General features: G+C 36.5%; 1 pseudogene; it reads right to left on the reverse strand.

The window, feature by feature from the left end:
• Window positions 1–25,253: 25,253 nt before the first annotated feature.
• Window positions 25,254–26,727, reverse strand: LOC107512424 (annotated as a pseudogene).
• Between the last annotated feature and the right edge of the window lie 117,452 nt (window positions 26,728–144,179).

Below are 144,179 nucleotides of genomic sequence, written 5' to 3' on the forward strand. Positions count from 1 at the left end.
GTCAGCAACTTTAAGGGAAATGTTCTTCCTTTCTTTTTTTCCCTAGAAGACTAGAATTTGATAGGAAGCCTGTTTTGCTGTTGCTGTTTTGTTTTGTTGTTTGCCCTTATCTCGGGATACCAAGTGATTGTTCTCTTTGTTTATCGAAAGTGAAGTTCCCACTTATCCATAATGGAAGCAGGGCAAGATATCATTGTTTTCACATTCTGACACACTCAAAAGTTTTACATAGTTATTTTGAGGAAGTAAGGAAATGAAGAAAGAAAAACGGCATCCAGAGCAGTGTGAAGGAAAGAAGACAACCAGGAAATGAAGCATTATTAATAAGACAGCATTATCAGAAATATGGAGTAAGAAATAAACACAATAATATAATCCTCCCTGTGAAATTCCAGAGATTTGAGAGGGTGGAGACTTCTCACAAAATGTCAACTAGAAGCTCAAGTTTTATTTGGATATTAAGGAAGAAAAATCCCATTGGAGATTTTAGATGTATTTAGATATTCTACTCTGCTTTTCGAAGTGACAAGTCAATAGAATAAATGAACACATGTGCAGTGTTTTCAAGAAAGGTGTCATTCATATATCTTTTTTCCCTTTTAGTTAAAATATGTGTTTTAGTACCAGACTTCTGAAGATAATCTCTTAAGCTAAAGGGGCCTTTGCACACCTTAACAAACCAGGGGTATTTTTGGAAAGGGCAGGAAATGGCTTTTATTTTACTATATATTATTACTCTGTGTAAGAAAGCAATATTATAAATTCAAAATTGTCTTATAATAAAAACACCAGATCCCTCTTTAAAAGAATTGTCCTAATGCACATTGGTCTGCTCTTCTTTTTTATGATTTTTCAAGTTATCACTCAAGGATAATATCTTCTATCTCTTTAAGTGGAATTGACCATTTCTCTTTTAGTGCATGATGCTGACATGGTATGAGTTCATAAAGGAGAAGGTATATTAGCTATTACGTCTTGCTTCTTTAACAGACAACTCTCAGTGGCTTAACACAATCCACTGGACTTCCACATGGGGTCTGTCACAGTCTAATGGGGTGTTAAATGGAGAATCTTCTACTCAGTGATTCAGGGACCCAGACTCCTTCCATCTTATAATTATCCTATCCCCATGGCCTTTGGAATTCTTTGCCAGATTCTCAGAAGCTGCAGGCAGATGGAGGAAGGAATAATCATGCCCAGAAAGATTTTATGACTCAGTCATGTGACTAGAACTAACTGCTGGCAAGGGAGGATGGGATTTGCAGTTTAGCTGTTTATCCAGAGAGAAAATAAATGGCTTTGGTAAATGTCTCACTAGTCTCTGCCAAAAAGTACATATCATTAGCTGCGACACAGTTTCCTTCTTCTGATACATATATTTAATAACATTAAAGAATCTCAATCTCCTCAATCAAGGATACCTTGGAGTCATACCCAGGGACTAAAATGTTCCACCACTGTCTAGACTGTGTGATTGCTACTGTTTTAAATGTTCTCCACCCTGATTCACCTCCTTTAATACTCACTTCTTTCAGAACATGAAGCATATATTCAATAAAAGGGCATCTGGCTCTTCTCGATGTCTAAATTATTAAAGTTGCATGCATTCATATCAACCCCTTGTGTATTTACTTTGAACGAGGTTCAAGTAAAGTTCAATTTGACAGAAAGCCATGATGACTTCATGCACTAATTAGCCTGGTGATTGTGTTAAATGAAGTCAGCAATTTTAGTCTGCTCGTTATTGTTTTCCAGCCTGGCTTTGCCACCATCTTGCTCTAAGGGTAGAACAGGTCCTATGCTTCTCTAGGCACTGAGATCTGATAAACTCCAATGCTGCCAAAGCTTCTTCAGTGACTCAAGGGTAGAAGAGCAGGGACACAAAACGTTGCCCTTGGACCTGGGGAAACACTTTTATAAACCCTAAACTTATACCTTAATTGAAGTGGTGTTCTAACCCTTAAATAATCCTACTTGGTGTTGGTACTTAGGCATCCTCATTTTAAATGCTCCATAGCCAGTCGCAATTGTCCTACCATTAGAACCATGGATCTACTTTTGCTCTTAAATGAACTGTATGCAAGCACTGATGTACAAGTTTATCCGCTAGACTAGAACGAGAGAAGAAAAATTTGGAACCACAGTATTTGTTATATAAAAAATAAGAACAAAATTAAGCTCAGCTAAAATTAATATAAAGCTTGATGCTGTCAAGCTCACTCAGACTTCTGTAATATGGAGAGAATTATCCTGAGGAAAGCAGTTAAGTGAGTTAGCAAATTATACTATATGGTTTTAATTAAAGCAATTCTTATTTTAAAAATGAGGGGAAAATCTATAAACGATTCTTCCAAGAAACTGGGGATTAAACAGAATTTTACAGATACAAACACAAATGATCAACCCAAAAATGGCAGAGCTGACCTCTCCTTCTGTCTCTGTTACCACAGTGGGAGGAAGGGGGTGAAGAGGTGTGATCTCATAAGCAGATATTAGTGTGTTACCTATGATGTATTTGGGGAAAAATAATAAAGAATCTTCTTTCATCTCTTTATTGTAATATGTATATATATATATTATAAATATATATGTGTATATATTTAATGATTGAAGACATAATTGCTTTTCTTCAGAAATCTCTGCTGTGGAAAGAGTATGTTAAAAATGGATGTTTGGAGAAATTTCCAATATTACATGATTTTGATGTAGAAAGCAATTAATATGTGCAAAATATACAAACTCTGAAAGAAATCACCTGGATATAAAATTTCCTGACTCATTTAAAATTTTCCAAATGAGAAGTTCAGTAGATTTTGAATTTGTTTATTAAAATTGTACAAAATTTAGTTATTTTGTTTAAATTACCAAGTGACCTTGAGGACTATATAAATTTACTAATAAAATCAAAAACAAGCCTGTTATTTAATTTGTGACTGAGATTTGAAAACGATAGTTTCTGGAGTCAGTACAGACAACCAATAAAATACATTTGATTTATTCAGATTTTCATTCATTTGTGTACATTTCCTCAGCTACAATAACCGGTTGTAATAAGTCTCACAAAGAGTAACATAGAAATCAAAAAACAAAACAAAACAAAAAAAACTATGTTTAATCACATTTATTCCTTCCCCAAAATACCAGTCTACCAGTCTGCATGGATTCAGTTTTGTTTTATTATGTTTTGTTTTGTTTTAATTACTTTTGGGGAAGGAGAGAAATGGTGCCTGCAAATAACTAAAATTAAAATGAAAATTTTTAATTATTTCCTCCTTACACTATTTTTACTTTGTATTTCATTTTTATTTAAAGTTTGCATAATGTATTAGAACAGAAATACATATACTAATTATAAATTAATGCAAATGTATGTATTATAGGAACTTACTCAATAGGCACATGCTCAGATTTTTTTACTAATAAAAAAGAATAATGAAAATCCTGGAAAAACAACATGAGGATAGAAAAAAAGGTGTCCCAGCTTTCATAAAAAATGAGCTTATGATATAATTAAATACCATTGGCTTCTATGTCTCACCCTTACTCTCTAAAAATATTGCTTCAAACGCAGGTGCGATGGCCAAGTGGTAAGGTGTCGGTCTCGTAAAAATATTGCTTCATCTGCTCCTATCGTTCAAATTTATCCAATTTGCTTTATAGAGATAAAGTAATATACAAATGGAATTTCTATAATGATTTCATTTAACCCTCTGACCCTCTCAAGGAAACCCTAAACCAGGTCATGAAAAGCTAGTATGGTGCCCAATTGAATCAGTTAAAAGTTACACAAATAATTTTCGATTCTACTTATTATGATCTAACTGTAGACAAACCATTCATCTTCTCTTAGCCTCAGTTTCTTCACATGCAAATTGAGGATATATGCTCTGTTTCCCAATGGGTCGTTGAAGGGATCAGATAATACTCACATACTCTGCATAAACTATAATAATTTGTACTCGATGTAATTTTATATATTTCATATAACCCGTGTACCGAGCTCACACATGAGGTTGTAGGAATACAAAGAATAGGAAGATATATAAAGAATAAAAATATAAAGATTAGTATACAAAATAAAAAAAAGCATAGGTAGGAAAGGAAGATAGTTTAGACGAGATGATTTTTGATGTATTAAGCCTTAATCATGTGAAAACCTATGAAATGCATTCTGAAACTCTATAAAGTAAATTGAATTCTGCAGTAGTAGTTCAATTCATATTTTTTTTCTACTTCAGTCCTAGATGAAGTTGACATTTGCAAGCAATTAGGTTTTTTGTTATACAAACACTAACCTAGAATATGAACCAGAATTCAAAAAATTAACTCACCAGCTGTTCTTTTTGAAATTAGTTGCTGCCCTAGGCTATAATTGTTATATCTGGCTGTGTTTGTGAAAAAAAGAATAAAGGTATTTCTCTCAATCATTTAGCTTTGTATAAGAGACATAATTTCTCTGAATTTTTTATTTTATAAACATTTACAAGCAAAACTCCCTGAGTCCAGAGAGTTTTGTAGAGTTTAATTGAGTTCATGTATTGTATAACTATAGTAAAAAGAAATATAATTCATGATCAGTTTATAAATATTATTCTTTTGCCCAATTGTACATAACACTGAATGGGGCTTCCATTGTATAACTATCTCTAAATAATAGAAGTTAACCTAAGGTTAACCAGAAAAAAGAGAATACAGCATAATTATTTAAAGTACACTTTTTCTATAAAGTATCAGATAGTAAATATTTGCAGCTTTGTGGGTCATATAATTTTTGCTTCAATGACTCAACACTATAGTGTAAAAGCAGCTATAGACAGTATATAAACAAATGAGCAAGGATATGTTCCACTAAAGCTTTATTTTCAAAGAGAGATCATGGGCCAGATTTGCCCTACAGGGCATGGGTTGCCAGCCCTGATCTAAAGATTACTTGAGGCCTATACCAGGCATTAAATTTATAAGTTTTATAGATTGTTTTATTTCCTTGTTAAAATTAGCACCTGCCTACCTAAAATTAATTCATTCATATTTTAACTGGTACCTCCTATATTTACCTTTCTTATTTTCTTAAATATTTTTAAAGGAAGGTTTGCAGCTACTCCCTCACAATACTTAATCTTATTTGAATTAGCTTGCTGCCCAGAGTATTTTGCCCACCTAGAAAGTATTGTGCTGAGTGGAGTAAAAAGTGATTATTTTCTTAGAGTTCAAACTCTACAAACTTCACAAATTAACAATGTGCTAACTTTGGCTTGGCATTTAGTTCAGTATCTACCAGAACTGAGCACAAAATAGATACCATGTTTTTGTTAAAAACTTTTCAGAATTCCTCTTAATGATGCAAATAACCATGAACTCAAGGAAGTGAACACATAAGTGCATTTCCCCAGAATAGAAATGCTTATCGTTTCTTACATGTAGGTGGCAATTACCCATTTGATTTCATTGTAAACATCACAGTTTCAAAGGGTTAGTTTGGGTAACTTTGTTTTCTCTCATTTTGTGTTTTTCTAGTTTGGTAGAGCACCATATGAGTAGGACCTATTTGACCAAGAAACTAACTTTTCCAGTATACCACACAGAGTCTTGGCTTATCTTAATAGTTTCTATTAAATGGTATTGTATTCACATTTGCATTTAGTATTTGTCCAAGGTTGTGATATCTTGTTTTGTAGTGCCCAGAGACAAAACACCTTCTCTTGCCTTCTTATCTTCCAAGCAGATTATAGCTTTCCGATTATTTATATCTGTTACTTCTCATTTATCAATCATAGATCACTTTATCTTTCTCATTTTCAATAGTCATCTTCGATGTTCTGTTCATCTTTATTGTCATAGTTTCTTTTCCATTTAATAGTCAACTTAGTATCTGTTTCAAGTGCACTTCCATGGTTTCTCAGTAGTCTTTCTCATGGTTCTGTTATCTGTATACTTCTTAATCTTTTTGCTAAGTATATAAATATGAAGAGACACATACATTATTTGTTTAAATATATAAGCCCTTCAAAAATCTGTACAATTACTAAAAACATTTTTATATATTAATGTTCATTTCAATTTTAATTTTTGGAAAAGATTAATTAAATAAATGCTGAGAATTACATCTAATTCTTCTCAACTATACCTTCTTTTCACTTTTTAATGTCAATATTTCTAAAATAGTATGTTTTCCATGTGATGATTGAAAGCTTGTTGGCTGGAGCAGTCAAATGAAAACCATATTCAGTTGAACCTAAGGGACTTTTATGGCACACTTAAGATGAAATAGATGACAAAAATTTATACACTATTATTTTCGGAAAGTGTTTCGAAGAAGTGTTGTAATAGAACAGCCTATATGGATGTGTTTAGAGCAGTGAAAATGCTCTGAGCATGAGTAAAACAATAAAAAGGTGTCGCAAGCAGCTCTGAGGCGGGACTGCTTTTGTCTTGTGTCCTTTGTTTCTAGTATGTGGCACAGTGCCTAGTACATGGCTGTTCGGAAAATACTTGTTTATAGAATATTGACTTTGCTTTAAAACAAAAATTTCTAACAACATAACATTTAAAATATTTCTATTACTAAAGTACTATTCCAATCTTAAGAAAAACACTTAGCCATTGAGAGAGTTGTGTATGTGTGCCCATGTGTAAATGTGTTTTTTATTGTGGAGTGCTCAATATAATGTCAATTGTAATTCTTACCAGGCCATTCAGTTTTTTTCTGCATTTAGTTGTTGAACTACTTAGTCATATTTTGAGTAAATATTCTGATCCTTCTTCTTTTGATAAGCATTCTTTCTGTCTCATCCCCTAATGTACATTAACCTTTTATAATTCTAAGTATTTATCTACTTACTAAATCTTCAGTTTCATGTCAGACTCGTGAAAACTGTGACCAGAAGACCCACCACGTTTAAAAATAATGCCCTAAAAATATATTCTTTAATAAAGGTAAAGAATAAAAAGTGAAGAATAAATGTCAGTTCTTAACAAAAGATTTCTCTGCCAACCATCATTAGCCTGGGAATAGCAGGAAAAGCCTGACAGAAAGGAGAGAAATATGTTTGGCTAAGGAGGTGACAAGCATTTGAGGCATTGTTGGGTGGCTAACATACCTGGACAAACCTTGTTTTTGGCTTAGTGCTCTATCCCAGAGTCTTCCTCTGTCTCTCTAGATTGGTTAGCTCTCTTCTCATCCTGTGTTCCCATGGCAACCTGTCCTTAAAATTTCATTATGTGCATCATGTGTGTCTTACTTGTGTATCATCTACCTTGTCAGATATGCATTTCACAAAGGCAAAGGCGTTGCCTATCTTATTCATTGCTTTTGGTCCAACACCTGGGATAGTGCCTGGCCCTTTGTCAGAATTCAGCAAATGGTTGTTGAATGAATAAATGAATTAAACTGCAAACCAACTGAGAAATTTATATTGTTGGAACTGATAAGTTTTCTATGGTGGTTACTTATATAATTTGAGTAGAGGAACCAAGAAAGCCCATATTTTTAAATTGTCTCTTCTACTTCTACCTCATGATGCTTAAAATTATACCATTAAGACATTGCCTCTATAAGGCACCATCTGATCAAATAAAATTTGAAAACAAAGAACGCTATTTTCAGTTACAAGTGATTTATTATGAAAAAGTCTATCCAGGGCAACCTATTCTGGAAGTTAGCCAAGAGAAAGGCCACAAAGAGGACCAGTGTGGGGATTCAAGGAGAAGAGAAGGAGAGGGCTATCGACCATCTCACTTGGAGCACATGACTCTGCCTACGGCTGATTGTCTTGGCCATAGAAGAATTAAATTTTACCATTTGCTACAACATGAATGGACCTAGTGAAATAAGTCAAAGAGAAAAAGACAAATACTCTATGATCTCACTTATATGTGGAATCTGAAGAGCAAAATAAACAAACAAAACAGAAACATACTCATAGATACAGAGAGTAAACTGAACTTTTCAGGTAGGAAAGAAATTGGGGGCTGAGTAAAAAAGAAAGAGATTAAAAAGTACAAATTGGAGAGTACCTTCTCTTTACTAAATGGGATGCTGTCTGATTCATGAATTATTGAATAAAGCCAATTAAATCTTTAGAAAAAGAAGTACAAATTGATACTTACAAAATAGTCACAGGGATATAAAGTACTTTTCTCAAAACTTGTTATTGCATAACAACAAATATATATTTCTGGTTCTCTCTAGCTTTTGAATAAGAGATCTCTTCCTTTGAGGGAATTTTGCCATCATAGGTAGAAATAAGCAGTAGAGCAGTGTAGCTCTTCTATATCTGTGCAACTCCTCAACACATCCATGATAAACATCTTTAATGGGTAGAAAGCAAGCACTCAGTGACTTAATGCATCAAAACCTGTTGACCTTGTGTATTTTGAAGGTGCTAAACATAAGTAGGGGAGAGTAGAAGAGAGTACAAGGAACTGGAAATCAGAAGACTGCCTAACTGGATTCTGAGCTTTAATTTTTCTCATCTTTTTATTCGAAGGGTTCTCTAAAAGGGCCTATAGCTTCCCATCCAGTCTATTGATATCATATTCCAACTCAGTAGCAAGACATTATCAATTACATTTGGGGTAACAGACTATAGAGGAGGGTCAAGGAAACAGCTGGCTTATTGGATCAAGTCCACAGTTTTAGGTTCTCTCAGCAACTTCTCCTCATGACTAGTAGACTTTCCCAGAGAAGGTCCATTAGCACCCTTAACAAACTTCAGTTTTATGTAGGAGTTTTAACTACATAATTCATGTTATAGCTCTGTTTATATCCCAAAGATTCCATAAACTTTATCTAGTTCATATACTTATAATTGTCATTGAAATCATAAAATGTATCTTGGTTTTTAAAATATTGCAGCTGCAATACTTCTAGAATTGGCCATTTTGCAGTAGTTCCAGAGACAGATTGTGATGTGTACATAATATGTTTATTTTCTTGATTTATTAAGCCCTTATTTTCCAAGCAATGACAAAGTTAAATAAGTCAAACATGGAATAAATCTTAAAATTAAATCATGTAAAGAAACTTGGGGAGGCTAAACATAAATTTCATTTGATTGTTATGTCTATATATACTTCCACAATTTTATAGTAACCTACATCTTTCTGGAACTATCATGTGCCATTAATTTTACATTAAAACTATTGCCCAATGAACCGACAAAGGTATATTTAAACACTGATGATATATGTTTAAGTTCATCCCTTGAAAAATTAGAATTCATAATGAGGAAAGAATACAAATCGAAAGAAAAGTCAAAAACAATAAGTGATGATTAAGGGTGAAATCAAATTTATTAAGTTATATTGGAACTGTATTTAGATCTTAAAAAAAATAAAATTTCTAGGGCACTCTTTTTTGTGTTTTGTTTGTTTTTGTTTTTTGATTTAAAAAAAAAACCCTATTGATTTAATTCTTGACTGCTTGAAATAGGCATATGTGTTCTTATTCATGGATAAATTTTCACTAAAGGTAAAAAATAGTAGGAGGCCAAGCCAGTGTTGAATTTAATTCTCTTAGCATGTCCTTTAGCTTCAGAATTTTCTATGGTTATAGTGAATTCACTCCCATGTAATACTAGTGAGACATGATACATGATTCTTTTACATAATTAGACCACTAAATTCAATCAAATGCTTCGAAAAACAGTATCTTCAACTGTGTGGCGAAACCAAGATAGGATATTAGTCACATAAATGATACAAATCATTATCGTTTTAAATTCATCAATAAAACTGTTTTTGTTTCCAAAATTCTTTGTTGTAATGTTTAGGAAACTGAAGTTTCAATGAAGACAGTCATGAGATGTCTTCTCTTTCTGGTCACTGATCTAATGTACAAGGAGCTTGGTGAATAAACCTCAAGAGGACAGATCTGTACCTTGCAGTCTGTAGACTTGGCCAAAACTATAGTTCAGCCACTCCCAATAGACAATTTATTTAACTCATTGAACCTCAGTTTCCTCATTTGTAAAATAAAGATCATAATAATCTATCTTGCATAGTTATTGTGAAAACAAGAAGTAATGCATGTTAAACACTCATCTTAAATTATCTTGCTCATTTTAAGTTTTATAGACATGTGTCTCCCCTCAACCTATGACCACCAAAAGCCAAACCAGCTGCAAAATCTAAAGCAAGGACACTTCTTTTGTTTAAATGGAAGTATTCCACACCCCTACTCTCACTTCTGCCCTGAAGCCCCACAGTGTGCAGAAAAATCACATGGAATGAGAATAAAGAATGACACAAACTGACCATAATTTATGTTCCATCATCTCTTTTTAAGGAATTCGACTGAACAAGGACTCACATTTGTAATATACTAAGGAGAGATAAAGAGGAATGAGAGAGGAATTGAGTGAAGAGAGCAGAACGTATGTAGAAAGGAAGGGGGTGAGGCATGTCAAAGATCCTAAGGAACCCTGTTTGAAAATAAGCAATTTGTGAATGTGCATTCAGATCTTGCATGTAGCAAGCCACTTAGAGAGGACTTCTGCAGTATTAACTTCCAAAGCAGAAACTTCATCTTCTTATGACATTCAGTCATACGTCTTAAGAGTATTCAATATTCAACAACTAATCTGCAATTATAAAACTAGTTGTATATTAATTTGACTCAAAATTCAGTATGTCAAAATTCTTCAAGACTTCAAGGCTCTGTCTGTCTGTCTGTGTAAAAAGAGAAACTTAAATATCATCTCATCAAGCCTTTTAATTTTTAAGAAAAAAAAAATTAACCCCACATTGTTTAACTATCTTTGCTTGCTCACAGAGGTAGTTAGAAACAATGAACAATCAAGTACTCACATGTCCTGACCTTGGAGGAAAGGACCACACATGGACAACTGTGCCCTTCTCTTCACCCCTGCCCCCCACGCATCCCCCATACCCCTACTGCCACCCCACCACCCCAGGTCAATCACAGCAGGAACTTGGGTCCTGCTCTCACCAAAATGGTTGCTACCTGAGGCCATCAGGCAGGTCTCCTTTTTTACCTAGTTCTCTCCTCATTTTTAAAACCTGATCTTTCAAAGTTTCTCCGCATGTCAAGTGTCCTAAATTCTCTTCAATATCCCTTAATAAAATAATTTGCCCGAAGTGTTCCATTTAATGAAAAAATCCCATCCCAACCTCTAACCACTAGACTCCAGCTAAGATGAGTCATCAGGTGAGACTGAGAAGCAAGACAGGAACTTTTTAAAGCCCTGAGGTGATTATTTCCCGAGGAGGGCAATGGATCACACGATTTAGCTGGAAGAAGAGTATTCCACTCTGGGAAAAGAAAATATTGTCTCCTCAGAGGCCTCTAAATGGTATTTAAAGGGAAGTTCTCAAACTGAAAACACTCAAATTTAATTCTCTCTCTTTCATTTTCATTTATTTTACTGACATTAAGTACAGTGAATTGGATTTGGGGTTAGTCATAATCTTAAGTTTGTGATGTAGTCATCACTTTCGCATTTAAGCAGAAATCTGCTTCTCTTCAGTTAGTTCTTGGACCAGTAATGTTTAATAATGTGATAAGCCTGATGGACCCACCACCCCAAAGAAAGCAGGGCTCTTAACAATAACCTCCACACTGCCGTGCATCCCTCCCCATCTCCTAGCCTGCCCTCACCCAGAATGACCAGGTTCATGCAAGTCTGAACCAGATCTGAAGCGTTACTGTAATAATCATTAACATTTAGGGATTTTTTTGTTATACTGAACTAACAATTATCTTTTTTAGTGTCACCACTGATCAATCCCATGATTTTCATTCAATTAGGTTAATCAAATTTCGGATTTAAAATTGGAGAAGCAGTATGGCAGTTTGGTTAATGGCTTGAATTCTGGAGTCAGATTGACTTTGGCTTAAAATCAAGAGCCACCATTTATTACCACCACTTACTTTTACTCTGGGCAAGTTGTATAACTTCTCTAAGTTTCAATTTCCTCCTAATGACAGACAATAGCTAGTCTTGTGAGAATGCGATGATATAATCATGAAAACAATCTAGCATATTTTCTGGCACAGAGAAAATATTCAGTATATATAAGCTATTATTCTTTCTATCTATTATTATTTTGGCAGTATCTTTTTAGGTATTATGTTTAAATATGTATCATTATAACATGCTATAAGACAAATTTTATGTCATCGTGAACCTTTAATTCGAAAGTGATTTCTGCTATTATACATAATAGTAATGATATACTACATTTAGTAAAACAACATGATTTTAAGAACAACTTTACCTCATCTGATATATAAAAGAGTTCTATGAGGTATGTTTAAAAAGGCAACATTATGAAAAATTTATTCAGTTGAGATTCAGTGCAATTAAGTAACTAGTAAAAATGCATGGCACTTATATCCTAAAATACTCTGACATTCAGTGCATTTTGTTTGTCTTCGATCTCTTTGTTCTGCCTTGAGAATGTAGATAGTGTTTTAAGGAGGCTCTTCTTTATGCTACCTACTCATATTTTGATAACTGGAACAAAGTAAACACCTCTTTTCTAAACAAGGAAGTGTATTACTTAGTTTCCTATCATGAACCACTTCTTTCAAAAAATTAAACCTTTTTCTTATTTATTTTTTCTACAATTACCATTTATTGTATCCTATTTATTAGAGTAAATATTTTCATTTCCCTTGAACCTGACATGTGTCTTTTGTTGTTCCTCTTGCATTAATCAACAAGTCTTTCAAATCATTTGAATGACATTTAAATTTGAAAACAGCCTAGTAAACCTATCTTGGCTAGAAGTGACGGGCCTAAACTGGCCTGTGCTTCTTGACACATTTGAATTTCTGGGTTAATAAAACCTCTTGTCAACTCAGCATTAGGAGTTGTATTATTTTATTCATATTATTTTATTTTTTAACTGAATTAACATGAGAAAACACCATTTTGTGAACAACTCAATCTTCCTTTAGCTTAGCTAATATGAGCAGAATTATTTTGTAACAGTACTTCAAAAGTGTCTAATTTTACATTTAAGTATTCAAGTCATTTCTATGGTTTTTCACATGGCCATCAGAATTCTCTTTCATAGTGTAAAGTGTCAGTCATTTACTAAAAATGTTTTAATAGCTTTTGTTTTTCCTAGATTAAAAGTCAAATTCCTTTCCACTGGCTTCAAGGTTCTATATATTCTGGCTGTCCTCTACCTTTCTAATTTCCTTCCTGTCATTATGCCCTCTCACTTGCTCTACAGCCACCCTGATCTATTTTCTATTTCTCCAACCCTCCAAGATCTTTCTTTCCTTAGAGCCTGTGCACTGGAAGTTCAAGATAATAGACTACTTCTTGACATTCAATTCTCTACTCATATATCACCAATTTGTAAAGGCTAGATATCTAGGGCACCCAATCTAGATTTTCACCCTCCCAAATAACTCCCTATTTTATTCTTTGCATACATTATCGAAAATCATCATGCCATTTATGAGTGTATAGTTTCATTCTCTGTTTACCCCTATTATAATATAAGTGAAAGTAGTGAATTTGCATATCTTGTTCAGCATGGGTCCCTTAGCATCTATAAGAGTTCCTGGAGCATGAGAAGTGTTCAATCGATACTTAGTGAAAAACAAAAGTTGGGATGAATTGATAAAATATATGGACGATAGACTTAAATCTACATCTATTCTGATTTGAATAGCCCTGGGTTTTCTGGTGCATTTCTATTGAAGTCATTCATAGATCAGGGGACTTTTCACAAATCAGCTCTTTGACTGAGATTGGAGGCAGGAAGGAGGGAGGAAAGTAGTTCCCTCCAGTGTGTATCTTACTGCATTAACTTACTTTATGATATCCACAGGGTTAGGTTAATTTCTCTTTCACCTAAAAGACAGTGTGAATTTCACAAAATCATCAGGGATCCAGGTTTCCTAATTTTTCGACTTTATTGTTCTTAGCATGTGGCTTTCTCTTTATAGTCCAATACAGCTGCTGGAACTTAAGCCATCATATTTGCATTTTAGCTGGTAGGATGACGAGAATAATAATAATGCACCACCTCCTGTGCAGAACACTTTCCTGGAGTCATACACAATACTTCTTTTTATAGCCATTAGCCAAACTTTAGTACAAAGCTGTAACTAGCTGCAAATGTTGAATCGAAGCAGCCATGATTGCAGCTACAAATGAGAAGTTCTGGTGAAGATGAAGGAATAGAACATAGATATTTGGTCCTAACTAGGAGCTTCTGCCATGGAGAGCAAAAGCCATCTTCTGAGACTTTATGTCCACTGGATTGAGTACTCTACTTGTCTCAGTTAGGAATCTCAAGGGGGTGGGGGCTGAGTTTAGAGACCCCTGGCATGCTCTTTGGGGGTGGGTAAAACAGCTAGGACTCATTCTGCATCCAGCTATTGTGCTCAGTGCTCTTATTATTATGAATCTCGGTTTGACTTTAAGAGAGTAAATAGGACAACATTAGAACATTGATTATTTCAATTTTTTTCTAAAAACTTAAGCGATCAGAGTTCATTTTATTATTACTGTACCTGGAATAAGAAAATGAAGAACAAGCCTGTAGTAGACACAAAATAGTCTCTCCTGTCTATCTTTCCTTCTATTTCTATATTCTTCTCCTTGATGAGTAAGCAAGCTCAGGGTTTCAGGGATCACCAAATACAAGGGGTCAGCATTCTATTGTCCCTAGCCATATTTGGCTCACTGCTTGTTTTTATAAATAAAGTTTAACTAGAACACAAATACATTCATCTCCATATTGTCTATGGCTGCTTTCATGCTATCATGGTAAAACTGAGTAATTGTGACAAATCATTTGTCCCACAAAGTCTAAACTATCTACCCTGTGGCCCTTTGCAAGAAAAGTTCACTGACCCCTGACCTAGAATCCTAGAAATAAAAGCACTTTAGATATGACCCAGTGCATGGGTTCTAATCTTTGACCCTGCAAAAAATACAATACTTCCTTTTTTTCCCAATGCCTTTCTACTTTTAAATATTGTATCTAACAAATTATATTTATTAATTAAATAATTTAATGCACATAATGACTTTTGATCAGAATATCTGCTCAACACAAGACAGTAAATTGCTATTATTAAGCTGCTATTATTGCCTTAAAAAAGAAAGAAACAGTTTAATTTAGACCATGTGCCCTAATTCAGGGGGACATAACTGATTTAAACTTTATCTAAAACGAAATAAAGTTTTTATATTTCCCTCACTTCCTAAAAGCCCAGACAGGTTTCGGGACCCACAGTTTGAGAATCAGAATAGTCGTGAGGAAACCAACCTGCAGAGCTTCTTGCTCAGTGTCACCAAGTAAGATTTAGTAGTGAGTAAGACCCAGGTATTTGGACTCACCTTTCCATTTATTGTTTTGAAACCTACATGAATGAATGAGAAACCAGGAAATAACTAGTGAGCCTCCTACCACCTCATTCAACATACACCACAAAACAACACGAATTCCTCAGGGAGCCGGGGCCCTCGTCAAAAGGGCAGGTTGGATCTGAACCTAGGAAGCCAATACATGTTTTAAAAGGAAATTTTTTTAAAAAGAAAGCTTTTTATTGTAATATTTTCAAATATTAATGAATATTTAGTTAGTTTCAACACCTAACTTTTTAAGGCACAACAAATTTACTGCACCCTTAATCATTACCAGAGAGTGAAACAATAGTGTTTTCTGAATTCTCTGAAGGAATTCAGGCAATTCTCTGAGATTGCTGCCTCTCCTTGTCAACATCTCTTTTTCTTTCTGACGTTACCCATTTGGCAAGAAGGGCATTTCTGTCACTGTGGTCTCCTTTTCCTCATAGCAGGAAAGTTTGCGAAATAGTTTGTTCAAGTTACCAGGAGTGATTCCAGAACGGTAATGCTCCATATGCACTAGCAACTTTGGAAGTGTTATGCCTTGAAACAGAATTAAGCCTTGTGCAAGCTGGATCAGGAAAAGGCCACACAGATATCTTGGCAAAGAAGTCTCAGAATCTAACTCTTCTATTTCTCATTTTAAAAGTATTATAGAGTTGATGTTGATTTGTTTTTCATTGGTTTTATTCAGAAATAACTGAAAGTATCAGCAAGGTAACAACAAACATTTCTGACGTATCTTATCCATCCACGTGTTGAATCTAGCCTTGTTTTAATTTACTAGAGATCCAAATAGGAAATGAAAACCAACAAAGAAAGTGATTTTTTTCCCCTTTTAATCATCGGAATGTCATAAGACTAAGAAACTCTAGCAATCACCTAATTCAAACTCTTAGAGAAGATGACATCCAGCTGGTGTAGTCAGGGACCTGGCCAAGACATGGAAGGAAGAGCTCTGAGGAGGAAGCAAGAAACCTGGGTACTGGTAGCTCTAGGACTATGGATAAGTGAGCACTGCTTTCCTCATCCATAAAGTGACAATGAGAAACATACCCTGGAGAACATTTCCATCTGTGCAATTCCATGACTCGATGACTTCGATGGAGTGCTAGGCTATTCTTAGGCCTTAAGTCTCCTAATTCCCAGTACAGTGATATTTCTGCTAAATCAATCTGCTACCTTCTCAAATTGGATCAAAGTAATAAAAATGTCTCTACGATCCATCTACATATCTTCTCTGATAATACCATGGTGTAATTACTTAATTCTAATAAATTTTAATAATTTATATACCTAGTACTTCAAATTATTTTATGCATGTATTAAGCATTAAACCAATTGTTTTATGGAACTACCATCACCCTGCACTATAAAAGATGCTATGGGAAAATTCTTAAAGATGACACAGTTTCTGCACTCAAGGAATCTGTAATCTGGGTATGAATGGGTAGATATTATTGTCTCCCTCTGAGATATGAGGGAGCGGAAACACACAGAGGTTAAATGATTTGCCACAGCCACACAAGGAGAATGAAGCAAACTTTAAGCTAGAACTCAGAGCTCCTGGCTGCCATTCACGTGTTCTCATCTCCAAATTTAATTAGGCATGCCTGATAACACTTTTTATAGCTTTCCTCTTCCCACTATCATATGCAATGCAAAATAAAAACAACATTTAACTTTAACACAAAACTTTCATATATGCTGAAATTAAAACTGCTTCAAAACAGTACACTGATTCTAAAATAGGCTAGAATGGAACTATAACAAAAAATTGTGAGATGAAAAAAATATCATGTCATAGATAAATTCTGTAACTGATATACACATACACTTTTAGGATTAAAAGAGAACATTTTTCAGTGTATTCCCACCATCTCATACCTATTTGTCCTAAACCATTTCCAGAGTTTAAAAAAAACTTAAACTCTGATTGATCCTAGTGATGAGTTGGGAAACTCTTTTGATTTGAAACTTCTCATTTACCTCTTCTATTTTTGATAGTTTTCTAAGTCATTTTTTTGAGCCCAGTTCTTTAAGAGCTTTAAATTATCTGAATTTCAAGAGTTTATGAAAACACCTTATATCTATTACCTAAAACAAACTCTTGTAAATAAAGATGATTTAGTTTGTGTAGAAGAGAAAATGTAATTGTATACCTAAAGGTTATCTCAACATTTAAAAATGTTGAAATAATAGTGTAATTATTATAGAAATAATAATCATCTGAACACTTTAAATACTGTCAAATTTCTAGATAATGAAAACTGCATAGTTGTCTGTTATTGGTTTATTTATATAAATTTTGCATAAAATTATAGGTCTGTCTAATATTAATATAGCTGAAGTTTTGATGAAGAAATATTGGTTACAATAATAAATTATATTATACCAACAATGTGAGTTCTTTATAGACTCAAACATAAACAATTCAAAAACAAAATATGCAAAGTTAAAAAAAGTTCATCATTAAAGGTCATCAAACAGTTTTTTTCAATTTTTATAACTGCTTATGAAATTAAAAAAAAAAGAGAGAGAAAAATACCATTGAATTATTTTGTGTGCGGTATAGTCTATAATACCCTTAAACTGATTTTTAATAAAACACAGCCATGGAATAATAATTAGATGAAAAAAATAGAACAATATTGTTTTATTTCTTGCATCTTGGCTTGTTTTACATACTCTTAAGAACAGCATGTTTTCATTTTTTTTTTTAATGACAGTATATTTCAAAATTCTATTCAAAATCCAAAGGCTTCTGGTATTAGAGAACTGAGGAAATATTCATCCAAAAACAAAAGTTTTTCGTTTTGTTCAACTTGCCCGTTAGCCGTGATCCTACAATCATTTTATGTGTATTTAAAAAGATACAAGAAAAACTAAAAAACATCAGTATGCCTGTGAGACATTTTTGCCTATAATCCGTCAATGTCCTATTGAAACATTTCTTTCTATAGACTTTATTTCAATGAAAGCTATCTTTTTGGATGCTTTTAGACTTTTGTGCTTTGATGTTTATGCCAGTAGACGTATTTCCGTTTCTTTTAATAGCCTTGGTGAAATGAAAAATAAAATATTATCCCTACAGCTTTAAGCCATCATTCATATTAAAATCTTATTCAGTTACTCAAAATGGCAATAAACTCCTCCCATCCTTTCTCTTTTCCTCAGATTCCTATATTTTGGTCTCCGAAAGGAAGCACATATTATAACTTTAATTCAACTAACCCAAAATGTTGCATTATCAAAATGTCTCAGGATAAATATTTCACAAACCTCTGTATTTCCAGAAGCATTGAGACTTCAAAGTAATCACTGTGACATTTACTTAGGTAGAAGAAGAAGTAGCCATTCAATAGCATTAAACTTGATTCTCAGCAAATGTGTGGGGATGAGAGGCATACATGAAAAGAGGTTCTATAAACTAGAATAAACAAACTCTATGCATGCACATTTCCCTTATTTTAAGATGAACTTCCATTCTCCTCAAAATAAAAGAGATCTGATTATTTGCCAAAGCTTACTAGTATGAATTCTATACAAATTACTTAAGAAATAGACTCAGTGGTTCTCGACTCTCATTCTTCACACCTAGGAGATTTTAAAACCCACAGAAGCCCCAGGTTCACCCAATGATTTATATATATCGGTTTGGAGTGCAGCCTGGGTATCATTACTGTTTTAAAAGTTCTGAGGATGAGTGTAATATGCAGCCAGGATGAAGAACTGATAAGCTAGGGTAAAAAGAATTCTGTTACATAACATTTAATTCACTTCTAGAAACTCACCCAACCTCGATATATGTTGTCCATCACAACATATATTGGCTAAATATTGGCTAAATATTTTCTATTGGTAAATTTATGTCTTATAAAATATCTAGGCATCTTTAAGTACTCAACATTGCTTGTAAAACTATGTCATGAAAACACCTAAGTGGAAGGTTATGAATTCCTTCTGAAACCAGAAATATGGTCCTTAGAAATCAGTAGGAACTAAAGTTAGATATGTACAAACATGCAAATATAATTAAAACTATGATATAGATCTGTGATTATTGATATCCATGAAATAATATTAACTAAAATACAGAGGCACAAGTTAAAGAATATTACACCAAAATGCTAACAATGTTTTTATGTGAATAATATTTTCCGTTATCTATATTCCATAGTCTTTGGTCTTTAAAATTTGTATACGTACTTTTACCAAAATGACAAGAAAACTTACAATTTGAAAGAACATATGAATGAATAAGAACAAAAAAAAAAAACAGAAAAAGAGATGAAGTGGGGAAAAAGTTGCTTACATTACTTTGAAACATCAATATTATAGCTGGTCTAGAATGATGAGTTTGTAAAAGCCTTGTGATAAAATCAATTTCAATTTCCTAAGTGTTTTTATAACAAGCTGTACATTTCTTTGTCAACAGTAATACTGATAAAGCCTTTTAAGAGTATTGGAACTTTTTAAAGAAACACATATTATTTTAAGACATCTGCATTTTCATAGTTTCATTATTTACAATAGGAGTTTCATAAGCGATGAATTAGTTTATAAAGTTTAGTCTTCCAAATTATAAGTGATACAGAAATGTTTCTTGTTTAAAGATATTAGAATTCACCAACTTGGAAAAAAAAATAGACCATTCTTCCTAAAATTTCTATTACAGTCTTTCATTCATATAATAAGTACTTCCTGAGTATCAGCTAACAATCTAGAAGTAAATTATAATGTATGTTTATATCATCCCCCACTTTATTCTGCAGAAATAAAAGATGCAGCTTTTCAATAATTTTTATTTCAAAGTTAAACACGTGATTCTTTAATCAATCACCTTTAAATTATATTTTAATTTCTGTAAGGCTCTGTGCCACGTACGATGGGGGATACAAAGGTATAATGAGCAAGTATTCAGGAGTTTGGAATGCACTGCTGGAAAGTCAACAAACACACACACATCCACACACAAAATCTAATATGAAGAAGATACAACTTTATACATGACACTGACAAGCAGGACTTTCTGTCTCAGGTAGTCAGGATTCTTGGAAGTGATCTAAACTAGACCTTGAAGATCCTGCCAATTTCAATAGGTGGAGATTGCATAGGGGAGGAGAACTTTCTAGTAGCAGGACCATAAAAAGTAACTTGGGGTCTTATGAACAGACTGCTTGGGCTGATGTGAAAAATTCTTGTAAGAGGGCTATGAAAAATAAAGTTGAAAAAGAGCCAGTGGAGAGCCTGGCTATTTTATAGAGTTTAGTTTAAATTTTAATCATTGAAATATGAGCAAACGTGTTTGAACAAGTTGGTGGGGGGTGGGCTGGGCTGGGGAGCTCTAATGACCTGGCATTTTGTATCTTCTCTTATCTTATCTCCCACTGATCATTACCTGATGTTCTCTGCTCCAGCCGCACTGACCTTCTTGCTTTTTGTCAAACACTTTCTTGCCTGAGGGTCTTTGCACTTGCGGCAAGTGCATTATTACTCCCCCCCCCCCACCCCGCCCTCTTTGCTCAGCGAGGTCCCTTAATTCACCGTTGTACCTGTTCGACATGTTCGACATGTTCTTCAGACAGGGACGGATTAGAAAAGGATTACTCGCGCCATCATTCCATAGTTTTACTCTTTCCTTTCATTTTTTTAGAGCATTACCTAACACATTTTTTTCCTCACACAGAGGCATATGCATTTTTTTTTTTTATCATGCCTCCTCCACAAGAAGGTGGAAATAAACTTCATGAAGCATGGACAGCACAACTCTGTCATTGTCTATTTCAGAGACTAGAACATATGTAGAACAAAAAAAAAAGTGCGAGTATTTATTAAATGAATTAGTAACATCTTAACTAATTAAATAATCAAAGAATTTTAGGAAGATTAGCATACAAGATGAGAATTTATGACAATAATCTAGACAAAAGGTATGGATTGACCTACAATGATCACCAGGGGTATAAAAAGAAAAAAAGAAATGGATATAAAAGCTTGGGTCCCCTCACTGGGCTCAGAATCCTTACTTATAAAATGAATTTTTAAGGTAGAGTGCGAGGTCTCATACCTGTCCAAAATGAGACTATAAAATGTGTGAATCCAAGTGTTATCAGGAAATGTTGATAAGAAAAATTATGGATAAGTAAAGTTAAGGAAGACAGGGATAGAGAGAGTCTCTCCTCAGAGAGGGCCCAGTCCCTTTGTCATGAGTTTTCCTCTAATTCAATCAGACCCACCCAGGATAATCTCACTTTGATTAACTTGTTTTAACTAATTTAAGACTTTGATTACATCTGGAAAAGCTCTTCACCTTTGCCATATTCTGTTGGCTGGAAGTAAGCCTCAGGTCTTCCCTACACTCCAGGGGAGGAGATTATGCAAAACATAAACATCGGGGTAGGGCTTATGAGGGACGTGATAGCATTCTACCTAACACAGCCTTTAATACAGGTTATTTTTTCTATGTCTACGTTGTTGCCTCAGTCTGTGAGACTCTTCCCTTCACTCTTTGCCTGTCTAATCTCTAAATGTCTTTCAGAACTCAAATTAGATTTTCCTTCTTGACATTCTCCTTTCCTGACTCTCCTATAAAAGTATGTACTGTTATTTTATCTTATAGCATATTTTGATAGCATTATTGAGATACAATTTACATATCATACAATTCACCTATTTAAGGTATACAATTACATAGATTTTAGTATATTCACAAAATTGTGCAACCGTTACCATACTCTAATTTGAAAACATTTTCATCAGCCCAAAATGAAATCGTGTACCCATTAGCAGTTATTACCCATCTCTCTCCCCTGACCAGCCCTAGTCAAACACTAATTTACTTTCTGTCTCTATACATCTGCCTATTCTGGACACTTTATACAAGTGGAATCATACAATATGTAGTCTTTTGCGATGGTCTCCTTTTTCTTAGGATGTTTTCAAGGTTCTTCTATGTTGTAGCATGTATCAGTACTTAATTCCTATTTATTGCCAAACATTCAGTTGTATAAATAAATCTGCCACATTTTGTTTATCCATCCATCAGTTGTAGACTTATAGGTTGTTTCCAGTTTGAAGTTATTATGAATAACGCTGTTGTGAACATTCATGTACAAGTTTTTGTGTTGACATATTTTCAATTATTTGGGATATATCTCTAGACTTGGAATTACTGAGTCATGTGGTAATTCTATGTTTAACATTTCGAGAAACTGCCAGGCCATTCTCAAAAGTGGCTGAACCAACTCACACTACCTGCAGCTAGCTATGTATGAGGGTTTCAGTTTCTACACATCCGTGTCAACTTGTTGCTGTCTCTTTTTGTTGTTATTGTTTTGGCTTTATAGGTGAATTTTACCAAACATTTAAAAATTTAAGAAAAGATAAATTTGACACAAACTTTCAGAAAATTAAGGAAGGGATATTTCTCAAGACATTTATAAGATCAATATTACCTTGATACCAAAACCAACAATACATTACAAAAAAAAAAGAAAATTATAGAACAATATTCCTCATAAAAATAGATGCAAAATTCTTAATAAAATATCAAATCAAATTTATATAAAAAATGATGCATTATGATTAAATGGAGTTTATTGCAGGAATATAGTTGATTTAATGTTTTTATGAAAACTGGTATAATTTATACCACATTAATAATTAAAATAGAAAAATTATATTATTTCTAGAGATGCAAATAAAAACATGTGACAAAATTGAACCCCATGTTATAGTAAAACTCTCAGCAAACTAGGAAGAGAAAGAAACTCTTTTAGTTGAGAAAGGACAGCATGAAAAATACTTATGGTAATATTACACTTAAGAGCGAAAGACTGAACTCAATCTTACTAAGACTGAGAATAAGGCCAGAATGTCCTCCCTCATCACTTTTATTTAACATGGTACTGGAGGTTCTAGGCAGTGCAATTAGAAAAAAAGAAGAAATAAGAGACTTGAATATTGAAAAGTAAGAAAGAAAATCCTCTTTATTCACAAGTAATGTAATTGTATACGCTGAAAATTCAAAGAATGTTCTCATAAAACTACGAGGGCTAATAAGTAAATTTGGCAAGGTCACAAAATACTGTCAGGAAATGGTCCTTCATAAGCCTCTCGCATTTCTGCCTGTCTTGCAGGCAGGGGCACTGACTATCTTTGTTCTAGGCTATCTTTTCAAAGGGGTGTGTGTGTGTGTGTGTGTGTGTGTGTGTGTGTGTGTGTGTAGCAAATAGCCTTGGATGATAACAATAATGTTTTTCACCAGAGCAAAGGGTAGATTTGTTTACTATTCAGTATAATAAAAATAGTGCCTCCCTCAGGGCCAAAGTTTGGGCAGACTTACTGTTCATTGTAAAAGAATCAGGTTCCAGTTTCCTCAAGTTTGGGTTTCCTCTTCTGCAACACACCCCACTGCATGTACAGGCACGACTTGTTCCTCTTCACTTTGCCCTATAGGAATCGAGGCTTTGGGAACTGAAGTAATGGTCATAATCTAATTACTGCTATTGCTATGAGTAATAATCCATACTTCGTATCTGACCCAGGATTCTCATGCCTTCTGCCAGCACCCATGAAACCTGTTAGTTTGCAAGTAGGGTAAAATCTCAGGGCCTTCAATATTCTTGATAGATTCAAGGTACAATATACAAACATCAATTGTTTCAATATACTATCAATGAACAATTAGAAAATGAATAATATATGTGAGATAACATGAAAAGAAAATATAGTGATAAATTTAACAAAATATTTGCAAGACCTGTACATCTAAAGCTTTAAAAACATTGCTGAGAGAAATTAAAGACCCAAACAAATGGAGGGATATTTTATGCTTTTAGATAAGAAAATGCTCATTTTCCCTACTCTACCATTAGATCTTGAGTGGAACGGAAGACAGAAACAGCCATTCCTTCCATCCCAGGGATAGTACTCTAATTAGACTGTTATTTGGTCCCATTACAGAGATCCCAAGAGCATCTCTGGGCCCATGAGCTCTCTCATTCTTCAGTGAATTCCCTTTCTGCTTCTATTAGCTCTAGTCAATTTCTAAAGAACTTGTCTTGTTTAAAAAAAAAAAAAAAAAAAAAACCTTGAAGAAGCAGGATTTGTTGGTATGCTTTTTGTTAATTTTTTTAGAGGAAAATTGTCATTAAGAGCATGAACCACCAAACCTAGATTCAAGAGACAGAGGATGGTCATAAATTCAATTTACTAACCAAAACCCTTTCATCATCTGAAAAATGATGGTGGTTCCTACTCTGCCCACTTCACAACATCAGTGCTCAGACTAAAGCTCAGATGTGCAGGGCTTTGCAGAGAAATTTACATGTGGTGTGATTTGAACAGCTGAAAACACTAGAGATGAAAATAGAAGACCCCATGTGTGTCACCAGAGATTAACTGTAAATGCCCTTTGAAAAGGCAAGAATGGAAAGAACTCATATCTGCAAGTAAGAACATCTGGAATTATACCCTCATCCTGCCACTCAGCCACTTATGGGTAAGGTGGGTGTGCTCTTATCAGGTCCTATAGGACACTGCACCCATCAATTAGAGGTCATCTTTCTACTTCCTTTCTGGGCTGCCCGAGACAATATTTTTCACAAGGACAAAAAAATCATGATTATGAAGAATGAGAACAAGAAATAAAATAGACCTGGAATTTTAAAGAATATGGAATTTATTAGAGATCAAATATAAAAATAACCCATCTTAATAAGGGCCCAGAGGTTTCCCTTTGTTCCTGGAAGCTTTCCCACCCTCGCTTCCTTTAAAAACATTTCCCATACACACACATGGCTAGCAAAGCCTAAAAAGAAGTCTGCAGTTTCCCAAAATGACAGATGTTCAGCTTAAGGAGGTTGATTACTGTGTCAGATGAGCCCATTCTTAGGGGAGCCCACTGTTCACTTAGTCATAGTAATAGTTTAATATCCCAGACTTCTGGAGCAGAGCATAGGACTGGCCGAAGTCACTGGTTGGGAGGCAGACAGCGTACCCCCTCTGTACAGCCTCCAGTTGCTTCACTATCACATCCTGCTTCTGCTCCACTAGCACCTGATGCATGGTAAGTGTGAGCTGAAGGAGCTTATCCACAAAGATGAGGCGGAACCAGCCAGGCTCCTTACACTTGGAGGTTTTGCCATGAGGCAGCAAAATCTTTTTGTCCAGGAAGTAGCAATGAAGAAGCGGCTTTTCCTCAGATGTACGCGGGTCCAGGTTGACCTCCTAGTTGACCCATAGAGGCCAGAATCATAATTGAGAAAGGGGATCTTTAATGCCTTTAACTCGTTAATGATGTATCTGTGAGCAGCGTGCAGCTAGGAGAAATTGGGGGCAGGTACACTATCAACCCATTCTCTGTCCTGGAGCAGCCAACATAGTTTATGCTGGGCAATGCCAGACGTGCTGGGGAGGTAGGCAAAGGAGCTCATGGCAAAGACTTCACCTTGTTGTGGGTATACAGAGTGCCAAAGTTGAAGCCAGAGATGCTAAAATCCTTACTGATGTCCCAGATCACATGGGTCCTGTTGAGGTCAGGCAACAGAACACTGTGAATGTGATGAATTCATCAAATTCAGCATGTAAATCTCACCTGTAATCACATGCAGGTTGTACCTCTTGGCAAACTCCAGGTGTTCCTCCAGTGAGTCTCAGGAATAGATGACACCCAGAGGATTCTGAGGGCTAATTAATGCAAGACCACTGACCTTTCCCCTCCAAGCCTATCCTCAAGCAGGGCTTGCTCCAATTTGTCCACAGTGAGCTGGAAAACACGACTGTTCACATCAGTGGTCTCACTGCCCAGATAAATGAAAATCAGCTCGATTTCACATACAGGTGGGAGATAAAGCTGAAACCACTGTAGAAGTCAGAAAGGCCTTACCTGGATCACACAGAACCATGGTCAGCACAGATAAGACAGCAGCAGATATTTACGACCAAGTTTTCTGATAAAGGCAGGCAGGTGCCTTGCAGTAGGTAAGGACCACTTCTTCCACAGGAATGACTGCCCTCTCTAACTAGGATATTGTAGCAGGACCTCATCAATGCAGTTTATGTCACCCCTACTCAGCCTTTCAGTCATCAGATCAATACAGAGCTTATACTCACTGGTACCAAGGTTAATGAAGCCCCATGTGTTCTTGTCCCCATGGTATTTGTTTCCCTGGTAGGTCTCATAGTGATGGAAGCTGGAGTGGTATAAGGCGGAGATGTCAGTACCATGGTTGGACATGTTGTGGCTGACAAACGAAGCTTCAAAATCACTCAGTTGGTAAATGAGCTGATCAAGCTACCTGGATGACTGGGCCTGCTGCCCACTTCTGACATCATCCCTGGGTTTCTGGGAAGGGAAAGGTGATTGGCGCCCCAGGCCACCCATGGCCCTAACTGTAGGAGGTTTGGTTGTTCATCTGGCATATTAAGCAGCCCAGAAGGTTCCGGCTTCAGTCTGGCCTAACTGTGCCTCTGCTCTTCCAGCACCACCTGCTGTAGGAGCCGGGTCATCAGCTGCGTGACGTGCTGCTCTGCGTTCTGCTGCAAGCGCAGTCTCATCCTCACCAGCTGGGTGCGCATGCTCTGACAGCTGAGGCCCTGGCCTGTCATCTGACCACAGGACATGTGAGATGTCTGATCTGTGTCTCGTTCTCTGGATATTTGTATTGGCCTCATCAAGCTGGCGGGAACTTCTGTCTCTGTTTCCACTCATCTCTCTTTGATCTAAAATCCTTATGCCTAATGAAATCATCCCTGGCTCTCAGATCCCTCCACCACCCTCTCTTCCTCGCACTAAGCTTGCTTAGCCATTTTTCGATTATAGCCATCCTAGTAAGTGTGAAGTGGTATTTCATTGTGGTGTTGATTGCCCCTTTCCCTACTTAACGTCTGTTCATGTGCTCCTTGACCATTTGTACATCTTCTTAGGATAAATGTATATTCAAGTTCATTGCCTGCTTTTCGATTTGGGCTATTCGTCCTTATATTATTGCGTTTTCAGTATTTCTTTATATAGTCTGGATACAAGTCTCTGGTCAAACATATGATTTGCAAAAAACTCCCATTTTGTGGGTTGTCTTTTCATTTTTTTGATGGTATTTGCAGCACAAAAAAAAATTGATTTTGATAAAGTTCAATTTATCTATTTTTTTCCTTTTATTTCTGGTGTGATATCAAAAAGAAACAATTGCCTAAGTCAAGGTCACTAAGGTTTACTTCTATGTTTTCTTCAAAGAATGGTCTAGATGTAGCTCTTCCATTTAAGTCCGTGTTCTATTTTTTAGTTCATTTTTGTGAATGGTGTTAGGCAGAAGACTAATTTCACTCTTTTGCCTGTGGCTATTTCACTGTTCTACTACCATTTGTTGAAAAAACTATTCTGTCTCCCTTTGAATTATCTTAACACTTTTGTTGGAGATAAATTTTCCAGTCATGTAGGTTTATGTCTAGACTCTCAATTCTATTCCATCGATCTGTATGTCTATCCTTATCTGGTACCACACTGTCTTGATTATAGTAACTTTGTAATAAGTTTTAAAACCAGGAAGTATGTGTCATTCAACTTTGTTCTTCTTTTTCAAGATTGTTTTTGCCATTCTCAGTCCTTATCTATTACTTTAAGCTATTGAGAACACGTCCTCATCCTCTCAGCATGGTTCCAGACTAAAATATTAGTCCTTTCTCTAATGCCAGACCATTCATCCTCTTTGGAAATACGTCGCATGCCTCCTAAAATTATTGCAGACTATAATCGATAGTGAGTACAAAGAGCAGCTGAAAATCAAAAACAGGATGGAAAACAGGAGCTGTAAGAGAAAATGATTTAGGTCGCCAGAAAGTTTTTGAATAGGATGTTGTGGGAACAAAGCGACTGTCACAGTGAAAAACTGGGCCATAAATCTTAGAAAAAATTCCTAAAACGGTTCCCTTGTGTTTTTCTTTTCCTCATGTGGCCTGAGTAAATTGTGTTGACTAAGTTAGTTCATTTTCTCAGACTCTTTCAAAATGAGATAAAGCTAAGTTGTTTTTCATGTTCTTATTGCAGATTCTGCCTTTTGGCCTTTTGTAACTAATGCTCACTTACCCACTAGAGGTTAAGCACTCCATGCTTTCATGATGTTCAAAGGGGGAAAAAAGTATCATGTAAAAATACACCTATATTGCCAAATTATAATAAAGGTGTCCATATGTGAGGGTTTTGAGATCATGTGTCCATGTGTCAACTTTTTTAAATGGTAACATCATTCTTTGTCAGGTGGCGAGAGAAGGTTATTGCTCTGATTTTATAGAAGAGAAACTGAAGTTCTAAGAAGTAAATTGACTTACTTAGATAACAGAGCATGGCAGGGACAAAGCCAGGAACAAAGTGCAATTAGTCAGCCTCCTGGAGATACTGTTATGCGTTGAACTGTGTCCTCCAGAAAGATGTGTTGAAGTCCTAACCCCTGATACCTGTGAATGAGTCCTTATTTAGAAATAGTGTCTTCGTAGATGTATTCGGGTTAAGTCGAGATCATTAAAGTGAGCCCTAGTAAGATATGACTGGTGTCATCATGAGAAGAGGAACACCATATGACAACAGAGGCAAAGGTCGGAGTGGTGCATAGCCCTGCCAACACCTTGACTTTGGACTTTTAGACTCTACGAATGTGAGACAGGAAATTTCTGCTGTTTGATACCACCTAGCTTGTAGTACTTTGTTACGGCATACCTAAGAAATTAGTGTAGACACTATGCATTCCTTAACACAACACTTTATAACAGAAAGTCAGCCTTCTTAGAGCACCAAATGGTGCTTCACAATTGAAGAAACATCCCCTGCTATTTACATTCAGTTCCATTGCACTAGGACAGATTCAATCTTGGACAGTGACCATAATATAAAATATTCTTCCCCTACTTAAATGCTGTCAGTGAGGGAAAGCTTCCTGCATCGTGATTCAGAGAACTCCCCTCCCTGTGCACAACTCTGGCTGTTCAAAGATTCTTCCTCATAAACTAATTTGCTTTCCTGTCACAACCATCCATTAATACTAGCTCTGTTTTTTGAGGGCACTCTAGATGAGTCTACGTCCTCTTTCATATTGGCAGCCCTTTAAACACTTCAAATTAGATAGATGATCTCACGTCCTCTTCTCTTCTGAGAATTTCAACTATTACTCATAGATCATTCTTCCAAATCTATTCATCATCCCTATTGGACAGATGTCAGTAAATCAGTTTCCCTATAAGTGTAGCATCTAGAACTGAACACCAAATTCCCAGAGTCAACTCTTTCGATGAAAGGAAAGCCAGCTTTTATGCTGCCATTGACACTTCTGAAATAGAAAAAAATATATATTGCTATTATAGCCTAAATGCCTTTCAATGAGGTAAACCTTGACAAATGGAAGAACCTTTTATTCTCATTAGCATCTTGATAGATTTGGCTCAGGACGAATTTTGGAGTCCATCAATTTTTTTTTCTTAAGAAGATAGAGAATTTTCAAAAAGTAAGAGTCGTGGTATGACAATGCAAATTTGTAAGTATCCACTCCACAGAATGAGAGTCCAAGCTATGCAGCAAATTAGAAAGATGGACCAAATGAAACAGCAACAAATTGTAAATAAATGAGATCCAGCACTTGATATATTATTATATATATATATATATATATATATATATATATATATATACACACACACACTTACTATGGACTGAGTTATGTACCTCCAAATTCATATGTTGAAGCCCTACTCCCTCCCCCTCAGTATGATTGTTTTATAAGGTAGTGAAATTTAAATGAAATCATAATGATGTCATCCTAATAGGTTAGAATTGGTGACCTAATTAAAAGAGAAAGTGCTCTCTCTCTCTCTCTCTCTTTCTCCCTCTCTCTGTCTGTCTGTCTTTCTCTGTCTCTGTGTCTCTCTGTCTCTCTGTCTCTCTCTCAGCAGGAAGGGTACCATCTGTAAAGCAAAAAGAGAGTTCTCACTAGGAATCAAATCAGTTAGCACCTTCATCTTGGATATTTTGACCTCCAAAACTGTGAGAAATAAATTTATGTTATTTAAGCACCTAGACTACGGTATTTTATTACTGTAGCCTGATCTGACTAAGATGGTATTAACACAGGTTGAAAAGATAAGATACATAGCAAAGTGTGACAAAGACTCAAGAGTTTCTCTTCTAAAACTGTATATGAATTGCAAATATTTTAAAGCTATTATGAAAGATAATGTGTCCAAAACCTGTCCTAATACAGGTATAACCCAAATGTTGGCAGAGACCCCTCCCTTCATTACATTCAGGCAGTTTACGTTGACCTGCTGGTTTCTAAGCTGCTTATGTCTAAATGCTCCCCTGCGTTTTCTGTGTATTCCTACGGCTCGTGAGCTCATGTTCTCATGACCTCCCCTTGGCCTGCCAGCTCCTGCGTTCACACTCCAGTCTCTGATTTGCCTTAAAACAACCATCTCCAGTCTTTAGTGCCACATCTCAAAGAACAAAACGGGGCCAGCTTCACGGGTGTGGAACCAGTAAAGTCACACAGGGTTCTGCACTCAGAAGGACCTGAGTTTAGCGCCCTGTTGTAGCGGTCTCGAAAGACTCAATTATTTGTTCTTTGAATCTGTGCTTCTTAAGTGAAGTCTGATGGGACAATGGAGTGTTCGCCTTCCAAACAGTTCATCAGAAACTCTCAAAGGAAATGAGCTCCTGTAGCTAAAGTGATGACCAGTTAGATAAACTACTCCCATCATTCCTTTCCCTGCTTCCAGGTCACACTCCCTCGGTCCCCATTCCTGTTACCTAGGGTCGCTTCCTAAATAAATTACCTACATACAAGCCCCTGTTTCAAGCTTCGTTTTCTAGGGAAGGTGACACCAAGCTAAGGCAGTTGTGACACTAGACACTAGTGCTTAGTGTCCCTTGAATACAGACCTTCAGGAAGTAATAATAAAGAGGTCACCTGTGTGACTTTCCTGAGTTTCTGTCCACTTATCCTTTCAAATAGTGAATATGAATCATATATTTATTGATATATATTCAACGATATTACAGAACATGGTCTATTTATGCCATTATGAAATACACATGGATAATTGATTATCTTATGAGCTTGTCAAATGGATGCATAAGGCTGAATAACTGGAACCCACATTGATTTTTTTATTACCAAATATCATGGTAAGACTAAGAAAAAGGGAAAGAATGAAAAATTATATCTTTAAGAAAAACTAAATTTTAAGACATTTGTGAATAAGACATCAAAAAATGGATTGAAAGGAAACATGATCTAAGAGAAAGAAGTTTGCTAGGAAGAATTCATAAGTTAAATAAAACATTTATTCAATTATATAATTAATAGAAGATAGATAATTTATAACAATAGTACTATCTGAGATTCAAATAGATTCCTTTTAAAACATTAACTAGTACAAAGGTTACTTCCCCTATTCATACCACTGCAGCAAGTCTAGAGCAAATAAATTAATATGCTAGATCATTTTGGTCAGAACAGACACATAATAGAGCAGGATATATATAAACTACAAAACAGAAATGATTTCAAATTCGTACAAGCTTTCTTTGAGTTAGGGAACTTTGTTCAGATCATTTTTATCATATTAGGTCTGAATTCATCTAATGGATAGGCAACTTTCAGAAATATAATGCAATGAAAAATGATTTTTAAAAGTATGTTTTTCATAAATTCAAAAGAGCATTTAACACTTGTTTTAGTTATTCATTGTTGAATAACAAATCACCACAAAATTGAGTGACTTCAGATAACAGCACTAGTTTATTTAGCTTTTGTAGCTTCCATTTTGACAGGGATCTGTGTGACAGACTCACCTCTGTTCCACATGGTATCAGCTCGACTGGGGACTACAGAATCTCTTCCAAGATGATTTTGTCACGTAGCTGGTGCTGGCTATTGGCTGGGAGTTCAGCCCTACGTGGCTGATGGCTGGAGCTTTTCATTCTTTCCATGTGGACCTCTCTGCAAGCTGCTTGGGTTTCCTAATAGTATGGTGACTGGATCGAATGAGAATCCCGAAAACAAAATTTTTAAAAAATCATCTTTTATGGTTTAGCATTGGAAGTAACAAAGTATCACTGCCACTGACAAGCAGATTCAGTCCCTTCCTTGATAGGAACAGTGTCAAAGATGTCAGACATACATGCGGAATTGAACACATAGTTGCAATTATCACTATCACAGGAATAAATAAGAGAAAGGGACAAAAAGACTTTCTGCAGAGCTGGTTTCATATGAAAATCCTTTTAACAACAACATTTGGCACATTATTCTTCTAAAAAGTATAGACCTAAATATACCAATAAAATAAAACAAATTACAGTGTCTGAATTCATGGGCTCTGCAAAAATCAGAAAAAATTAATTTGAGCGGTAGGTGAAAGTAGTATTACTACTTAGTATGATGACCTTGGCCAAGCTTTTGAACATCTATAAACTCTAGCTTCCTCATCTCTAAATTGGAGTTAATCGCATTGTGACAGTTGGGAGAATAGAAGAAAACATTTTATGTAAAGCACGTAACAAGCAAATGCATTCGACATCACTTACTTTTCCTTCAGCCTTGCATTTTTTGGCTATTCCCACCAACGACTGAGATTCACATGTGAGAAATGAAATAACAAATGTAAAAGATAATCTCTAGAATTATATTTCACTAAGAAAATTTTAGATACTAGGCTATGAAGTGATATATTATAAATTGTTTTACTTATTACATAAACGTTCTATTTTTAAAAAACCTAATTTAACAACTCAAGTGCTATGTGAGTATACATTAGTCATGTTTTAAATATTCAGAGGCAAAATATTGCTTACCCAAGAAAAACATGATTAAGAAAGCCTTGGGGAACAGTAAAATTAAAAACAAAAATAGAAAACACCCTGATCTGCTTTTAGCAAAAGCAGGAATTGGATCGTATAAAGGAAATAACCAAAAATGTCAGCATGGAAGACATTAAGTACATATATCAAATTAGAATCCACTAAATTAACATGAAGAGTATCAAAAATATTTATTAAACATTATGAGCAGTAAAAATATTCAAAATATTTGTGTTTATTTTTACTACTTAATCACAATTAATGAAATAAGTACGAATAATGTTAAATGCAGAAAGGTTTAAAAAGGAGCAAGAGGAATTATTAAAGTTTTGGAAAATGGTAACTAAGAGGGAAAGATTGACATGAGATTTATGTAATCTGGTTAAAAGCAATTAATAATTGCTTACAAATATAATTGCAAAAAAATATCTAAAAGAATTCCTCCCTTTCCTTTCCTTTACCTGAAATGTTAATAAGGGGACTTAATCAAATTTTATGTGCAATGGTTTTTAAGCACCTAAGACAACCTACAGAGTGAGATTTATAATCAATCTTTCTAAGAAGGAGAAACCATTTTGCTTTTTAGCTTTGATGTTTTTCTAGCTACAAACATGAACTCGACTGTTGATGACTACATATACCTATGTTCTAGAAACTAGAATCCTATGAGAAAAAAAATTAATTACTCTTTGAAAAAATTACCTACGGCCAGTCACTTGTGTAACAAAGTAGATAAAATTCTCTTGGCAGCCCTTATAAGGATTATTTTTATGGAAGGATGCACATTTATTTTTTTTTAAGGCACTGGTAATCTTGGCTGTGGAAGAAAAGGGGAGATAGTAAGGGACATTGGAGTACAGGCAGTGACAAAGGAGCATTTGCTGCTTCCAAAAGGAAAAAGATGGGCGGGATGGGGGAGTGTTACCCTTGACATCAACACAAAAACAAACTGTGTGAGCCTGTGCTTAGCACACCACATCTCAGTGCATCTTTCAAAACTTGGCAATGGAATATTATTCAGCCTTAAAAAAAAAAAAAGTCTGTCATTTGTGACAATGTGGATAATGTGACAGCCTGGGAGGCATATGTTAAATGAAATAAGCCAGACAGAGAAAGGCAGATACCCACATGGTATCACTTAAATGTGGAATCTAAAAAAAAGAAAAGTTGAACTTATAGAAACAGAGAGTAGAAAAGTATTTGCCAGAGGTTGATGGAGAGAATAATAAGAGGCCAGTAAAAGAGTACGAACTTTCCACTATAAGATGAATAAGGTCTGAGGATCTAATGTATAATATAGTGAATATAGTTGATAATGCCGTTATTGCATAATTGAAATTTGCTAAGAGAATAGCACTTAAATATTCTCCCCCCACACCAAAAAAAAAGTAGCTATGTGAGGTAATGGATGTGTTTATTAACTCAATGAGGAGATTTTTTTTTCACAATGGATACACATATCAGATCATCACATTGTAAACATGAAATATTTTACAATTTTATTTGTCAATTATATTTCAATGAAGCTGGAGGGTAAAAACCCACTTTACAAAATGCTTGCTTGGATTGGAGTAAGCAGATTTCTTATGAAAACAGTTGAAGGAAGCTGAGATTTTCATCTAAGATGCTATGTTTACTTCAGCATTTGGAGTAGCAAAGTGACTCTGGGCTCTGCCCAATATAAACATAGTATGTTCTCTTCCAAAGCCTATATGTTTTACTCTCACTTAGTATGTTCTCAGCTTTAATGAATTGTGTCCCAGAAGTCCATTTATTGATTCTGTTTGGATTTGTAATGTATTTTCCCAGAGAAATGTGCTGGGTGTGTTCTGAGACCTGCCCACAAATCCTATTTATTCATAGAATGTTAGAGCTGGAGATGAGTGGGCTTAAATCTAATTCAAAGATTTTAAATCCATAATGGTGCTGAAATTGTAATAATAGTTATCCCCAGAGAGACTTTGGAGACTTTATCGAGTCCGTTGAGGCTCCTCTGTGTCCTGCCCAGGCCAATTTGTTTGGAACGGTAGAAGACGAGGTCCAGGGAGCTGTACCAGGAATGGGGCTGACCCTGGGAAAATATGTGGCAGTTAGAGCACTCCCTGGTTTGAAGATCCGCCAGGGAAGGGGCACAAGCAGTGAAGCAACAGGAAATTGTTACCAGAGAAGAAAGCAGAAGCTCTCAGTCCAGAAGTTCTCTTCATAAACCAGACTTTGTTTTATCAATAGTTTTCCTTGATGGACTTGACTTCGCATGGTAGTTCTCTTGAACAGGAAGCATCATCTCAACTGGCACCAAGACACTATGCCCAACCCAGGGAACTTGGAGTGGCAGGGATTCGCAGTGGACAGTGGGGACAATCTCACTTTTATTTCCCAGATGCCAAAGCTCAGGGTTATTTACCCTCTTCAGATTCCATACGACAGAAAGGAGATGTCAGGCTTCACCCCAGTGTAGCAGAATCCCAATGGGACAAAATAACATTTGTAAATAGCTTCTTCCTAGCAAGAAAGATCCAGAATAAGATTGTTCCACTGTTTTTATTTTTTTAAGCCATATCTCCTTTACTTAATCGTCTAAAGAAAATCTTGTCTCCTTCACCCCCATTAAAGTCACTCCCACTAAGATGACATGAACCATCATAAAGAATTACTGTCCTGGGGCCAACTATGATTTCTTTAGAGAAAACAAAACCCCATGGTTTTCTATTTGGTTGTCTATGGAATATTATGATATAACTAAAGAATTTTTACTACTGAAAAGAGTGCCTCAGCTGGAATATTCAGGTGCTTAACACAAACTCTGGAGTCAGACGCAAATCTTTGATCCACTGACTTAATTTAATAGCTTGTAAACTTCAGAAGGTTATCAACTCATGCCGACAAGCCTTAATTTTCAGTACCGGTGAAACAGTGATAATAACAGCACCAAAATCGTAGGGCAGTTTTAAGAATTAAAAGAGTATTGTATGTAAATGGCCTTGCACAGTGACTGGCGCTAGAACAATTTTTCGATGCGTAGTAGCTTTTTACTATTTTTATTAATATTATTTGTCATTAGTTTTATTTTAAATCTTATCTAATTCTTTAGATCATATGGCTTCCTATCTGATTTACCATTTGCCATTTTCACTTTTGGAAATTTAAGACATATTTACATAAAACAAGCTCTTAATTTACTACAATTTATTTTAAGATAAATTTGCTTCTTTTAAAATGTTATTTCAGTGATATTTAGTCTGTCTCCAATTTGTTCAAATAATTCTGAAATTGAATTTCTCTAAAGAGCCAACACCTCCTTCTTTTTTCTCCTTATCATCCACTCAATGCGACATCATCGTGGACACAGGCTGTTTTCAACATCAAACACATAAATGTTTAACATCAGTTCCTGGAACTTTTCACTACCCAGCAAAGTTGTGAAGGGCAAGGACCATACTTTATTAATATTTTTTATTTCCTTTTCAAGCCACCAACCACAAAACATAAATAAACTTTTTACCTCATAGTTGGTCATTTAACGCATTAAACAAAGTAATTTAGAATCCTATACCATTAGCTACCCATCATCAGTATAACTGTCCTCTTATTATTATGACCTACTGCCCTCTCCCTCCCACTAATTTGAGATGTTAAGTATATTGAATTCGAAATAAAGATATATTACTTCTGTCATTTCATATTTGTTGCCGCATTGCATTTATTTTTCCTTCAAGTCAAATATCACGGAACATAAGTTATTTTCCCTTCAAGTCAAATATCATACATGCTAGCCTGGAATTTAATTTTCTGAGACTGTTCGCTGACACTGGGCTGTGAATATCATCCAAAGAGGACATTTTATACTATCTGCTGGAGTATAACAAGCCTAAAATTTTAAAGGCTTAGCAATTTCACCAAATACACTACTGTCTTAAATGATTGGCGTTATCTTTTCTAGCATGGCCTAAGAAAATAAAATGACTGAAAAAGATCTGACAAGGCACATCAAGAAGCAATCACTTGGTGTTTAATTTTATTAAGTAAAATAAAAATAAAAGCTGGTGGAGAAATTTTAACAAAATTTATAAGAGGTAGAGATCTTAGATGCTTTTTAAATTTTTGATTTGTTTGCAATTTTTTATCAATTTTCCTGTATTTCACTATCTAACACACCATTTTAATAATAACAAGGCAACGCAACTAATTGGCTTTCATTTAAAGAACATTAGAACGTAGGCCCATCAGTTAAGAATGAAAATCAGTAACATATTTCTGATATTAAAGTTTATACACTTTTTTAAGTTATGGGTTTAGTTCTCTTGAAGGAATTTCATGTTGGCAAATTAAGATAGTAACATTGCTCTAACTTTTTCTATTTATATTTGCTGTGTTAAAACGCCGTTTTTTAACACTTCTCTTTTGACTATCTGATAGAAAGACCACTTTCTGTAAACCTCTGGGACTCATTTTTATTAAAAATCTTTATGTGTTATCATTAGTTTATCCATTTACTTCTGGCCTTCATCGGCTTTGTGCTTGATCATATGACATACTTTGAGATATGATCAGATATGACATTCGTCACTGTTGAAGACAAAGCCAGGCACTAGTAAAAGCTTTGAGGATAGATTTTATTCAGTGATGAACTCTTCAACAAGAAAAGGATTCAGTGTGAACAGAACTCAGCCTCCCTTTGTGCAGAGGTGACTGGGTGCTTTAAAGGGAGAGTAAGGGAGCAGGGAGCAGGGATGGTAGAGATTTGAACAGAGTTAGGAAAGTGGAAATTTACAAAATGAGAAGGGGGTCAGTTAATAGGACTAGGCCATCTGGGTTTGTTAATTAGTACTTATCTGGAGGAGAATCAAATTTCACTGTCTTTATGGCAAGAGGTACTGATGTGAGAAGTTAGGCTCTTACCCTCACACAGTGACCAGGAGCTAGAGTTACCTCCTTGAGTGTTTGGATTTCAAAGAGATAGCTCTTCATTCCTCGAGGAGATAGTTTTGGTTCGTGGAATGCATATATATCAAAAGGTCAGAGAAAGAATTTATAATTGCAACATTTTTCAAGTAACTGTTCTAAGAGGATGTTCAGGAACATAACTGCCTTTCACCAGGTTTTGGCTGAGACAAACAGTAAATTTTCCTGGCAGCATTTAGCTTTCTCAGGGAGACATTTTAGGTGGGGATGAGGTTTTCCTAGGGGTGAGGACTTGAGCTGTTAGAAGGTATGCTAGTGTTTGCTCAAACCTCTTAATAAGTTTGAAGTGGGGAGGGGTTGATATCATTTATACTGAAAGTCTGATGATTTCATAGACCAAGATTGAGGCCTAGTCAAGAAAAGGGCTCAGAGGAGCCTCACTAGAGTTTGGTCAGTAAAGAGTCTTGATCAACCAAGTTGACCAGAAGAAGCTTTAAATACCTCAGAATGACTTGGCTGCTGCCTTTTTGCTCTGGCCTCCTATCATGATAACAGGATATTCCACAAAGTAGCCACCAAAAGTTATATGGTGCTGAATCTAGCTCAACAGAACCGAAGAGAGCTCAGAGCAGCCTACTGTTAGAACTAAGTAAAATTCAACAAAGCCTAAACAGAGCCCAGCAAAGCCAGTGAAGTTCAACAGCCCAGTGGAGACCAGGAGAGCTGCAGATAATCGCAGCGAGAAATAAATGTTTCCCTTAAGCCACTAATATTAGGGTTGTTTACTGCGGTAGTAAAGCTGACCGATATACCGTGGAACCACTGCCCTGGGAGATGAACTATATCTACCCATTCCCAAATGAACTCAGTCAAACAAAGAAAATACAACTGTAATTAGGTCAGATCTATTTGTCTCCCAAATGCCCCCAAGTAAGGCATAAGGCCCCCATAAAAAAAAAAAGTTGGGGCAAGGGAGTATGAAGATACCTGTTTTATCTGTATTATGGAGCGTATTTCCTTTCACAAAAAGAACAAAAGCTTTTGATTACTCAGGCTTACAAAACCTTCATCGGCAATAGCTGATCACCAGAATATATCTGAATTCCTTGTTATAACACATAAGATCCTCATAAGCTGGCTCGAACCTCATTTCATCTTTCTTTGCTCTAGCCACATAAAACTACTCATCATTCTTGTAATGTTTTCCCTGTCTATGAATTTTGCACATACCGTTCACTCTGCCAAGCCTACCCACCATTACCTCTCTAGATAGAGAGAAGTCACATTCCTCTGTGAGAGCCAGATCAAATGTTCTGTCCTTCGTGAAGCCTTTCTTGATTTAGTTGTTCCCCAGTGTTCTAGTCACTCCCCGACATTCATCAAGTTTTACCTCAGTCTCAAGACCTATCGTAATTCCCAGTGTCTCCAATGTCTATTGGGTTGACTCATCTGACAGCCGAGTTTCATACTTTTTTGACTTCCTGATTTTCAATGGTTTTCACATCTATTCCACTTCATCCACATTGAGGGTACTGATATTGCTGTTATATTAAGAGATATCCAACCTTCTCAAGAAGTTCTTTCAAATGCCTCTAAAAGTCAATATTAAATAATCATTATAGTCAACCTTAAATAAACAATCATTATAATGGAGATAGAAAGATATTTAAATGACAGATATATAACCTAATGAGGAAAACAAAAATATATATGTACACTCAAACAAATGAGAATATAAGTCATAGACTAGAAGAAAATATTGCCAAAAACATATTTGGTAAAGGTCTGCTATTCAAAATATACAAAGAACCCCTAAAACTCAACAATAAGAAAATGAACATCTTTGTTAAAAAACAGGCACAGATCAGAACAGACACCTCACCAAAGATACACAGATGGCAAATAAGTATATGAAAGCATGTTCAACATCATATGTCAGTAGAGAATTGCAAATTAAAACAGCTGTGAGATACCACTACACACCTATCAAAGTGACTAAAATTCACAACACCGACAACGCCAGATGTTGATGAGGAAGTGGAGCAACAAGAACTCTTGTTTATTGTTGGTAGGAATGCAAAATGGTACAGCTACTTTGAAAGACAGTTTGGTAGTTTCTTATGAAACTAAACATACTTGTACCATACGATTAAGCAGTTGTACTCCTGGTATTTACCCAAATGAGTTGAAGACATGTCAACACAAAAACTTGCACATGGATGTTTATAGAAGCTTTATTTATAATTGCCAAAAGCTGAAAGCAACCAAGATATCCTTCAATAGGTGAACTGATAAACTCTGGTTTATTTATTAGTTATTTATTAGACAACACAGTGTTATTTAGAGATAAAAGGAAGTAAGACATCAAGCCATGAAAAGACATGGAAGAACCATAAATGCATATTACTAGTGAAAAACTCCAATCTGAAAAAATACATGTTATATAACTCCAACTATATGGCACTCTAGAAAAGGCAAAACTACCAAGACAGTAGAAAGATCAATGATTGCTGGGTGTCAAAGAGCAGTGGGTAAAGGAAGGATGAATTGACAGAGCACAGAGGATTTTTAGGGTGGTGCAACTATTCTGTATGACACTTCAGTGTGAATACACATAATTATACCTTTGTCAAAATCCAATAAATGTACAACACCAGAAGGAGCTCTAAAGTAAACTATGACCTTCGGGTGATAATGATGTCACAATAAAAGTTCATAGATTGTAACAAATGTACCACTTTCAGTGTTCTGCTCAGTTTTGCTGTGAACCTAAAAAAATCATCTATTAAAGAAAAAGAAGCACACAAAATTTATTCATAATTTATAAGAACATTAAACAATAATTCCATAGTTTCAAGTAGTAATTACAAAGGAATCTTAAAATGACTATTTAGGGTTTGGCCATGGGAACAGATTCATCACCCATTATTTTGTAAAGTGTGCTTCATATAACCAATTAATTGGCAACGTATGCTCTAGAAATGGGCCTGATCAATTCAATGTGGAGCATTTATCCAGTAATACGTTCTCTTGGAAAAGTCATGTTTATTTACCAAAGATTAAAGACAATGTTAAAGTGCCAAGAGTTTTGTTTTAATTAAAATAGTTTAATGGTAGTAATTCCATAACTTGCTCAGAAGACAAACAACTGGAAAAAATGATGTTTATTAAGTACAAGTGTTGCCTTTACTGGAAGAAGAATAACTCTTAAAATTTAATGCCTTACATTTTTTAGATTTCATGTGAAAATTCCGATGTAAATATCTTTTAGTCCTGCTGACTTATTTTCTGATAGTGACCATCATTTATCTTAGCTTCTTATTATTTAATAGAATTGAGTGAGTATTGTTTTGTTCTTTCTTTCTTATATTCCGTATAAGAATTTAAACAGCTTACTCTCAAATAAACTAATTATTTGATATAAACATTCTGGCAGAAAATAAATTAATATATAGAAATTTGATGCAGCAACCAAGCTATTTCTTCAAATTTTTCACCTTTTTCCCCCAACTCTAACGATAAAAGCACATAGAATTAGATTCAATAAATCAAACTATTACCATATTTTGTCACTAGTAACTTTAGAAGAGTTCAATATATGGAGAAAATATGAGGAACTTAATATATCATAAAAGTATCTCAATTAAATTTGAGAATTCTTAATTTTTAAATAATTTATATTTGTATTTTAAAATATTTTGAACAATTATTTTGAAAAAAAAAGGTCAGATTCTTCATACCGATATAAAGAAAAAAAGATGAAATGAATTTTTGCATGTGTGGTAGCCTGAATAATATCTCCAAAGACATTCAGGTTCTAATCTTTAGAACCTGTGAATATTACCTCATACTGCAAAAGAGATTTTGCAGGTGTGATTAAGTTATGGTTTTGAGATGGAAAGATTATCCTGGAATATGTAGGTACACACTAAATGTAATCACAAGTGTCCTTAAAAGGAAGGGGAAGGCAAAGAAAGATTTTATTACAGAAATGACAATGGAAGAAAGAGTTCACAAGCCAGAGAACATAGGCAGTCCAGAAGTTAGAAAAGACATGGAAAGGATTCTTTCCTAGAGCCTCCAGAAAGAACCAGCCCTGATGCCATTGTCAACCCGGTGAAACTGATTTTGCATTTTCTTGGCCTCTAGAACTGTAAGAGAATAAGTGTGTTGTGTTAAGTCATCCAGTTTGTGATCATGTGTTTCAGTAGCTATAAGAAACAAAAACCATATGTAAAAGTAAAAAGGCAAAATACATATCAAATACATATGGTGTGCATACTCACGTATTTGAGAGAAGTAAATGATGTCTACAGATTACTTTGAAATGAGTAAAAATAGATCGATGAGATAGTGTAATGAAAAGATGGAGATATATATACACATATGCATATATTTATACATGTAATATGTGTGTAAGTAGAGTATAATGTAAATGGTTGAATCTAGATGGTAGATATATAGGTTTCACTGTAAATTTTTTTCACGTTTTTTAAGTTTGAAATATTTTGTAGTAAAATATTGAGGAAGGATCATAAATGAAAATATAGGTTATCATGAGATAGGAAACAATCTTTTATTCCATAACACTAAAGGTAAAAGCTGCAAAAAATTATTGGATTTGCATGAGTCCAAATGAAAAGCCTTGAGGTAGAAAATGACGAAAAAATGAACAAAGTCAAAAGAAAAATAATGAACTTGGAAATATTTGCAACATGTGTGTCAAAAAGATATGTACCCACATATGATAGGAGAATATTGTCACTAAAGGTGTTTAATGGTCTCCTAATACTACTAAATGCATAAATCTACTGCATTTAGAATTCAGGTTCATATCTTTACCTGTAGTTAAACTTTGTAGTCAATTCTTTTTCTTTCTCAACTACATCATTATTTATGTTATTATTTAGGGAAAGTTATATGCAAAGGGTATGGAAGAAGAAACCCAATTAAAAGTTATGAGGAAGTTGTCCTTTATTTATAAGATGACATAGTTAGTAATATAGATGATATTCTGGACCTTTCACCAGTACAGCATACATACTGAATGTTAGCTCTGAGGTCGAGAGGCATCTAAAATGACCTAGCCAGTCTCTAGGTAGATGTAAATATATAGATATATACACACACATGTGGGTATTAAATATTATGTTATAATAAATGAGAATGTATTTAAAATTCTTAGCACAGTGACTGGCACATACAGAATATTTAATAACAACTGGTATGCTAAGAACTATACATACATCTTCATTTAATCCTCGCAATAATCTTAAGAAGTAGTTTATAGTATTATCCTCCTTTTACAAATATTATTGCAGAATTAGAGAAATTAAGTAATTTATCCAAGAATATACAGCTAGGAAATGATAAAGCCAGAATTCAATATTTCATCTCAGGATTTCTAACTTGAATCCTGTATACATATGACTATATATATATGTGTATGTGTGTGTGTGTGTGTGTGTGTGTGTGTATAAAATATTTTCCCAGTTTGCAAATGAATTTAGATAACATCTTTGCTGGAGTTTTTTTTGTTCATTGAAGAATTTACATGTACATATATATGTGCACATATAAGTTTTATATAAGTGTATTACATATAAACACATAACACATGTTTTATAGTTGACCACATATGTATATATACATGTGTATACTTATAACACATATCACACACACATTCTTCAATGAACAAAAAAGATCCTAGTAAAGGGATCTAAATAACCTAAAATCATTTGCAAACTGGGAAAATCACTCAAAACATAAGTCCTATTAACGATGAATCGGTAGCTTAAAGTTTATATATTAAGTTAATATATATATATATACACACACACACACACGTATATATACACATATATATATGTTTCTGTCCATTAAAAACTATATATATGTTATATATACTTTTTAATGGACAAAAAGATCCCAGGACAGGTGTGACCTATATTTATTTCCAAACTGGGAAAATCACTCAAAATATATGTTCTTCTAATGGTGGATCAGGAGCTTAAATTTTACAGAAGATAGCACTTCCATGAGTTTTGCACAATCTCTTGGTTGTAAAGTATGAATTTTTTATTTGTTTTTTGGTCCTCAAAAACTAGGAGGAAAGATGAAAGAGCTTTAAGAGATCGCTTGGGGTCACAGCAGATATATGCATGGTTGGTGTTAATCCGTGTTTAGAATTGGGCACAATCCAGAGACATCAGTGTTCTCTCCAAACATTCCTTCAGTGTTATCTTTGGAAAATCAAATTAGTCTATATTAACCACACAAACAAAAATCTTAATGTTTTGGCCAAGTGAATGAATTTGTTAAATTTATTTATTTAACCTATTTCTTTTTTCTATTCATTTCAGAATATTTTCTTCTTTAATTGGCTTTATGTCTCTACTCATTATCTTGATTATTAGCCAGATTATTTTTTTAAAGCTAACAAGAACCTGTTTTCAATTTTTGTTTTAGGCTGGTCAACCACAGCGTTCCTAGCATTTGGCCTGAAGTTTTCAATTAGATTGCAATGACTTTTTAACTTGAAAATATTCTTGTTCTTTGTGGCCGTATACTTAATAAGAAAGGAAAAACAACTTTCTCCTTACTTTGAAAGTCTTTCACCAACTTAAAAAAAAAAAATTCTGACCCAAAATACTAAAGTAGATTAGTTCATTGAAACTAGTGAGAACTAAGACACAGAATGACAAAAAAGGAGCACGGAAAATTTTGACAGTAAGTTAATTTTGCAGGTTTTTTAAAAGAAATTTAACATGATGAAAGCAAACTGAAACTCTTGAGTTCTGGTATTTAAAAATAACATTCATTCTATCTTTAGAGTTAAATTATTATAAAAACTGTTATTGACTTTGACTTTTGCAGTATTTTCATTCTAAAGAACTCCAATTTCAGTCTAATTTTCAACTTCCATTTAAGAATGGTTTAACAAAGCCATGAAGAGAAAGTGGTTTTCTATGGGGTAAAGTTTAATAGAAAACATAGATTCAGGGCCTTCACACGGGAGTATTTCATTTCTAATGCTGAAGTTATGGAAGTTTATTCTATGTGTTTTTTCACATCTTATCATTTGAATCACTGGCTGGTATTGGAATAGCTTTATTGAGTAAGATTTGAGCAAATAGTTCTCAAGCACTATGACCAAGTGCTCTTCAAAGAAAGTCCTGACTTAATATTTAGGGTTTTATTCAGATAATTAAGTCCCCATTAAGGGAAACATATTTGCCAACACACAGAATACCACCAGTATTCAGTAAAAAATGAAAAGTGTAAAGTGAAAATAATAACAGCAGCATAAAAATTACTAATGCATATGTTGTAGGTATTCAACTGCCAGTGACTATAAACAGATACCACATTCCAATCACTTCCCTATTATTGGCATTTTTTCCCTCATGATTTTCAAATGAAGATGCTACCGCTATATCCATTGATTTAGAGACTATAGAAATAAAATATTAATTATTATGTTTCTTCCTATATATTATTACATATAATAAATATATAACATTTCAATACATCTTAATAAATACAATAACAGCAATCAATTATTTTTAACTATATGCCAAGCATTCTGCTTAATGCTTTATGTGCATTTTTTCTCATTATTCCTCATAATATCCTTAAGAGATAAGCATTACATTTACCTCCATTGATAGATGAAGAACCTGAGATCAGGTGAGTTTAGGTGACTTGTGTAAACTCACACTATCCATGAGCATCTATGGATTATCTTGTGTTATTCATGCTATTACTTCTAATTCAATAACCATGAACCACATCTTTTACCTTAGCATGGAAAATAAAGATGACTCCCTTTTAGCTTTTGTTTATGCATATCACAGCCAGCAGTTCCCTGGAAGATAAGCCAAATAATGAGCAATAGAAGTCAAACCAATAGAGTCACAAACTAATTACAAATATAATTTGTACCCAGGTGATTAAAAATATAATTATGAATTTAGACAATACCAAACAGAATCAATTTTATCATTCAAAATATACCAAATTTGATATTAGAATCATTAGCCAACATGAAAGATCTGAAGCAAAGTTTCTAGATATGGAAAAACTGGAAATTAATATGCTTTATTATTAAACAGAAAAAATGCTTCATTAACTATGAGCAAATGAATGTAAACATCATCTTTGCCAGGCAGATATATTATGAACAACTTCTTTGCCCCTTCCCTATAAAAAGATCATTGTAGCCTCCAGCCCCCGAAAGACACACAGGCCACCAGAACTCAGTGAGTTATAGAGAATACGCTCTTTATTCAGCCAGCCAAGTCTGCCAGGGATACACAGACCCCAAATTAAGCAGCCCCAAAATGTAGAGGTACAGGGTTTTTAAGCCCAAAATACCATTCTTCATTCTGTCTAAACACAAAGGTCTATTTTTCTGCTATTCACTACTTGTTGACCCGCAGGTCAGGTGTACAAGTGGGGATACAGAAGTAGAAAGCTTATTGTTAGAATGTTATGTTCCTATGGGTGACAGCCTATGTTCCCATGGGCATAACCAAGCAGTAATTTTCCAGCCAGCACAAGACTTTGTGGTCAACACCTCTTCTAACAGCATTAAGAGTCTTGTTGGAAAATGTTGCCTCCTTCTAGAAGTTCCTTGGCCCCACACCAGCAATGTTTTGCAAAAGGTAGAGCCAGTTTATTGGTCTCAGTGAGCCATGCCCTAAATAAAGTTAATTCTCAGTGTAAAAATTATTTTTCCTCAAATATAGACAAGAGTTTATTGCTGTAGTTTTTCTAGTATATTTTTTTCTTCCTCTCCTTTCCATCTTTCACTAACTACAACCTTTCCACAACCATTTTTGATAAAAACGGCAGAGTAAACATAACAATATGCTACTGTCTTCAAAGCTCATAGGCTTATCTCTAAAAGGATAACAACTCTGAGTATTTGTGAAAAGAATAAACTAGATATATATCAAAATAAAAATAAAAACTGAGAGACCTGTAGCAACATGATTTAGTTGTTTCATAATACTTTGCCCCAAAAAAACCAAGACTATAAACCAGTAAATATTATTTTCTCTAAAACATTCATGCAAATTAATTTATCTGAGACAATAGCTTGATTACATAGGCAAAGAGCTGACTTGTCAAATAATAGTTGATCCATAAAATCTTCTCTTAAGACATTCACCTTACTCTGTCCACATGTCACAAAGTTTGCCCAATCGCCATCATCTCTCCACCTAGAAAAACCTGCTCAGACCTCAACATCCTATAAATGTCCATTCAGACTTCCCTCTTGTAAGATACTACTGAAATCTACCATGGTGGCATTCTGTCTCATTGCAGTGACTTCCAATGTATTTGGCTTTTTTTTTTTTTAAGTGTTTGTTTCGTGATGTCAATATGGTACAGAGATCTGGAATCTTTCAAGTCTTATTCACTAAAAACTCAAGCTATTTTTAGTTTAATCCATTTTATAAGCATCTTTGTTTTTCAAGGCTTCAGGGAACAGAATGAGATGGTTCCATGACAACCAACAAATATGGAAATTTCACAAAGAGGATTTCCAGATTATTTAACTTAGTTGCATAGATCACAAGTGTCAATCAAAAACACTTTTCAGTGTTTAGTTTTAATGTTTCAGAAATTTTTTAAAATGCAAAAGGAGTGCAGAGGACAGAATATCATTTTTTTCATTTCGTATGTGCATTTTTCACAAATTAAAAATATTTTTGTTTCCTACAGCAACATTCGGAAGATATTTTTTTAAATAAGCCAATGACTATTTGCCCACTTTAACAAATAAGTAGGTTAAAGACGGTGATTTCTTTTATTTTGTTATTTTTAAAATCAATTCCAAAACCAGAAAAAAAAAAAGATAAACAATTGACTTAAATTCATTAAAGTAAAAGGCTTAAGAGAATTAAGCTACAGGACTTTAAACATCTATTTAAAGCCTCAATTTCAATTATCTCTGTTTTCATGAAGTGTTGACATCTGTCATTTAAGATAAAGAGATCTTTGATCCAGCTGTAAAATAAAATAGCTGTGTTAATAATTGTTAGAATATGTGATATGAACACCATTTCAGTGCAGATGCATTAATATTTATGGTAACTACACAAACCATCTATGTTACCTGACACTTTATTGGCATGTCATTTGATTAATCACATTTTAATAGCAGTCTCATTTTCACTCTGAGTAGGAAGTTTTAATGTCAAGGATCTAACTCCGCTTCATGGACAAATAGTTTAGCATTTTGGAAGAGGTGGGAAGAATTATCAACATAAAGTTATTTCTACTTTTTCTTGGCAATATTCCTAGGGTAAGGAAGACCTACCTCATTGGACCAGAAGGGAGGGAGGGAAAATAAATAAATAAAAAGCACAAATTAAGGTCTCAGTGACTTAGCCAGTCACAGAGTCATCCTGTGGAACACTGGAAGGTAATAGAGAACTTCTCTTCAGCTATTCACTTTTAGACAGAAGAGGAAACACAGAGGCTAATTAAGATTTTTTTAAAAAATACTTAATAAATGCAAAGAAATGCTTATCCTTAAAATAAATGGATTTTTTGCTAACAGAACACATGCTTTATCATCAGGGGTTATGAACCTAATCACATGAAGAAAATTGAAATGCCAACTAGAAAAAATAACCAAGGAAGTATTTAGCAGAAGTATGAGGTAGTTAGTAACCCTGCAGTAGAGGTTACTGGAAATAGTAATTTCAATTTATCTATTTATTTTCCATTATTTAGACATAGAGAAGAATAACAATGTAGACCTTTCAAAGTTATGATTAATTATATTAATTTATATTGGGTTTAATGAAATTTTTTAGAAGTTATATTTTGATATGGAATTTTTGCTATAATGGCTAGGGTTCTGCTATAGTACCACTTCATAAAGCAATAATGAGAGATGGAAGAGTACGGTCTGTGAGCCTCTGGCGACAAGGCTTGTGTCTCAGATATTTTTGCAGTCTTAGTGCTCAGCTCAGCATCTGACACTTAGTAGATACTCATCTTTTAATCTGTGAAGGAAATGTTCTTAAGAAGGTTAACTGACCTGGTATCTCCAATTACAGATATTAATACTATATCCTTGTTTTACTTAATAACATGTCTTGGAGACATAATTGGAAACGTATACAGAAAGTCTGCTAACACTTCTTCAGCTTCAGAGCTGAAATGGTTGTGGAATCAGGTTCCTCAGTTCAAATTTCATCTCCAGTGTTCACTCACTGTGTGACTTTGGGCAGGTGTCTTACCTTCCTTGGAGCAGCTCTCCTCGCTAAGAAATAAAGATGAGAGGAACAGCTGCCTTCCAGGATTGTTGTGAGGATTAAACGAAGCAATCCACATAGAGTGGTTACTGTGGTTGCCTCGTCCATGGAGGGCAATCAATAAACTTATAAAGTCTATCGATAGCTAATTGTATTAACTTCCTGTGGCTGCTTACAACAAATTACCACAAACTGGGTGATTAAAACAACAGAAATGTGTTCTTTCCCAGTTCTGGAGGTCGGAAGTCCAAAATCAGTATCACTAAGCCGAAATCAAGATGTTGGAATGCCGCATCCCTCAGAGGCTCTTGTGGGGGAATCCCGTCTCTTCCTTGCCACCTCTAGCCTCTGGAGGCTGCCAATATTCCTTGGTTTGTGGCCACATCAGTCTAATCTCTGACTCTTCTGTGGTTATGTTACCTCTCATTCTTCTGTGTGTTTGTCAATCTCTCTCTGCCTCCCTCTTATAAGAATACACATGATCGCATTTAAGGTCCACCCTGGTAACCTCCTTATTTCAAGATTATTAACTTTAACACTTCTACAGAGTCCTTTCTGCCATACAAGATAACCGTCACAGATTCCAGAGATTAAGACCTGGATAATTTGGGGAAAACCATTATGTAGCCTCCCACATTAACATTTAGTGCTTCGAAAATCAAAGGATTTGCTACCCCAGAAAATCAGAGAATTGTCTTCCTTGGATGTGTATTATAAGAGTAGTTTTTTTTCTCTCTCCCCCCTCCTTTCTCTCTTTCCCTCCAGCCCTTTTACCTAACTCTATATGAGTCAGATGGCTTGACCAAATAGAGGTTTTGTTGTTGTTGTTGTTGCTATTGTTGTTTTCCTTATTTACCTGGAAGACTGAGGTAGGCAGCTACCAGCTCTTGTTAAGGGACTCACTCAAGTGAGGATCTCTGCGAGATTCTGTGATTCTTCTGAATTTTCTAGCATGATTATTGCCTCCTGGTCACAAAATGGTTGTCCTCTACACAGGCATTCAAAGTCAAAAGAAGGAGGACTGCTTCTGTCTGATTATCAGTAAACCAAAACTTTCCCTGAAAACTCTCAAGAGACATCCTCGTATATCCTATTGGCCAGAAGTGTGTCCTTCATCACTAGATGCAAAGGAGGCTGGGGAAAAAACTGTAGCTCTTCTAGGATGGATAATGGAAGGCATTAGGGATAACTGTTGTGTAAGCCAACCAACATGGTCTATGAGATGCCTGGTCTGCAGAAATGTTGGGAAGACATACTGGTCAGAGGAAGAAGGAAGAGCAGAGAAGAACTCTCACTGAATGTCTACTACTGGTCAGTCAGAGAGCCTGATAGCTCAATATAGTTTCTCATTTCATCTTCACAATGGGCCTTTGAGGGTGGTATTAATATTCTAATTTGGCAGGGAAAACTGAGGCTCAGAACATTTTAAAAACACACTCTCATTACACAGAGTTCAAAATGATGAAGACAGAAATAAAACTTAACTTCGTCTAAATCCAGACATCATGCTTTATCTAGTGCTCCAAAACAAATTATCAGACCAATTAGATCATCTATAGTGGACTTTTCCCCTAGTAGCCACATTTCTACAAGAACTATTTTATTTTAACAGTGTTGACTAAGACTCAGAGCACTTCACTAAAATCATAAATCACTCCAGGGCTGTGGTTATGAGGACAGCCGAAATGCTCCAGTTCCATCACAAACATCTTTTAAGAGGCCTGGTCAACACATTGTAATATGCAGTTGAAATGGGAATGTGCTACAGCAAGCCTGAAACCTTGTTCCTCACTACAGAGAGCGGGATTGCCGGGCTTCCTGCGGTACATGTGGTGCTTTTCATCAAGAATCATTGGTTAAATTGTATTTGGTGATGAAAAGTACTAACAGGAGCACAGCTCACATATTGCTACTGACATTTGGAGTTAAATCAGCCTTCTGTGTACAAATCTGCCCTTACAGGCACGAGTTTCTAAATATATTTCTGAGAGATTTTTACAGAGAAGAAATTCCATTTGTGGAGGTTTGGCTTATTTTTGAAGGAAGGCAAATCCTTTCTTAAAAGTTTCTACAAACAGAAAAATCTAGACAAAAAGAGAAAATATAACTCAGAAATCTGTCCCAGAACTGAAACAACCATTTTTATGATCTGAATTCCATTTCTTCAACCTCATCTTCTTCCCCTTGAACTAATCTAGTGCTTTCTCTCCCTGTTGGGTTTATGTAAGTTAAACTCATCAATTGATGTGTGATTTATAAAAGCAGTAGAGAAAGTAAAACTCCCAGCCTACCTTAAAAAGCATACTGAATAAGACAAAACAAGTTTTAAATTTATCTTTTGTTCTGATAAATTGTATTGGTTGTGATAACAAAATAGTCAATATTAAGATCTCGGATTCTTAAACCGAATTCCTTCCTTTGCAGTTAAAGACATTTCCAACCAGCAAAGACACAGAATAACATTTCATATTTGCATGCTTGGGGTAGCTAATGATTACTGACTTCATTCATCCATGAAAATAAACACCTACAGCTCTGGAGGGGCAGCTATGCCCCGGTAAAATGGGAGTGAGGATCCCAACTCCTGGGAGAGATCCAACCCCTTCGAAATGAGAAAAACTGAAGAAAAAAGAAACAGATCTGTTTTCCAGCTTGTTAGGAAGACAGATTGATTTAAAGCCAGTTTCTGCCTCACTCAGAGCCAATATGCTTGGCTCATCAGACAGCCATGTTCACACTTGACCATTTGCTTTGATTCCTGGCCAGCCAGAGTGACCCCAAAGACAGCACCAAACACCAGCAAAACTACCACCATGAACCCCATGTGTGACAACAACTATCAAGAAGAGAAAGTTAAACCTAAGTTTTGGTCTTATGGATTTGTGTAAGCTCCAGAGAGGCTGAGTAACAGAACCTGAAAAGTGCAGGGGAGTGAATTTGGATCAGTGCAGAACGCGGGATGAGGGAAAAGCCAGCAGATGAACCCAGCTCACCCTCTTCTCCTTCTGTGGACAGTTCTGATGCATAGTAGGTCTACATAACTTTTTAAAGAATGTTCTGTAAGGTGAGCAACCAGTTGTGTGTATTACAAAGCTGTGGCCAGCTTCGCCCTTCACTCTAGATCTCCTGGCGCTGCATTCCTAATGAAACATTAGCTTGTATGTTTTTGCCTCAGACTTTGTTTTCTAAGGAACCCATTTCCTTCCAGATCTTTATGTCTCGGCACCCCCACAATGGGTCCCCCAGGGTGTTAGGAGGAGGCCAGGTGTCAGCAGACATGAAAGTTCAAGAGAAACTGCCTGAGGAATAAAGAAACTTCCCCCAAGATTGCAGCTTCGCATATTTCAGCGGACCTTCACTGGTCCTCACTGCACAAGTTAAACGACAAAGTGTGTGAAAAAGAGCAATGCGTGGTCATCCAGGTTATGATTTCAGCATTAGGTCTGCTACCTACTAGTTTTGTACTCTTAGGTCAGATAAACATTCTGTGTCTCAATGTCTTCTGTGGACTTTCCATAACACTACCTCACAAGATTGTTAGTAGAGTTCAATGAGATAATGGGAGAGAGCTTATTAAATTGCTGCCTCAATTAGAATGTTTTTGGCCAAAAGGTACAAAATAGCCAACTAAGTAGGCTAATTATAAAGTCATAACCAGAAGCCCAGAAGAATTGCCAGTGTTGGCGAATTTAGCAGTTAAACAATATCAGCATTCTGCATCAGCTTTCATCAATTCTTCTGGATGCTGTTGAGTTTGCCACAGCTACAAACATCATGCCTCACACAACTATATTAAAAGTTAGGAAAGAAGGACAGGTCTCTTCTCTGTCTCCTTCTTTCTATCAAGAAGAGAAACATCTCACGGAAGTCCCAACAGACCTCTCAAATCTCATTGGACAAAAATAGCTTCCATACCACATTCCAATCATAAGTGAAGAGGTAGGATCGCTCAAATTGGTTTAAACCAATCACCATTCATTGTTTGGGCCAGTAAGGAGGACCTTTCCTCTCTCTAGAGTCCGAATCAGAGTTTTGTTGGTAGAGAAGTAGAGAATAGTTGACCAGGAAATCAAAAGTGACTGCTGAAATTTAAAAGTATTAAAAAGAGAATTTAAAAAATATGTATATACTTCACGACAAGCTTTAGGGATTCAAAAAAAGAAAAAAAAAAAAAAAGGAACAAGTTCCTGTCCTTAAGGATCTGAAACTGACCTAAGGAAACAAGGAAACTATGAAGCAAACTTTATTGAAAGAAGGAGGCTTTACTCTGAGAATCTGGTTTCCCTGTGAATTTGGATCTCACTCTTTCCAAAGCAAAGATGAGGATAATAGTTATATAATGTGTTTACCACCTAATCAGGTGGTTCTGCAAAAATATAAAAAACAGTGAAGCAGTTACATGCCTACCCTGTTGAAAATAAATTCTTGCTTATGAAATTTGGAGTTAAAACTGCATTCCTGAATGTTACACATCTTAGGAAAAGTCGATGTCTTTGCTTTCTCTGTGTTTGGGTTATGTGCATGAAAATTTGTCTTGTGCAGCTCTCCGTGGGGCCCCGTCATCTACCAGACCACAGCATTCACAGTCCTTGGAACCTGTCAGCAGGTGGGATGGGATGCCTAGCAGTCAGTCAGGGGTAATTTCATCCTTCACTTGATGGAACTGTTCACAGAAATGGTACAGAGTTTCAAAGATTAAAGACAGATATTTTGGAATTTATTAACAGCCCATTAAACTGTGTTGTAAAGAACAGATGAGAGTTCCTAGGGGATCCACCCTCACACTTTTTTCTTCCTGTCTTTATTCCACTATCCATTGTCTCTGTTTTGAAAATTCTATCCTGCTATTAGTTTTTAATGAAACCAGGATGTTTATCATATTTCATGGCAGACTCATTTGTTTGCAACTTAAGGTTATGTTGTTTTGTCCTCAGACAGATTCAGCTGGCAGCCTCTGCAGATTCTTTTGCATAAAAATGACACCAAAGTTTTAGGGGCAAGAGGCAATTCTACACTTCACACTTCTGCCAACGAGATAAAGCATTGCAACTGATTTTTCTTTTCCTTAAGGACAAAAAAAAAAAAAAGGCAGGAAAAATAGATTGAAAAGCCTTGGCAAGAAAACATGCTCACAGACCATAACAGAACAATGGGCTTCAGAGCTTTCTATGATGCTAAATGCTTGGTTGGCCCTACAGCAGATCTTTCAGAGCTATCCCTTGCCACAATGGTAGAAGACCTTGGACACTGAGAACAGGTTGATAAGCACGACTAATTTTTATGGTTCCAAAGCTTCAGAATGATTAACTTTTATAGTTCCAAAGCTTCAGACATCAGCAGCAGAAAGGAACTGAACAGACACAGAATAAACAATAAATAATGAGAAACATGTTACAGCATTCACTTTCAAATTGTATTTCCAATTTTTTCTTACATCCACAAGTTTCTAGTAAAATGAAGTTATGCAGTTTCATTAAATTATCCAGATGCTATTTACGAAAAAATAGAAAGCAACTTTAGTATCATTGCAAATGTCTCCTTCCGGCAGACACAAACATGCGAATCTCTCTGTTCTATAAAGAGTTCCCTTTGCTCCCACTGTCCAACCAACCATTTCTTCCCTTCCCTTTATGGCCAAAAGAGATTTCACACTGTTTCATATTCTCCCCACTCCTTTCTCACAATAATCTTTCTGCTTCCATCAATTTGTTTAACCATTTCTTAAAGTCCAATGGCCTTCTTTTCGAATGATCTCCTCAAACTTCTTGAAATATCTGTCACTCTTGTTCCATTTATCCTGTTCGAAGGCTGCTAAGACATCACACTCACCTGAAAATACCTCTTAACTTAATCATATGATTGATTTTTACTAAATGCAAGCATTTCAGCTTTTTTTCCCCCATTCAAACTGTCTCATCTACTCGTGTGGCCACAAATATCCCCCACTTCTACGTCTACCTCTTAAATTGTCAACTGCTAAGTTAAATCAGCATATAGATGCACCATGGTACTTCAGAAAACTCCCTGTGTCCAATCCTGTTCCTTCTGATAGACCTCTAATAGCTTCCTCTCAAACCAGGATTAGAATAGGAGAGTTATCTTTGGCTCTTTCTTCTTTTGAACTTCTAACATCCAAACAATTGCTCAGTTCTCGCTCTCTTCTATCTCTGCAATTACTTCCTCATCTAAGCCAGAGTTTCTACTGCCAGGTTTAAGATCAAATTCCTATCACCTCTCTTGTAGACCATTTCCAACAGATATTTATTCTATCTTTCCATATCCTTCCACTCATCCTTTCTTTGTCAGTTATTTTCTTAACATGCAATACTAACTATTTCACTCTTGACTCAAAAGCCATCTGCCTCTTTCTCCATTTTCTATGGAGTAAAGATGAGTGTCTAGTTTCACATCGAAGGTCCTTCATAATTAGGGTGTTGTCAGGCTTTACAACCGTAAACAATCTTGTGCAGAATGCATTGTTTTGGTAATCTTACAGGATTCTCCACACACACACACACACACGCACACACACATGCACACACACGCATGCATGCACACAGAGCAGAAAACAAAATAAAATAAAACGGGAAGAATAAGTTATTTCTTTAAAGTTAGATGGTAAAACAAGTTTTTAACAATGATTGTATTGCCATCTGCTGGAATAATTAGAGCACTGCATTTGAAGTATTTTTTTCTTCAAATGTGTGAAGTTTGGCTTCAATTTTCTAAAACAGTTTTAATGTTTAATCCAATAGATGTTAGAGTTTAATGTAATAATTATTTTTCATTTAAAATCACACAAAATTACAATTAAATTGACATGACTTTTGTTTATAAGACACTAAGTGTTCACTTTTTATTACTGAGAATTTCCAAATGATCCCACGAATGAAACAACTAGTTTTAATAGAGAAGTATAGTGTCTTGTCTAATGTCAGGTGATGTTCGAAAAATTGCATTTTCTTATACTATTCAACAATTCAAAATTTGCTCAACCTTTGAGACTTACCTTCAACCCCTAGGTTGGTCCTAGCAACCACCGACCTATTATATATCACCATCGCTTTCCTTTTCTAGAATTATATATGAATGGAAACATACCATATGTTGATTCTGTTACTTAGTGTATGATTTCAAGATCCATCCATGTTGTTTTGTAGAGCAATAGTTCATCTATTTTTATTTCATATTAATGTTTCACGGATACCTAGATCGTTTCTGGTTTTTGGTTACTATGAGTAAAGCTGCCATATAAACTTGCATACAGGACTTGTGCAGACACATATGTTCTCATTTCCTTTGGCCAAATACCTAGAAACAGAGTTGCTAGGTTGGATGGTAGGTGGATGTTTAAACATAAAATAACCGCCAAGGAGTTGTATCATTTTATTTTCAATCAAAAAGGCTAAGTTCCAGTTATCCCACATTTTTACAAATACTTGACATATTCAATTTTGTTGACTTTAGCTATCATAACACCTAAAGATGTTGAATATTTTTCATTTGTATATATGCTATTCATATATCTTCTTTGCCATCCATATATATTTTGCTTATTTTATAATTTACATTATCATCTTACTATTGAGTTGTAGAATACAAGTTCTTTACGAGACATGTTTTGCAAGTTTCCTTCTGATTTTGGCTTGCCCTTTCATTTTTTCAGTAGTTTCCTTTGAAGAGCAAAGTTTTTAATTTTGACAAAAAACAATTTATCATTTTTTCTTTTCTTTCCTATCCAAGAAATCTTTGGGAAAAAGAAATTAATTTGGGGAGAATTGAAGGCATAACAACATTCAGTCTTCTGATTCATTAAATAGTTTTTTTACACATTTATTTAAGTTTTTTTTCTCAGCAATATTTTGTAGCTTTTGTTTCTATGTCTGGTACATTTTTTGTTAAATTTCTCCCCTAGTATTTCTTACTTTTGGATGCTATGATGAATTGGTGAACAGTACTTTATTTCTATTTTCAATTTTTTATTGCTAATATATAGAACTAAAACTAATTTTTGCATATTGACCTTGTAAACTGCAACATTGCTGAACAAAACCTTAATTCAATTAGCTTTTTGTAAATTCCTTAGGATTTTCTATGTATATAGTTATGTTATCTACAAACACAATTTGTTTCTTTCCCATTCATATGGCTTTAGTTTAATTTTCTTGCCTTGTACTGGTTAGTGACTTCATCACAACACTGAATAGAAATGGTAAGACAGATATTCTTGCCCTTTTCCCTATCTTAAGTAGAAGGTATTGAGCCATTCACTATTGCATATGTTATCTATAGAATTTTTGTAGATAACCTTGTACCAATTTGATGATATTTAATTCTATTCCTAGTGTGTTGAGATTTTGCTTAATGCTTTTTCTGCATCTATTGATCATATCTTTTTCAATATTTACTAAGCCAGTACAGAGAATTACATTGACTCGTTTTCAAATGTTAAATCACATCGCGTTCCCATCATGAGGTTCATTGGGTCATGATGCATTATTCGTACCCCCACCCATCCCACGCCTCACTGGATTCAGTTTGCTAAAATTTCGTTAAGTACTTTTGACTCTATTCATGACAAATATTATTCTGGAGTTTCTTTTCTCAAAATATGTTTACTTATAAAGTGAGTTGGGAAATGTTCTGCTTCTTAAATTTTTAGGAAGAGCTTATGTAAAATTTTATAATTTTCTTCCATGAAAGTTTGATTGAATTTACAAGGAAAGTTATCTGGGTCTGGAGTTCCCTGTGTAGACAAATCTTAAATTACAAATTCAGTTACTTTTAGATACATTTTCTTCTTGAACGTACTTTAGCAGTTGGTGTTTTTAAAGGAATTAGTCCATTTCATCTAGTTGTTGAATTTATCGGTGTAAAGTTTTTCAAAATATTCCCTCATCCTTTTAATGTCAGTATGACCTGAAGTAATGTTTTTTTTTTCATTACTGATATTGATAATTTATATTTTCTCCCTCTCTTCATCTTTTTTAAGTTGATTGGTCTAGCTAAAAGTTTCTAAATTTTATTCTGTTCAAAGTATTATCTTTGGGTTTATTAATTTTCTCTATTGTTTGTTGATTTTCTATCATAGATTTTTCCCTTCATTTCTGAAAGATGTCTTCAATAAACATAGAATTCTGGATTGACAGCTATTTTCTTTGAGCTCTTTTAAAATATTGTGCTACTTACTTCTGGCCTCCATAGTTTCTGATGAGTTTGAAACCCACAATAATTTGAGTCATTATTCTATGGGTACTTGTAAGTTTTCCTTTGTTTTTAATTTTCCTCAGTTTGATTAATATGTGTCTAGGGTTAGAATTCTTTGGATTTATTCTGTTTGAAATTCATTCAACTGTAAGTTTATATCTTTGATCATACTGGGGAGGTTTTCAGTCATTATTTTTTTAAATGTTTTTTTGGTACCATCCTCCTTCTCATTCCCTCTATGACTTCAATAACATCAACAATAGACATTTTGTGTAATGCATTTGGTCTTTGAAGTTCTGGGGGTTTTTTTTCAAGCTTTCTTCTCGAGAGAGAATATTCTCTAGAGAGAATCAGAAAGGATAAATTCTATTTATCTATATTAAAGTTTACTAACTTTTGTCTGTCATCTCTGTTCTACTATCAAGTCTATTCAGTAAGTTTTCCTTATTAATTTTGGATACTATATCTTAGAATTCTAACAGTTCAGTTTGGTTCCTTACACTCTTTCCTGATACCTTCTGTTTTAATATTTGTTTCAAGAGTGTTTATAATTGGTTATTTAAACATTTTTATAACAGGTACTTTAAAATCTTTGACAGATCATTGCAAGCAGGGGAAGGAAAAGAAGTTTTAAATTAGAATGGAATTCAGAAGTTTGACTCTTACATAGAATTGACATTTTAATTACTGAATGAAACTGTTCTGGTAAAAAAAATGATCAGAAAATATTATTATTATCTGAGAATGACCATATTAAACCTGTTCTAGATTTAATTTAGAGGAAGAAGTATTTTCTTATACACCCTATAGATTTCTGGTAATTTTACGAATCAAATATATATACATGATTCATCACTCATCTCTCTCTCTCTGGTGTATTTTATCTTTCCCCAACTAAAATCAATACTCTGATTCAATTATTACTGAAATTTTTATTGTAACATTTCTGAAAAGGATCTATGGACAGTTTAGTTGTTAAGTCCTCATACATCTAAAAATGCCAAATACACCCATCTCGATTTATAAACAGTGTCTTGAGAACAAGATTCTATGATCACAGCACTTTCACTCAAAAGTTTACAATGTTGTCTCACTGTCTTCTGTCTTACTGTGCTGCAAATAAAAAGGCAAGTAGTGTTGTCAGTCTTTTCTTTGTAAATCTGTTTTCCTGCCTGAAAACTTAATAAGGGGTGCTCCTAATCCTATGAGTTCATTAATTGCCCTAATATATGGTAATTTTTTTTTCATTAAATTTTTACAACACTCAAAGGTTCTTTGTTATCTAAAAACTCATATCTTCATCCAGCTCATGGGGATTTTTAAAATTAATTCCTTGACCTTTATTTTTCTTCTTTTTCTTTCTCTCCCTCTTAGTTTTTGGAATAACTGATTTAATGAGTTTATCCTATATGTTCTTTTTCTTTCCTAATTTCCACTTCTTTTTTTTTTCTTCTATATTTTGATACGATTCCTTAAACTAACATTTCGGGTCATTGCTGACTCAATATCCAGCAGTGTCTATGCTGTTTTTCACCCTCTTCATTTCAATGGTCTCTTATCTCTACTCTCTTGATCATAGTTTTCAGTTTAAATTTGAAATTCAGTAAATACCTTCTGCTCCCAGAATTTATATTAGATCAACTTTATGGACAATTCCAAGGCATACCTCTAGATGGGGTACGTGATATAGTTCTCCTGCCTGAGGAAAGCGAGTGAGAATTCCATCTGGTGGCTCAGACACTTCCACATCTGAATTTTGATTGCTTTTTAAGTTTGGGAAGAATCTACCTCAGTTGAAAGAAGTAAGTAAAAAAAAAAAAAATCACTTAAGAAGTTGTTTCTATGGGTGAGGGAGAGAACAAGTAACTTCTTATCCCACACCTCACAGCATTAGCAAAGTGAAATGTTTATTTTAGAAAGTGAAGAGAAAAAAAAAACAGATGTCCAGGAGAAAAAAATGTACTAAAAAAATAGTTCTTCTGCCAAGAGTTTATCATCTTGGGTTTTGATTTAAAATTACACTCTGAGGCCATTTGTTAAATGCCATTAAAAACAAAAGTCATCTTCATCTACCTCCACGATGGGCTGGAAGATATTTGCCATGCTTCACTGACTTTGGCTGTCCATCTTGTTTCACTGAAATGAGTGGGTTATGTTCTCTAAAAGTAAATGCCTAAAACTCTTTTTGTAGATGCTAATAGATTAGAAAAAACTGCTTTCCGTGACTACTATTCAAGGGTAAAGGTCAAAGTTCACATTCACTTTGTTAAAGTATAATCTGATGCTTTGCTCAATCCAGCATGATGTTGGTTTATCTTTAACACTGCCCTTGGAGGAAGGTAGAAGGATGAATCCAAGGGGAATTCTTCTAGATAATAAAATGTCATTTATCCAACGCTGAAGAAAAACCCAGAGAACTTAAATACATCTTCCATTTCAGAGGAAAGATATAATGACTCGGAGTAATGAACGTGTGCTTTGGGTTATCTAACCAAATAAAGGGCATTTGATTTTGTAAAAGAAGCAATTTGTGAGACACACACTGATCCCGAGGCTGAAGTGATTCCCACCTAGGATCCCTGCGATTAACCAGGTTTCACCAGCATGGAGGTTGGTCGTGGATCTTTCCACAGTGGTCTGCACACTGGACTGACCCGGAACATGAACTCACGTTCTCTGGTAACAATGCCAATTAGAAAGCTGCAACAATATGGCTGACTTAAATGAGCATGTTTGGCAGGGAGTGCCAGGAAGAGACACTGCCGCCTCCAGAGCTTTCGCTGTGTGGTTGCCCTTCGTTGTGCTGTTTCTTGAGAAGAGGAGGAGGGACTGGGAGCTAATGTTTGAGACCCTTATTGTAGGGGGAGCACTGGAACCTACCAGAACTGGGTTTCGTTTGTTCATGCCAAAGAAGATGCTTGGAACAGAGTCAAAATCAGCTAGACCGACACAACAGAGACTTAAAAAGGCAAAACGTTCAAGGCTCAGGAGACAAAGTATGCCATGGAATTGAGGCTGTTTATGACCCCAAATCAGTAGTCCCAGACAATCTGACAATCTGACTGGAAACTTTGGAAGATTCTGGAAGCAGTTAAAATGAAGGTGTTTTCTTCAGTGACTGGCACAGATGTTGTCCTTTTTTCTAGTCTCTGTGTGGGGACAGGATCACAAGCAAGAGAGAGAAACTGAGCAGATGCTTTACGGTGCCTTGGAAATGGCCTAATTATGCTCTGGGCATAACTTTGGCCAATTCCTGCAATGAGTATTCTGCGACAGTCACTTAATTTTCACCGTAATCTTATGGAGTGTTAACATTTCTATCCTCACTTTATAGATCAGAAAACTGAGCCCAGGGATGATAAGTATCCACAGTCCTGCAGGTAATAAGAAGTAGAAATAGCATTTAAACTCAATTAGTTTGACCTCACAGCCTATGGCTATAGTCACTATCGCTGACTATTTCCCAAAGCAAAATTGCCCTACATATATAGGTGCCAGTTGGAAGTGTTATCCTAACTATCTCAGACAGCCAAAAAAGAAAAAAAAAAAATTATGCGTTACAGAAGCAAAGGCATTAAGAGCACAGACAACAAGGCAATTTCCTTTAGGTTTAGGCACCACATCAAGGGATACCTGCAGCAGATTAAGAAACTGAATAAGATGTTTGCCAGCCAAACAGTTTTAGGAAAGAAGGAATACACATGCAAAGGCTGGACAGCACTGTTTAGCATGGTGTGTTTGTGTAATTGGATGGTTTTGCTGGAGTATAAGCCACAGGTGAGGACGTGGGGCTGGCCAGGCAGACAAGCATCAGATCTGATCAGATAGAGCCTTCGGTAGAATGTATTCTCCCGGGTTGGGAGGTTTGGAATTTTAGCCTATGTATAACGTTGAGTCACTGAAAGATTCAAGGCAGGTGATGTATGTGTGAGGGTGATAGTGATCTAATTAGGTTATTGTAGTGAAAGTGAGAAACTGAAAATAGATAACTACTATATTACTTCCCACAGTAGAGTCACTCCACTTAATTCTGACTTAAAGTGGTCAGAGTCATCTCAGAGGAACCAATGTAGCATTGAATGGAATAAAGACTTTCTCGTTAAAACCCTCACACATTTCCCCCAAGGCACTCAACATGAAGACAGAAGCTTTGTTCCTGCTCTCTTCCTGCTTCATTCCTTCCTCCACCTGATTTCCAGTAATTTAGAACATCTAGGTTGTCTTTTTTTTTTTTTTTTTGCACTACTTGTCGGTAGTACAATCAAAATATATTTCTCAGTATTTATATGTGCAATTCAAGATTTTATTTGAGAGGTGACTTTCCTTGTGCCAGTGAGTAGACAACCTTGGAGACCCTCGCACTGATTCCAAATAGGGAGCTGAAGTCTCGTCACCACTAACAGGTCAATTTTGTTTGTTTCACACTAACAAACATATATGTACATATGTACAGATATATAGATATATATGTATTTATATATATATACATCTATCTAACTATACATATATACACACAAACATATATACACATAGACCATCATTTTATTTTGAATTTTATTCTTACAAGTTAAAAGAATATACTATCCTAATGTTTTGAATTTTAGATTTACAGGTTAGCACTACCTTATTAATAGGGCTGAGATAAGGCTTAAATGACATAGCATATCATGTACCTAATTCAGCCTGACCCAAAGCAGGCACTTGCTCCTACTTCAACTTCTTCGCTTCTAGCAGACTAGAAATGGACATAGGGAAGTCCATACTATATCTGTCTGGACGGTTTCAGGCAAAGGACAGATATCTGTCTCAATCTTAGTTTTGTAATAAGGGAGATCAGAAATGGCTGGATCCAGGGTCTTAGTTGGATTCCATCTATTAGGGCCCTCCTTCCCCCTCTGGCCTCCTGCTCTCTCCTTTTTCTTCCTTCCTCTTCCTTCTTTGATGTTGGCTGGATGCTCAGGAGACTTCTCCCTAGAAGTGTCAATGACAGCTGCCAGCAGCTTTAGACTTACACTTTACCAACTGAGCAACCTCAGAAAGGGAGAACACATCTTTCCAATAGCTTCATTAAGAATGTCACAAAAGGCTGGCATGATCTAAAAGCCATGGAAATCCTGAGAATCATTAAAAAATTATTTTCACGACCTTTTTGTGTCAAATGAGTATATTGTGTCTAGTATACTGCATGGAATGCTGATAAATTAAAAACAGGAAAAAGAAATAAGCCAACAAACATTCAAACAAAGGCATTTACTCAGACAGACGATGTGAAGAGAATTCCATTTTGGGTCATAAAATAAAGACTAGATTCCAGCTTAGAAAAATGAGGAATTCAAGCTTGCACATAGCAAGCCTGTCTATAACAGCATGCATTAGAAATCCAATGACTTATTGCTCTTATAAGAAGAGAGATACAGAGACACACAGAGTTGGAAGAAACTCATGTGAAGACAGTCAGAAATTGGAGTGATGCAGCTACAAGCCAGGGAACTCCAAGAATTGCTGGCAACCACCAGAAGCTAGGAAAGAAGCATGAAACAGATTCTTGTTCAGGGCCTCCAGAGCCGAGAGAGAAAAAATGTCTTGTTTTAAGCAACCCAGTTTGTGGTAATTTGTTACAGCAACCCTAGGAAACTAATACAGATGGCAATGGAATGAAAGTTAAAATTCAAGCAAAAAAGCCTTAGTTTTAGTTCACTCTACCCTTTTACAATCCATGCAGAAGGCCAGTTATCATGCTGAGAGTTTCATTTGTCTTATCTGTAAAATAGGGTAATAATATTTATCCTACCAACATAGAAGATTATATAAAAATTAAATCAAATCTTTTTAAACTAAACTAAGTATTCCTAACTGTGATCAGTTGAATTTGAGGGGCTATAAAGGTGGATCCTATGATGAAGTAAGTTTGAAAAATCCTACATGTCTGACTTTTGTCCAGAAGACTAACAATACAGGTAAGTTATATAAAAGGCAAGAAGAAGACTTAAAATTTGAAATCTATTTAGTCTTTTTAACCCAGTCATCTCCAAATTTCTTTAACCATGAAATACTTCCTTTGAAGAACTTCAATTAATATCTTGTAGATGCTTGCTTTGCTTTGGAACACAGTTTGGGAAACACTGCTCTCCTGCCTTTGGGAGATACTCTGTCTTTCAAGGATGTACACTTAGGATTTATTCATGTAGGACAAAATGGAGAACACTTGCAAAATCTGCAGAAATCCTTTATACCACGTACTCATAGCAGTGTTCTTGCTTTTGCACTTGACCCACATGGCTTCTGTTGAATGGGAGTGAAAGAGCTGTGTAAATGGAGTACGGGTTTTTTAAAATGCATACTCCAACGCTAAGTCCAGGAACAACGGAAGTGCCTCTCACTTCAGAAGGGCGTCGGGAAGAAAACAAACATCTGCTAAGACCCCTCCATGTCCCAGGCCCCATGACAGACAGTTTCACATATGTTGTTTCATTTCATTGAAGTCTTTGTGGTCTTAATGGTTGTCTCCTAAAAATCACATGTGAAAAAGATATTTAGGTATGAACATATATTTCCTTTAATAACAAGACAACTTGAAAAGACATTATTTATTAGCACTATCATTGGCAATAAAATCTGAAACAAGTGAGTATTTAATAGTCTAATTCATAAATCATGTATATTTTATATTAGAAAGATCTTGTGGATTATCTCTATGGACCATCATCTGTTAACGATCCTAACAACTCTAAGCAATGGACTAGTTCATTCATTATCCTAGCTGCAGGAATAGAACAGTGAATGTAACAGACTTGGTCCCTGACTTCCTAGAGCTTGTATTCTAGAGGAAGGAAATTAAGTACAAAGGAATGAATAAAACTATAAAGGAGTATAAAGTGATGAAACTACCATGAAGAAAATTTAAGCAAGGAAGTAGAATCAACAGTGAGGCAGTTGTGTTATTTTATATGCATAGTCGGGGAAGGCCTCACTGAGCAAGGACCCTTGAGCAGAACCTGATGGAAATGTAGGACTAGTCAAGACACCTGTGGGGAGAGAAGAGCCTACCAGGTGGGGGAGACAGGAAGTGAGTGCGAACAACCTGCCTGTGACGGGAGGATACATAGCACATTCATGGAACGGCAAGGAAGCCCAGTCTGGCTTAAACAGAGTAATTAAGCGGGTAAAGAAATAAAAGAGGAGGTCAGATAGTTGAGAGTGGGAGTGAAGACACAGATCATGAAGGAGTTTCACAGGACATGGTGAGACTGACTTTTACTTGGAGTACATTGAGAAACACTTCAGCGTTTGGGCAGAGAAGTAGTATGACATATCGTCCATGTGGAGAAGACGACATGGGCGTGGGAGAGGGGAAAACCGCAGAGGTAGGAAGACCAGTTAGAGACCGTTAGTCTCTCTATTCTGAGAGGAGGTCGTGACTCAGACTGGGGCTGTGGGGAGCATGGGAGGCATGAGAGAAAGGAGAGTCAAGAAGGGACATGAGCTTTAAACCTCAGCCCCTAGAAAGGTGAAGTTACAGGTTAGATGAGTTGGAAGGACTGGGTAGGAGCCTGATTTTTTTTTTTTTTTTTTTTTTTTGTGGTAGAGGGGTAGGCAGGTAGAGAAAGGAGAATCAAGAGTGTAGTTCAAAACAAATTAAGTTTAACATGACTTTTAGCATCCAAATGGCGATGATAAGAAGTCAGTTGGATATACTAATGTGTTTGGAGTGGAGTCGGGGCTTGGTGTCATCTGTTTATAAATGGCATTTAAATCTGCGAGACTAGATGAGATTACTCGATAATCGAGAGTGGATAGAGAAGAGTAAAGGGCAGGAGACTGAGTCTTAGGGTACGTCAATGTTTAAAAAGATCATTTTTATATATGAGGTTCAAAGAGATGTGGTGCCTTGACTCAGGTAGGTAGAAAGTGAGCAAGCCAGGGCGCTTTTTCACAGCTGGTGAAGTTCTTCATTATATAACATATTCATACTCTTGTCATGAGAGAGACGGTTCAGCATGGGATCCAGAAACACTGCTCCTGGCTGCTGAGGGTAGGGTTCGTATGAGAGGACTCTAATGAACCCTGGAAAATTGACAAGAACCAAGATTTTAATCACATTGATTTCACTAGACATATAAAACCAGATGCTCTTTTGACTTCTTGGAATACAGAAAAAGCTATAGATTAAAGATGATAAACACTATATATCTTATTCTGTTTAACACATGCAGTCATTTATTGAGCGCCACTGTACCAGACATTTTATTTCATTGTTAGAGTGGATACTTTACACACCTCTCCACATCCGCTCTCCATCCTGCCCCCACCAGCCCCCTCCCCACCCTGCTCCACCTCTGCTCTGTGCCTAGAGATACTGATCAGAATGGACCACATCAGATGGCTCTCCTGTCCTTTATCCCACACAGCTGTCTTCCCAGATTCTAGTCCTCATCCTCTCCACTCATCCTTTCCAGGCTTGGAGGGGTTGGGCGGGTAGGGGGTGCGGCCCTCTATTACTAGCCTAAGGATATCGTAGTAGCCATTGTGCTGCTTACTCTAATGCTTACTCACAATTTTGTAAATTGCCCCTTTCGCAAACTTCCTTCAAATCACCCCATTTGAGCATGTCATCTTTTTTCCTTTGGGAACCCTGAGTAACAGCTTTAGAATGTTGTCTTTTTAGCCCCGCCCTTCCCCATGTCACTGGGATACAAAAGGTAAGAAGAAGCCTCCTCACTTTACAAATAAGAAAAGAGAGGTCGTTTGCCTGAATATGCACAAAAAGGGGACAGATTCAGGATTTAAACCCAAGGTTGTCTAATTCTAAAGCCTGTACTCAACCATTTCAGTATACCGAAATGCAAAGGCAATTCTAATCAATAACGATTACACAATCATAAACAGTTTTGAAGTTATAAATCAATTCATTCGTGACATATTAAAATAATTTTTAAAAATAATTATTATATACCAGCATTTTGTAAACATTAGCTCTTTTGATGCTTACTCAAAACTCATTATTATCACCGTTTTAGAGATAAAGAAATTGAGGTTTATTTTCTGATAAACATTTCACAGAAAAGCCTCACTGAGCAATTTGTCATTTATTAGAGGCACAAAGGTGACACACAGAGAGAGATGCTGACATACCCATGCAAACAAATTAATTCCTCCGTAGCAATTTCTTTCTTCAAAATCCCTTCTGTCTACTGTACCTGCCAGGGCTCTCAGCTCTTCGCCCTCCCCTCGTGCTGTTCTCCCTTCTCACCACCCTGCTCTCCTCGCTCCCAGGCCCCCTCCTTGCCCCAACATTTTCTATGCATCTCCCATTTTTACAAATATCAGTGTTCTATCCTGAGTATACACCACAAACTGCACACCTAAACCCAGCTGGTTTAGAGTGTGGGTTAGTCTTCTCTTCAGCATAATCTAACCTCTTAAGAGAGTAGTTAAAATTATCCATCTACCTGTCTTCTATCTATCTATCATTCTCTATCTGGGTATGTTTGTGTGTATATCTATGGATGTCTTTTAAATTATATCAATGGTTAATCTGTGGAGCAATATAGAGGTGAGATTTAATTTCCAAGCTAACAAATTATCCTGCAATGATTTTATGGATGCTGTCCAAAGACAAGGGGCGGGGGGAGACTTAGAGTCTAAATAATTCCTCAGTGTCACAACCAATAAATAGCACAGCTGGGATATGAATGTTCCCAAGTCTGTGTTAACTTTTATGTTATATTGCAGTGAGAATATCGTAGGAACAAAATGTTTTTTTCTCATTGACAAGGGAAAAAAACTAGTCATATCTAACATGCAAGTTAGATTTAAGCATTTTGAACAGATTACACTTGCCAGGAATGCAGTAAAACTGACAACAACTTCCCCAGTGTCCGCGTACACTGCGTGCTAGCTCGCTTCTGTGGTCAGTATTGTCAACAAGCAGAAGCAGACCAAGACTGAGTCATCAGGCTCTTCAATGTATTTGACAATCACTAATCAACAAGCCAAGATTTTCTAAAGATCTGTCCTGTGCTCAGCACCAAGCTAGGAAAACTTGTGTGGATCTTAAAAGTGAAACACATGTTCTCATTCTCTGCCTTAAGACATATGTAGTTGGGAAATCAAGACAGAACATACAAAACAATCACTCACTATGTAAGATAGTACATACTTGTGTGTCAAGTTGCATATGTGAATTACTAATATCAAAAGAGAGAAAAGGCCCAGAGTAGTTCAGGGGTGTTCATGGAGGAGGTAGGCTGACATTCTTGCTGATAGACCTCTGATTCCTCCCCTTCTGGCTTCAGGATGTTCATTATTAGATGTTCATCATTAGATATCAACCCTTCAGTCCAACTTTCTTTCGAAATAAATTCTGAGTAAAAATGGTTACTTTCTAAGGGTAGTAATTATTTTAAACAATTTGCTCCAGTTAGAATAGAAGGTTCATGCCGCTTCAGGAGGTTGATCGAAGTAGGTGCCTCCAGAGAGCCTTTGCCACAGCTCACATGGATCATTTGTCATTTCTGCAGCAGAGCTCATAGAACCCCAGCTGTCTTAATAATCTTCTTAACAATCAAGGATCCTCAGCTGTAAGGAAAGCACACCAGATCCCCCCATAAGTCTCCTCCTTGTCCCACACTCAGCTATGGGTTTAGTTCCTCCCAGGGATTAAGTACAAAATAATCAGTCCAAAATTTGTGTGGGTCCAGGACTTTCAGATTCTAATCCTGCCTAGTGTGTGGCCTGTCAGGATTACACTAGCTATGTTTTATTCACTACAGTGGAGTTGTTAAAGTCCTATAAATTCTTACAGGGTCATAGATGGGGAAATGGTTGTGTAGGAGAAAAGAAACCTCAGTTGACCCTCATACAACATGGGTTTGAACTACGTGAGTCCAGCTGTACATGGATTTTTTTTTTTTGATAGATACTGTAAATGTATTTTCCTGTGATTGTCTTAACATTTTCTTTCCTCTAGCTTACTTTATTATAAGAATACAATGTATAATACATATATAACATACAGAATTGTGTTAGTCAACTATTTATGTTATTGATAAGGCTTGCAAGTCAAAAGTAGGCCAAAAGTAGTTAAGTTTGGGGGGAATCAGAAGTTATATGTGGATTTTCAATTGTGTGGGGGGATCAGCACCCCTGACCCCCACACTGTTCAAGAGTCAACTGTATTTTATTTTTTCTAGAGTTAATTCTGAATCTTTTTCTACTTGCCTTGAATCCTGTTCACCCAAAAAGAAGTAGAATTATCCTGCCCATTCATTCCTCCAGCTGCCTGGCCAGCAAACCTGCATGTGTGTGAGAACGTTTACACACCCTCTAGGCTGAGTATGAGAAAGTTAAAGAGTAAGGTCTATTCCTTGATATTGACCAGATAATGTCAATATCACAGTGTTAGTACATCTATAGGCAGAAATCGACATGGAAAGGGTAAAGGGACATTCTGGCTCTCCTCGTAAATCTCAAAGCAGTAAGGTAGTAGCTGGCAGTCAAGGTTCAGAAGGCCAGAAGTGTAATTAGTTTGTTAAAGTCTCAGTGGTTCATATGGTTTATGGATTTAAGAGATGGCATTAAAATGCCTGAAACATCATAATCCACAGAATAAAGTTTTTAGAGCTGTTTGTTTTTGTTTTCTTGTTTTTAAAGAAAAGAGGCCCTTGCCTTTATGAGCTTCTTCATAGGGATTCCATTTCAGAAGCTTGGGTTTTAGAGAAATAAATAAACCAGATTCCAAGGCTCAGTGAGGTCTCACCAAGAGGTGCCATTTAGAAGCTGATTGTGTCAGAAGTAAGCAGAGAATCGGAGTTGTGCCATTAGAAGTCACTAGTTTCTCTGTGAGGAGGCAGCAGTCCACACGGTATGATTTCTGAAGAACTGAGGGGCACACGTCCTTTCCTAAAATCAATTCTCTGTGCTTTGCTCTTCTTTTAAATGTTGCTTTTTGTGTAACAGTAGAGATTTTTCAAAAAGCCCCCGGATACTTTATCAGGGCCTATGGAGCTATGGAGAAAGCCAGATGGGTGGTCTCTGGGACCCTGCTCCAGCTTTATCCCCATTAATTTATTTTTTATTCATTCAAAACAGTGACTGACAAATAGGTTGAAATAGTTTGTAAAAGAGGTTTTGCTAAAAAGTGAAAACAAGAAGATGAACAACAAACCACCCACAAATTTAGAAAACTGCTGAGTCAAGGTGTCACTTTCAGTTGACAGTGTCTGAAAATGCCCCAGTGCGACGCGGAATAATAACTCAATAGCGATTTCTTCACAGGAGTCACAGAACCTCAAATATGATGGGGGGAAGCGTGGTTGGCAGGAGGGTGGTGAGGACCAGGACATGTTAGAAGTCAAAAATGGATGAGGAGGACGAAGGAAGGCTGAGACCCAGCCAAGCGACACATTTTAAGTACTTGGTTGAATATGCAGTAAAGAACATGGAACTTTTCACAGAAGATTCTTAAAGGGGCAGAGAGCATTGAAAGGAGATGACAGATAATATTAAATGGAAGAGTCAACTGAAATGCCCTATGAATGATGTCAGTTATGAAGTGAATGGCCCACAACCAAGACACAAATTTCAAAGGAAATTTCTTAGAACCAGTTACATGACTTTGGGTGTCTCACCAACTTCAAAGATGTAAAGATTCCCCAAACTGGAAATTAAGAGGAAGATTGAGGAGGAAGCTTTAGATTAAGAAAACTATGAATTCTACCCTCTATCCCATGCGGAGTGGGGAGCATGACATCTGGCTCCTCACTTTGAGTCTAGTGAGAGGGGTTTTAGCCAAGGCCCACCCAGAGAACCTGCTTTTGTTCTGAGTTGGGAAGTTCCTCTGACACACATCGAAGCCCTCTGGTGTTTTGTGGGAGCAAAGAAAGCTGCAGCTAGAGAATAACTCTGTTCCCTCCGGAGCAAGTCAAGATATCTAATGCCTAGGGCCAGGTGGACACTCCCTAGAAGGAACACCAGCCCGAGGCCCTTCTACATGGGATCCCAAAGACGTGCCCGAAAGCATTTCTGCTAGAGGACAGGGAGATTTGGACTGGGAACATCTGAGTAACCGTAGCATCAGAAATTCAGAGTCTGAGGGGATGAACCAAACAATAGGCCAAAGGTGAGGAGACTTGTTGTCTGATATTGCCCTAGAGCCCAAGTTGGTTGGGAATCCTGGAAGAATATCTATGAGGCTCTGAGAAGCCAGCTGGCAGGATGATCCAGCAAGTATTTTCCTTTCCCCTTTATCTGGTCTTCCTCTCCCTTCTGCAGCTCCAGGGTGAGAAAGAGCAGCTACTGAGTGGCAGAAAAGGTTGGCAAGGGAGCGAAAAGTCCATCACACCCCTTTTCCCAAAGACAGACTTGTCCAATGCCAGTTCTGGCAAATGGAGAACAAGTCATATTTTTTTAATGCAAACTATTAATATATTCTTATAGAAGATCCCAATTTCTGAAAAAAGACTGTGCTTTAAGCTATTTGGGGGTCTCTTTTTATAAAATAAGAATGACCAGCAATGACATGGTTCCTGATAGTTTTCTTCCTTAGGCAGGAAAAAAAAAAAAAAAAAATCCCCAGTGATTTAATCTTAAAGCGGGCAGTGGGGGAAATGTCTTTTAATTATAGGATTGTAAACTAGGCTGGTATAATGCGCCAGTTAAAAAGGCTTATAGGATAGTTGATTCCAGCCCCCTGGCAACATCCAGAGCAGGTCTTGACCCTGAGATGAAAGTGAAGTCTCACACACTGTGGTCAGGCGAGCGGTCAGTGGAAGGTTGATTGTATGGGTGCTTATTTGGCATCTTCTAATTTCTCCTTGCAGAAGATTCTTGTAGGTAACAGTCAATCTAAACAATCTTTCTATCTCACCACCCGTCAGTGTTCTACATAACCCCGCCTACTGCAACAACAACAAAAAAGTCTATTTAGAGTATTGATATCATCTATCTATCTATATATCTATAGGAAAAACAAAACAAAAAAAATATGTGTGTGTGTATGTGTGTGTATTTTGGGGGGTGGGGTAGTGGGGGTGGTGTTAAAGTAGACACGAAGAGAAGAGTAAGGGAAACGTGCTTGCTTTGTAGGAAGATAGGAGGCAATGGTTTATATACCTTAAACCCAAAAGTCCTTCTGTTTTCTTTGTTTTGGGGATTGAGGGAGATCGTTTATCTCCTTTCAAAATATTAACTATCTGTCTGAGTCTGTCCTTATTTGCTTCTTTCGGCAAGACCATTTACAACTTCTTACTAATGGGAAAGTCACAGAATAAGAAAGAAAATAATTAATCTCAGGAGAAAAAGAGATATGGATTCATAAGACCAAAAGAATAGGCAAAATGTAACAGCACATCATCTATTAGATGCAGCAGGAAATAGAACTGGAATGATGGCTAAAGAATTATAGGAAAAAGCGTATGGAAGCCTTATTTCCTTGGGGTTTTAGGAAGCACTTCTAATGAGCTGTTTTATTCATAAAATATTTCTGTATCAGAACAGTAAATAGTAATCTGGAAAAAGCATACAATTTTATTCCTTGACCCACAGGTGGGGGAAGAGCTTGTGTGTTGTGAAAATTGGAAGGAGGCTTGTGTATTTCTGGGTCCAATAAAAACAAAGTGTAATTGATTATTGTCATCTCAGATTTTCACCTTCTCACAAGCAAAACTAAGGTGCATTTACTCATTCACACGCTTAATAAATGTCAGGAGTTAAAGTCACATGATAGTTTAGAGGACAAGTTCAGCCTCCATCCCATTACTGACTGGTGGTAACAAAGTCACTTTATCTCTCTAGGCCTTAGTTTTCTTACTTTGAAGCAAGAATGATAATAGTCCTGACCTCATAGGATTTTTATGAGAATTTAACAGGCTGATGTTGACATGCCGAGCATGAGAAAGAACTGCTCACATTCCGTGCGGCGGGAGCATACTCGATTAACAACCTCAACTATTGTCCTTTTGGATCCACCACCATATATTCCCACAGAGCTGCTTCCCACCAATGACCAAGCATGGTGGAGGTACCAATGCAGGTCATTTCTGTGAGATATGGGACCCCCCCCCTCAAAAAAAAAGATGACGTTAGCTTGAGGACTGCCAATGACTTAACAGAACGTTTCTTGGAATTGCACTGTAGCTTGAGCCTCTCCCTGCCCAATCCTGCTTCCCCTTCTCTCTTTCCATAGGTGTTAGCCATCGTCGTGACACGAAGGCTCCTGCTGTCACTCCCTCCCCTTTTAGCCCTCACAGTTTTTTTCACACGCAACAAATTTTTTCCATTTTATCCCATCTTAGTGTATACAAGCCAACGCAATTGGTAAAAATCGGCATCTGGTATGTAGTACATGCTCAATAAATAGCACTTTCTTATTATTAACAAATAGAATGACGGGTGGCATAAACGTGGAATGTTTATGAGAATTCCAAAGAAGGAAAAATCACTTCAAACCAAGACATTCAGAAAGATTTCATATGTGAGATAGATTTTGAGCTAGCTGGAAGAATCTCTAAAATGAGGTTTGCTAAAAAATTGGGGATAGGCAGGATGAGCTAGAATAATACAAGCAGAACAAAGAGGCTAGGGAATGGAAATGCTTCTAAATTGGCAGGAGTATAGGGTACATGTGCAGTTGTAGTGCCATATAAAGCTAGAAAAGATGGGCCTAAACTACGGAGGGGGATTTATATTAGTCAGTTTTGCTATTGTACCAAGCAAACCCCAAATCTCAGTGGCTTACAGCAACAGACATTTGTTTCTCATTTGTGTTAGTGTTGGTGGCCATAGATCAGGTACTGTGGCTCCATTTTATGTGTCTTCTCATCTAATTCTTTGACTCAAGCCGAAGGAGCTGCCACTATTTGGTTTTCCAAGGAAAAGGACTGGCAGAAACATATGATGGCTTTTGAAGCTTCTGCCAGAGAAAAGACATATGTCATGTCTACTCGTACACCATTGGCCAAAATAAATTATATGGCTAAGCCTGACATCAATAGGGCAAAGAATACCCCTTCAACATGGGAGGTACGAAAAGTCACATTGCAGTGGGTGAGGATACATAATCCTCTCATAGGAAAGAGGTCTAAATAGTTGGTAACTATAAATCAGTCTACCATGGGTAAGAAATTATTTACTTGACCAAATATAAACATTTAATATTTTTTAGTAGGCCAGTGACATCATCAGGGTTGTTTTGGGGTATGGAATTGAACCAGGAATGGGGGAATGAAGAAAAGAATAATACTGTAATGGTCCAGGCAAGAGATGATGACAGGCAAGCTAAAGAAGTGACCGCTGAAATTAACTGTGCCCTGGATTCCAGGACCCAACTCTCTAGTCTTTATTCAGAGACCTACACAAGCAGATAGAGAAGAAAGTCACTTGTTAGGATGAAAAACAATCAAATTACTTTATAAGTATTTGGATATTGGGGAAGGACGGACCAGTTCTCAGGATAGCTTCAGAAAACTATGAAAAAGAAGTTGAATTCATCTTCGGAGCTCACTCTCCTCCCTGTACCTATCTCCTCACAGGACCCCACAATTCCCATCCCCATTAACAAAACCCCAACCCACAGTGCTCTCATTCTGTCCCTAAGATCCCCAACCTTGCATAAGCCCTGCAGGGCAACTTCTATTGCCTCTGGCCTGACCTTCTGCTTCAACCCAACTTCCTCAAAGAACCACACTCTCAATCATTAATCCTCAATCACTAATCCTCACGGCCTGGCGAGGTAACTGGCTAGCTGTTCCCTCTAAAAATGCAATTCATTATAAAATGTTACTTTACATTCCTGTTCTGAAATGTTTATATTTTAAATGAACGTTCTAGATGGAGAATACTTTAACTTCCAAAAAGCAGCTTTCTATATAAGCCAGTTGAAGGAGATGGTCTTGAGCAAGAAAAACAATTCAGAGCAGGCCGGAAACCAGATCACGTAGCCAAGTGCTTAGTGTGTTAGTGTCTCAGCTTGGCCACTCCCTATTAGGGTTTGTGGAATGTGTCCCATGCTATCTCCTGGTTTGCTTATGATGTAGATTGACTATATACTACCAAACATAAAATTTTATAATCTTATAAATGCATTTTAATTTGGGTAGTAGATTCGGAGCCAGAGACCAATGCCTGAGTTCCCAAGGACCAGATCACTCTGCACTCTCTCTAAAGGACTTCTCAGAGGCATCAGTTCACTTGTTGTCACATCTCACACCCATGGACAAACAATTTCTAAGTCAATGTTTTTCAATGGGAACAGAAAGGAAAGTTATACCAGAGAAGGATGTGACCCCCAAACCAATACGAGTTTGGCAGGTAGGTCTGGCCTCATTCTGGAGATGCAAGATACCTTTTGCTCATTACAGCATCAGCAGCCTGTTGAAGGCAATTTTTTTTTTTTTTAACTCAGTGATTCTAACATCTTCCCCTCAGGTGAATAAATTACCTGGTGCTTACCAGTGGCATCAGGTCACATAATAATCCTCATCGTACCCTCTGTGTCAGGCACAGAGAGACGAAGGCCTCCTCCAATCACAACTGCCAGATTTTTTGTTTGAAATACTAGCGCATCCAGTTGGACCTGCAAATATATTGCTTGGGGTCAGTTGCTCCTGAGCCACTTCTGAAGTCATGCAACAGCTGTCGAGCAAGGCTGAAAGACAAGTCACCTGGAGGCCTGGTCACTCTATGGCTTGGAAGCTCTGCCACCACATCAGTGCCACTGTGGGACTGTGTGGTACTTTTGGCACCAGGTTCTCTTCCACAGGAGAGAGAAAGACAGCCACTGTTTCTCCTGCAGGTAAGTTAAAAGGCATCTGTTTGTGAATAAATTTTGCAAAGTTTGAGCGGAGTAAGGTGACAGAACAGGTCAAGATGGAGAAACCTGAGCCGAGAGAGGCTGGGAAGACTTGGGCTGACTTGGCAGATGACAGGTTTTGTTACAGATTTTTAAAATAATGTTGCTTTAGGAACAGAAAGAAAGCCAAGCCAAGAAACATCAACAGTGAGTTTTCTTTCTTTTCCTCCCTAAGATATGCTGAAGCCAGGTTTAATTTTATGTCAGGAAAGAATTCTCTCCTGAGATTTTCCTGGCTGTGGTTCAGTTGAGGATAATGTTTCCCAGCTACAATTCCAGAGTCCCTGAAAGTTGAAAGGAAAAAGAGCAACCAATTGTGAAGACTTCGCTCTGAAGCAGTAGGGGGAGCTGTTAAGATAAAGAAATGGCTGGCTTCTTCTCCTACCGAGGTGATTTCTGAAATTCAGTCAACATTATCTACATGTGGTTCTCGAGACCAGGGAGCACAAAGGATGAAATATATACAGATGCTAGCAGCTTTTATAACTCTGACTTTAAAGCAAAACTTCCATTTTATATTTTATACCAAAAGGAAAAAAGAAGTCTTCAATATTTGTACAAGTTGCCGCAGCCTGCAAAGCATAGCAGTGTTCCATGTTTAATTCCATCAGCATGTAATGATATCTCACATGGTATATTGCAATCTGAAAGTCTTTGATGGAATTGGATGTTTAAAGTAAGACTTCCAGATCATAAAAAAGAGCCATTGTAACAACCTCACCAAAAGTTACCCACCCTTACCATATAGAGTATATACTGTCCAGATGACGTATGTGTTCTGGTTTTCAAATTTCTTATGCACATTTAAAAACTGAGGAGGAAGAAGGTAAGAGGCCAAACTCACCATTTATGATTAGAAGTTTTCTCTGTTCTCCTTCGTATTGGGCTGTTTTGAAGTCCTATCAAAGTTAAAAGATATAAATTAACGGATTAAATGGATTAAATGACCATTAGCATTTTAGGTAATTCTCATGCTTGCCACCTCCGATTACTTGGTTTCTTCTAGCATCAGCAGAACCTTTGTTTGTAGAACATTCTGGAGCTAAAATGTGATAATTTTTATTGGTGTCATACATTGCTGTCGTATTGCTTATACATTATTGTCAAGATCGCTCCTAGGAGTAGTAAATGTGGGTTTCCAGAGGAGGCAGCCAAAGGGAATGCCAAAGTTCAGGGAAACTGAGTCCGGGAGAAGACGGAGGTAAGGGGCAATCAGCTGAAACATAGGGAACTCAGGAGGAAAAGAGGAATCTTTCAAGGAGGAAGTTGAAAATCAGAGATCTCTGTGATTTAAGTGTATGGGCAATACAGTTGCCTCAAAGGCTAATTATGTGTCCAAAGGAGTTCCGTTATAATGGAGTGTCTCATACAGATTATAAGAAAATGATCTGAGAAAGCAAGAAATTGTCCAAAAAATAGACTGAAATTCATAGACTGTATATATTCTGTATTATATTGTTTGTTTGTTTGTAGACTGGTTCCTGCAGCCTACAAACAAACAATATAATACAGAATATATAAGTAGGTGGAAGAATTGAGAAAACAGGTAGAATTAGATACAAGTTGTTCAAGAATGGCCTAGTCTTCTCTCAGAATAATTTTGGGAGAAGTTACTCTTCATGTTCTATAACGTCAAGAAATGCTTTCGCATATCTGCCCTTCAGAGAAGAACAAACATATCAGCTATTGCTAACCATGACTGGTTTACAGAAATATACCTCTTAATATACTGATCAGCAGTGTTTGCAGTGGTTCCAGAAAATTCCAGATCATCCAGCAAATAATTAAGTATTCGTTCTAAACTGTGATCTAAGTAGGAGTTGCCATATGTCTTTGCTTCAACCTTGTACTATGAGTTGGAACTGTATGTTGGGTCAAAACAAGACTGCATTCCTGCATGTCCTCCCTGGGGACCTCTGACCATCTTTGGATATCCAGAGGGTTCACTACAGATAGAGCAATGGCGTTACTTATTGGATTCAGAAATAAATCAGTAATGGAAGGTTTGTTTCTATAGTGGTTTGAGATTAAAAATGGTTCTTTCCTTGCAGAATCTCTATGAATTTAAATGGATTTACATAAGTACCTAATTTATTAAGCAGCATTAACTCATTAAGAAATTTGAAGCTTTTACATTTCTAAATCATTCTTCCCAGTAGTACTATATTAAATATCAGTTCTCCACTGGACAATAGATTTCTTTTGAGGCATTTGAGGCAGCTCCGTAATTTTCCAGTTATTTTCAGATATTAAATCTCAGTCCAGTTAGTCATCAAACATGAGTTTATGCTCACTTTCTGCCCTTCATGCTTTACCTAGTACAAGCATGAACTGGCACCCTGCCTGGTGGGAGGACTATCTCAGGGACACCACCACCTCTTACTCCCCTTCTAGGATTATTACTTTTCCAGAATTTTGAGCTGACAGGTGGTCAGGGAAGGAGAAGAGTGTCATGCTAACAGGCTGCTGTCATAACCTCTGTCTATTGGTGAGTGGTGCTTCTCTGGCCACAGCCTGGCTGTTGATGCCCTCTCTGAGGTGGGCCTCCAAATTATGCCTCTTTCTGGGGACTAGAGATCTGAGTTCTTTGCACCACAATGATTTTGGAAATCCTGATCAACCTTTTCAAGATCCTTAGCTCCCGCTACTGGCCATGGACTCCACAGCCTCTTACAACTGGAGCGCATGGGGAAACTGACTTGGAATGGGGATTAGATAAACTCAACTCCATTGTAAGTAGTTTCTACCACACCTACAGGAATCTCCTATCCTGACCATCAAACGGAGTGAGTCCACACTGTCCCCCTGTAGCCCCTCTCTCTCCAAGACTGATCACCCCTGACCCAATGAGGTTCACAAACACTTTTCCTCAGCAAATGCTCAATGAGGAAACTAAGTTATATAGCAACCTTGTGAGTGATTCTCCCAAGGAGATTAAAAAAAAAAGAGAGAGATTTTGCACCCCCATTTTCATTCCATGGAAAGGGAAGGGAATTGCCTCTCATCTCACACACACAGTGTTATAGTAACCCTTGGATATCCCACTACTCTTTCTAGTTCGCAGTCTTATAACATGAAGGGTAAGGGCTGGTAGCTGCTTGCCACATCTGTGACTTCTTAGGAAATGTTGTCTCCAACTCCAGTATCTGTTAGTGCAGGTATTGAATTCTTCTTTCTCTGTCCTAGCCTTGGGTCCTAGTTGCCAATTCCAAGAATTGACAATTCCACGAATAGCTTGTGGCAGATTGACAAGTTCTTTGAAAGAAAATGTAGAGTAAATATACGAACATTCAGGATAGGTATTTAGAATCAATAGGACTATTCTTAAAATTTTTTATTATCACCCATTAATTCAAATTATTTAGCAAATAGTTAAGAACCAAATGTCTATGACAAACCAGGCATGATGACAGACTCTTCTGATGAAAAGAAGGTGTATCCCCTACTCTTTAAAAGTCCTCTACTATTGTGTAATATTTACAACTCATGACCTTAAATGTATAAAAGTATGAAGTGTAAAGGTAAAAGGCTAAGGGCAGAAAGAGAATGTGAGCCTGGAGAAGTCAGGGTAGACTTCAAAGAAAATACAGTTTTGGAGCTGGCTCTTGAAAAATGAATGGCATCAATCTTTGGGCAAGGAACAGAAAATAGGGGGAAATCTTTCACATAACGATAATAAGGGCATGAGCAAGAACAAAAGGATATACAGATTATGATGAAGTTAGCGCATGTGCCTTGGGGTAGGGTCATGAGAGTATGGTGAAAGATACTCTCAGAGTCTAGCAGAGTGAGTCAAGTCTAAACTGCGAATGCCTTTCAAGTATTTGTTCAGAAGGGGTTTGGAATTTTTCTTTATATGAAATAGGGAATTATATCAAATATTTAAAAGTAAAAGAATGATATGCAGAATGTTATTTTAATAATAAGTTTCTGACGTCACTATAGGAGATATAAGAAAGTAGGGAGTTAGCTGAGAAGAGCTGGTGAGTACATAAACTAAGTGTATAACAATGGGGAAGGAAGAAGGGAACGGATATAAGAAATCTTTAATAGTCAAATTAAATTGTGAATGACTAAGTGCTTTTTAAGCTTGGGTGTCTGAGTGTATGAAAATACTCTCACAGAGATAGGGAACACAGGAGAAACTGTCTGAGAAGATAATGAGTGCAGTCTGGGACATGTTAATTTTGAGGTGACTGTACAATATTGAGAAGGGGCTGCCCGGGAGGTACTGGGGCTGAAGCTCAGAAGAGAAGTCTAGGCTGAATGTGGGAATAAGTGGTGAAGAGATGAGTGGACGTGAGAATGTCCAGTTAGAATATATAGGAAAAAAGCAGGATGCTAAAGGCAGAACAGTTAAAGGACTGAGAGAACTGGTAGAGGAGTTTGTGAAGAAGGCGAGAAAAAAAGTCATCAAGGAAAGGTATCAAGATGGAACAGTCTCGAAAGCTAAGGCGGGGAGGATGTCAAACAAGACACAAGTAGTTCCTGTGATAAATTTTAAAGAAAAGTTACGAAGAATAAAAAATGGACGTGGGTGGGGGGAATCATAAGATAAAGAAAGCAGTAAGGACTTGGGTGATACTGGCTTTAACTGGAGCATGTTTTTGTTATGTTTAGATATTTGAAATGAATGTCTTAAAATAGATGTTTTAGAGAACTCTAAGCTATCTCTTGGATCAGAAATCGCTGCAAATGCTGATCGTTCCGCAGAACGTAAAATATGCTTATATCCTTACATTTTTCTTTAGGATAAACAATTTTTGAGCAAATAAGCAAAAAGGAAGAGCCAGCCACTTAAAAAAAAAAGAAAAAGAAAAGAAAAAAAAACCCCTATACATGAAAAAGGCCATTACTGAAGGGGCTGAAAGTGATAACAGCAACTTTTCTCTGTAGGAAAGGAAATAACTTAGATTCAGGAAAAGTAGCTTGCTGACAAGGCAGTCAGTCACATGGCTCCCCAAAGGAAGTTAAAAGATTGATTTTTTTAAGGTCATAGTTCAATGGAAAGTGAAGTCGATGTTCACTTGAATAAAGCTTTCTTCAATTCTACTGAGTGGACTGTCAAAATAACCAGCAGAAACACAAAAGGATGGGGTAGTAAAGCCTCTCTCTATGCTCCAAGCTGCTAAATGTCAAGTCAGATTATTTGCTGAAAGAGCAAACATCTTGAAATATGATGAGAAAGTGCATATTGGATATGTATTTGTTCAACATTCTAGTCCCATTCTATGCGCACAAATGCATATTTTCTTGAACAAAATATCAAGAATAAAAGGTTTTCCAAAATATGACACTCTTCTAATGAAAAATTGGATCAATGGATCACCTTATAAATAGGCAGTATTTTTTCTTATATTCATAGATGGCACATTATAAAATAAAAATGATTCTTTTATGTGTTATTTATGCTCAAGAAATAACAGAATTCAGAAATAATAAATTCAAGAAAGTCTCAGGATATGTGTGGATTCAAAGAGAATGAAGGAAAAAAGATGATGTAAAATGATTTAAGTGCCTACTGCACTCCAGGTACATGATAAGAACTTTGGTAATATTAATGTGGATATAGTTTATGAGTTTTGTCCCATGCTCAAAGTACTAAAGTGTCTTCACCATTTGGAGAGGTCTTCCAGGCTCCCCAAGCCCCGCTCAATAGTAGTTGGGAAAAAAAATGACTTGGATATTTTCGGTTACTCGGAACTCATTATTTTCAATAATTGTTTTTGCTGTTTATGAGATCTCAAAATGTTATAATGTCTTTCCGTTGATTAAGCCAAAATCTATTTTATTCCCCAGCTTCATAGTGCTCTCCCTGACTTCATCTCCAAAAGCTCTCCTCCTCACCCACTCTGCTTCAACCATACAGTCTTTCTTACTAGATCCTCAAGCTTGTCAGGTGACTTGGCTCATCTCAAATAATTATGTGACATTTGCCTTATTACCTACTAGCGAGCTTTATCTTTTTAGTATAATTTCTATTGCTTGTAAGAGTTAGGTTGGCCTACAGTGAAAATTAGCTTTGTCTATGATTTGAGACTCCATTAATAAAACACCTATATTTTTCTTTTTAATGTAGCCTCAATGACTTGCTATGTATCTTTTTATCATATGAACTCTTTTCAGCTTTCATCCTCTTAAATTCTCTTTATTATTGTACCTCATAGATAGCTCCCTTCTACTTGAAAGTCTCTTGTGCTTTGTTTTCAAAGACACTGGTCCCTTTAAATGTCTCCTACCTCCATCAGTGCTCTTCACTGGCTCTTCTTCCTCAGCTCCCAGTCCTTTGGCAATTCATAGAATTCTACTTGTGGTCCTTCAATCTTCCTACATAGTCAACCTGGGAAATCTCATCTACTTACCAACTCAAATCTCCATCTACATACTGTGTACTCTCAAGTTTAGCCTAAGCTCTACTCCTAAGGTATGTTCTCAATTGCCTACTAGCCAATTCCAGCCATATCTTCCAAGTTCCATATCAAACTTAACATGCCCCAAATTTGGCTCATTAAATTCTTTTGCAGCCAGTTTTTTTTCAAGTAAATCAAATCTTCAGTAAATGCACCACCATCCATGCAGACACCATCCTAGGCATCTCCAAGTTGTCACTCATCTGCCCCATTCATTTCCTTGTAGAATCAGGAAAAGGTGTCTTTCCCAAGATCACAGTATACATCTCTGAATATGAGAATGGATGGCCTAATGCAAATCTATCCTTAAAACTGGAAACCATAGTCTGTGTTCAACAGAGAAATCTTTTAGCATCTTAAAGTGATATGAATTTTGAATACCAAAAAACCTGGGCTTATATTCTGGCTCTGCCTTTTGTGGTCTTAGGAAAGTTATTAAGCCTTCTTGAATCAGGTTTCTCATCTGAAAAATGGCATGTTCTTTGGAAAAATTAAGTGAAATAAATGATATGCTAGCTCCTAGTGGCATATTAATAGTTTTATGAGTTTCTCAAGACATTTAGTTTTCCTCATTCTTCTCTGTCGAATGGCAATCAAACTTGGCTAAAAATTTCTCTACTCAAATATGTTTGAAATGTGCTCCCTCTCTTAAGAGCAGGTTGTAAAAGTGATCCAGCTATGATTTAATACTGATAAAGCCCAGGGAGTTAGCTGGAGGGTGTAACTCGCCTACTACAAACCACCTGACTTATTATCTGGAATGTATAAGTGATCCATTTAGTGAAATCTTATGACAAGATGGTATATTATCTTTGTTTTCTTCTGTAGTGTGGTTGTAGTGTTTGTTCCAGATACCCTTATACTAATTCTCAGCACTCATATGATCACTGAAATTGCTCCAGAACTAATTAACAGAAGTAAAGGGGCATATTGATAACGATTAAAAGCCTAGCCTGGACATCGAACTACCGGAATTCAAATCCCCTCACTAACTGTGTACCCAGGCCAATTATTTGATCTCTCTTTTCCTCAATTATAATATATGGTTGCCGTGAGGGTTAAATCACATAATAAATGACATAGAAAGGAGTATCCATTTAGCATATGCCACTAAAGAGCCATTGAACAAGCTCTCTCAGGAAGTGAGCATTACATAGAAATTCCTCTCTGTAAGAGATTAGGAGGACCTGGTTTAAGGAAAATATCAGAACTATATTAAGCAGTAATTATGACTATCAAAAAAGATATTTAAAAGTTTTAAAGTATTGGTTTTATTTAAATATTGTTCTATATTTTCATTCTTCAGGTTCTGAAGTAAAGTCATGTTTCTTTTTATTGCACAATTTAGAGCACCAAGTTTAGATTCTTTTAGAGCAAGGCTATTCTATGTCAAAAGCCCAAGTGCTATTAGTGTCTGTTTCCATTTCTCTCTCTGTTATTCACTCAGGGGAATGACCTTGTCCCTGAACCAATGTTTCTATTAACAGGCACCACCACCCACTTCGCTGCAGCTGTCATTAAAATACATACATAGGATCCTAAAGAGAGATACATAGCCCACATAGGACTTAAATTTCCAAAGTGTCCATTTTCAAATCTATGAAATAATGACAAATATTACAAACAAGCAATAAGACTACTTCTGTGTTTCAAGAATGATTTCAACTAAATAATGATAACCAACTACATTGGAATCAATATAATTTTTTCACCATGAGCTCAATAAAACACTTCAAAACTCCCCTTCTCACAACAAACTTCTAATGACTCCCTGATAGCTTGCCACTAAATTCTCTTTTGGATACCTTATTCTCACTAAGGTAAAAGAATTATACTTCTCTGTAGTATCTGCATGATATCTACATTGAAGCTCTGGCATTCTTGAATAAAGTCGAGGGATGAAATTTTAGCATCCAATAGATACACTGCTTCCTGACCTCTTCAAGCCTTCTGGAGACTCGAGAAGTCAGACTAACTAAATTTGGAATATCGATTCTATCTTCTTATCTTGTCAAGCAATCCTTGCCATCAAATATAACTATTCTTGTTTTTTCTTTCTCTATAATTTTATTATGAAGTAGTGACTAAAATAATGAGACGTGGAGTCCAATTTTAATCATGGATCCCCCAGGTGGGGGGACTAATAATAACCTTGGGCAAATTACTTAGTAGCTTCACATCTCAGTTTCCACATCTGAAAGTGGATATTATAACATTAGAACATAATCAAGGATTACTGTGAAGATGAATTAAGGTAATTTGTATAAAATGACTGGAATGGTTCCTGGCATACATTAAGTATTTAATAAAAATAAGCTATTATTAGTATTATTATATCACTTTTTATTTTACTCAGTACTTGAAAACACAGCAAGCTAAGACAAGGTACCATATAGAATGTCAAAATGCATGGACACCTTTGAGCCTCTCATCTTTCAAATGATAGTTCAGGCTACTCGGCTAAAGAAAGCCAGTCTCTTCAATCCTCAGCAATATGCATTCGACATCTAAGCGGAGGGAATACTGGATAGGAAGGGCCAAAAATTAATAAATAAAAGTAGATGCACAGTTTCAAACCATGCCTTAAAAACAAAAAGTAATATTTGTCACATTAACAAATATTTTATTTGTGGCCTGGGAATCTTTCAGGGTAAGAGGATTTTGACTTTTCTAGTCTCTCTCATTCATTGCTGCCAGCATGGAGATGAAGGCTAAGAACTGACATGAAAATATTCACCAAAATGTATGCATTTCATCCCCTCTCCTTTTCCAGGACAGATAGAGTTTACATTTGGGCAACTATTCAGAGTTCGTCCTTCCCTGTTATAATGCTGAGTAAATAGAGCCCAAGAGATTAGGAAGAAGACTGTTAAGACAAGAACTCATTTTAATCAGAAGGAAGGAAACTACTACTTCATTTGAAAAAAAAAGTAGATGTGACTACGTGGCTAGCAAAGGCATCCATTTATTTAAAAAATGACAACATCCCCCCATTCCCCGTATGTATCTGACAATACTGCTTACTGAGTACCATGTAAATAAACTACTGCAACATTTTCCCTTGGATACAAGAAATTTGGATGGTAGAACAGTAAAGGCAAAATAAACAAAAACATGCATTGATTATCAGATCGTTCAAAGCCATTAAAAATAGTAATCAAACTAGTATGTAAATAGAAAATAATGTAGATAATATAAAATATTTGACTGCAAACCTGAGTACTCTAATTTATTAGAAAACTTTATCTTGAATTTCAAATAAGCATTCAGACAATATCTAAAGTGTACATGAAATTTTCACTGACTGGCCAGGAAAATGAGAAATAAAAAGAGGCTCTCTCCCTGTGGTCACCTGATTGCGAGATGTGTTCTATATAAAAATGGCAATATCTTTAGCAGTGAACTACTTAGAAGGAAGGAAAAGAAAAGAGGAAGTCTTTCTTGACTCAGCAAGAAAATATAAATGAATAAAACGAAGTTTAAGGAATAAATAAAAAGAAAATCAAGAGTTATAATTGAAAAGAGAGAAAAGGTTAGACAGTGAAATAAATAGTTTTGTTCAGATGATTCGAAAGAGAGTCGTAGATAATTAAGGACATATGCTTAGGAGTGAGGAAAAGACTGAAGGAGAAAATAGACTCCGGAAGAAACAGAAAATATGACTCAGTGTGAGAAATGGGGAAATTGGATTTAAAAATTGAGACAGAGAAAGAGAGAGACAGACAGATAAAAATGCCTTGCATTTTATTACACAGTCTACCTTCCAGAGCATTTGACAAAAGCCGTCTTTCTTCATTCTTACTTCCAAAACTAGATTTTCAAATTAGGCTATTTTTTCTTACTAGAAAATGCCTTGACTCTAGAGATGACTGCAAAGATCCCACTAACCTCAGGCCAGACATCAGACGTTGTGTGGAGAGAGTTCCTGAGAAATTGGGGCAGGAAAGCATCAAAAGAGGATTCTCTCACAGTAGAGGAGAATAACCTAGATACAAATCTTGGGTATGTAAATATAGAAAGTACATAATAATATAAAGACACAAGTGGTAAGCAATGCAAAATCTGTAAGAATCAAATCTCCTAAGAGTGTTCCCAGACACTCCTAGAACAGGAGCTCAGTCTTGACCTTAAAAAAGAAGGGTAAACTCAGGGAGAAGTTAAGCATTCAGGGGAAGAAGGCAGTGAATGGAGAACAATACAACTGATAGATTGGATCCTACACCAGCTGATGGAGGTGGCACTTTTTACTGTTATAACACACGAACCTCATGGAGCATTTTGAATACGAGAGGCATTTTGAAAGAAGCATTTTAGAAAATGTACTGTGATAGTGCGCCAGAGGGCAAAAGGGAAGCGAAACCCAAAAGCAGGGCCCTATTTCAATAGCCCACGTATCGGATGATGGGTTGAAATAAGGTGGTAGACTGTATTGTTGGATTAAGTAGAGAAGTAGTGAATCAAGACCGCATATAAAAAAAAACGATTTGTTAATAGGGTTGAAGGAGAATGATGAGGCTCAATCTCACCCTATTGGATGACCAGTCCTTCTCTCTGTTGATGCAAGAAAAATCCAAACCTGTAGAGAATTTCTACAAGAGTATATTTGAGCCAAACTGACAACACATGCCAGGGAGCAAGATCTCAAATGCTCCTGGCAATATCAAGTCTGCGGTTTCTTTCGTGTATTTGAAATTGAAGAATGTAAGGAAGATTACATGGAGGTGGGAAAAAGCAAGGTGGGGATGGCTTAAAGGATGGTTAACAAGAAGATGTGCTCTACTGAGGGTGGTTACAGTTTATTTCAAAGGTGTGTTAATCTAGATACACAGAAAAAATCTTACTTAAGACAAAGATAAACCTTTCCCTAAAAAAGTTATAGCTTGCCACATGACTACCCACCATGACCTGCCCAGTTAAGAATTTATGATCAGATCACCCCATGACGCTACTTTCCATAGAGCCCCCACCCCTTTTTGTCCACATCTCCTTATTTAAATGTTTATTTGAAAGACCTTTAATCATAGTTGCTAAAGCATACTTTAATTCTTAGGAATGCTTATCTTATCTTCCCTGACTAAATGATCTTCTCTCTCATTCCACCAGTCTTATCCCAAAATACTGATATTTAATGACTTCTAGGCAATTTTTCAATTCCTCAAATAAGACTCATATAATGTAATTCAGTGGGAGAAATATCTGCAACATATATTTCAATGAATGCTCTCAGATTGCTAGCAAACAATCAAACCTCTAGAAATATCTTAATTATAGAAGAGGCCTCTGAGGCCATCCACAGCACTAACAAAGAATGAGGAAAACAAATGCCACAGTAAAAGACCACAGGTATTCTGAAAAACAGGATTTTTAAAGCTCTGATTTGAACCAACAGGTAAGAGGACTTCTATCAAATCAGTGCAATTCAAATCACGTCCCAAGTTACTATTCAACCTGCTGAAATACACTCTGAATTCATCCACTCCTCTCCTCCATCTTGCCCTTTTCTCCTCTGTCTTCTTCCAAAGCACCATTATTTTTCATCTAGGCTGAGGCAATGGGGCCTCTTCTTTCTACACATCCAATTTTGCCTTCTCTGATGCATTCTCCATACAGAATCCAGAGGGCTCCTTTTCCTTTCATGGATTTTATTTTATCATATCACTATCCTCATTAAAATTGTTCAGTGGCTTCCCATTGCACCTAGAACAAAACAGTTCTTACAAAGGCCCATAAGACTTTACTTGGGCTGACCATTGCCCACCTCACCAAACTCATGTTCCCTGAGTCCTTTGTCCAGTGCTTCTGGCCTTCCTTCAGTGCCTTGAACCTCCCTAGCATGTGCTGTTCCCTCCACATTTACCCACAATCTATCATCCTTAGAGAGACCATTCCGTACCTCACCAAACTACATTAGTGCCCCTGATTATTTTCTCTCTTTTAGAATTCATCCTGCTGCATAGTACAAAGGATCACCTAGTCTCTAATTTTAGGTAATTTTTTATAGTTATTTATTTAATTTCTCCTTCCCCCACAGACTGTAAAGACCAAAAGAATAGAGACCTTTCTCACTATACCCCTGTAGCATAGGACAAGTCTAGCAGGCAACATGAACCCAGTAAACTCTTGATAAATAAATGAATCTAAATCGTAAGCACCAGTAAGGTAGACGTCGTCTCTGACTGGTTTACTATTGTATCTCTGCTCCTAGGGATATGTGTCTTAGGAACATTGGTAGATGCATCCAAAATATTAGATCAACAACTAAACAAAGGAGAGGGTTCACTGTTTTTCCCACTAACAGCTAATTCCATTGAGACAGGCCTGACTGTAGAAAATTATTCCTCAGAGTGGGTTGGATTCTCTCAGTCTATTGCTTCTATAGTTTTACTCTTTGATCTAGATAAGACTACACAGAATAAAATTAATCTCTCTTCAGTGTGAATCTGGGACATGCCCTGTTCCTCCTCTGTCTTTCCTTAACCACTATTCAAGTGAGTGACATGACTTCCAGACCCTTCCTTGTTCTTCTTGTTCTCTATATATGCTACAGTTGTTTTTCTTATTTTTTTTTTCTCACGAAGTCCATTGCTCAAACTATGACATACACTAAGGTATTATTATCCTCATATTTCCATACTGGATATTTTTATTAACATTGCCTAATTATGTACATTGGCAGTCAGGCGATAGTATTAATTTATATTGAACTTTTGGAGTACTGTTAAATCCCAGGAATGAGATTAAATCGGGTCGTTTCCAATACTTCTGCATTTGATTTTCTGAACCTAAGTTAGAATTTTAGCCTAAATTGGAACCTGTTAGGATTTACATTTATTCCTATAAATAACGATGAGATTTAACTCTAATTTCCACCCTCTTGAGATCTTTTTGAGTCCTATTTAGGTCATCCAGTTGCACTAATTCTCTGTTTCAGTATCGTGTCATCCAACATGCCACAATGTTGAATGTACCCTCATTTTTAAAACTTTGCTTCCTTATCTACTGATATTTTTCTGTCAGCTTTTTAACTGCTCCTTCTCGGTCTCCTCTTAGCCTTTATTCTATTAACTCATTCGCTCGTTCACTTGGTAAATCATGAAATAAACGTTCGCCGAGCATCCCTTCTGTGCCAGGGACTACGCTAGTGTCCTGGCTAGAAATACAAAAACGAAACACACAGCCTTTGTCTTCAAGCCTATTTCCCAAAGCCCTTTGGCCTTCACTCATTGCTGGACAATTTTACCTGTAATCATTGCTAAAATTGTATACTCTGCTAAATTCTAAATCAGTGTGTTTGGATTTATAATCTCCCCTGAGCCCTAAATGTTTATTTTCAATGGGTTATTAGACTTCATTTAATTATCCCACAAAACCCCTCAAACTCAGCATGGCTAAAACTTAACTCATTATCTGTCACTACCCCTAACCATCTCCATGACACTTCCTATAGTGCTGGTCTTGACTGATGGTGCCATCATTTGCCCAGTCTAAACTACCAAACTGAGAGTCACCTCAGATTTTCTATTATTTACCTTTCACATACAATGGTCACCATCAACTCGGTCTCATAGATAACTCAAATATCTCTCTTCCTCTGCATCCCTACTGCTACTATTTTGGTTATCTTCTATCAAATGGATTATTCTTGTAGTCTTCTAACTGACTTCCATACTTCTAATTGCATTCCCTCCAAATTCATTGTCCACACTGCTAAAAGGATGCCAAAAGGAATTAAGGAAGTTTACAAAACAAATATTCTGTATAGTAACAAGATTTCAATGAATGAAGGAAGTAATAAAACATGAGTCAAAGAAAAAATAATCTTTGAAAATAATGTGAAGCCGGAAATAATATCTAACACTTATTCGTTCTTACTAGGACTCTGAGACTGCTTTATATGTGACATTGCATTCAATCATAGACACCCCTATGAGAATTGACAAGGAAATGAAAAGGTTAACATGTCCAAGATCACTTGGACAAATGGCTAGTGAACTAGTCAATCTGAACCCAAGCTGGCTGTCTCCAGAGCGCATGCTCTTAATCACTCTCTATGCTGCCTCCTAGGAATGAAATAGAAGTGCAAAAGTTATGCCATGAAATTGTCTGACTTGCTACAGGCAGTCAACAGACTTAACTTTTAACTATCAAACAGGTAACACAAAAAGGAAAGCAAACGTTTACAAGATTTACGGTGTTAGAAAGTAAAAACAAGTCAGTTGCCCATGGAAAACACTGCAATACTTAATACGAAAGTAATTTTTTAAAAAATTAGGGCAAACTGACATAAACCATTTTGGCTGCTCAAAATCATCAAGTTCTTTTAGTAGAATCTACAGCCTCAGATGTCAGAGATAGATAAGAGCTGTAGGTTCCCTCCCTGCACAGCCGCACCATGTCACATGAGTATGCAGGAATGCAAGTAAGTCATAATCTAACTTCTGACATTCTTTTCAACATTTAATAGCAACAAGGCAGAAAAAAATAAAATAGTCACACATCCTTAGAAATTTGGTAAAGACTCAGCTTCTGCCTCAAGTACTTAGGCAAGCACCTGCAAGAATGGCTGACTTGGGGAAGAGGTAGCCATATTCTAGCACCCGCATCAGCCAGCTTTTTAGTCTGACCAAGGTACACATTCGTTGGGGGAGGAGAGGACATCTTACGCTCACTAGGCTGCTTCCCATTCATGAGAAGACAGTGGTATCTTTGCAGTATTTCCAGCAAATCTAGCCACCTTGAACACCAGTCAAATACTAGTGAAAACTTATTTCTATCATCTTTTTTGCCAGGGGTTCTTAAACTTCTTGTGCCATAGACCCATTTGACAGTATGACAAAGTCTGTGGACTGCTTCTGGGAATAGTGTTTTTAAATACATTAAAAATATATTTCAAAGAAGGTCAGTTATAATGGAATGCAGTTATCAAAAATAGTTTGATAAAAACATGTATTTCTTTTTTAAAGCATTGACTAATAAGGCCTGAAAATCACTGTAGCTCTGAAGAAATAATAAATCTGATTTTCATTTTGAGATATGTGGAATAATAACATAAGGCCACATGAAAATCAGATCGTTGGTGAACCCCAAATCAAGATAAGGGATGCTCTTTAAATGATGCCAATATTTCATGGCATTAGATGACGATGTCTTAATATATCCATCTCCAAATGAGACAGATTCCTAACACAGGAACAAAAAAGAAAACAAGTCCATTAACCTAGGCAAGTGTTTCCTTGCCAGAAATAACAGGAACTAACTTTCTTGTAATTTAAATGTTAGTATTAACATATGAAAAGAATCTAGCAACTGATAGGTATACAAAATCTATAGAAAACTCATGAAATTGTGAAGCTAGGAAGATTCACCTGGCTCATCCAACACTATCCTGGGGAAGGGCTCCAGAATCTTGTTTTTATAAAACATTCTGTTGTAAAGATGCTTTTGACTATGCTTATTTTTACCTATTGTATATTTACTTTTAGTTTAACTCTAAAAATATGGTGAGGAGGTATGGGGGCTGCCTTTGCTGGTAATCCTGTATTACAGGACTACCTACATCAGAGGCACTTAATTGGGGTCCAAAGACTTCTAGAGTTTCTATGGAGTTTCTGAGACTTCTGAACATGGATACAAACTTTAGTGTAAGTAGATAATCCATAGTTCTCACCAGATTCTCAAAAGGGACCTTGACCTACCAAAATATAGGAAGCATTTTTAATACCGTTTTTTTTTTTCTTCTATGGCATACCTGTTTGTCTCCATGACAATAGCTTGGTATTGCTCTCCTGAGCATATGTCCCTTTATTCACAAATTTAAATTAAAAATTTTTTTGACCTCATCAAGAAATATCCTGCCCAACCTTTTATTATGTCCTTGTGAAAGGCACTAAATCCTTTCCAAAAAAAGTCTTTCTAGTGTGTAAGCACCAGTTATACAAAGTACTTCTCCTTAAAAACCGTGGTAGCTCTGAAGTATTTTAGGGTGGGTGCTCACTGAGTTTGGAATCAACACAGGAAATGTATAAAAAGAAAAATAAACCTTTTCTTCCCCAAGCTTTCCTCCTTCTAAATTAAGCTCGGGATCAAGACTAAATATGGGATTTCAAGTATCTGTATGAAGAAAAAAGAAAGGCCATCACCACATCGTTCCAAATACATAGTTATTTGGAAGCATGTAAAGAACTGTGAAGAAACCCATGAAACTAGAAACAAACTACAAATGTTTGGAAGGGGATTTGTCACTCATGCACAAACCGTGGCTCAGTCTCTATTGTCCTGGTGGCTCCAACCAGGGGATGTGTCTCTTTGTTGACATAGGGCTGATCTAAAACAAAGAAAGTTGATGACATAAACATATCCTTTTTCCCAGCACTTGAGTGTGTGTGATTTAACCTTTAACTCTTGCTTGTTGATGTAGGTGAGATGTCAAATACTTTCTACTGAGCTGTTGGCAACTGTTTAAAGTGTTTTCATCACTCTTCCACCCAGGCGAAGCCATGCTCCGGGTAACCGGTCACCATGGTAGAATTGCCTCCCCGTCTCTCTTCTCTCTCTGCCACTTCCTCAGGACTGAAACCGGAAAGCGGTGACAAAAGCCAGGGATCAGCCTGATAGTCACTGTAAATCTATAATTACTTAAAGTGTTTCTTCCTGTTTTTTGAAAGAATATGCTCCTAGCAAGGAATAGAGGCTGAGGTCTTGTGACCAACAATCAGCGAATTATTTAAATTGTGACACAAACAATAAGGAGTCCAATATCAGATACTGTAATCCTTTTTTGATCTCTCTTTAAGTCTTTAGACTCAGAGATAAAGTCTCTTACTTCCTCTTGATCAAACCTCTCTTATGAAAAAACAAAACAGCACCTTCCACCCACTTTGTACTTAGAAGAAATCCATTCCAACTTTTCCCCAGGCTGAACCGAAACTCATCTGTCTACTCATTCGGGGCAAAAATTTTAAATGGCTACATTTCTGTTTAGTGTTTAAGCCAAAGGTATAAAGTTCTTGCTAGTTTTGCCTTTGCAAGACAAAGGTCCTACTGCAAAAAGCGGGGCAGAGAAAGCATAAAAATTTCAGCAGCGTAATTTTATACATATTTTTTCTTAGTGGTCATTTATTCTTGTTCTCTTAGCAACAAGAGACAATTCTGCTGGAAGAGTTGACTCTTAAGCTACCAGTAAAGTCACAGCAGATATGTAATGTATACCTGGAGAAATCAACTTGAATAAGCTAGACACCGCCCATTAGTATTTTCATTTTTTTGGTCTGGAGCTTGCACTCATATCTTGGAAAGGAAATCTCTGTTTCATTAAAGAAAAGTGGTTATGCCAAATGCACAAAAATAAGAATGGGAGGAGACAGGGTGGGGGTAGGGTGAAGGAAGGTCACAGCATGACTCAGAGAAGTTTGGCTTCTATAATTAATATTTTTAAGCCATCTCACTTCATATTTATAATGCAATTATGTGTTCAGAGGGAAAAAACCAACACACAGCTAAAGTATGATGTGTCAAAACTACATATATACACACACACACATATATATGTATAAACATACATATACATACAATTCATTCATGCATATTCATACATTATACATATGAGCTACTTAAATACATATAATTTCACATAGTATCTTTTATGTGTTTTTTAACATAGATTTTTAAATCATCCATGCCACATAAAATAAACTTATCTCAGCTGAGCTGTCTGCTGAGCAACTGGGTAAAATCTTTCCATATTTAAGAATGTTTAAAATAGTCATATGCTTAATTCGTATTTCACCAGACATTTAGAGCAGTCATATCCATTGCTATTCTTTGAGACAGAGAGACAGGTGGAAAATCAGGCACTTTGAGTATCATAGGGCTTGTCTCAGACACCAGCTTTGTAACACTCCATGCACCAAATAACTCGGTGGCCCAATAGTTTTAAAGAGTTCACAGAGTTACCCTCTGACGTATAAAATTGCATCTGTAGAAAACAAATCTTAGGGAAGTGATAAAGTGTGTGCACTTGTTAAACATTAGTGCTCTCAGTTCAGATTTAAGGCATATCTAATTCCTAAATTATAAGTTAGAGAATGTGAAAGCTTCCATGGTTCAGTCTAACTCAGCAGTGACTCTCCAGGAAGCTAAATACTTCATGGAGTGTATATTTTAACTCATAAGAGCAAGAACAAAAGACAGAAGCAAATAAAGCTCTGCAAGGGACTAGAGCAACACCTTTAAATCACACATTTTTAGTCAAAATCCAGTATTACTTGACTGAATTGAACAATATTTTAAAAATAAAATTTAGTAGAATTCATTTGATATGCAAAAAAAGCCTACAACTCCTCAAACTGTATTTTGTTTGTAAAAAGTATTCCATTAAAGTTATGTGGTAAAAGGTATCTATCTTGGCATTTATGAGCATAGAGGTGGTTAGACAGTACCATCATACTTAAAAAAAAAAAGAAAGGAAACAAGAATCAGGAAGTTGATTGAGTAGAGCCTCATTGGAGAAGACCACTGTTAGGAGTCTGGGTGTCAAAGAAGCAACAAAAAGGAAAATGACCGATTTGGTCATAGAGAGTTTGAAAATGCTTTTCATCAAAGTGTTTCCTGCTAACAAGTTTTGACAAGCATATGTCCTGACCTTTTCCTCTGCTTTTCCACTCTTTCACAATCATTCTGGGGATCCTCTCCCCTATTTGTTCCTGCTGCATGTCTTCTTTTCTTCTTTCTCTTCTATTCTCCATGCTATTGACAAAACCTATAATTAATTAAAAATTTTAAATGATGTTCTATTATTGAAATCACATGCTCACAAATCCACTTGTATACATAGAGCAAACACACACATGTACAGTTTGCTCACTGTTGTAAATCAAATAAGTAAAGAAATTTTGACTATTGATAATACCAGATGTATTAGATAAATGAATTAATCATTACAACATGACATTCTTACCTAGCATGTCACTTGGTGCATTGCAAAATAAGGAACATACCAGACCCAATTGCATGAGATGTTTTGGGTGGTTTAGGAGAAATCTGAGGATGCCTTTTCCCATGGCCTGCAGGGCGCTGCCTGGTTGTTCATGCACAACCGTCCAGCCTCTCTGCCTCTGCGTCTCCCTTTTCAGTCCTGCTATCTGTCATTCAGTCATTGACAGGCTTCTTCTTGTTATATGATTTTTTCAAATTATTTTAAATTTGTTTATCCCATATAGACTTTTACGCTCTCAATGTTACCAAGTCCTACTGATACTGCTTACAATTCTTCTATCACTCAAGTATATACTAATGTTTATTTGAGGATGAAATATTTCTAAGACAAAGCGTACAGTAGTTGTGTATATGATCTAGTTGTGTGAACATATCAAGACAATTCAACTGGAATAAAGAATCGATTTACTCTAGGGGAGTGACAATTCAGCTGATTGTTTTGCTGATGCCCCCAAAACAATGAGTTGATCTATTATACTTTTCTTCCCTCCTCCCTCAACAATTTGTTTCATATTTTTGAAACCTAAGGTTTCCGTAGGGTATCTTTTGCTAGATCTGAATAAAGCATATAAAAGGAAAAAGGCAATCAAGAACATGCTTATTTTAAAGTTAACAACAAAAATTTTTTGTTTTTAGACGAGAGGAAGCAAAGCCTAAGCCACACACACACACACACACACACACACACACAGTTAAAAAAGAAAAAAGAATACAAAGTCAACTATAAAAATTTAATTTGCTGAATTTAATTTACTTAAATGATAATATAGAATGTTGGCAATGGCGCTGTAAAATGGTATTCTTATTAGAGCAATTATACACTGATACATCCTTTTTGGAAAATAACTGCTAATATGTTGGCAAAATTGGAACATAATTTGGCAACTTATTTAAAATTTTCATGCACTTGCCTCAGTATTCTACTACTATAAATGTAGTCTATAAATTAAAATCTAAAATGAACACCAAGATTTATGTACAGGCTGTTATTTCCTACAGCAGTGTTATAACAGGCAAAAAAAAAAAATATGGTAGTAACCTAAATTCTGACAATAGGTAGTACATATTTAAATTACAGTAAATCTATAAAATTTATATTATGTAGACAATGAAAATCAGGTTTTCAAAGAGCACTACATGACATAAAAATGTATGTAATGTTCAAGAATAAAATGAAGGCTATTAATATATAGCAATTCTCAATGTATAAATGTATATAAACAAATGCATATATATAAAACGTGAACATAAATGATAGATAGATGATAGATAGATAGATAGATGATAGATAGATAGATGGTAGATAGATAAATAGATAGATATAGATAGATAGATAGATAGATAGATAGATAGATAGATAGATAGATAGATAGATATTGGAATGAAATATGCCAAAATAGTGGTTAAATTTACATAGTAGGATTACAGATTATTTAAATATTATTTTTATGCTTTTCTGTGTTTCTCAAATTTTCTTCCTTCACATTTGTTAAAAAATTTTTTTAAATTCAAGCAGTATTTTTTTCACCTACTTCTGTAATCCCCCATCGACTCATAATATCTGTCAAGTAACCTGTCCAGCACTGATGTTTCCTTCTTTCTTACTCACCTTAAACATTTTTTCCTTAGATACTGCTGCTGACTCACAATCTTCAAACTGCCAGCTTTGCCTTGCTGTGTAAACTCTGATAGAGACCTTCGTCCTGCTTTAGAGTCCTGCATATCAGTTCTTTGTAGTATCATTATTCAGATATCATTGGTGATCATCAGAGTGTTTTGGGTAGGAGGCCCTGAAAATAAAGCCTGAGAAAGGGCTACAGATATATGTAATTTATTAAAGGAGTTATCTTTAGGAAAAACCTGAAAGGAAGTAGATGAGGCCTGAAGGAGAAAGAGCCAAGGAAGAACGGGACTCGGGTAAGGTATAGGTTTGACTGATGCATGGAAGACTAGAACATAGGTCACGCCACAAACTTGTCTCACCTTCAGACTATATGGCCAGGTTTTTGTACTCCCAAACCAGTCAATCATTGGCCATTCAAGAGGGTGGAAAGAATGGTGATGCTGTTACCTACCTTCCCAACAGGTGGCTTCCCTCAGCTAATGACAATTCTCCAGAAAGAACACTTGAGGGGTGCATCCCCCAGCTGGCTAGGGGAATCTGGGGGAACACTAACAGAATCTACTACCCACAGTGATGACGGAAAAAGGAGAAGGAAATGGGGAGAGTAGGAAAGCGTTTCTAACAAATCCAGGTAGTGTTAAAAAGGACACACTTTTAAAGTGATGCTTCCATCTCAGCTTGGAAGAATATTGATTCAGGATGACACAATTACAATAGACCAGTAGAATAAGAGCCCACAAGTAGATTGGAAGTGTATGAAGGTGTTTAAAAATTCCAAAAAAATTTTTTTAACATGGAGCTTAAAAGTATTTCTGCTTAGATGAACCCTCTATTTACTCTGAACTCCTGAGAAAGTTTGAACAGCAGGTACATATAATTTCCTCTCCCACTAATACTTTTTCCATATACTTGTGAGCCTTAAAAACAGCTGCCAGGGTCCCCCTAGAGATGGCTTAATTTTGGAATCAGATGAAAGGACTCTTTGGTCCTGTAGTGCAAATTACTGAGACACTGGGATAAGACGACCTGTAAACTATACTATAAAAGCTTCCACCATTCCTAACTTTGATGTCTTGGGGTTGCCAACAAACATGATATACTTTCCAAATGTTGCCCTTCATTCAGTCTGGCTCTATGGCTGAGCCATAAGGGTTGGTTGGAACATCCCTCTGGTAACATAATAATTTAGTTCTTGTGAGAATTATTGCAGAACTTTTCAGGGCCTGGTTCTATAGCTTCAAAATCTGCTATCATTTGAGTGAAGAAGTCAATCAAATCTATTATTGGATGTTAGGTAGGTCTAAAAACTCCTTACTTTTCAACGTGCTATGATCATATTATGTAGACCTAAAAAAGAACATGTTTTTCTAACTCCCTCACAATTCAAAAAAAGAGAAGCCCCAACACAGATAATGAAAATATTAACACATATTAACACCTAATGTACAGAGAGGTAAGGAAAAGAAATCATTAGAAATGTTAGGGGGAAAAAAAGTGGAAAAGAGACATTTGAAAAACATCTTTCTCTTTACTAAGCAGTTTGTTTCCTTGCTTTTTTGTGGCTCCAGTGATAGTGTTCAGGAAACTTAGTGATGTCATTTCCTTTCAATTGGCCAGTTACATAAATGTTGGGAAAGAGCCAAGTAAAACAGCCCTCAAACAGATGGCCATGTGTGTAAATGCCAGAAAGTGAGAACAGCCATTTGCAGTTATTTTTTTTTTACCCCACACATGGTATAATGTTTATTTTACAACCTCTCTTATGGACTTATGTGGATCATTCTTGTCATTTTTCTAGAAAAAAAAAAAAATCCCAAGGGAAGCCGTCACAAAATACAAAAAAACAAATCATGAAGCAGTGAAAAATAAAGTAACGAGCAGAAGTGAACATTGCATTGGGAGAATACAAACCATCAAAGAGAGATCTATGCAAGGCTATTCAGGTGATCAAACGTGCTGGGAAAGAAATATCTCTAAGTGTCAGGAAATTTCAAGCAAGAGAGATTTTACGAGGCAAATGACTTCACCTTATGATCCTTAAGAAGTTAAAAATGAAATACCTGCAGGCTTTTACCAAAAAAAGGCACACTTTTTAGATTTACTCTTATGTCTTCAAAGCAAATCCAAATGTAGCTACAGAGTTCCTTCACAATGAGTGGTCTACATATCTCCCTGTTCCAAGTACATATTGATGCAATCAAGAAGAGTTCACACTTTTGTTACTGTGAAGAATTTCAGTTATGCATAATAAAACACAGCAAGGAGTTTGAGGCTTTTTGAACCAAATTCTGTTCTTGTTATCTGCAATGACTGATAATAGCCTTTTCTGTCCTTGCTACTAAAGAAAATGAAATGTGGGTGTTGTTTAAATACCTTGTATAACACATTATGCAGGTTCAAAGAAAATTAGTTAATCCTTCATAAATTCTATCAATTAGCTTCCTTTGATATTTCAGTATTTTACTTAATAAGGACATGCAAATTGAAAAAAGAGTCTACCTTCTAAATTCCAGGTGACAAAGGTATCAGCAGGGAGGGAAAAAAATAAAAATAACCTAATCATGGCCTTTCCTTCGACTGTTTTCTCCTACATTAAAATGTTTCTTTTTTTCCCTATAGATATTAAAGAACTTTTTCATCCATCAGATTTCTGCAATGTCAGATTTATGTGTTCACAAATATTTATTAAACACCAATTATGGGCCAAAGATTGTGCTAGAAGTAGGTGATAAACAGATACCAACTGAAGGATCATTACTGAATAGGTCAAATATTTTACAGACTCTATTAAAATATTACTTTTTGGGTCTTTTCAAAGCTTCTGCCTACTTTCGTGCTATTCTAACACTTGGATCCCAAGAAAATATTTGGAACTCCACGATTTCCTGTGCGAGTTCTATACCTCTTAGGTCAGAGCAGGACAGTTTTAGAGACCCTGTTACCTTAAGGTAAGATTGTGTCCTCAAAAGGTTTTTATGCTTATTTTGGACTCTGCTGCCTGAACTCCACCAAGCAGAGTAATAAGTTCCATATGTCCATTTTTTTGAAGAACACATTTTCAAAGCAGCAAATGTTTTGACGGATTGGCTCTTGGAGAGCCTGAATACTGTTATACACATCGTTTAGCATTTCACAAGGCCCCTACTGTTAAATTCTGGGAATGGGGCCAGGGTAACCTACCTACTGGTGCTCTAAGTAATGTTAAAATATTGAGAATTCTTAACCATCATGCTTCACTAAGACATATTTGGAATGTGAGGATTTCTTTGCTGCCATGGAACTGTGTGTGTGTGTCTGTGTGTGTGTGTGTGTGCGCGTGCGCATGTGCAAATGCGCGCGTGTGTTCATTTAATAAGTAAAAGAAAGGAAGGCCCTTAGAGTCAATAAATGAACAAAAAAGCTTGATGAGAGTTTTGAATGTTGAAACTTTAAAATTTTTCATATAAAGTAGTTATTGAATTCTGATCATATATATTTATATATATGAGAAGCAATAGAAAGTAACAAAAATACAAAAAATACAATGGTGGATGTACAATAAGTTTGAGTGTTGCTTTCTTCAGGTAAAGAATTTCGTAAAGTCTTCTTGTGCCTACTATTATCATCTATGTGCATTCCGTATTACTCATGTAAAGTAACATTCTTTGGCTTAGTCTTCCCAAATTTGTTTAAATATAATATTCTTCTGGGACCTCTCTATCTTCCTTCCCCCACCACTCCCTAGGATTCTGAATCAGTAGATTTGGGGTTGGGCCCTAGAATTTCTGTCTTTAATAATTACCTCAAGTCTTTCTCAGGACCCTGTATGAAACCTTTAGAAAATTTTAGGAAACCCTTCAAAAGCCAAAATTAAGACTAGATCTATGCACAGTCACTAAATCTATTATTCTTAATTATTTTTTAACTTATTGGCTTCTGAATTACTTTCATGAAATCTATTCTTTTGCTAAAATCTCATTAATATTTCAGCATCTGATCTTTCTCATTATTGCAGTATCTGTTTTCTCCATGTATAACAAAAGTACCACAGGTGGGTAGTTTGTAAATAAGAAAGATTTATTTCTCATAGTTTTGGAGGATGAGAAGTTCAAGATTAAGGTACCAGGAGATTCAGTGTCTGGTGAGCACTCACTCTGGTTCATAGATGGTGTCTTCTAGTTGTAACCACAGATGGCGAGAAGCTCTCTGGGGTCTCTTTTATAATAGTATACTAATGCCATTCATGAAGGCTCCACCCTCTTGTCCTGATCACCCCCAAAATGTCGATCTTCAAATACCATCCCATTGGGGGAACATATTTCAATGTAAGAATTTGGTTGGGACCCAAAATATTCAGTATATAACATGTCTGTTTGAAAAAAAAAATGTTATATACAGTGATCTGAATACTCAAAGTGATAAAATTTTAAATTATTATTTATGGTAAAAAATGATACACCACGGTAACCTATTTCTTTACAGATGTGGTTCATTAGGAAGGTGTGCAAAGAACTTGATAAAATGTTATGAATTACTGCATGCTGAAGAGTAATACAATCTAATAGTCTCTGCTAATACAAGGCAATAGATATGTTTTATTTTATCTATTAAATATGAAATGTATAAAAAGGCAGTATATAGTAAGGTATGCAGTAAGATGCCTAAATTAAATCCAGGTTACACCCTTAAGAACATTGAGATCTTGAACTCTATTTTCTTCAAACTCGTAGAAGTCTCTTTTTCCTCTTCTGTTAAAAGAAATACTCACATGATAATGTTGATTTGAAGTTTAGGGAGATAATCTATGTAGAGTCTGACATGTAGTAAGTACCCGTGAATTTTTAGGTCTATCATTATTATTAATATTATTTTATTATTGAAATATTAATTGATGACCTACTATATTGGCCAGACATGGTCTAAGTCCCCTGTTCTATGGAAAGCCTAGTGGAATAGACAGAAAATAAATATCAAATGTAAATCAAACAATATGTCAGATATCCTTAAATGCTGGAAAGAAAACAAACCAGGGTGATATGGTGGGAGTAACTGGGAAGAGTGGACATTGGCTGAGATGTCCGAGAGCCTATTCTGGTGGGTGTCACATGGCTCTCCTAAGAGAGACTGATGAATGGGTGTCTGTTGTTTAAGGATGCAGAGAGAGCATTCCAGGCAGAGATGGAGAGATGGCCTGTGTGGATGGATAGAGAGAGGGCGAGATGGGATGAGAGGGCATAAGTAGGCAGGAGTCAGATGCACGCTTCCCCATTTGATTGTTTCTTTTTAAACTGGAGACGTCCATATTTGTATCTTAAATGATTAAAAACAATTATTCCTATTTAAGGTTGGGGCAGAGAAAGTACTTTTAAGTTGTGTTTTCCTTGGTTTCAGTTTAAGTTTTTAAGACTTGTACCCAAGGTGGTTATTCTGTGTGGTTGGTATCTATTCTGATTGCCATACATATTGTTACATATTTTGAGAAATCACAGCTTGTATCTAATATTTGATTTTTGATTAAGTAAAAATACAGGTGGATTTTTTTTTAACCTAAAATAATGAATGTGCCCTAAGACTTGTCAGTGAGGGAAGAAATCATAAAATGCTTATTAAGTTAGAATGTCATACACCAATGTTCCCCCCTTTTTACAAATAATTAGGTTGGGCCATTGATGGCTGTTCGGCTTTCCGGCAGATTTGTCCAAATTTTAAGTCATTGTCCACTCAATTACAAGGACATTATGATCTACCAGAAGGAATGTTGCTTTCCAATATAATGAACAATGATTTATATATTCTTAGGAATCATTTCTATACATTAGTATACATTAGTATGAATGAGGAACATTAGTGTACATTACATTAGTATAAATGAGGAACAGTGAATAGCAAAATTATCAATCGTACGGTTTCAGGTTTAAAAAATGAGGCTTTTTCACAGAATTATAAAATCTGAGGGTTAGAGATTGCCTTTGAAGTTCAGTAGTCCAAACCTTCATTGTAGAGATGAAGAAAATTAAACTCAAAAAGTAAGTCACTTTCACACACTCAAAAAACGTAAGATTCTAACAAAAATTCAAATTACTTAATTCTCTGGCTTGTAGTGTTTCCATACATAAACACACAGGGACATATACATTTTCTATGTATGGAGGAAATCGGATTCTTATGGAGGCTTTTAAACAATAAATTAAAATATTTCATTCAATCATTATTATATGAGCACATTTTATTGACTATTCCTCTAGGACCACATAATCTTCATTGATCCAAGCTCCCAACAAAATGGGTTTCATAATCTATACATTTCATATTTTAGTAGTTCTAAAATATGAAAAATGATCTACTAAGTAGCAGGAAACTTTATCCCCCACTTTGCAAAGATTTGGAGGAATTTGGTATAAATACAAGTACAGATCTTGGTTCTCAGGCTATAACTGGACTCCTAGATTTATCTAGTTTTTAAACTGTAAGAGACTGGCAATTACTTGCTAATGTCTCCCATGAGGTTATAGCCAGATAGCATGATAGCTACTCAAAGAGCATGGTGTTTTTAAAACTAAGATCCTCAATTCTTTTTTGGCCAAACTGAGGAATATTCTTTTGAATACAATAGGTTTTTCAACTGATAGGTGCTCTGTCCCAGCTTGTGAGTGGTAGGACAAAAGAGCACCAACCTCTTAATGCCACCATTGCCGTGTCGACATGTCTTGGCCACCAGAGAAAGGTATCCAGGAGTCCTTTAGTGTTTATGCTCACTAATGCATATTAGTAATAGGTAAGGAATGCTGATGATGTCATTCTCTGGGGTAGCTGAATCGAGGGCATACAGTATCCAATGCTCCGTGGTGATCTGAATGACATGGAAACGAGGGATGCCCCAGATCAGATCATGAACAGGTAGGCATTAAGCCTTGCCTATATCTCAAAGGTGGAGCAGATGGCAGATAGCAATGTTAAGAACAGGAAAACACACACATCAAAGTGAAAAGCACAGAGGAAGAGAAGAGTAGAATGAATATTTATTAAATACTTTCTATGAGCTAAACTCTGTGGGAGTCGCTTTGAATATTATATCGTTTAATTTTCCTGTCCTTTAAAGAACTGATTATCGCTATTTCGCAAAGAAGGAAATTGAGGATCGGAGAGGTTAAATAACTTCCTCAAAATTAGATGGCTACTCAGCCAGTGAGCAGCCAGAATTTGAATCCATTCCTAGCCAAGGTTCCTAGGACTCAAGTGCATAACCTGATTCAATATCCTGTGAGGCCATCCAGGTATGAGAAGTAAGCCATCATTTATGGGCTTAGTCAAGTAATTCCAAAGACATTTGTGAGCAGCTGTTTTATGTAATTTAATCTATTTATTTATTTATTTATGGCAAGGGCCTGCTCCTCTTTCCTGTAACATCAGAAATGTGGCCAAGTTTAAGGAAAAAATACCTTGTCTCTAAAGTTAGGGTTGAAATATAAATGGGTACTTGTTCCAGCTGCTGACATGACTATCAATGCCTCGCAACTTTAAAGCTAAAAATTTTCTGCATCTTCCTTGACCCATCAGCAATAACTGCTACCTATCATTGGCTTGATAAATACTCACTTCTCAAATCCAAATTTTCAGCTCCTGTAACAAAGCAACTCAAATAAGCTGATATGTGGAAAATGCCAATCTTTGGATATAGCCCATTGGCCCGATGATGGTTATCTTTATAGATAAAATAATCAAACTCTATCCCTGCTCCAGTGAGTAAAAATAAAGATGGGTTATGCTTCAAGGGCTCACATAATAAAGCAGAAAATTAAATTTTGAAGGTCTGAAGGCATTACTGCGTTTCAAGAACCGGTATATCCAAGACGCATTTAATACAGTGGCTCTTCTTTCTTAATGAAGATTAAGCAGAAGTAGTCCTGTGATTACACCAAGAGGACATTAGTCAGTATTTATTGAGTACTGAATATGGGCCAGGCCTATACAGGCACTTTACATTTGATTCTCATATGGGTTCATAAGGCAGGCATTATTATCCTTGTTGGAAGTAAAGATGCTTAAGGTCAAAGATGTTATATAACTTCTCCAAGTTCAAGAGTAAGTGGCAGTGCAGGCTGTGAAGTCCAATTGGAATTGAGGTTGAGCATTGAGCATAACAATTCAATGGGCCCAATTTTCTCTGCATGAGTTAGACATTCAGAGTTTTACAACATGCCTACTATTCCAGGAACCTCAGAATAGGGAGGCAGATTGTACAGCAAAATGTAAAAGACTACTATTTTATAGTAAACATAAACTTTAAGATTCACTTAATGGGTCAAAACTATTTGTCATCCAACCTGGTGACGTGCCTCTGTCTGAAATATTCTACTTCATCTTGAAAATGCCAGTGTTTATGAATCTTTCAACCATGAGTTTACCTGAAATCTTCAACTTATTTGTTTTCAGTCTCAATCACCTCTTTGATTACTACAACGACACACAGTACAAATGCCAATAATAATAAAAGCAATTAATACTTATTTAGTGCTTATTCTCTACCCATAATTATCTTAGTTAATCCTCACAACAACCCTGTGAGGAAGATACTACTATTAGAGATGAGAACACTGGGGGTTAGTGGGTTTGAGTCACTTCACCAAGAATACACAGTTTATAAATGGCGAAGTGTCTCCATTTGCCTCTGAGTCCACAAAGGATGCTCTAAACCCTGATATTCAAAGTGTGATATTCAAAGCATCTTCTGAGAGCTTGTTAGAAATGCAGAATCCTAGGTCCCTCCCTGGACTTGTAAATACAAAGCTGAAATTTAACAAGGTCTGCAAATGTTGGGTGTACATGGAAGTCTGGGAAACACTGATTTGAATGACACCCTTGACTGGAGGCAGGGTCATCAACTGCCCTGGTTTACTCAAGACTAAGAACTGCTTAGGACATTGGATTTTCAGCGTTAAAACTGGGCAAGTCTCAGGCAGGTTACCCTAATAAGAGGACTAGTGCATTGGGCCCCCTGTGCAGTAAATATTTTCCCCTTTCATGGACTTGAAGCACATCCTGTGCTGGCTTTCACCTTGCCCTGTGGTTACAGTAACTTGTTGGGTGTGTCTTCAGGTAGCGCCACTGATACTCTTCATATGGATGGGGACCACCATTGAGGAAAGGTGGATTTTATGCTCTCAAATCCATGGGCGTTATCATCATCCACATCTGGGTTCCTGAAATTTGACATTTGACCTAGGCCATTATAGGAAAGATCCTTTTCCCTTTCATCAACCTTCCTTACTCCATTATAATCTCAAATCAACACATTATAATTACATATTAGAATATTCTCTTATAAGAACATGAATTATAGGTTTATTCATTTAATTTGTAAATATGTTTTTCTAAAGCTGCAGTGAAACCCAAATATATGAAAAACCCTTATTATTTTAATATAAATGACTTTTATAAAGGAAAATTTAATTAATGTGTTTATAATTCATTCAAATATCATTATATTACTGCTTTAAAGAAACTATTAAGCCTTAAACCATTGCTATAGATTTCTCTTCATGAAGGATTTTGAAACCCAAATCATAGCACAAAAACGGTTGTTCATCTTCAGCAAAGATAGTATGTAAGTTCTACATGTAAGTTCTAGAAGGTTTCCTTGCCCCAAGGGAAAACTCTTTTATATATATTTTATGTAATATTATACACAGGAAATATAGCAGTTTTTGGTATATGGAGCAAAATTATTCCCCCCTTTGGCTTTAAACTGCTTTGTGGGTAATGAGAAGGTCTTTACATTATTCTCAACTGTTAACACCCTGTGGAGAGACCACTAAAAGCTTCAGCAGCCACGACTAAATCTCCCTGTCAATTTTATTACTTCTTTCTCCTATGACATTTTGAACCCATTGCTCAGACTCCCATTAGGTACTAGCACTACCTGTGATTTCAGCACTATTTATATTTACAACTTTATCTTGCCTTTCAACTGCACTGAGAAATTTTAATATAATCACTACCGTTCGTTCATTTATTCAGCAAACATTGAGCATCAACTCTGTGTTAGGTCTTTGCATAGAATATAATTAAAATGTCATCAGTACCTGAAGTAGATATTAATCCAGTCTGTTAGATAAAACTCAGATAAATAACCACAATACAGTGTGTCATTTGGATGTACCTAAATAGAATTTAGAAATTCAGAAGTCTGAGAGATTATTCTTACTAGTAGAATCAGGGAAGAATATTAGGGAGAAAAATCATACTTTGAATCAAGCTCTTTGTGAGATTTATAGAGAAAAAAACCATATACAAAAAAAAAGTCCTGGGGCAGGAAAGAACAGTGCATGCTATGGGAATGAAATATTTCTAATCTAGCTGGAGTGTATAAAAAGAGCTGGGAGAGATGAGACTTTAAAGGAATTTTGAGACTGATCATATGGCTTGGGATGTAATTCATGAAAGACCATGGAAGAATTCTGAGCAAGGAATTGTCATAGTCTGGCAAAACTGTTCACCCAGCAGCAACGTATAAGAAGGATGGGAGCAGGATGTAAAACTGGTCTTCTACAACTTATTTGGAGGCCATTAAAATAGACCCAAGATAAGTAATGAAACCTGCATTAGAATCTCCTTCTCCCGGCCTTAGCCACTGGCCTCTCTTTTCTTCAGATCCACTTACTTATGATTCATTTCATCTGGCTCTCAGCATCTATGAAGGAATATTTTTGATTTTCGCTTTTCTTTCACAGAAAAGTCTTAAAATAGTTCTTAGTAATGAAGTACATAAAAGGGTAAATTTGGTAGAAAACACAGAGTAACTATTATGTTCAACAAAAAAATAACTCATTTATTAAAGACATATTGTAATATACGGTTACAATGTCACCCTGCATATAGCTCCTATAATTCTCAAAACAGCCTCATGAGGAAAATATTGTTATTTTCACTTTAACGATGGAGAAACTGTGCTTAAGAAGGCTTATTCCATACACTGTCTAAGACTATGGGGATAATGCCGTGTTCCAGAATTCTCTTTCTGGAAGAGTTCATAACCTTGTTCTATTCTTAATCCTAGCTTTCATTCAGAACAAAATTATCATCAGTGTTTATTAATCCCGAGGGAACCCGGACAGACAGGCCATGAGGGAATAGCAAGGAGGCAGGGACGGGCTGGCAGTTCCGGGATACAGGGTTTCAGGCGACGCTGGGTGGAACTGGGACAGACAAGTTAGAATGGTGATGACATTGTTCATTTTTTTTGATATAAATAGATCCTTATAATGTAATTATAGATGTTATATGGACATAGGGGAAATTGAACCTGAAGCCTTCGAAGCAAGTACTCTCAACTAGATAAAACTCACTGGGCTAAACAGACAAGATTAAGGTAAAGTTCCGCATTCTCAGGATAGTAAAATAGTGTTTGGGCTTCTGTTGACACTTGTTTCAGCCATCACGATGGGCCGAATACCCAGCAGGCTTCCCTCCTAACTGCACATAAATTGAGGAAACACATTTTACCTTTTCGAATTGACTGTAGCCATGGACGGTGAAACCAGATCAGTTTGAATAATGAAACCATGAAGTCACTCCCCATTTTTCACAGGAAAGGCTAGAATATTTAATAAAAACCAGGCAAGAACCAGAATCTATGAATTCATTTTATCAAAATGTCTTCTTGGCCAGAATTCTCATGGAAATAATTGTGAATTTTTCCTCTTGGCCACTCTAAATATTCCTTTTACATCCTCAAAAATAAAGGGACGCTAACATGCTGTCCAGACCAGATGGTGAGGTAAAAAAGCCCATCTTTCCTTTTTCTCCTGGCTAGACACTTTTCTGGGGTCTTTCTCTTTCTGCAGTCTCTAACTCGCCCTCACTGTAAACGGTCGTATATATGAAAATGATACCACATTTCTGAAAGTCATAGTTTTTGGAGGAGAACTAATTGCATAATATGGCGCAATAAACTGCCATATTCATCATGGTTTTCCACTTCACAAGGCTGGAAGCTAAATGTCAGAGGAAAGTCTTCCTCAGTTTTTATGAGGTGGAAAATTTTAACTATAGAGAAAATCAGACTAAAAGTAATTTTTTCAGTATTTACCCATCTGTCTTTTTACAAATAGTTATTATCTGCATGGCACTCTGCTTAGGGAAATCTTTGAACAGTAATTACGTACAATTACAAATTATACATATGCGACACATTCAAATGGATGTGCACATTGCTTCTGGAGATTAACGCAGAAATGACCTAAACTGTAAAAACACAGCCCCAGGTTGGGTTTAATTAAATATGTGTTCATAAGATGGCGATGATAACCTTCACGGCATATGCTCATGGCATTCCATCGATGCGTTGTGGCCATGTCATTTCCAAGTGTTGAATGCAGAATAAACTATTTTGCATCTAAGATAATATGTCTCAGATGTCATCATTTTATAGACTTAATGCATATAAAAATGAGTATGTGGTTTATTATATTATTATAATATGTTATATAAAATCATATTTAATTCGTATGCATGGATGCGTGACTGGTAAAGAAGGAAGAGAGTGTGAAAGGAGAGCCTGTGCCTTTGAACTATTTCATTTCTCCTTTCTCTATAAAACGAATGCATTTTTCCACAAATTAATGCACAAATATTACATTACTTTAAAAAAAAACAAAACAAAAACAGTTTTCAGTGCCTCACTCAGGTTGGTGAAAAGTATGATACAGATTGTTCTTAGGGTCTGAAGGCTTACAGATGTCCAGAAAAAAGGACTTTCCATTCCCATCCATTTGTCTATATCTTTCCCTCCCAAGACTCTGGAGCTGGTCAGGTGTGGTCTTCTTTTATGGGTCTCACAGCATTGCCACTTGCATAAATGTTTGTCCAGGCCACATGTATGGTGTAAGAGGCCAGGGGGATCATGGGAACCCTTGCTGTTAATGCCTAGTTTTTTAGTACAAATCACCTCACCTGAAAGTCTACCATATTTAAGAGAAAGAGAGCTGCAACCTCTCTACCTCTAGTCCCCACTGTCCACCCACCTTCTTGAGGCGAAACCTCTCCCCTCTAAATTCTCAGGTGTCTCCTCCATTTTAGACAAGGAAGTTTAAATATATCTGCAGGTTAAAACTTTTAAAAAATGTGTTAAATTAAATTTATTATGAATGAAGAGAAATCCAGACTGAAGAATTCAAAACCTTATCTCTTCTCCTGAGAGGAAGATGGAAACTTATCTCTCATTTTTTTTTTCTGTATCACAGATAACTATTTACAGATACCATCAATATCTACCTATCTACATTGTATATGTATCATCTATATCTCCCTATATACCATCTATATCTATACCTGCATCTTTATTATCTAGCTTCGTCTCTATCTATATTATTGATTATTTCTTAATGAATCATTTGCCATACTGTGTTGTCAGTAAATGATATTGATGCATTTATTATCTCTTATTAGCCACACCATTCCCTTAGAAATATTGTAAGCTCAAAAGAAGGGTAGGGCTTGAAAATAACCTTAGAGTTGGCTTATTTGGTATTTCTTAAATTTCAAATATTCCAGCACCCCATTCACAATTTTTGGTATACTCACATGCCATGGTCTACTATTTTCTTTATATATTTCTTTAAATTAACTCATTTATTTTACTAACAGTAAGTCTTATTAACACAATGATGAAAATCTTATCAAAAAAAATTACCTGCAAATAAATGTAATAAAAACAAAACATTGCTTAGTCCTAGCTACAGCAATAGGTAAAAACTCTGAGACTAACACTGCTTCTCATCCTATTTCTTTATGTGACCAAATAATTGAAAAAGAAATAACTTTTTTGTCATGTGATTTAATCTTATTTACTTCTGAGTCTATGTGTCACCTAAAAAAAAAAAAAAAAAAAAAAAAAAAACACCGAGAAACACTGATCACACCTATTCTCTTTACTTTGTTCAAGAATTGAAGAATTGAGCCCTGGAAAAATGGGTTTGTACTTTGCTTCTGTACTCACCCATGTCATCTGCCTACCCTGCCTATGGGTTCTTAGGGAACCATTCACGTACCTGGGCCCTGCATGAATGGCATTGGATGGCAAGCTTACCGAGGCCAGGAGCCAGTATAATGTTTCTGTGCTCTCCCGCACATGGTATCTTTTATTCTATAGTTGTTAGATTAATAAATAAAGTTTAGTTTGGTATAAAATGCCAGTGGTGTCACCAGGAAGTGTTTGCAAGGAAATCAGAATTGCCCTGCTATTACGTCCAGGTTAGGATAAATGACCATCCCTGCCAGGCATTGTGCAAGACGCTTGGATGGCTGAGACACAGCCTCTGCCACCAGGAAAGTTCAGGTGTTGGCAGGGACGATGGGAACAGGGAAGCGTTGCATAGATTTAACTCTCCTAAACGCAAAAAGTTGCAATAGTTGTGCTAGTTACAAAGAACTTAAGGGGCACAGAGGAAAGGACCATTGTGAGGGCAAAAACAGATAGGGAGTTAAAAAGGAATGTGAAGGAAAGTGGGAGGAATAAAATGAAGAATCAGAGAAAGAGAAGCACATATTGGTTCAGCAGACTAGAACTGCTGAGGGAAGCACCTCTCTATAAAGCTGAGGGAGGACCACCTCTGCTTAAAATGAAACAATAGAGGAACTTCAGCTGTAGAGTTTGGATTAAGAGTAGAATACCGTACCCAGAGGTGCCCAGAACAGTGTAATTCAGTAAGAATGATTTTTAAAACCTATGTCTAATCTGTGGAGCTGGGTTGGCTACATTGATTCACAGTCTCTATTTCTCACCTACATAACATGACTGTGCTAAGATCACATTGGTGGCCTAGTGATTTGCTACAGGACAGACTCTGGAGTGCCGTATGGGAAACTTGTAGCATGGACCACCCAAATCTTCAGCTAGTGGAGCAGATGTTGAGGAACAGTCAACCTGACCTGACAGAAAATTGCCTTGTGTCCCATATAGGAATTTTCCTTGTTTCTTAACTTGCCTACGGCCAGTTGATTTGCATTATGTTTCTAAGAAAACTTGTTCCCTGGGTAATATCCATTTACAATTTTCCTTCATTGACATTTTACCATAAACAGGAGAGTGCTTGGTGGGGCAGCTCTGTTGGCAGAACCTATTGGTACTATGTTTTTATGAAAATCTAGCAGCCTCTCAATCTCCTGTATTTTAGCCCTCCCTTGAAGCTTCCCACCCTCACATGCCTGCCACCCACCCCCTACCCTTGCTCCTTCTCTAGACTTCTCTTATTTTTCTTGGAGATGATTTTTTACATGTCGACCAACCACAGGAACTGGCCCTGATGTGCTTGAGTCTCAAAGGGCCCCTGGAGAGGATTCACAGTTATGTCAGAAGGAGAAGATCGTCCAAGTTCACGCCAAGAGAACTAATTAGCCTCTAATAACAAACCATCTCCAGGGAATGCAATGGTCATAGTGTTTAAACAAAAGTCAAGGGCCAAACTCCCCACCTCTAATGCTCATTTCATTCCCAGATATAAGAAATCGATCTTTTCACTCTCTTCCTATGGACTCAACAAGCGCAGTAACTTCTGTCATTCAGTCAAATCCTTTGTCCTTTGGGTAATCCTGAGAAAGAGGAGGGGGCTGCTAATGACCTCAGAAACTACCTCTCATTCATCTCTGTACCCCAAAATCTAGCACAGTCATTGGTGCAGTTAATGCTCAAAACAGAATTTTTGCCAAATGAATGATTCATGAGAATTGAGGAATATTCCAGAGAGTTCAATGTGAAAGTAAAGTAGATATTTAGATATCTGATAACTTTCTGATAATTTAACCTGTGTTGAAGTCATATTACCTATGAATTTCTTATAGCTTACTCATGGTTGAAGTACTTGCAGCCCATATGTGACTTCTTGGTAATGGCCTTGGTAGAACTTTAGTTCTAAAGCACAAATGGTGTTGCTTTAACCTCTATGATTTATTGATTTAATTAATAGTGTATATAGCCTTTGGATGCACTATTACTGCTTAGAGAGGTCAACTGCAAGGCTTTCCAAGCTATTGCCTGCACAGAGCTATTTGGAGAAGGAGGATATGAATTTGTAGAGAAAGCACTGAGAAGCAGAGGAAGGTGGAGATACTAACCTGTCTGTAGGATGAGCCTTACCACAGAGGAGAGCAAAAAGGTCAAAGCGTCTATTCCAAATTTCCAGACACACCGATCTTTTTCTGGTTCTGCATTGCTACACAGGGGTGTCTGACCTGGTAGACAGAGCAAGGTGGCAGGATTCTAAGTTGGCGTGTTTTGTAAAGTAGATAACCAGCAATCAGTAATCTGTACTGTGATTCCAAGTGGTCTATCTGATTTAAAGCTCAGCTATCAATAGCTAGGGATGCAAGTAGGAAGATGCAGATGTAAGAAAAGTAGGTTGGAAAAACTAGGCAATCTCACCTGTTATGGGTTGAAATGTGGCCCCACCCAACCCCATTCACACACTGAAGTTCTATCCTCAGAATCTGAGACTGTGGCCTTGTTTGGAAATAGAGTCTTTGAAGACATAATTAATTAAAATGAGGACTACTGAGGCATGGTGGGCTCCTAAATTCAACATGACTGATGTTCTTATGAAAAGAGGAGATTTGCACACAAATATATACACAAGGAGAATGAGAGAATGCTATGTGAAGATAAAGGCAGAGACTGCAATAACGTAGCAGAAGCGAAGGAACAGCAAAGATTGCCAGCACACCCCAGAAGCAAGAAGAAAGGCATGCAACAGACTTCTCCCTCCCAACCTTCTGGACGAACCAATCTTACTGACAGCTTGATCTCATACTTTCGGCCTCCAGAACAGTAAGACAACACATTTCTGTTAAGCCGCTAGTATTATGGTCCATTGTTAGGGCAGCCCTAGGAGACTAATCCAAACCCCCAATCAAGGCAACGCTCCAGGAAAAATTAAATAACCAACGCAGAAGAGCATGGGGACTAGGCCGATGTGACAAAAATAAGAGGGGATGGCTACAACTTGTCTCAGCCATCTCGGTCCCCAGCCCAAGAATCCCAGATACTGGAAATAAAGCAAGTCTGATCTCAGGCACTACACACTAGTGAACCTGAACCTCCTGCTACCCTAAATGCTTTGCCAGACTAGTCCAAGGCCTGAGTGTACCAACAGCACAGGCTGACATATGCTGAGCATATCCTGTAGGAAAACATAGCAACCACACTTGGTGTCTTGGAGAGAAGACTGAATCAGAGGTCATTGCCAGCCAACTCTGAGTTTGCATTTGCTTTCCTCATACCCTCTTGCAACTGCCCCCAAATTTTGTTTATAATACCTAACACCCCTTTGATTTTTAAACGGGCTTAGTTTTGCGACTTTAGATCTGAGTATACCTGCCAGTAGCCTAGATTCTTCAAACATTTCTCTTACAAACCCCACCCCCAATATTTGTTTATAATACTTGATGTTCCTTTGATTCTTAAAAGGCCTCTGCTTTTTTGATTTAGACCTGTGTATACCTCCACTAGCATAGACTACCCAAACTTTCAACCTGTGTTTGCCATTACCCCTTTTACTCTCTGGGCTCCTTCCTGGGCTTCACCCTCCCATCTCTGGTTAATGCATCCGTCTCTTTGACTTCCTGTTTCTCACTAGCCACACCCCCAGGCACTAGTTCTGCTAAGTTCTGTCCCATGGGACAAGGCACCTCCCAAAGAGGCAGCCAACAGACAGATTGGGAAATCAGATGAGCTAAAAGTGACACTGAAGGATAATTCAATAATCCAACATGGTACAAGGGCAGAAATTTACCAGCTGTCTAGAACCACAGAATTTTAGAGCAAGAAAGAATTTTAGAAATGTATCTAATACACCTATTATTATATAAATACAAAAACAGATCAGCAATTTTATCTTAATCAAAGAGATGACAATTTGGACAGCTGACAGATGGGCAGAGCAGTTTTCATTTCACCTGGTGGGACTTTGCTGTACTTAGGTGAGTGACAGATTTTACAGGGAGAAGAGCCATCAGCAGTGGCTTTGATAGCAACTGGAGTGTAAATGAGTGCTCTGGACACAGGTAGGGGTGCAGACACCAGCCGTAAGATGTATTTACAACAGAGTCCTCAGTAAGACATGCCTAAAGAGAGCTGCGGGAAGCAGGAGAAATACCACAGAGCCACTGGATAGCTAAAATGGATAGTTAAGATGACCAGGCTCACGAAATAACTTGTGGCAGAGGTTAGAGTGATAGGAGAAAGAGTTTTAAAAGAGCTGAAAAAGTCTTATTGTAGAGGCCATGTTAGGGAATTACTGTATCAATTTTTCTCAGATATTGGTGAATACACTGTATATACGCACTGCTAAAGATCTTTTTGGAATAGAGACCTAGGAGTCTATATTTTTAACAACACTTGCCTCATCCCATGATTCTGATGTTCGATATACTGAAATTTGAGACTTATTACTGATGAGATTATAGTGAAGACCCAGTTTATAACCCAGATTTATGCGGCCTATGTGTGGGTGAGTGTTCGTGCTGGGGTCGGAAGGCAGAGAAGGGAGTATATAATTTTAAAATTATGACCTTAAATGTATTTAAAAGAAAAAATTCAAGGGGTTATTATTTATAATAACATCATTAAGTATTTGCTAAAACACTGGCATATTGAATTGACAGTGGGTCAGAGTTCGAAGGAGGGGCTTGGATTGCCAGCAACACCGAGACAAGGACAGAGGACAGTAACTTACGTTGGTTTACTTGCTAGAATGTGTGGAGCGAGTGCAGCTCTGTCATTTGATTGACTTCCTAAATCCCGGATAATGACAGCGCCCAATCTGTCAGCACCTGAGCCTTTTAAACAGCTTTGTCAGCTGAACTTTCAAGTAGAGGAAAAAGGCAAATTGTCCATGGCTGCCTAGAACTGGAACCGGAGCTGTTTAGACCTAGGCCAAGAGCACACCTGACCAAGCCAGGGAAACACACGCAGACACACACACACACACACACACACACACACACACACACACACACGAAAAAGAACCCCACTTTTTTTTTTTTACCATCATAGTGTAGGAGTCATTGTTAATATCTTTGCAAATTGCTAACATTTAGTCATTTTCCACAGCTGATGAGTCATATTTTCTTTAGCATTTATATATATAAATATATATTTATATATATATTTATATATAAAATATATATGATATATATTTTTTATATATATTTTATATATATATATATATTTTTTTTTTAAGCAACCACAGGATCTGCATTGAAATCACCAGGGACAATAAACTGGAATTGTCCATGTTCCCCACTTTGTTTTCTGCCTTGTGTGTGGAAAAGCATATATTTTTCAAAACAAGGAAGAGTTTGTGACCTTGTGAAAATTATATAAATTGTTTTTGTGAATCACCCTCGAGTCATCCAAAAGGAGGCTTCTCCATCCCATTCCAGTAAATGTTTTTGCCATTCATGACTGTGCTTGCTGGCTGCTGCGAGATCCCCAGGAACAACTTGGACCTGGTAGATGGTCCCTTGGGATGGTGGCCTTCTCTGCCTGCTGGGAAGTATCATCCTTAAGTTCAAGAATAAATACTGCCTTTTGCACTGCAGTTATTGGTTTTTATTAACCAACTGTGTCTGCTGAAAACATCTTGAACTAAATGTTGAAATATCCACTTGAATCTGTCTCTATACCCTAGTCATCGATGTTTTCATGTATTTATCCACAAGCAGATACTTGATACCTACCTGGTGCGCAGCACTGCACAAACATTATCTGGCAATGAGCATCCTATAGGAAACACAAGACCTGTACAAAGCTGACAATTCTTGGTTTGTATAAGATTAGATATATGTGTCCAAATTAGGTAGATATCCAAATTCTAAAGGATTTTCTCATTTTATAGTGTTTTACACAGTAAGTTATCACTATGTCAAAAATCACCCAAAGCAGAGATCTATCTAGCTATAAAATTAAGCTTCGGTTCACATGCCCAGGGCTTCAAGGGATACTTAATTCTGTGGAGGGACAGTAGACGATAAGCTTAATGTAAGTAATTCTGTCTCCTTTTTTTTTTTTTTTTTTCGAGTCACCGTAGGTGTACTTTCATTTAAATCTGAAATTGTGGAGATGCTATAGATGTATTTATTGCTTCCTACTATATACTCAGATCAATAGCTTTCTCATTTCATATCTGTTGGGTGACCTTCTTGTGATAGCAGTAGAGGGAGAGAACATTTTTAAGGAGAAAGTTTACCACTAAGTACACTCGAGTGCAACAAATAATAGTTTTGATCTAATAAAAATGAATTGACATTAATTTCATTTTATCAAATTGTAGGGTTGAATTTACACAGGTTAAATTTAAACTATCCATAGAGGAGAACTTTCCATGTCTCTTTGTGACTTAGTCACTACATATCTGTGTTATTTCAGGGTTGCTTAGAAGTAGCGGCCAAGACAGAATTAGATATGCAAGAGATTTACTGGAGTAGGAAGCAGGAAAACTTGAGGAGATCCTTAAGATGGAGATGCTGTCCCTGGAAGGAGAGAGGAAAACAAGGAGCATTGGGTAGAAATGTTCCAGATAGCTGTGCCATTCTGAGAAAGTTTTGACCAAGCCAAGGGGAATTCCTTGGGCCTGGTAGAAAGTCCTGGGCCTCACAGGAACTGACCAGTCTGAGTCTCCCCCATCCCCATCCACACCCTGTGCAGGGAGCAACTCTTGGGAAGCATGACCTCAGCACAAACATAGTGACAGATCCAGAGGGGCAGCATCTGAGACCTTCGGTCAGTTATGCTCCCTACAACAGTTGACATGAGCAACACGTTTTAATGTCCACCACTCTCTGTCAATATGAGCATGATAACAACCAAAGATTGTGGAATGCATTTGTTCATACATGTATTAAACAAATCTTTAGTGAGCTTTCACTATGTGTCAGGCATTATAGATGTCCAGCATTATAGATGCCACAGAAAACAAGAAATGTCTCTGCCCCCATAGAATACATTGGATAACATATTTATTCCCTTGAAAATACTGCCAGATAATTGAGGATCTTCTAAGCTAAAGACATGTTACCCACTTCTGATGGTTAAGAAAATAACAATTTTGGGATCTTAATTCATATTATCTATTTTGGAGTTGTATTGTCATTTACTTATTAGAATCTGCACAGAAATTTATCACAAACATGTAAAATGATCCTGCTTCTGCTCTACCCTAATCTTTTAATTTTAACACACTGGATTGAACAATTGCACAACTCGGTGTTTTTTAACACAACCACTTTAAATACCGTGCATTCGTGGATTTCTCCTTCAGTAGTTGAATGTGACATCTAGAATAGATGATGACAGAGACATATAGAGTTGAGAGACTATAGTAAGAATGAGAAGAAATCATCTTAGCCTTTTTTTCCCAAACTCATAATCTACTCCTACCTCAGAGAATGCTTATCATCCCTATGTACTACAAAGCCTAAAATTTCATCACTAAATATTAATCCCTTTGAGATAAGAATTAGCCTCTCCAGAATTTTTTTTTGTAATTGCAGATCCTTTATACTGATATACACATTACTGACACCTCTGTGGAGATCAGGCTTTCAGCTAACTTTTCCTGCCTTTTGGATAAGGGGAGACTGTCACGTTAGGATTACTGGATGCCTGGAAGTCAGAGGGAACAGAATTGATAAACACTAAGTTTGTTATGGTCAAGACAGAGACTATGAAAAAACACAAAGTTGCGACATCATCAGGAGATGAACAGTGATGATAAACTTGGTCAGCAGATCCCAACAGGGGGATTATTTCTGAACATATTCTGGCATTTTTCTTCTATTGTCATTGTACAAATATGCAAGGAAGTACATGTTTCAAATCCATCCTGATTTTGCAGAACTGTGAAAAGCTAAATAACAACGGTCAAGTTGTACAGCTATGAGAGTTACTACTGATATTCACCACCTTCGATTTATCTTCAAGTGAAATTGCTAAATAGATGAAAATGGGTTTGAGTTGCCCTTATCTCTGCTTTTGACTCCCGTCAATTCCACCTGAAGATACTGTCTCCTGAGCTCCACTCAGGCCTCCCTGACACGTGAATCATGTTCGGGAGCGTTTCCAACGTCCTTCATTGTAATAGTAATAGTCAGTACCTACCAAGTGTTTCATCTGTGCCAAGCATTTTATGTTTAACATCTGCCACGCTATTAGATGTCCAGATTATGTTATTATCCCCATTTAATGGATGAGTACATTAAGGCTCAAGAAGTTTAAGCAACTTACACAGGTTAAAGATCTAGAATGTTAAGAGAGCTGGGTTACAAATCCTGACTTGTCTGGCATTAAAGCTCATACATTAACTTTGTACTTGATCAATTTTGGCTTTCAGTTTGTAGGGGCGGGTACCAGGCACATTCCAAAATCTATCCCAGAGAGTTTCCCTCCCACAGACGACTCTGAATATTCTGTGTGCTTCTGTGTGTAAATACATGCATTGGTGCACAAGCTAAAACATGACTTGCCCTTACTGGATGGGACTTGAGAAAACTTGACACAGAGTCTATTCCATATCAATTAACCCTGGCCCACACATTTCCATGCCAGAATTAAGGGTTTATTTGGGTGTTCTGTGATAACTCTGAATCATGCCCTCCAAGCTCTTGTATTGTACTTCCATCTTCATCAGGTTTCTCAGTAAATATTGCAATTTATTATTCTTTTTCTTTGGACAAGAGTATCATAAATGGCAAACAATCTTTATCATGATCCTCTAGTTTCATCTCCAAGCAGATGTGATTGGGCCACAAGAACGGCCTGTGAGTATTTTTAAGGCTAGATAAGGATGGTCAGATCAAGCATATGATTAATTAAATAATCTGCAGCTACTGTTTGTAGTTCATTTATTCATTTAACACATATTTGGTGAATGCTTTCTGTATGCCAAGCACCATGCTAGATTCTGGGGATACAGTGAGAAAGGGAGACATATTTCTTGGCCCCATTGCACATACAGTTTATAATCCCAATGCTCAATATGCACTAATAATAACCATATTCTTTGAGTACTTATGTACTTGACACTTTACATAACTTAGCTCTAATCTTTACAACTATATGAAGTAAGGAGAAGGCAATAGCCCAGTTTTATAGATAACTAAATCGAGGCTCAGAAAGGGTAAGCAATTTGTTGTAGTGTCATGTGGCTAGTAAGGGAAAGAGCTGGAAACCAAACCAGATGTGTTTGCGTAGAGTCCATTCTTTCCATCATGTTACACCTACGAGGTGAGAGTGAGGGAGCCTGGCCTCCAGGCCCCTTTCCCTCTCTCTCTGTATTACAAAGTAGCCGTTTTAGGGCCTAAGGAAACCCCTTTACCTCTTTATGTTTCATCAAACTTAACTATAAAATAGGAATGATATTTGCACTTTTACAGGAATGCTCGAAAAGCTATTAAAATGCTATGAAAACATTTATAAACACTCAATATCATTATTAATTTAATAATGTGCTCTAATTTTATAGGTCTCCCAAATTCCCAATTCAGATGAATTAGTATTCCTCTTGCAACCCAAGTATTTTTTGAAGAGAAGGCTCATCCAGCCTCCTCCCACTCTAAGGAGTTTTAAGCAAAAATTGAAGTTGCCTTTGGCTTCTCATAAAGCAAACCTCAGCTTTCTGGAAAACTGTGCCAACGAGTATGATTCAGTTGAAAATCAATTTGACTAAATTGATAATAAAATAAAAGTTCTGCCCATTTCAATAAAACATAGTAAAAAGAAAACAGTTAAGTATATATAAAACAATTAACACTGCATCTGGCATGCTGGATTTGCTGACTAAGTTGGATATTTGTACGATTCCAGTTTTCCTGGCACGGTTCCAATTTATGCTGTAGCAATAATAGCTTTCACTTTTAATTAATAATGTAATTATTAATTAACTATCAGAGTTGCCAAACCAGAAGAAACCAATCTGGACTATGATAATTTTGCTAAATGATACATCAAAACTAGATAGACTTTGTTTTAGAAACCAAAAAACTATTTATATGATTTGAAGCCTAATGAAGTGATTTAGAAGCATCTTTCTCTTGTCAATATTCTCTCCCTGAGGACCACGGACAAGTCCAGTAATGACTGGCACAGAGTTCAAGGCCACAGTTTGGGGGCATTAGAATCATGAAATCTTAAAGCACCATGCCTACATTTAAGCCCAGAAATTCTACTCCTCCCACAATTGAATGTTGTCAAATAAAGGTGAAAGAAGTTGTTTATCCTGAAATAATTAGCACCCCTGTGAAAGACAATATGCATCTTGGCACTGATGAATCATTTTTCACCAGCACCTAGATGTGTTCTTTTAGAAAAACAGTATACGCCATCCTCTTCTCCTCTTAGAATAATCATATTTGATGACCATGTCACTAATATTTTATGTACTTCTTAATATTTGAGAGGCAGAAGGATACCTTTTAGTGAAATCAAGCATCTGGTTATTAATTGGGGCCCTGGTAGCCTTAAGAGTTAATAGAGTGGTTCATAAAGTATGATGCCCAGAATCACAGCAGCATTACCTAAAAACTTGCTAGAAATGCAAATTCTCAGGTTCTCTCCCAGACCCATTGAATCAATAGCTCTGTGGTTGGGCCCAGCAATCTGCATTTTAACAGACACTCCAGGCAATTCTGATGCAAGCCAAAAAGTCTGAGAACTACCACTGAGTTAATGTGAGTCCTCATCATTTCTGATTTAGTCTCAGGATATGAAACTTTTGCAGCTTAGTTCAGGTGCTATGAAGTAGAAAGTTCAGCAACTAACAGACAAAGTCAGGTTTGATAGAAGTTTGACTTGCTTGATGGAATCTCTGTATGAAGTTTCAAAATATGGAAAATTGAGCTCTGAAATGTTATGATGTTGGTATTGGCAACCAGTACTGCTGAATTGCAGAGAAATACAGGATCCTCCTGCTGTTTCCTTTTCGCTGAATTCCTTTCTGGCCTCTTGGAAAAGTTCCCTTGAGGCATTTCTGAAAATATAAACCTCCCCATGTAAATGAGTTGTTTACCCTCCCGATCATTTGTTAGAAAGCGTTGAATTTTGCTGAATCAGGAGTAATTGCTTTTGACAAGCATACACATAAAACAGTAAGTGATACTGAAAACACTTGGTACAAGTCTCAAAACTTGGACCACTTGAGACTCTTAATAATGGGTCATGCCATTTGGCATATCTTTTTATGTAATCTTAAACGAAGTCAGGCCAACCAACAGAATAATGAAAAGCGAGTATTAAAAGCTGGACCCAAATGAGATGTTATCCTGGTAGAGAGACAGAATACAAGGCTCATAAGAAACTTTAAGATGGGGGGCTTTTAAATATGAGATGTTTAAACTAGTCTGTCTCAATACTGCTTAACTAGGACGAAAGAAATCTCTAGAGAGAAAATCTGGGTTCAAGGAAGTAGATGATTTCTATTTCCAGGAATAGAAAAAGGGGGAAAAAAAGTAATCTTTTTTTTAAAAAAAGAAAATGATGTTATTTTTTAAAAAATGCGTTATCTTCCCAGAGTAGTTGCATTTTGTACTTTAATTATTTTAACTTATGTATAATTTACCAAAATTTATTTATTTTTTAACTATGAAAGTAAAATATTAAATGCCAATATTCAAATTCAGAAGAGGAGGGAGTAAAAAAGAAAATATTCTCCTTGTTTATTCAATTTTTTTCTATATATAATCTAAGAGGTAGCCACTGAAAATTGATATCTATATTTCCAGGCTATTATATATGTATATCTATAAATTTGCATCATATTTCTGCTCCTTATTCTCTTATTCTGTCATATAAAATTACCTGGATGAATACTCATCAAATTTGGAGTATATATTTGAAGACAGATAGAATAAGCAAAGAGTAGCTTTAAATATGTGCCCCAAATCAAACATGAAAAGGGCAAATATTTTAATTCCATGTATTTTTATTTAGTATTAAGCTGTTTCTCATGTGGGCACTGAGACAAGACAAATTGCAGCAAGTATTTAATTAATAATATTTAAGTGTCTCTTGAGGAATAATAAAATAACTTTGTTCTATGTTTTATTATAAAATAAGGCATTATACATATTGTCATGTGTCGTGGATTTTTTTTCACTTGTCTTTGTTTATTGTAAACAACATTGCATGTCAGTTTATATAGATTTACTTCATTCCTATGAAAATAGGAAAATAGTCATTCTGTAAGTGATGACTATATCATGATTTATTAAGTCTCTCCCCTATTGATAGGCTTTGGGTTGTTTCAATTTTTTTGCTATCATAAATGATCTTTTAATAGCTATCTTTGTACGTTAACCCTTGTGTATTTTTGTGAGCATTTTGATAGAGTAGATGTGTAGAGGTAGACTCTGAATAAAAAGGAAGTAACGTTTAAAGTTTTGATAGGCACTGCCAAAGCACTCTGTTAAAACGCAGCAGAGAATGTGATATCCCCATGCTGCCACCAAATCTGAATTGTATCACTGTTAAAATACTTTTGTTCTAGTTGGAAAGGGGTGTTTTGCTTCAAGAGTCATTTCTTTGTTAAAGAATTTGAAAATTATTCTGCGGTTTGTCTTTCACTCTCTGGGTGGTAAAGCATCAAGCAGACAACTTTTTAATTTTAGAGAAGTCTAATTTATCTTTTTGGTTGTTTATGTTTTGAGGATCATATCTAAGAAACTATTGCTTAATGCAAGGTCATAAGATTTATTCCTGTTTTCTTCTAAAAATTTTATAGTTTTAGCTTTTACATTTAGATTGTTGATCCATTTTAGAATTTTATATATAATGTGAGGTAGGAGTCCAACCTCATTCTTTTGCAAGTGGATATTCAATTATTTGACTCCATTTGTTGAAAAGACTATTCTTTCCTCCATTGAATTGTCTGGCATCTATTTCAAAAATCAATTGACAATAAATGTGAAGGTTTATTTTTGAATTATCAATTCTATTATATTGATCTATATGTTGATCTTTTTTGCCAGGACCACATAGTTGTGATTGCTATACCTTTGCAGTTTAAGTTTTGAAATTGAAAGTCTGAGTCCCTTAATTTTATTTCTTTTCAATATTATTTTAACTGCCTAGCTCCCTTGCATTTCAATATGAATTTTATGACCATTTTGTCCATTTCTGCAAAAGTCATGTAGGATTTTGATAGAGATTTCATTAATCAACTTGGGGAGTGTTTTTTAATGCATTTGCCTAATGATATGTTGACCAACTTGAATTTATAAAACTTTATAGTTATAATTAGTAACCCATTCATTCATTCATTTAACACACTTTTAGCAAACACTTACTATGGTCGAGGCACTGTGCAAGGAATTCCAATATGGATAGGATTCAGTGATTCTTTCCAGAAATTCATATTCACGTATGTGTACAGTTGACATATTTACAAGTAATTGAAGTAAAAAGCAGTATAAAAATATCATACCAAATATTCATCGACTATGGCAGGGAAAGCTTCTTTAAAGAGAAAAGTCCTAGATATAGAGTGAGCAACAGTAGCCATAAGCCCTTCCTAGCCTAAGATCTTAAAAATTCTTTTTCCCAGTCTACTTTAGAAAGTTATTCATTTCTTACAGATCTATTTCATCATGTTGAAAGGAAAAGGAAGAGTGATAAAATGAGCTTCAGTGACTATGTGTATTTGAGGTTGCTGCCTCATTTGAGGCTTGAAGGCAGTCAGTGGGGTTTCTAACAAACGGAAAGGCCAGCACAGGCTTCCCTCTGGCACGGGCCCAGGTATAAGATCCAAATTCCACCGCTCATCTTTCACCTGCTGAAAAAGCGATTCAGATATCACTACGTCTCCGGTTACTGAGTTTCTCCTAAACTTTTTGGTCTGGTTGGATATTTAGACTAGATGTTAATCTAGGAACACGCATATGTATTCCAGTACTAAGATATGAACTAAAGCTGAACCTGGCTCAGAGGATAAACCGCCCACCCAGAAAGCCATATAACCCACACTTGAATTTAACAGGAGAAGAAAAACAAATGCTTGCCATTTCCTTTGAGCAGGGCAGTAGAAAAGAATGTGGAAGACCGTTGAATCATCTATGCACTTCTCAGCTTGAAATGTGTTTTTTTACTGATCGCATTCTTCTCAACCTCTCTCCTCTTTGCAGAGGGAAGGCGATAGAATGAATGCCCAGAGCAACCATAACTGTTTTCAGTGGGGAGTGGGTGGGAAAATGGCTTCTCCCCCACAACCTGGCAGCTGATCTGCTGGGCTATGGCAGTGCGCCTTGCATACATTACCCAAATGGCCTGCGGCACAGCCAGCAACCACGCATGAGGGCAGAGGAGCTACCCCCAGAAGGGCTCACTGTACCCTTTCAAGAGGGACATTGCCCCACCCACGTTGACTGGCCAGCATCTATGTATCAAGGACTGAAAAAAAACATGTGGCTAAGAGTGGTTTCTTCTTTTAGAATAAACATTTGTCCTCTTGGGTTAACATCCACTTAAAAGTTCACCCCAGTCCCTCAGACACAAAGACACACTGCAGATTCCAAATAAATCTGTGTAAATTGCTTTGAAAGCAAAGGAATTTAGGTGCCCCCTTCTCCCTCCTCCTGAATTCTAGGCTCTGAAACAGACTGGTTTGGAACTGGGTAGTGGCTCTCTCTAGCCAGGGAGAAAAGAAATTTCTGAGGTACATACCCCCAAAATCAGTTTGAAAACCCCTTTACTGTCAGAAGTATTTCGCTCCCTTCTTCAGCACTGGCCTCGGTCTACCTTTTCCTAACTTTATCCCTACTTCAAGACAGACCTTGTGTTCCATACTATTTGATTTCAGCCCCATAAAATGTTCTATCCTGTTTTTATTTGAAACTTCAATGCAGGGATTTTATTCAGATTTTGTTTATCATGGGTTTTTGCATTAATTTTTATTTTTTAAAATGTTGCATTCAAATATTGTTTATTTTGATATCTGAGGGGGGTTTTTTGCTTGTGTTTTTTGTTTGTTTGTTTTGTTTTGTTTTTTGGCACCCTATAAATTTTGCTCCCAAGGCAAGTGTCTTCCTGGCCCTGACTAGCAGAGTTATATTCAGGGACTGGACAGGCGCTGCCTTCCCTCAGTCATGGCCTTAATACTTTCTTTGAAAGTATTAATATAGCTGTGGAGACAAGGGGTTCCTATAATAAACCCCTTTGTGTGTGAGTCAGTAGTACTGGAACCCAGAAAGACAATAGCTTGCCTACCTCTCTTCCTGCAGCTGTGTTTCTATGGGATTCTTCTAGGAATGTTCTAGGAAACATTGGAGTACAGCCCAAAGATGCATTCTCTATAACAGTATTCCTTTGTTCTTGTATTGAGTTTTGCTGTGAGGTGCTCTAATAATAAGTATAAAATTGAAAAGTTCAATGAAAAGAATACCTTGAGGGATGTATTATTTATTCTGAGATAATAGTCTCCTGCTGGTATGTGAATGCTGATCAAGCAAAGTGGAAACATTATGGAAAATAAATGATGAAGCAAAGCTGACAGATTTATTTTCAGAGCAGGAGACATGGATCCTGCAATAACTTGTGAATGTTCTTATTATTCCACGTGATTAATGTATGTTTAATGATTTTTATCTGATGTGTCTAGGGACTGTGGAAGTACAGCCACCTAGGTTAGTGTGCACTTCTTTCTTAACAAGTGAGGATTGTTTTCTCCACAAACCAGAGATCTTGCTTTTAAACTTAAGTGACACAAAATTAACTGATGTGACTCCTTCAACTTGCAGGATGTAATCCAGTCACCATGTTTGACTTAATGTCTCCGTGCACCTAATAACCTCTGCATTTGTGGGAAACTTTTATATGTGTGGTTTTATTCACATGCTCATAACACCATGTTGCACTAGGTTAGTTATTAGTTATCTTCCAGTTTCGAAGGGGCGGAAAGTGAAGTAAAGAGGATAAATGGAAACACGTGGCTGTCATTTCATCAGTGGCTCAGAACTGCACACTCCAGGCCTCTGAGTATGTGCTCCGTGCTCTTCTTTTAGCTAAATGGAAGTGTCCCATTAACTTTTGTGCTTGTATTATCCTCATATACACAAACACATGGGCTTCCATCTATTTTATATGTTAATCATATCCCTCTTTAGTTTCTTAGAGCATAAGCCATATCAGAGACCATACCTCTGTCTTCCTACTTTCATATGATTCATACTTCCTTAATCCAATTACACAGTCCTTCAAGTTTGAGGAAAACTCCAGGAGGAGAATGGATTCTGGGCAGCAGAAACAAGAGAAACCCTTTAAAGTGTCAGCATCTGAACTGATTTTGCCAGACACAGGATAAGGCAGTCAACCTGCAGAATCAAATTTTATCTTTGGCATATTTTTCTTCTACTATATTTATAATATCGTCTTTCATTTATTCTGATCTCTTCCTCTGGGACATACATTATTTGTATCGGAGATTTCTTCTATGTCTTTCATTTCTAATTTCTTCCAAAATCATTTTTGTCTCTTTGTTCCTTCACATTCTTGATCATATTGTCAACTGTGCCCTCGACCTCATTCCATTTTCCTATAGTTTCTACTATGTTCTTCTAATGTAAACATAATCCTATTAACATGGTTTGGTTTTCTCTTGCTCTTTCTCTATTGCATTTATAGATCCCTATTTATTTCTGTTTGCCTCCCAGAGTTTTGTTTTTAAGTCCCAGTCTGTTGTCACTATCATCTTATACTCAAACTCTTAATTCACTGAGACCATATGTTCTTGATTTTTATTAAGAATCAAAGCAGGTACTGGTAATATAAATTCTCATTTCTGCAAATGCTTGTAGTTCCATAGCACATTCATTTAAATGCTCTTCGTCCACATTATAAAATCTTTTAATGGACACCATACTGTTGTGTTCTGTTACTCATGTATGAATGAGAAAATGTATATTAAGAAAGTCCTTTCAACAGGGAAAGTAGTTGCTTCTAGGTTCCTAAGTTCCTCTTATGAATCCTTTCTTAGATATTAAGCTAGAAGTATAACAAATATGGATTACTAGACACTCGAGAAGTGGTAGAGAGAGAGGAGAATCTCAAGGAACGCATAATCCCCACTAGAGACTGCTCCTGCAGCATCCTTCTCTGGTGAAGCCTCTCTCTCAGCCAGAGGCTTTGCTGCTTGTCGTCCTGTGTGTTAGGGGCAGCCCTTGACTGGCCAGCCTCCTGTTCCTTAGAGGTTCTGCTTACACTCTGCTGCACCTGATTCCTGTGCTCATGACATGAATCCAAGGTCTCTGAGAGGTGTGAAAATGCTGCTCAGCTCCAGGCAGTTAAATATAGTCATAGCAGTGTGCTCCTCCAAGTAAGACATTTTAATGTAACCATGCCAGGGTGATATTTTGATGTAAGCTTTTGGACACATAGTTGTGTGTCCAAATGGACCTTGTGAGAGTATAAAATCAGTTGTTCCTCGTCCAACTAGTCTGCACAAAAATTCTTAAACCCAGTGCTGATTATGATAAACTTTTATATTTGTTGTAGTTTTATCAATTTCTGTATTGCTGATTTTTTTCTCCCAAATATGAAATCAGTACAAAGTCTCAGTTGACTGCGTGACTCTAGAGTCAGAATTTTGAGATTAAATGCTGCCTCTATCACTTACTATTTGTGAGACCCTAAGAAATGTCCATGTGCCTCGATTTCCTCAGCCATAAAATGGGTGAAATAATAGCACCAAACTTAATATTTTCAAAAATTAGAACAAATGAGTTAATATGTAAGGCTTTAGAATAGTGCCTGATACTGGCTTAACAGTCAATTAATTTCAGATTGTGTTATATTTTTTAAAGATTTTTGCTGATAATAAACAAATGCATGCTCCCCAGAAAAAAATGTGAAATACTCAGAAAGTTATAAAATAAAAGAATTAAAGTCTACATTCCTAACCATTCTAGAACTCATTCCCTTCTATCATAAGTTGCAAGGCCATAAGTAAGTGGGGACAATAAATCCTCTTCTAGGACTACCTGGTGCAACTCCTAGCAAATATTGTGCATGTAATAATGTTAAGTTATACTTAAACAGTCTCTGCGATTCCAGGGCTTCTTATATATTTCTGGCTCACAGATCATTTTTAAAAGGCACAGGGAATCATAGACCAACCACATACCCTGACCAAAATTATTAATATATGCTGTTTTTTAAAGAGACATTAACGAGGGCTATAAACTGATTCATTCTAGGCTACAAAGAAAGTACAAAAATGGTTGTATTTAAATGCTAAATTTACAAGAGACCATCTCAAATACTACCTTGAGGATCCCTAAGGCCCACCAGCGGTCATCGGACACACTTAGAGAACTGCCAATTTATGTCTGTTTATGTGTCTCAACAGCGAGCTCGCTTTTTGAAATGACACCGCCTTTTTATTTTGTCATGGTCATTTTGAGCTTTTCTTATACATTTCCAGATCCTTTTTCTGCTCCAGGGAGCTACTGCAGGTTTAAAATTAATTTTATTACTCTATTTCATTTTCAGTGTCATATAATATGTGGTTTATAGAGACTCAAGCATAAGACAACAAATGCTTCTATCAATATCACTATGAAAATAACTACTGAAAGAATAAGATGAAAAGAAAAATTAAAAATTGCAGTTTCTCTAAGCTTTCCTTCTCCCACCAAGTTCTATTCTTTTTGTCTGTTTCTCTCCTTTGGGGCACAGCTTAGAAACTGGCACTGAGCGGTTTCAAGATTCCATTTGACTAAATGTGAGGAGCAAACATAAAAGCCAAAGCCTTGAATAAACATACTGCCTGAAGCCCTGGAAGTCAAGAATGGGAGATCTCCCATTTAACTTAGGGGCAGTGGGCCTCCCCATAGCCACCAACCACAGATAGATTCTGGATCTGAGCGACAAAGCAGATTTCTGGCATTGAGAGCCCCAAGCTATGAGGCAGGAAGCCTGATCCGGAAGGCTTGAAAAACCAGCATTCTGTAAGATATAAATAACGGAGATTTTCTCCCTAAGTATTGCCTGTTTTAAAGAAGAAGTAACAGAACAACTAAATTTGCTGTCGTTTCAAGCCTCTGATTTTTTAATTTTATTTTTAATATTAAAAGCAGTTTCTAGGGAGCAAGCCTCCAAGAGACTTATGCTAACTGGAATTGTGAGAGGAAGATTCCTTCTTAACACTTAACAACTCTTAAGAGCACTGGAGGAGGAGTCAAGGTCTTTTTACTACTGTGAATCCTGGGGAACTTCCATAAACTGCTGCTGAGCCACATTTTTAAATCAGCCACTTGAATTTCCTAATGGGATGTATTTATTTTTAGGATTTCTTCTAGGTTTAGACTCTGTTGTTCTGAGGCGCAATACTATTCTGCTAGTGACTTTATACATTCTGAACTTGACAATAAAATAGTAAATAAGAAGGCAGTACTATATGGACATCAAATCAATGTAGATTTAACATTCATGTCTTCTGAATTCATGACAGTCATTACATTGATGCAGAACCCACCCTTTTACTGTTAAAACTCACTGAAGAAAAGATTGGAGATTTTACACACACACACACACACACACACACACACACACACACATAATTAAAATATATCTCCAATTATATTCAATTATATATATTATATATCATAATGTACATATATAGTATATGTAATCTTTAATTTATATATACTTGGGAGATATATACATATATTCTCCAACAAAGCACTAGATTTCAAAATATGTAAAGAACTTTACAAATAAATAAGGAAAATAAAAGATAATCCTATGGATTACTGGTCAAAAGACTTAAGGAAGCATATTACCAAAAAAGAGCAACTAAATGGCCATTAACATTATAAAAGATGTTCAACATCTTTGGTAATCAGGAAAATGCAAACGAAAACCATAGTGAGATAACCCATAGATGAGCAAAGCTAAAAACTCACAGTGTCAAGTGATGATGAGGAGAAGGATGTGAAGCTGGAGAAACATTCACGCACTAGAGGTGGGAAGATACATTTGTACGATTCTGGAAATCAGTTGAATATTATATAGTACAGTCGAAGCCCATGGTGCAGCTCTGTGACCCAGCACCTACTTTAAGGGATGTACCTTAGAGAAGTGCATGACATGTGCTCCAGAGCACGTGAACAAGAATGCTCCTAGCATGCTCATAATAACCGCAAATCTACAAACGGCGCAAATGGTAACCGACAGTAGCATGGGATGTCTTTACCTTGGAATGCTATACAGCAAAGAAACGAAAAGGCCAGAGCTAACCAACACCATAAATGAGTCATAATATTAAGTGAAAGAAGCCAGACACCAATGAATATTTGTAGTATGGTTTCCTTGATATAAAGTTCAAAAGTGGGATAAATAAAGCCATATTATTTTATGATGCATACAATGATAGTGAAAGAATAAAAAAAAATCAAAGAAATGAATATCGTAAAAGTTATTATAGGGGAGGGAAGGATTTTGTGACGAGGAAAGAGCAGAGAAAAGGGTTTCTGAGTGGGTTATGTTATTTCTGACCTAGATGTTCTATTCATAACCACTTTATTAAACCTGATTGTTTGTTTTTCTATGAATGTACATTATATTTCTATTTTTAAGTTAAATTTAAAATAATAAAAGATAAAAGACTAGCAGGTTGAGGCATAAAAATTAGACTATGTATTGAGAAATTCAATATATATTGAATGGGAATGGAACACATTTAGGAGTCAAAATTAGGAAACTTAACACGAAGGTTAAGAGCAAATTTATTTGACAAAATAAGGCAAACAATGAGCCAGAAATATTTTTTCTTTTATTTTACTCTTACTTTCTTTGGGAAGGAATTCAGAAATTTAAACTGACTCTACATGTAAAACTATATTGAGAATAACTAGTTGCCTTGGTTAAAATGGTTAAACAAGTTCTAAATACTAAAATAATAATTAACATCACTGAAAATGTCTGTAAAGCCAGAGAATCAATCGAATGGATCTTTGAATAGTGAAGGAATTACTCGCACGTGATTCACACATATGAAGACTTACGAACAACCCTAGTTCATTATTGTTCTTATTTTCATCAACATTCGACTGTGTTGCATGGTTTACCTAATTCCTCTGTATTTATATTTAATCAGCTCTATCTCCACAGAAGAATGAAATGGATGAGACTTAGATATATATATATATATATATATATATATATATATATATATATATATATATAACTTCGATTTCTTTCAATACTGATACAACATCCTCAGACTTAGCTACTTGAGCTTAAAAGGTTCCAGTTCGGGCAGGTTTTCTGTAAATCTCAGCAGTTGTAGGGCTTCTTATAGTTCACCAACCATTTCTTGTTCATTTTCTGCCAACCTTTATAACATCTACAACCATTAGGCAGATGGTTTATTGTATCCTCACGAGGATTTTCTATTAATTTTTTTTTTAAACGGAAACTACTAGAAAAAATAAGCCCAGAGGTCATTTATCACCCAAAGTCCTGATATGAGAATGAATTTGTCTTTTTGTGCAGACTGATGGTCACTCAGCATATGAAGATGATGATCCTGTTGTGTGACTCACTGGGAAGCAACACCACATGTAGACAAAAACGTCTTTTCTTTAGTAAAAATATGGAGGAGGCAAAAGGAGAGGACTAATAGCAACAAAAACTTTGCTTCAGATGTTTGTAATTTAAAATGTTTACATTTCCTAATAATTCATCCTGAAGTTATAAGGATACTTTCTAATCCTATATCTAGACTTATAACTACTATGTGTTTTTCATTATCCCATTTAAACACTTTCATTCCACATCCTCAGTTGCATCCCAAAGTTTAACTTCGGCCCTTCACAAACACTCCTTTGCTCAAGCTTAATATATAACATTCTCATGAATATTTTCCATATTGAGGACAGACCATCAGAAAAAATTTATTTTGCTTTGCATTCATGAAGAGAATGAAATGCACAAGGATTGTTTTCCTTAACATGGTATTCACCCTGAGATCTACAGTCACCAATGTCGAAGTGACGAGGATTCCAGAGTTTTGCTGTCTCTACTCCCCTCCCCTTAAGCCTATTCCTGAAATTGGGTAAGAACATGCGAGAGCAGAGATGGGAGGGCTGGGAGGAGGCCTGTAAAGGGAGATAGCCTGCTTCTTTTCTTCTTCCACTCCTCATGCTGTAACTTTGGAGGGGGACACTGTTACTATAACCTTGGGGATAGACTAAAGATAGACGCAGAGTCAGCCCCTTTCTTCTAGGGGCCAATAAAACCAACGCTTATTTAACCTATTTCCTACCCATAAGACACCTGAGTGTATGGCAGCCGAAAAATGTTTAGATTTCATCCAATTATTTACTCCTTTAAAACACAGAAGGAGAGATCAAAGTTTCTCTTCTAATGCCTCTGCCAGTGTTCTGCTTATCTAGATCCTGGCCTGGTTTGGTTGAATAATTACAATGTGAAGTTATTCTTTCACTCTCTCAATGACAGAAAGGTAAATTGTTAACAAAAGACACTGTGAGTCCATAATTGCTGACCTTTTCTGGTCTCTACGATGTGACTTGGGGCCGCTGTGTAATCAAGAGTCTGGCGCCATAGTTATAAACAAGGCTTGGAATGCCATCAGTCCATCCCATCTTCCATTCTAATCTTCACGGTTAAGTCATTGGAGTTTCAGGTCTCTGACTCCTATCACTGCTACAGTTCACCCACCCACGGAGGAGATTTTTCTCTGAACACAAGTTAGGCTGGCCATGGCCACCATAATTTACTCTGCTCATTTCAGTTGCCTTTTATGTTGGGGATTTCACATGTCGGTTGAAGGAGTTAACTTTCTTCACAAAAGTTTCTCTCCTAGTCAACTAAAAGTCAGGAATCCCCAGTGCAATAATAGGAAAGTTCATATGGGCAGCATTTCACGATTAGCTCACTTGTGTTGGACAGGCCTAAAGGAAAATTTCTTCCTGCATGTGCAGAATGGAGTTGTGGTTCTCTAGCAACCAGTGTCTGCAGTTATGACTAGTGATGTGCTAAAACTAAAGAAATTAGAAGAAATGTATTTTGAAAGGTAGAATGAAGGCACGGCAAAGAGCGGTCAGGAACTAAAAAGAAGGGGAGCCTCTTTATTTCAGAGCGTCATAAGACAGACCCTCAATAAAAGTCTGATCCACAAACCTTGTAATGAGGGGCAGATTGTGGGGTCGGCCAATGGTAATGCACTTCTTCAGGGGGTGTAAGCTGGGCTTCTGAAGAGATGCTCTGAATTCACGGCATTTCACAAGACCATCGAAAATGCTTCGTAATTGTTTGCAGCTGCTGCTCAGCCATTTCCTTTACATTCCATGGCCCTGGAGACAAAAAGAAAAAAATCTTTATGCCAGTTTTTGTGGATCGTAATGTTAGTTGTAAATCCACTCCAATGTAGTCTATAAAATATAGCTTTTATTTCATTGTTTCCAGTTCATACCAAGTCATAAAATTTTTTTAAAAATAAAATAAAATGCAAGGAAGAAACAAATAAAAACAACAGAAAGGCTCTTTGAATGAAATTGCCCCCATGTATAGTAAAAGCACAGTAATTTGAATCCTTCTAGATTAGTGAACAGTCTGGATTTCAGGCTATTAAGTTTCAATATTCAAGTTATTATCATACTCAACAATGTGTGTGCATGTCTGTCTCGGGACGTTTATCTTCCAGGATAACACAGATGGCCTAGTATATATGGACTAGGCTATAAGGAACACTGGAACTGCTGACCTTCTGTAGGGCTTTGGGCAAAGTTCCCTGAAATGAGAGTTTGGAGCTGGAAGGGGGTGGCAGATACACGATCTGTGCAAAGGCACTTTCCCCGGCTCCCATGGCCAATTTTGCTAATTTGTCGCAGTAAACTTTCTATTAGGCCCAGAAGCAGCCTCAGAATGCTTCTTAACACAGAACTCCAGTAAACATTCATCAATCTGTCAGCCTCAGCTCATGCCAGTAAGAATGTTTATGGGACTAAGTAATGTCAAAGTTTCTTGGAGCACCGTAATTCCAATATGCTCATAGAGATCCCGAAGTAACCCACTGAAGGAATACAAAATGTACCCAGGGTATGCTTTGCAATATACGAGCCATTTCCAAGTTGCTTTGCATATACTTAAAACATTGGCTAGCTCCAGAAGATATGGTGGTTCTCAGCAGACTGAGGGGGTGGGGTGGCGATGAAAAGGATGACACTGGAGTGAGAACCTGTACACTGGAATCATCTGGGGAAATTTTTTTAAAATACCCAAACCTGGAACCTGCCCTGTCCATTATCTTTGCTTAAGTTTGCAATGGAGTCAGGAAAGTATGCTTGCTGAAAACACTGTTTCGTAAGTTTAGATATGTAATCCTGTCTGAAGATCCTTTTCCAGAGTCCGTTTTACATGATTTATGTCTTTAGATAATCTTATCTCCAGAAAAATCAATAATAGATGTCATCTTAACCCCCGCTCAAATTATATTTACACATTTCAAATGAGTAAAGTGTAAATGAAATGATTTTGCCATCGATTTAGTTTGTAGCTTTATTTCTGGAACCAAGACATTACATTTTTTAGATAACCACATAATGGTGTCCACTCAACCCTTCCAGTTTCTCAGGCCAAAAACCCTGGGCTCACTCCCGGCTCTTCTCTTTCTCTCACAAACCTCCTACAGTATGTCCAGCCAATTCTGTTGGCTCTTGCTTCAGTAATGATCGCTTCTCACCATCTCCTCTGCTATAACCTCAGCTGGTTATTCCATAGCTTCCTAGCTGGTTTCCTGCTTCAGTCCTTAATCCCATCATCTACACTATACACACAGCATGGAGCGATCCCAGTAAAACTTAAGTCAGATCACGCCATTCTGTTTAGAAACTTCCAAGTGTCCTTGCAACTTTGTGCTAGTCAAAGCCAAAGTCACAGAATAATCTGCAAAACCGCACACCTCCTGACACTGCCCTTGCTTCTATGACCAGCTCTGGCCTCCTTATTCTTCAATTTGCATGTATTCTCCTGCTGAGAGTCTTTGCACTTTCTGTTCCTTCTACCTGGAATGCAAACCCCCCAAATTCCCACACAGCGCTCTCTCAGACCTCCTTCAAGTCATGACTCAAATGTCATTTATTAGCTAGCATCTTGCTAATCACCACTCTCATTAGAATTGTGACCTTACTCCCCATCCTGCTTTCTTGCTTTAATTTGCTCTATAGTATATGTCACCATATAACGTGATATGTAGTTGAATTATGTATTTTGTCAGCTCCACAAGGGCAGGGATTTTGGTCTGTTTTGTTCATTTCTCTATCCCCAGTATCTAGAACAGTGCCTAACACATAGCAGATGCTCAAAGGATATCTGCTCAGTAGAAATCAATGAATGAATCAGCCAATAGTCAACATGATTCAGTGACTAGAGGAAGCAGCATTAGTAAGCAATGAATAACTGAGCCAAAGTTTTCTGGGAATTTACTCCCTAAACTTCCATATTCACTTTCTCCCGCTATAAAATTGGCTACTTATTCTTCTGTTTCACCAGGTCACAAGGGTGCATTTAGAACAAATAGAGATTTATTTTGACACTTTGGAAGAAATGTTCTGTCTTTAATAGTCAGGAAACAGTTATGCAATTTGCTATGTATGTCATTTGTCTCTTTTTCTTTTCCTACACTCATTCACTTAGCTATTTCATAAAACACAAATAGCCAAAGGAATAAAAGTACATTTTAAGTAAGTTTATTCTTATTATTTGCTTCTTTGTAATCAAGGAGAGGAAAATTCAAAATATTAACTTAAAATAGACATGGAGATTATCTATTTAACATACTCTCTATACTCTTAGATAGAGCCATCATATTTTGTAAATAAAATATGTTGGATGTCAGAAATAATTTGGGAGGAGTTTCCGGATATGAAAGACAGCTTAGAATAAGTGGTATGACACAAAAATATTTGAATTTAATAATAATAGCTAATATTTATGGGTACTTTCTAGATACCGGGCATTGTGTTATAGCTTTGCATGCATAATTTTATTCTATCCTCACTCAAATTCTAGGAAGAAGGAACAAATTTTAAAAATTAAAGCTTCAAAGTATAAAACATCTTGCCTAAGGTCACACAGCTTACTTAAGGTGGTAGAGCTGTGATTCAAATTTCAGTCCATCCAAATCTGACAGCTTCACTTTTCTAAGACAGTGGTTTATGGGAATGGTAAGATACAATATTTCAAATCAGGATAATTCTAGAAAAAGTGGGTCATAAGCTTAAAGTGCTTCACATTACCCTGAATGTCTAAGTGTTGACTATACAATGTTATTATTATAACAAGTCAGAAAGAGAAAAACTGCTGATAGTATCACAGGAACCTTTCCCCCAGGAACCGCAATGCACTTTCGCAATTCATACAGACAAAAAAGACATTCACAGCATAAAATAAAGTGGGGATTTGGCATTTGTCCAGTTAATGGGATCAATGAGAGATGCAAACTGGATGACTCAGTGCTTAGAGTAATTTTTTTTTTTTAATTTGAATTATTCAACTTATTTGTCTCCGGGGATCAGTGAACTGAAGCTGGGCCACAATGTCACCTCCTGACGTTCTGTCTGGACTATAACTTATTTCCAAGTAAAGATATTTTATCAAATTAGCTCATCAGGAGATGTCTTTAGAATTAAATGTCATTTGGAATTAAATGCCCATTCCTCTGCCTGTTTTGGAAAGGGAAGGACATGAAGAGCAAGATAAAGAGGACGGCTGAGGCATACACATGTCGTAGTGGTTGTGATGGCGGTGGTGATGGTGGTGTTGGTGGTGGCGGTGGTGGTATGCGAGATTTCCCTGGCAACCCACAGCATGTCAAGTCTGGGTGTGTGTAATGAGGGGGAGGGGAAGTGCTGTATGGGGGATCCTAGTTTCTCCCGTCCCATTATTTCCCAACAAGGTCTCAAGAAGTCTGTGTTTTTATTCTCTTTATAGGTGGTTTATGGGACCATATTCTCAATATTTTGTAACTATTTGCTGCTATAATTGGGAAAGACTTTCTCTCTGTTTATTTTGTCTAGAATTTTTCAATTATGCATTCATATTCCAGTAGATCTCTCAAGTCAAAAGATATAAAACAAAAACTGTGAATCAATATGATTTTATGAATGGAGGATGAGGAGTCTTGGTGAATCTAAGAGAAGGTCCCCAGAAAATCAAGGAAGTGTCAGGAAAGAAAGGAGTTCTGACAACAAATGGCTCATGTGCCACTTGATAGTGGCCCACATGCTATCCTTGGGTTATGAGTTGAACAACATGACTTCTACCACAAAGAGAGCTGTCTACCTATAATGTGTACATAAAAGCTTTGACCTTGAATTGAAACTTTTACCTCTTTTAATGTATAAATTATTGTGTTAAACATTAGCCAAGAAAAATCAAGTACACAGAAAGACTTCTTTTTAAAAAAATATTTAACACCAGAGAAACAAATAATCTTAGAATTAACTGGGATGAGAATATATGATATCATTATAATAATAAAAACACAGCCTCCATTTGGGGAAAAGCGAAGTGTTCTAACGAACACTACTGAAAAAAAAATACCACCTTAGAAAACAAATTTACTATGCTTATAGGAACTGTCTTTGTTACTAAGGCTAAAAGTAGGCAGTGGGCAGGTCTGCGGTTTTAAATGTCCATTCTGAGTTCTACTGGAGAGTAGAATAAATCAGGTGGAAACAAGTCCGTGGAAGGCTAGGTCAAAGCAGAGACCAAAGATCAGCCCACTATTGAGGAGTTTTTAGACATAACCAGGGATTTCATAGTGATCAAGAACACAGCCTCTGGTGCCAGACTACCCAGGTCAAAAATCAAGTTCTATCATTTACTAGCTGTGCTATCCTTGGAGAAATTACTTGATTATTTAACACCTAAACTGCACCTCAGTTTTCTCTCCTCTGAAAATGGAGGTAAAATGAAGTCTTCTTCATAGGTTCTCATGAGGATCAAATAACTTAACATATATAAATCAATCACTTGGAACAGTGCCTTGCACAAAGTAAGTATCATATAGTATTAGCTATTGTTATTTTGATTGTTATAGACAAATAGAAAAACAAAATAGAAGCTGGAGACGTCACTGTTTGTATGAATCCCTCCCGTGACATGAGGTGGCATGAGCCAAGGTGATAAATCAGAGTGGTGCATGGCATAAGATAGATGATTGACAAAAATTTGTTGAATGAATGACTATTAGTAAGTGAAAGTTCCAGTTGTAGGCCAAGAAGATCCAAAACAAATCTGCATATGCAAAGAAGATTGAAGCAGACTGAGATGGCCAAGTCTTGGTTTATTGTTGGCACTGCACCCCTGGAGCGAGCCACATATAATAAAGAAACAGTGCTGGATTTGTTGAGAAAAAGAAAAAAGAAATCAGTAACCTTAGTCATTCACTGTTAGGAAGACTTGTACCTTTATTTAAGTAGTTTTTTTCTTCTACTCTAGTCTCAGTGATTTGATGCATTTAAGAAGTCTCAAAAACAATGCAAAATGACGTTGCAATTTACTGGATAATTTTGGTACAATAACAAATAAGGAAATGTGACTAATTTGTCTCTGTCTTATCTTTTTTCCTATAGTAATAAACCAACTATTTTGGGATTGTTGAATACTGTCTTCCCTTCCTATACCCTCCCTTTCCTAAAACACTTTTGGAAGTTTTGTTTGTCAAAAGATGTCTATTCTCACTACTTCATTCACCATATGTGTTCTACAGGCTTCTGACAAGAATTCCCTCTTGTACTTTCAAATCGTTGTGTCCTGGAACTCGTACCAAAAAGGCTTTCTGTGTAATAGTTAACATTTTCAATTTCCATTCTAGTCATTACATAGCCCAACAAGTCAAGTAAAAAGCATGTAAAGAGAATGGCACAACGATCTAGGAACATTCTAGAATGTCTGTTTTACTATGTTGGGTCTTGGTCCACTGGTCAATAGTGTAGCCAGGGGTTACACTCTTCAGGTTATCAACATGAATTCTGATAAATTGGGTAGTCATGATGTTGGCAGTGCCAAGAATCTCAGGGGCTCAGATGCAGTACAGAAGATTCAAATACTTTAATGCAGATTAAATTGCAAGTTAAATTTAAATTCAGATTTGAGGTGTGGTGTCTGCATAGTCTCTACAGGGCAGTGTAGCACATTTCGGCCAAATGAATCAGGAAGCAGAGCCTAGCTTGGTGTAATAGGACGGCTCCAGCAGTGGGTCTCAGCGGTCTTCTGCTGCCTTTTTTCCTATGACAACTGAGGCATCCCTGCCCAGTCTTCATGCCCCTAGCTGGCATTTTTGGCTTAGGACACCTTCCGTCTTTTCTGAAGAGGTCTCCTCACTGTCTTATCTTTTGACTGATATACTGTCCTACAAAAACATAGGGAATTTGCAAGAAAAATTAATACAATTAGGGAATTAGGACTTGTGTGTCACAGACTCTCCCACTGTTGCTGTTACTGTAGCCAAGTAACATCCTAAAGTAGTTCAACAGTCATGAAAACCAAGTTAATTTTAACATTAAAAGTTAATGTCTGCTTTATAATAGTTTAGGATTTTTGATCAAGAGTAGAAAGAATGATGTGAAATTTTAAAAACCGAATGTCACTATTTCAAAAGTCAAATGAGTGCAGGTTAGGAAGTCTCAGATAGAAAATTTGGCATCTGATTTAGCTTAAGTCAGAGATTAATCATCCTGGCTGCCCATTAGGATTGACTGGAGAGATTTTAAGAAATTTAGATTTCAGATAAGTTAAATCAGAATCTCTGGGAGAGAAACCCCCAACACTGATATCGTTAAAAGCTCCCCAAGTGATTCATTGTGCAATCAAAATGGAAAACCACTGGTAGAAATTGTCCAGATTGGTTGATTTCCTTGACCAGAGGTTCTCAAACATGGCTGTTTAAATGCTGTTGTGGTTGGAGAGGGTGGAAGAAGGAGTTGGAGATGGTGACGATGTGTTAATAAAGAGAACTCCATATCCTAAGAGTACTATATAGGAAATCATTTCATTTGGCTACCCAAATTTCTAGGAACCTTCAGATACTTCCTGTTTTGATTTGCTAAAATGAGTGATCTACTAGGTCATACAACTTGGTTCAGCTTGTTTTCATTCTTATTAATAATATTACCTTGACTTTGCTTGATACAAAAAAAATCAAGTTTGGTTTCCAGATGGCTTTTCTCTGTCAAATTTATAGGACAATGAGCCTGCTTTCATAAGGACTGCCTTGATAAATCTTTGTGTTGGTATTTGGGAATTTCTTGCTGGATATTCTCTGTGAATACTCATGCCACGTGTTACTGTGAACCAGGAAAAATATAAAGATAGCAGGTTTTTTAAAAAGCTGAGCTCTATTGTAGATGAAATTCTTAAACTCTACTGTAATTCATCTCCCCACCTTTCTAGTCTCTCCTTATAGACTAACTCTTCTGAAGATTTCCCGCAAGCATTAAAGACCACCCTTGTCTTCTACAGGACCTTCAATGCAGGGTGCCATTCACTGACACCACTTCTGGAGCAACAGGTTGACGTCCTGATTTCCAAATGTGTTTATTCTTTGTGGTTTTGCAAGCCTTTTGAGTCACTATGGTAGAGAAAGTAAAAAGACATCCCCTCTGAATTTTTCTCCAGACCTGAGGGCAAGCACACTTCCTTTTCAATGGGGAGGTTTACCCACTGGCAGATAAGGCCACTTCCCACTCACCACTGACTTCCTCTCCCTGGAGCACACAGATTTTAAATTCCAAGATTTGGGGCTGACCCATATGGCCTGTTTTGTTCTGAGGCTCTCTCAGAATGGAATTAGAGCTGCGAGTCAACCTGCCACTGCTAAAAGTAGAAAATCTGTGAGGGCCGAGCAGAGAGTGTTTTATAAACACATTTCCATACTTTCGATGTGGTCTCAGTCTTATCAAACAGCAAAAACAGACCTTTATGGCAGATAGTCCTTAGGTCATAAATTCAAGAAAGACTTGCCTCTTAATCCAATAGAATAGAAATTTTATTTACCTGGGGTAAATACTATTCTGGATAGTATACAACATTTCTAGTTCTAAATATCCAAACTTTCCATAGTAGATTGGGCCTATTAGTAGATTAGTGATAAAGACTGCCTACATGGACCCAAAACATTTGAAAAAGCTCAACTTTATATTTCAATTAGCTCTGAATATAAAATTATAATTAATGTATTTTCCTATATAAAAAAGAAATGTTGGTAAGTGGAACTTTCAAAGAAAATAAAGATCAGAGTGAATAAGGTCAAAAAAAGGAGATATTAAATACTGATAATCATCCAGGAACTCAGTTTATACATGTAGAGAGCAGATACACAAAAATGAGGAAATGATTGAAGGAATCATTATACCTTAAAAGCATTCATTTTGTAGTGCATTCACCACAGGGCTAAGCAAAACAAAATACAACAAAACAAAACAAAAAAGAATACAAAGGAACTTAAAAATTTGAATTGCTTTTTAAAATTTTCTTTAAAATATTAGGCTTTATAGGAAGATATGACAGACACCATGAAAGGTTAAATAAAAACACAGTGTACAAATTTATTAGATTCTAAGGAATTGGAGGAGCAGAGAACTAATACTATAACAGTTCAGGGACACTTTTTGGTAGGGTGTAGTCTTGAACCAAGTGGGATGCATCTGGGCCTTCAAAGATAGGTAAAATTTCAAAATAAGGAACTAATTATACCATGAAAAATAATTAAATGAGTATAACTATCATCACAACTTCACACTCAGAATAAAGAATAAGAAAGAAATTGTTTATTCATATGTAGCTGTTTTGAATTACTTCATCTTCACATAGCGTTATAGGCTGGGTCTAAAAGCTCTCTCAGATTCCCCACCGATCTCACACCACTGTTGAAACTGGTCTTGTTATGTGATATTGACCTATTATCACCCATCCTGCCCCACTCACTCATCGATCTAGATTCTAAACAATGGAAAAATTAATCTGCTCTCAAAAGAAAATGTTTTACTAGTAATGAGGCTATTCAAAAAAATATATACTCTAAGTTACAAAAGCAATTGCACAAAAAGGAATTCAGACTGTGTCATCACCACTGAAATAAATCCATTTTCTTCTTATCAGTATAGGAAGGGAATACTCACTTGGATCAATGACCTCGACATAATTTTTTTTTTTAAATCCAGGCCCTTTTTTCTCCATACCTCATGTAAATGATGTGATTTCAATGCTTTCTTAAAGCCCCAAATTTTCCATCTGATTTGGGGTTGAGGGAAATTAAACTGAGTCACTTCTTGCTTATTCTTGATGAGCCCACAGTACAAAGACAGGGAGTGGCATGGTGCACAGAGCCTAAACCTTGGAGTCAGACTGGCCATTTGAACCCAGAATCTACCACCTATTAGCTTTGTCATCTTATAAAAGACCCTTAACTTGCCTGAGACCCAGACACCTATATGAAAATAGGAATAATGTATAATATACAACAAGTACATTATAAAGGTCATGTTATCTGATTCTTAATATACAAGAGTTACAGTTTTGGTGTCATGATGAATATTTACTTGTATAATTATTTCTCAGGTGATTCTGGAAAAATCATTAACTCTTTCCAGGCTTTAACTTCCCTGGTTGTGCATGAGTGGGACCTTATGACAATCTTCACTTCCTTCCATTTCTAAGATTATATGAAGGAAATCACATCTGCCACCAATAT

The sequence above is a fragment of the Rousettus aegyptiacus genome, unplaced genomic scaffold (genome assembly GCF_014176215.1).
Source record: "Rousettus aegyptiacus isolate mRouAeg1 unplaced genomic scaffold, mRouAeg1.p scaffold_m13_p_8, whole genome shotgun sequence".
Lineage (NCBI taxonomy): Eukaryota > Metazoa > Chordata > Mammalia > Chiroptera > Pteropodidae > Rousettus > Rousettus aegyptiacus.